This window comes from Ursus arctos, unplaced genomic scaffold, assembly GCF_023065955.2.
Source record: "Ursus arctos isolate Adak ecotype North America unplaced genomic scaffold, UrsArc2.0 scaffold_22, whole genome shotgun sequence".
NCBI classification, from domain to species: domain Eukaryota; kingdom Metazoa; phylum Chordata; class Mammalia; order Carnivora; family Ursidae; genus Ursus; species Ursus arctos.
Genome location: NW_026622897.1, coordinates 57891096 through 58035274, shown reverse-complemented (window position 1 = coordinate 58035274; position 144179 = coordinate 57891096). Strand labels below are relative to the sequence as shown.

At 42.4% G+C, this 144179-nt stretch overlaps 14 protein-coding genes across 14 annotated transcripts; 4 read left to right on the top strand and 10 right to left on the bottom strand.

Moving 5' to 3' along the window:
• Window positions 1-6403: 6403 nt before the first annotated feature.
• On the bottom strand, window positions 6404-7342 carry LOC113248274 (olfactory receptor 51I2). Its single transcript, XM_044380484.2, has one exon. The coding sequence runs from the start codon at window positions 7340-7342 to the stop codon at window positions 6404-6406; it is 939 nt and encodes a 312-aa protein (XP_044236419.2).
• Window positions 7343-14912: 7570 nt separating this feature from the next.
• Window positions 14913-15851, bottom strand: LOC113250289 (olfactory receptor 51I2-like). Its single transcript, XM_026491601.2, has one exon. It carries the CDS (start codon window positions 15849-15851, stop codon window positions 14913-14915), a length of 939 nt encoding a protein of 312 aa, XP_026347386.2.
• Window positions 15852-31577: 15726 nt separating this feature from the next.
• On the top strand, window positions 31578-32522 carry LOC113248227 (olfactory receptor 51I1). Its single transcript, XM_026489584.3, has one exon. The coding sequence runs from the start codon at window positions 31578-31580 to the stop codon at window positions 32520-32522; it is 945 nt and encodes a 314-aa protein (XP_026345369.3).
• A 7241-nt stretch (window positions 32523-39763) lies between these two features.
• On the top strand, window positions 39764-40714 carry LOC113248226 (olfactory receptor 51I2-like). Its single transcript, XM_026489583.1, has one exon. The coding sequence runs from the start codon at window positions 39764-39766 to the stop codon at window positions 40712-40714; it is 951 nt and encodes a 316-aa protein (XP_026345368.1).
• Window positions 40715-48725: 8011 nt separating this feature from the next.
• Window positions 48726-49688, bottom strand: LOC125282493 (olfactory receptor 51Q1-like). Its single transcript, XM_048217402.1, has one exon. The coding sequence runs from the start codon at window positions 49677-49679 to the stop codon at window positions 48726-48728; it is 954 nt and encodes a 317-aa protein (XP_048073359.1). The 5' UTR covers window positions 49680-49688.
• Window positions 49689-54696: 5008 nt separating this feature from the next.
• LOC125282504 (olfactory receptor 51Q1-like) lies at window positions 54697-55659 on the bottom strand. The gene has a single exon (XM_048217439.1). The coding sequence runs from the start codon at window positions 55645-55647 to the stop codon at window positions 54697-54699; it is 951 nt and encodes a 316-aa protein (XP_048073396.1). The 5' UTR covers window positions 55648-55659.
• An 8202-nt stretch (window positions 55660-63861) lies between these two features.
• Window positions 63862-64815, bottom strand: LOC113248283 (olfactory receptor 51J1). The gene has a single exon (XM_026489646.2). It carries the CDS (start codon window positions 64813-64815, stop codon window positions 63862-63864), a length of 954 nt encoding a protein of 317 aa, XP_026345431.2.
• An 11095-nt stretch (window positions 64816-75910) lies between these two features.
• On the bottom strand, window positions 75911-76846 carry LOC113248282 (olfactory receptor 51I1-like). Its single transcript, XM_026489645.3, has one exon. The coding sequence runs from the start codon at window positions 76844-76846 to the stop codon at window positions 75911-75913; it is 936 nt and encodes a 311-aa protein (XP_026345430.2).
• Window positions 76847-81776: 4930 nt separating this feature from the next.
• LOC113248220 (olfactory receptor 51L1-like) lies at window positions 81777-82730 on the bottom strand. Its single transcript, XM_026489578.2, is given in 1 exon segment — window positions 81777-82730. A coding segment is annotated over 1 exon segment (954 nt).
• Window positions 82731-89292: 6562 nt separating this feature from the next.
• On the bottom strand, window positions 89293-90285 carry LOC113248217 (olfactory receptor 51M1-like). Its single transcript, XM_026489575.2, has one exon. It carries the CDS (start codon window positions 90283-90285, stop codon window positions 89293-89295), a length of 993 nt encoding a protein of 330 aa, XP_026345360.2.
• A 19483-nt stretch (window positions 90286-109768) lies between these two features.
• Window positions 109769-110716, top strand: LOC113248275 (olfactory receptor 51Q1-like). The gene has a single exon (XM_026489639.2). The coding sequence runs from the start codon at window positions 109769-109771 to the stop codon at window positions 110714-110716; it is 948 nt and encodes a 315-aa protein (XP_026345424.2).
• A 5662-nt stretch (window positions 110717-116378) lies between these two features.
• Window positions 116379-117326, bottom strand: LOC113248276 (olfactory receptor 51B6-like). Its single transcript, XM_026489640.3, is given in 1 exon segment — window positions 116379-117326. A coding segment is annotated over 1 exon segment (948 nt).
• A 7375-nt stretch (window positions 117327-124701) lies between these two features.
• Window positions 124702-125643, bottom strand: LOC113248277 (olfactory receptor 51B6). Its single transcript, XM_026489641.2, has one exon. It carries the CDS (start codon window positions 125641-125643, stop codon window positions 124702-124704), a length of 942 nt encoding a protein of 313 aa, XP_026345426.1.
• A 16392-nt stretch (window positions 125644-142035) lies between these two features.
• Window positions 142036-142974, top strand: LOC113248278 (olfactory receptor 51B5). Its single transcript, XM_026489642.1, has one exon. It carries the CDS (start codon window positions 142036-142038, stop codon window positions 142972-142974), a length of 939 nt encoding a protein of 312 aa, XP_026345427.1.
• The last annotated feature ends 1205 nt before the right edge of the window (window positions 142975-144179 follow it).

Genomic DNA, 144179 nt, shown 5'->3' with positions numbered 1-144179 from the left:
ATGAGAGAAACCACATGATAATTGTCTTTCTCTGCTTGACTTAATTCACTTAGCATGAAGTGAAATAAGTCTTTTTTGTTTTTTAAACATATCTCTTGGGGCGCCTGAGTGGCTCGTTGGTTAAGCGTTTGCCTTTGGCTCAGGCCGTATTCCCGAGCCCCGGGATTGAGTCCCGCATCAGGCTCCCTGCTCAGTGGGGAATCTGCTTCTCTCTCTGCCCCTCACCCTGCTCTTCCCCTAACCTCCCAAATAAATAAATAAAATTAAAAAAAAAAACCCATATCTCTGAATTCAGCCACAGAATGGAAAAGTCACAGAATAAGGAGCAAGGTGAGTGGCAGGTGTAACACAAAGTATTTCTGTCATCATTTTGTGCAGGGACGTCTTATGTGTTCCGTTAGCAGACACACGTGGAATGACGAATCTGTCCTAAGCACCGGGGATGTGGCTGACTTGAACCTGGTTCCTGATAACAAAGAGTGGGTGACATTGGGAGATGTTTTCTTATGTGTGTCTCACCAGTTGAATACGGACATGCTGAGCTAAGTTCTGAATAAATAAGGGACAAAAAGCACAAAAAAGTAGTAGAAATTCCTTTCATTGTTCCAGAACTACTCACCCTCCAGTTCTTAGCTGGGTAAGGACTACTGGGGTATACACACACACACAACACACACACACACACACACACACACACACACACACACGGAGTAAATATAACCTGTTTATATTGACTATGGATTAAAGAAAAATATATTGAGGAGGCAGAAAATTAAAAGATCTTTATTTATTAATATAGAAAAAATCCATTACATATATGCATGTGTATATGTATGCTTAACGACTGCCTAAAAAATATTGACCAAGTTAATTAGCAGTATATTAAAAAAAAAGCATAAATTTCTTTCTGACATAAATTGCATTTGTTCAAACTGCTAAGGTTGTATTCTATCTGATATCTAAGTGTACTGATATCTAAATAAATGATAAATGTATAAACCTGTTTATAATATTTTCTGTGGTCTGAGGGCTAACACAGTTAAGAAATCATATTGAAAATAAATCAGAATCCGTTTCACAAATGTCTAATTTTCCAATTTATACCTGAGTTGTGCGTTGTAACATTTTTCCCCCTGAAAACCATAAACTTGTTTTTCTATGTTATTTGTAAAAATGTCCTTGCACATATGTGGATGCTAAATGTTGAATGGTATTTCCTGCGGAATGTAATCATTAATCTCCATCCTTGATGAATAAATGAAATGGGAACTATTTCCACTCTAGTGTTTGTAACCCAGGCGTATCAAGTTTTGGATATGTCTGTTTGGCAGAAATTTCTTTGAGTTTCAGATTTATTTTACTTGCTTCTACAGTTTTAGAAATTTTAGTCAAAGATCTGTTTACGAAGTTGCTGATTCCCAGATTTTTGCTTTAAAATCCATGGTAGGGGCGCCTGGGTGGCACAGCAGTTAAGCGTCTGCCTTCGGCTCAGGGCGTGATCCCGGCATTACGGGATCGAGCCCCACGTCAGGCTCCTCCGCTATGAGCCTGCTTCTTCCTCTCTCGCTGGCTGTCTCTATCTCTGTCAAATAAATAAATAAAATCTTTTAAAAAAATAAAATAAAATAAAATCCATGGTAGATTTACTTTACATAATGTCATGTCAAATGTCAAATAGAGAAAAAGCCACTTAGCGCTCTACCACTTCTAAGCTGTTTAACACTCACAGAAGACTTCATCTGAGTCAGAGACAGCGCACTTGACTGTCAAGACTAGTATTTAAAGTTGACTGAGCCATTGTTGCTTACGAGCTGTCTTCCATGGTAAAAATACAGACGGCCTCTCAGGAAGCTTCTTTCTCATGGCTTATAATGTGGGATATGTTCCTTTAAAAACAGCCTGAGGTTCGCAGCCTTCATTCTGCCCTGCCACAGTTCGCATGAACATGGACTAGATTGCCACCAGCCACATTCTCCATCACACTGCACCTGCTCAAAACGTGCCGTGGCTGTGGAAGGGGGTATTAAAAAGGAATAGTTAGTAACTACATCTCAGGAGACTTTGGCGTATTCCTTCCAGCTCCCTTCCGATAGGTATCTCTCACAAACCCTAACGACTAAATTCTGTAATCACGGAGCCCTCAAACTGAACCAATGGCTCCCACATTGTAGGTCACAATAAATACTGTTGAAGGAATAAATACAGGAGTGAGCTGTTGTGCTTCCTTTCAGCAGACAAACAGTAAAGCTTGCAAGGAAAATAATGTGTTGTCAGAACTATATCCATTCCCCTAAAAATCCAGTACATTTTTTTTGAGTCAGGGTTGAATAAAGGAGAGTGTCTAAATACGTCTGCTAGGGAAAATGAGATTGAGAAACACGTGAGAAAGAAATTTTTTCTGAGCACCATGACTGGAAATAAAAGATGTGAGATAAAGATGGTCCAATCACCCGTTCTGTTTGTTGTATTTCTATGAGTTGAGATCTGTTTATAATTTAAACTTTTAGTAAAGCTTGCCACACTTCCATGCTTTGGGTGAGTGATGCATGAGTGCAGAAGTGCATGGGGTCGGCTGGGGCTATACATTCTATTTGGTGATTGTAGGGGGTTATGCAAATTGCAGTGAAATATCCACTGTTTAGATGGTGTCAGCTGATTCCTGAGTGACACATGTAAAAACAAACTAAATTAAATAATCATTTAACAGATAATGTATCTTCCTCTATCTATTTTCTTACATATATTTTAGAAACAAGTTTTCCATGGGTAAAAGAAGAAAAGAAAGGAATAAAAACACTTCCAAATACAAATATGAACACAAACCACATATGCCTACACCTAGTATGACAAATCCCATGAAACAAAATGTTGGCTACTGATGTTGGTTTGAAAGATCCTCAGGAGCTTCCCAAGGGTTCTTTCAAACTGGTCTCCATATTCAAAGGACAGGAAGAACCCCAAAAAGAGGCAGGCCACTCCAGACTTCTAGGTGGCAGGTATAACAAGCAAGGGAACATACTAGGTTTGGCTTGCGTGGCCCAAAGCCAGTATCTTTAAACCTGCTGCCAGAATTTTAGAAGTTTACACAGAAGCCTTGTCTGGGCTCAGTCATGTATATTTTGCAGAGGGTCTCAGCAACACAGGACTATCTCAAGGTCGTGTCCTTAGGGCCATTTTTGGGAGGGGCAAGACAAAGTCTAGGCACATTCCAAGGACTGGGTCAGGGGTGAGGAGACTCGATTGCTGGGATCCAGCTTTTGGGTCAGCCAGCAATCATGTCCTCTCCGTGACCTTCCCAACAGACATTCACACCCAGGCACTGCTTGTTAAGTGGTCCTCTCTTCCCCTGCATGGGGAAGTCTCAGCAGGACTCAATTACTTGTTTGAGGTCAGGAAGGTGGTAATTCACAAAGCGATGGCTGACTTCATAAGCCCTTTGTTGTGTCTATGAAACCTGAGCCCTCTTCAGGGCATACACCCCACTCAGCTGTCTGGGGGGCCTCTGGTTGCCTGTGCCCCATGCACGGCCCCCCGCACGTGGATGCCCTCCTCTCTGAAAATGAAATAACCCAGCTCAGTGGCCTGAGCCCCCATGAGACAGCGTGTTTAGTTGCCGAAGGCCGGGCGGGTATCCTCCCGCTGCGGCAATGCCCTTGCAGTGGAGAACCGTAACTCACAAGAAGCAGTCTGTGCCCCTGCTCCTGTCTCTCCTTTCAGAGAACAGTTTCTGGGGAGGAGCGCTTCCCACCCCACGGAAGCACAGCTGCAGCACTAAGCTGGCTCATCCCAGCAGAACTGCTCAGGTCTCAGGATGGCTTCCTGGAGGTGGGGTGCACCTTGGTGGAACTGAGCCAGTGGGGCCGATGGTCAGCCGTGCCCAGGGGCCTGTTCATAACCCTCCGTTACCATGCTCTTGTGTCTGCAGATTCTCCTGCTTCCTGGGCGCACATAGAAATTCATTCCGTAGAGGGCACCTGCAAATGGATGTGTGTTTTCTCAATTCTGCATTACTTTCTAGTTGTGTGCATTTACCGCGAGTCTTACTGTGAGGCACAGGGGTCAGGAGTCCAAGCCTACCATAAGTCTTGTTCTAGTGTCTTCTGTCTGTCTCTTCATAAACCCACCCAACACAGGCCCTGGGAGATGAGATTGGCACTGCTGACAAGGCCATGCAAAAGCATGGCCTTTATCACTCAGAGATTTTTTTGTCCCACAGACCTCAATACACCCCCCATCCAAACTCAGCTGAGCCAAGTTCAGTATTTAATTTTCTTAGGTGACCTAATTTTCTAAGGCAGAAGTAAGGGGCCTAAAGTAAAAGAACTATACAATCTTCTTTGCTCCTTTTCGATTGGCCAAAACCCAGGAATTTTCCTGTTTCAATAGAGAAAAATGTTGAGTTCAAAGAAAAGGTTGTTAAAAAAAAGAGGAAATAAGGTGGAGAGGAGCCAGAGGCACTGATAGGAGGCTCCTATTCCAGTGCTCTTTGTCCTTTCTCCTTTCTATCCTTGGCTGTCAACGTGAGGCCTGGGGTCATGGACTGTCTTCCTCTGTCTCCCCAGGTGGGAATCAGTGAGTGTTTTTCACGCTTTCATATATAGAAGGTTCCCCAAGCTTTGCCTTTGCATGTATAATTACTTAACCCTACTCTCAAGGTATGATAAAGTGTTACTATTACTACTCCTACTATTATTATTATTAATTGAGGTGAAAATACAGAGCTTCCTGTATGATTCAAAATGGTCATTACTCGAACTGACTTTGAAGACCATAGTCTGACTCATATTTTCCATTTGAAATCATGCTGAGTAATGTTACCCAATCATGCTCCTAAAATAATTAATTTAGTGGACTAGGCCACTTACATTCTAAGTCTCTTATTTCACTTATGGGCATATATGGAAACCTGGAATCCAGATACATTGTTTCCATTAAAAAATAATTCCCTCCCTCTGGCACCTGATAGTTTTTCTTCATATTCTCTCAAGAAAGCTTCACATAGAGAGATAACTCTAGATAACTTTATGTTCAGCTACTTGAGGTCTCTGGCCCAGTATCCCTGGTGAGTAGGTCAGTCTCCAAAGGGCGTCTCCTTTAATTTAGTCTAGATGTAAGGCCAAACCTCATCTGAGAGCACTCCAATTCTGCCAAGGAATTTTTTTATTGCATCGTATGTCCCTGGTATCAAGGAACGAGCATGCAGGAAAACCAATTTAATAGAAGCTCCAAAATAATTATTTTGTAGTGTCTAAATCATAAATTCTATTGCCCATCCCAGGACTTTTCAGCTAGAAATTCTAGAAAGACATACTATTTGGCATTTGTTATCACATCATTATATAGAAGAAAATTAAAATCCCAAAGAGGAAGAGAAAGATAAATCATACACTTAATTTAATGTCAAAATGAACAAAGGTCTATGGTTCAGATATTGAATAGTGTTTTCCCTGTGGGAGGATGGAAGGAAGCAGAGAACAATCTAGAGTTTCTTCTAGAGGTCAGCCTCTCAGTTTTCCAGGGTCATACATCTTATAGCAGGTTCTGACAATACATCAAATCTCACTTAGTGAAGTTGAAACACGCATGAATGAGATGCCATGAAGGCGAAGAAAGGATAACAGTTGGAATGTTAGTAGTGAGGCCAGCTCATCACAGAGACAGTATTTGTAGGCATTTGGTACACATAACGGAGACAGACAAGTAGTTTTTAAAGATTTATTTATTTTAGAGAAAGAGAGAGTGAGAGCACACGCACAGGAGTCTGGGGAAGGGCAGAGGGATAAAACCATCACGTAGACCCCCCACTGAGTGCAAGACCGGACTGGGGCTCGATCACATGACCCATGAGATTACAACTTGAGCTGAAAGAAGATTCACCTTTAACCAGCTGAGCCACCCCGGGGCCCCAGGAGACTGACAAGTATTGAGTCGCATTTACATCACCTATCATCTGTGTCACTCTGAAAACCCAACTTAATTCTCTACACTTCGTGAGATTGTTATAAAGGTTAAATGAATTGAATCACATCATAATTTCTAACAGAACCTGACACTTTTGATGACTCAATGAATTATTTATTATAATATTGGTAGTAGTTATTGTCGGAGAAAATGATTCCTAGCTTACATCAACCTTCCTCTGCAAAATGTTGTCCAATCACCTAATGACTCAAATATTTACCTCTCAATGAATGCCACTGAGATTTGTTGAATGTACTAGTCATTCTTTGCTATAATTTCACAGAACCATTTTCTGATCTTTTACTTTTCCCCTACATATTATTTTATTATAGATGATATAAAGATGATGAGAATACAATGATGACGATGATGATGATAATGACACCATGGACGACAACTTATGGCTACAGTCAACATCAGATATTAAAAGCAAACATGAAAGTCACATTTTGATGGGACGAAACATACGGATAATGGCTCGGCGGATCTCCTTTGTCTTGGCGCTATAAATGAGAGGGTTGAGCACAGGAGGGACAAAGAGGTAAACATTAGACATGAGGACATGTGTGTAGCGTGGGGCATGCTTCCCAAAGCGATGCACTACCGAGACCCCAATCATCGGCACATAAAATGCAAGAACAGCCAAGATATGTGACACACAAGTGTTGAGAGCTTTCAGGCGTTCCTTGCGGGAAGCGATGGCCATGACTGAATGCAGAATGAGCACATAGGAGAGGAAGATAAATAACATGTCCATGCCAAAGGTGGATACAAGAACAAAGAGTCCGTAGATGCTGTTGATAGTGATATCAGCACAGGCCAGCTTCATCATGTCTGGGTGCAGGCAGTAGGAGTGGGAAAGAACATTGGGTCTGCAGATAGGCAGCCTCTTGAAGAGTAAGAGGAGAGGAAAGAGGGTGATGAAGCTCCGAGCAGTCACAGCTACACCCATTCCAGCAATAACCCCATTGGTGAGCACGGTGGCATAGTGCAAGGGGTCACAAATGGCCACATAGCGGTCAAAGCTCATGGCCAACAGAATCCCTGACTCCATCATGGAGAAGGAATGAATGAGAAACATCTGGATCAGGCAGGCATCAAAAGCAATGCTGCGGGCATTGAAGCAGAAGGTTCTGAGCACGGTGGGCAGTGTGGCCATGGACATGGCCACGTCACTGAAGGACAGCATGGACAGGAAGTAGTACATGGGCTGGTGGAGGCTGGGCTCCACTTGAACGGCTCGTAGGATCACAGTGTTGGCTCCGAGGGCCACGGCATACATCACGCAGAGGGGCCCTGCTAGCCACGAGTGAGAGCTCTCCAGACCGGGGATGCCAGTCAGGAGGAAGGAAGCCGGATGAGTGACATTGAACAGTCCCATGGCAGAGGTAGGCCAGGACACTTAACAGAATCAGACCTTGAGGACTTCTGAGAGAGTTGCCCTTACAGGATGACAAGAAGCCAGGGAGTAGCACACACAGGGCATGAATTGGAAATTCAATTTCCGCAGTGGAAATTGATACATTCTGGAAATCACTGGTTAGGGAAAAACATTGATAAACTTCTTTTCTTCATATTTCCCAACCATCAGGCTACAAGCTGGGCTAATAACCCTCTGTTTTATAGAAGAAGGAAGACAGTGATGAATGCTCCACAGATCTCAGTTAGGCACAAGAAAATGTCCAAATCCTACTTCGTAAAGCTATATTATCCACAATTTTAATGCGTCCCCGAAGGAGCATTGACCTGACATGAGTCTAATTCATAGGTAGTTAGTCTAAAGAACACTGACAGTTGGAGTCCTCAGGAGCTCACGTTATTCACCCCTCACCCCAGAGACACAGCCTCGGGTACTGCCTTACTCAGCTCTTCTTACAGTGACACATGTTGCTGACTGCATTCCCAGACCTTAACCACAATGATTCCTCTGTAAGAGTGATTAGAGTTTGTATTCTCCTGGTATTCTGATGTTCTGGAAATTCTTCCACCGTCATTGCCTCATGATGGATGAAGATAGACAGGGCTGGAAGGCTTTCCGTTCTGCAGAGCTGTTTCAGGCTAAGGCACCCTCCTCTGGGAGAGGAACTCCAGAAATATTTTCCATTTCCCCTTCTTTTCCCAACCCTAACAAAGCAGGGCCGGAGTCTAATCTCAGAGTCCTTGCTGATCAGGATGGAGGAAAAAGGAGACCTGGATGTCCCAGTTTTCTGAAGGCCCCAGAAATGCTCAGAACTCTTCCTTTCTCCACATAGGGACCAGGTGGTTTAGCGAAAGGGGTGCTGGAGGGGGTAAGGAGCCCTGGGAATAACTCACCTGCCTCTGGCTGCCCCTGGCTGTGTGAGCTTGGGAGAGCCTAGTTCTCTTTCTACACGGAGTCTTTTCTCCCTTATCACTCTTTTTTGGGATATATTCTATGATCCTTTCTGACTCTGATTCATGTACATTTTAATTTCTGGTCAAAGAGAGAATGCCTATGAGAGTTTGCTGTGCAAGAAAGCCCAGACAGGCAGAGATGGACCTGGAGGATGAACAGAGTGGTCTTCTGGTGAAACAGCCTTGAAATCAAGGGTAGGAATAAAGGATTAGAGATGCTTGGCTAAGCCCAGATCGTGTAAAGATTAGAACCAGATGATTTCTCTACTCTTTTACCTCTCGAGTGACTTTTACGTACTTTAATTCATCATCGCATGCAAAGTTTTGTAATGTGCGCACTGACCTGTTAGTCGGTCCATTTTGTAGACTGTGACCACCGTGAATCAGGATTTCAGAAATTCACCTGTGCACTGAGCTGACTTTCCTCCCTGAACTGCTGCAATGTTAATGAGTCCTAGCAACATGGATCCCGAGGACACTGAATCTGCAAGGTGAGCTATGTGTAGAAACCGAGTGCATTGCCCAGAGTTCCACAGTTAGTGGCAGTGCCAGAACAGGAACCCCCATTCAGGGGCTTTGCACCTGCTCTGCTCCCTCTACTGTGAGCTCCCTTTTGCTAACCTCGGGGCACGCTGTCCCTCTTCTCCTCCCCCACCCCTTTCCCAGTTTCACTCTTAGAGCAGGGTCAGGAGAGTCCACTAGCTGCACCCTAATGAATTTCAGAACTCACCAGAAGCCAGACAGAGGAGAGACACTGAAGGAACAACAGGCCCTTTTTTCTATCTGCTAGAGTGAATTCATGCCTGCCCATTTTGTATCTTATTCTCAGCCTCTGGAGAGAGCAGAGTGACGCTGCTTGGTGTCTCAATATTCATTATGAGGGATTTAGCCTCTAGAGGTTCTTAAAGACCATTGAGAATAAAGCATGTGTTCCTGTTTCTTATAAAGAACCCAGCAATTAATCAGCCAGTCCGATTCCCTACCCAGTGCAAGTGCAAGACACCATTAGTGATAGCTGGGCGGGGTGTAAGAGAAGAGCTCATTATCTTCTGGGAGATCCCAGGACTATGTTGACCAAGCCCAGCAAATAAGCTCTAAGCAGAACATTTTCTTTACTGACACTTGAAATGGATTAAATCAGTCTAGTTCTTTCTTCCACTCTGGATGAGAACTGAGTTTCCTGAGAATTCTGGTCACATTCAGATGATAGCATATCCTCTGGGGAGCCCGGTGGGGGTTCACAGTGCACAGGCTGACGTAAGGTCAGACTTTCAGCATTCAGGCTCACACCATTTCTCTTCTCCTGACCCTCACTCGCTAACCTTGCCTTTTGCAGTCTCCTTCTGAAAGGAGAGAGAAGGGACAGTGGCTGCTTCACAATCCCCGAGTGCCTCACCTAGCTGCTTTCATGTTACTGCGTGTGTTCAATGAATAGACCTGACTCTCTCATATTGTGTTTCACGGATTACCAGGAACCTTCTTTCCCTCTTTTACTTCTTCTTCACTTGATTTAAATGCATGTCTCTTTATTCTGTCTGGCTGCTTATGACTTCGTCCAAACACAGATCCCCCTTGTGGGACCATGTGCTCTGCTGGACTGGGTCTAAGGCAACGCCATGACAGCCGTCTCTAGCATATAGCCCATCCCACCTCACAATGCAAAAATACCCACCTCGAACCAGCACTAGGCTCTCATTCCACGAGCATGGGAACTTTCATCTCTCCTTTTAGATTCACAGGCATGAGGAGGGAACCAGTCAGCCTTGTCTCTCTTCCCCCAATTTTGGGGCAACATTCGGTACGTTAGCAGAATCCTTGAGGGGCCCCTGTGTTGACCCAAAGCAAAGTGGGTTGTACCTCCATCCCTTTCTCTTGGGTGTGGGGAGTGATGTTGAGGACTTAGTTCTATTAGAAATGTGGAAAGGTGCAAAATGGAACCAATAATGCTATGGGAATTCCTTCTTACTGCAGCCCCCTTTACTCCATTTGCACAACTCGGGAACTGCTTGACAAAGGAGAAATGCCAGTTGCAGAGGTCCAGCCCCGGAATCAGAAAGAATAGTATGAAGAGTGGTATAGAGTTAGAGAACAGTAACATAACACCAGTAGGATAAAATAATGAGCTTCATCCTGGGAAGTGTTTACACAGGTTTTGAAACAGAACAGAAACTGACCAGCCGAAGGGAATGAAACCTGGAGACTTACATCTGCAGGAAGCTACTTGAAAACCTAGGCGGGAGAGTCTCTGGTAGTGTTGCCGGAGCTACTGCCAAGGTGACCTTGCCCAGCAGAAGCTGGAGCCGGGGCAGAGATACAGAGCCCTGCCAGGGACTTAGCTTCAGGTAGGAGAGTGGCGTGAAGGATATGCCCCCTGTCTACCAATGCTCTGGGCACCCAAATGGTTGGTTCTCAAGGCCCTTCACAGTTTCCCAGGTGTCATCTGAACCCACCCCCATAACTGTAGGGCGGGGAGATGTCAAAGAAAGTCAGGCCACCCCAGATCATAGATGGCAGAGCTCCTAGTAAGGGAACTCAAACAGGAGGCTAGTTTGGGTGGTCACAAGCGGGTAGATCTCTGCACTGGGTACCAGGCCTGGAAGAGTTTCTGCAGAGGCCTTATCTGGGCTCAGCCTGTGTGCTATCCACATGGTCTCAGCACTTAGGACTATCTCAAAGTCTTGTCCTTGGGACCACTTGCAGGAGGGGCAAGACATACTCTAGGCCCATTCCAAGGGCAGGGTCAGGGGTGAGGAGACTCAATTGCTGGGATCCAGCTTTTGGGTCAGTCAGTGGTCACGTCCTCACCGTGACCTTCGCAACAGACATTCACACCCAGGCACTGCTTGTTAAGTGGTCCTCTCTTCCCCTGCATGGGGAAGTCTCAGCAGGACTCAATTACTTGTTTGAGGTCAGGAAGGTGGTAATTCACAAAGCGATGCTGACTTCATAAGCCCTTTGTTGTGTCTATGAAACCTGAGCCCTCTTCAGGGCACGCACCCCACTCAGCTGTCTGGGGGGCCTCTGGTTGCCTGTGTTCCGTGCACGACCCCCGCACGTGGATGCCCTCCTCCCTGAAAATGAAATAACCCAGCTCAGTGGCCTGAGCCCACCATGCTGTGAGACAGCGTGTTTAGTTGCCGAAGGCAGGGCGGGTATCCTCCCGCTGCAGCAATACCCTTGCAGTGGAGAACCGTAACTCACAAGAAGCAGTCTGTGCCCCTGCTCCTGTCTCTCCTTTCAGAGAACAGTATCTGGGGAGGAGCGCTTCCCACCCCACGGAAGCACAGCTGCAGCACTAAGCTGGCTCATCCCAGCAGAACTGCTCAGGTCTCAGGATGGCTTCCTGGAGGCGGGGTGCACCTTGGTGGAACTGAGCCAGTGGGGCCGATGGTCAGCCGTGCCCAGGGGCCTGTTCATAACCCTCCGTTACCATGCTCTTGTGTCTGCAGATTCTCCTGCTTCCTGGGCGCACATAGAAATTCATTCCGTAGACGGCGCCTGAAAGTGGGTGTGTGTTTTCTCAGTTCTGCATTACTTTCTAGCTGTGTGCATTTACCGCGAGTCTTACTGTGAGGCACGGGGGTCAGGAGTCCAAGCCTACCGTAAGTCTTGTTCTAGTGTCTTCTGTCTGTCTCTTCATCAACCCACCCAACACAGGCCCTGGGAGATGAGATTGGCACCCCTGAGAAGGCCATGCAAAAGCATAACCTTTATTCTGTGGGAATTTTTTTCCCCAGCAAACCTCATTATAGTCCCCTAGCAAGCGTAGCTCAGCCATGGTTAGTAGTTAATTTCTAAGGTGACCTAATTTATGAGGTGGACCCAAAGGACCTATAACAAAAGAAGTATACAATCTTCTTTGCTCCTTTTTGGTTGGCCAAAATCCAGGTATTTTCCCATTCAATAGGGAAAAATGGTGAGTTCCAAGAAAAGCTTGTCATATAGAAAGAGGTAAAGAGTCTCTACGTAAACCAGAAAACTGGGCTTCTTCTTTTTTTTTTTTTTTAAAGATTTTATTTATTTGACAGAGATAGAGACAGCCAGCGAGAGAGGGAACACAAGCAGGGGGAGTGGGAGAGGAAGAAGCAGGCTCATAGCAGAAGAGCCTGTTGTGGGGGCTCGATCCCAGATCGCCGGGATCACGCCCTGAGCCGAAGGCAGACGCTTAACCGCTGTGCCACCCAGACGCCCCAGAAAACTGGGCTTCTTATAGACCTTGTCAGGTTGAAAGATGCAGGACTACCTTAAGTTATGGCACCTGCCTCATAAGAGGAAGAGAACCCTAGAAATACCATTTCTCTATCCCCTCAAACTTGCCACATTTCTATCTGATGATGGAGAAAGAAGGGAAGAAATAAGGTGGAGAGGAGCCAGAGGCGCTGATAGAAGGCTCCTATTCCAGTGCTCCTTGTCCTTTCTTCTTTCCACCCTTGCCTGTCAGCATGAGGCCTGTGGTCATAGGACTGTCTTCCTCTGTCTCCCCAGAGTGGGAATCAGTGTGTGTTTTCCACACTTTCACAGAGTGCAGTTTCCCCAAGTCTTGATTTGCATTTGTATATTCATTCAACATGACTCTCATGGCATTACAAAATGGTAACATTATTATTTGATTTGGCAATACAGAGCTTTTTGTAAGAATCAACAAGGTCTCTATTTATTTATTTATTTATTTATTTATTTATTTATTATTTATTTATTTATTTTCAAACATTTTATTTATTTATTTGACAGAGAGAGACACAGTGAGAGAGGCAACACAAGTAGGGAGAATGGGAGAGGGAGAAGCAGGCTTTCCGCTGAGTGGGGGCCCGACATGGGGCTCGATCCCAGGACCCTGGGATCATGACCTGAGCAGAAGGCAGACGCTTAATGACTGAGCCACCCAGGTGCCCCAACAAGGTCTCTATTTAAATTGACTGAAGGCCATAGTCTTTTTATTTTCCATTTGAAACTATGCTCAGCCACGGTGCTCATTCATGCTTATAAATTAGTTTATTTAATAGACAAGGGCCCTTGTAGGAGTCTCCTGTTTCACTGATGGGCCTATTCGGAAACCTGGATCCCACATACTTACATCGTTTCCATTCAGAAATACTTCCCTCCCTCTGGCACCTGATGCTTCTCCTTCATATTCCCTCAAGAGAGCTACACAGAAAGAATTTTCTAGCTAACTATGCTCAACTGCTTGAGGTCTCCGGCCAAGTATCCCTGGAGGTAGTTCAGTCTCCACAGGGCATCATCTTTAATTTAGTCTAGATGTAAGCCCAAACCTCATTTGAGAGCACTCCACTTCTGCCAAGAAATTACGTGGCCGTCAAGGAAAGAGCAGGCGGAAAAACCAACCTCGTAGAAATTCTAGAATAATTATTTTGTAGTGTTTGGATCATAAATTCTCTATTCTGCTTTTCCCAAACTTTTGTAGCTAGAAATTCTAGAAAGGCATACTTTTCAACATGTCTTATGTCATTGTGTGGAAAAAAAGTTAAAATCCCAAAAAATAAAATCAAGAGAAATCATGTACTTAGTAGGATGTCAAAAAGTGCAAGGGTCTATGGTTCAGATATTGAATATTGTTTTCCCTGTGGGAGGATTGGGTTAGTGCGCAGATAACGGAAGCAGAAAAGAATCTGGAGTTTCTTCTAGAGCTCAGCTCTCATCAGTTCTCCTGAGTCATATTCGTTCACACATCTTATGGCAGGTTCTGACGGTACATCAAATTTCACTTTGTGAACTTGAAACAGAGGCGGTGAAGGCAAGGACAGTAGTGGTGGTATTAGTATTGAGGCCAAGAACGCACAGAGCTGGTGTCCTAGGTTCTAGGTACACATAGTGGAGACATACAAGTACTGAGTCTCCTGTGGCTCACCCCCTAGCTGCGTTACTCTGAAAAAGTGCCTTAATTCTCTACACCTCATGAGATTGTTAAGAAAATAACATGGTTTAACGCACATCAATAATTTCTAAAGACACTTTTCAAGTTTTTTAATAGTTATTTTTTAATCGTTATTTTTATATGAAATGAGTAGCTTAGATTAATCTTCCTTTTGAGTGTCTAATCACTCAATTACCTCTGATATTTAGCTTTTTGGAAATGCCACTGAGGTACTATCATTGGTTTTGCGTTACGAGTTTTGTAGCTCCATTTTTCTTTCTTTCTTTCTTTCTTTCTTTCTTTCTTTCTTTCTTTCTTTTTTTTCATTTCTTTATTTCTTTATTCTTTCTTTCTTTTTTTAAAAGATTTTACTTATTTTTTCGACAGAAAGAGAAAGGGCACTCAGGCAGGGGAAGTGGCAGGCAGAGGGAGAGGGAGAGGGAGAAGCAGGATTCTCACAGAGCAGGGGAAGCCTGATGTGGGACTTGATCCTAGGATCCCAGGATCATGACCTGAGCCGGAGGCAGTCACTTAACCAACTAAGCCAGCCTCCATTTCCTGATCTTTTCCTTTTCCTCCACCACACACACCTATCTCACCGTTTCTGATCTGAAGATGATGATGACGACGACGTTGATGATAATGACACCATGGATGACAACTTATGGCTACAGTCAACATCAGATATTAAAAGCAAACATGAAAGTCACATTTTGATGGGACGAAACATACGGATAATGGCTCGGCGGATCTCCTTTGTCTTGGCGCTATAAATGAGAGGGTTGAGCACAGGAGGGACAAAGAGGTAAACGTTGGACATGAGGACATGTGTGTAGCGTGGGGCATGCTTCCCAAAGCGATGCACTACCGAGACCCCAATCATCGGCACATAAAATGCAAGTACAACCAAGATATGTGACACACAAGTGTTGAGAGCTTTCAGGCGTTCCTTGCGGGAAGCGATGGCCATGACTGAATGCAGAATGAGCACATAGGAGAGGAAGATAAATAACATGTCCATGCCAAAGGTGGATACAAGAACAAAGAAACCGTAGATGCTGTTGATAGTGATATCAGCACAGGCCAGCTTCATCATGTCTGGGTGCAGGCAGTAGGAGTGGGAAAGAACATTGGGTCTGCAGATAGGCAGCCTCTTGAAGAGGAAGGGGAGAGGAAAAAGGATGACGAAGCTCCGAGCAGTCACAGCTATGCTTATTCCAGCAATAACTCCATTGGTGAGCACAGTGGCATAGTGCAAGGGGTCACAAATGGCCACATAGCGGTCAAAGCTCATGGCCAACAGAATCCCTGACTCCATCATGGAGAAGGAATGAATGAGAAACATCTGGATCAGGCAGGCATCAAAAGCAATGCTGCGGGCATTGAAGCAGAAGGTTCTGAGCACGGTGGGCAGTGTGGCCATGGACATGGCCACGTCACTGAAGGACAGCATGGACAGGAAGTAGTACATGGGCTGGTGGAGGCTGGGCTCCACTTGAACGGCTCGTAGGATCACAGTGTTGGCTCCGAGGGCCACGGCATACATCACGCAGAGGGGCCCTGCTAGCCACGAGTGAGAGCTCTCCAGACCGGGGATGCCAGTCAGGAGGAAGGAAGCCGGATGAGTGACATTGAACAGTCCCATGGCAGAGGTAGGCCAGGACACTTAACAGAATCAGACCTTGAGGACTTCTGAGAGAGTTGCCCTTACAGGATGACAAGAAGCCAGGGAGTAGCACACACAGGGCATGAAGTCTACACAGTAGAAACTGATGCCTTCCTGAAATCACTGGTTAGGGGGTAACATTGGCAAACTTCTTTTCTTCATATTTCCCAACCATCAGGCTACAAGCTGGGCTAATAACCCTCTGTTTTATAGATGAAGGAAGACAGTGATGAATGCTTCACAGATCTCAGTTAGACACAAGAAAATGTCCAAGCCCTGCTATGTAAAGCTATATTATGCACAATTTTAATGCATCCCTGAAGGAGCATTGAACAGACATGAGTCCAATTCGTAGGTAGTTAGTCTAAAGAACACTGACAGTTGGAGTCCTCAGGAGCTCACGTTATTCACCCCTCACCCCAGAGACACAGCCTCGGGTACTGCCTTACTCAGCCCTTCTTACAGTGACACATGTTGCTGACTGCATTCCCAGACCTTAACCATAATGATTCCTCTGTAAGAGTGATTAGAGTTTGTATTCTCCTGTTGTTCTGATGTTCTGGAAATTCTTCCACCTTCATTGCCTCATGATGTCTGAACATAGGGCTGGAAGGCTTTCCTTCTGGCAGAGCTGTTTCAGGCTAAGGCACCCTCCTCTGGGAGAGGAACTCCGGAAATATTTTCCATTTCCCCTTCTTCTCCCAACCCTAACAAAGCAGGGCCAGAGTCTAATCTCAGAGTCCTTGCTGATCAGGATGGAGGAGGGAGGAGACCTGGGTGTCCCAGGTTTCTGAAGGCCCCCGAAATGCTCCCGTGAGGACTAATGCAGCATTATCACACTGGGAAGAGTCCTGGAATTTCTGAGTTAGTATGGGACTCAGATGGCCCTGTGGTGACAAGCTGTCAGGGGTACTTCTCTGCACGATTGACTGCATCCCTTCTGGTCACAGAGCCGAGTGTGTACATGCCTTTTCCCTCCAGACATGTGGTTGCTTGGAATCCACCCCTGAGCCACCCCACTCACCCCTTTTTCCTTACCCATGACTACCATTCCTATTCTTCATACAACCCGCCGTGAAGGAACTTAGAGAAAAAAACCCAGAGGACAAGTGAGCAAAAGTGAAGGGAACAGAAGGAGAAGGGAGAAGAAACAAGGCTTCAATGAGCAGGATTCCGGGCAGGGCAGGGCCAAAGCCAATCTGCATGTAGGGACCTACGTTTTAGTGTTTGTGGAAAACAGGCTGCCTAACAGGCACCAGGGTCACATTCATTATCATTGTCAGTAGTGACTCACCTTGCGGGTTGTCTGGATGCACATGAGGAAAGGAAATCAGGGAGAGAAACCCACATGTATTGAGCACCGTATGTGCCAGATACTCTGCAAGGAGCTTTGTATCTCTTTCCTCAGTTAATCCTTCACAGAAATGGAGTCTCCTGGCTGTTAGCCTGCCTCTCAGTGCATGGCCAGTAGGTGGTAATGCCTCAATTTGGGTAAAGATGTGTAAGACTCTCCAGTATCTTCTTCAGTGTTTGAGGCACCACTGAGGGGGTAGAGAAGAGGACGAACAGGAAAATAGAGTACACATTTCTGGAGGGAGATTTCAAAGGTGCTCTTCGACCAAGGAGATGGTCACAGGCAAATTCCTGGGGCAAAGAAGATATGGAAGGAAGTCCCTGTCTCCAATGCTGGACTCAAGTTCCTATGTCCCCAGAAATGCTCAAAACTCTTCCTTTCTCCACATAGGGACCAGGTGGTTTAGTGAAAGGGGTGCTGGAGGGGGTAAGGAGCCCTGGGAATAACTCACCTGCCTCTGGCTGCCCCTGGCTGTGTGAGCTTGGGAGAGCCTAGTTCTCTTTCTACACGGTCTTTTCCCCCTTATCACTCTTTTTTGGGATATATTCTATGATCCTTTCTGACTCTGATTCATTTACATTTTAATTTCTGGTCAAAGAGAGAATGCCTATGAGAGTTTGCTGTGCAAGAAAGCCCAGACAGGCAGAGATGGACCTGGAGGATGAACAGAGTGGTCTTCTGGTGAAACAGCCTTGAAATCAAGGGTAGGAATAAAGGATTAGAGATGCTTGGCTAAGCCCAGATCGTGTAAAGCTTAGAACCAGATGATTTCTCTACTTTTTTACCTCTCGAGTGACTTTTATGTACTTTAATCAGAATTCATCATCGCATGCAAAGTTTTGTAATGTGCGCACTGACCTGTTAGTCAGTCCATTTTGTAGACTGTGACCACCGTGAATCAGGATTTCAGAAATTCACCTGTGCACTGAGCTGACTTTCCTCCCTGAACTGCTTCAATGTTAATGAGTCCTAGCAACATGGATCCCGAGGACACTGAATCTGCAAGGTGAGCTATGTGTAGAAACCGAGTGCATTGCCCAGAGTTCCACAGTTAGTGGCAGTGCCAGAACAGGAACCCCCATTCAGGGGCTTTGCACCTGCTCTGCTTCCTCTACTATAAGCTCCCTTTTGCTAACCTCCGGGCACGCTGTCCCTCTTCTCCTCCCCCACCCCTTTCCCAGTTTCACTCTTAGAGCAGGGTCAGGAGAGTCCGCTAGCTGCACCCTAATGAATTTCAGAACTCACCAGAAGCCAGACAGAGGAGAGACACTGAAGGAACAACAGGCCCTTTTTTCTATCTGCTAGAGTGAATTCATGCCTGCCCATTTTGTATCTTATTCTCAGCCTCTGGAGAGAGCAGAGTGACGCTGCTTGGTGTCTCAATATTCATTATGAGGGATTTAGCCTCTAGAGGTTCTTAAAGACCATTGAGAATAAAGCATGTGTTCCTGTTTCTTATAAAGAATCCAGCAATTAATCAGCCAGTCTGATTCCCTACCCAGTGCAAGTGCAAGACACCATTAGTGATGGCTGGGCAGCGGTGTAAGAGAAGAGCTCATTATCTTCTGGGAGATCCCAGGACTATGTTGACCAAGCCCAGCAAATAAGGTCTAAGCAGAACATTTTCTTTACTGACACTTGAAATGGATTAAATCAGTCTAGTTCTTTCTTCCACTCTGGATGAGAACTGAGTTTCCTGAGAATTCTGGTCACATTCAGATGATAGCATATCCTCTGGGGAGCCCGGTGGGGGTTCACAGTGCACAGGCTGACGTAAGGTCAGACTTTCAGCATTCAGGCTCACACCATTTCTCTTCTCCTGACCCTCACTCGCTAACCTTGCCTTTTGCATCGCCTTCTGAAAGGAGAGAGAAGGGACAGTGGCTGCTTCACAATCCCTGAGTGCCTCACCTAGCTGCTTTCATGTTACTGCGTGTGTTCAATGAATAGACTTGACTCTCTCATATTGTGTTTCACGGATTACCAGGAACCTTCTTTCCCTCTTTTACTTCTTCTTCACTTGATTTAAATGCATGTCTCTTTATTCTGTCTGGCTGCTTATGACTTCGTCCAAACACAGATCCCCCTTGTGGGACCATGTGCTCTGCTGGACTGGGTCTAAGGCAACGCCATGACAGCCGTCTCTAGCATATAGCCCATCCCACCTCACAATGCAAAAATACCCCCCTCAAACCAGCACTAGGCTCTCATTCCAAGAGCATGGGAACTTTCATCTCTCCAGTTAGATTCACAGGCATGAGGAGGGAACCAGTCGGCCTTGTCTCTCTTTCCCCCAATTTTGGGTCAACATACGGTACGTTAGCAGAATCCTTTAGGGGCCTCTGTGTTGACCCAAAGTAAAGTGGGATGTATCTTTATCCCTTTCTCTTGGGCGTGGGGAGTGATGTTGAGGACTTAGTTCTTTCTAATAGATCTCTTCAGAAATGTACCCAAATCCTCTAGTTGAGAACTCTTAGAACTTTAGGGTAGAACATTCCAGTCACAGCACGATTAGCCTTCAGGGCTGGATTATCTCTGCTGTGACCGACGTCCTTCGTGTGGGGGGATATTTAGCAGCATCACTGGTCTTCACGCAGCAGGTGTTCCACCCCAGTTTCCACACCCACAGATGCCCCAGACATTGCCAAATGTCCCCCGAGGGACAAAGCACCCCGCTGGAGAACCCCTGAATTCGGAGAAGCACGTAAAGTTTAGCTACCTAGTTCTCTGAAAACCAATTCCAAACTTCCCCATGGCTGTTCATTAAGAATATGGTGCCCACCGTCTTCATGTTTTAGCCAATTTGAGATATGAAGAATTCCTTTAAACTTCTGGTCCATGTACGTGCACATCTCAAACTCCTGGCGGATTGGAATATGTTCTCTCCAAAGGCCGTTTTCTGAGCTGCGGTTGTGCAATTTGGGATTTGCTTATTTTCTTGATGAAACCCCTCCCTCTGCAAGGATTGCAGCTCGAGTGCAGGCAATGCCTTCATTGCTCCCCTTTCTCATCATCTTGGTTTACTCCCCAACTTAACAACATCATTCAGAAAGAGGTCTTACCCCACCTGTTGCAGGTTCTCAAACACTACTCTGGTTCAGGCTTTGTGCTTCCGGTGTTGTGCCCCCATCATTTCTCCCATCATTTCCTCTACATGGAGTTCTGCCACCTAAGCTCTTCCTGCTGAATCCCACAGCTCTAAGATTTGTTATAAGATTTATCTGTTCCGTGATTCTTTTCTTAATATGTTTAGCTCTTTTGAGACACCCTAGGGTCTTTTCATTGCTTCTTTAAAGAGTTTATCCAATCTACTGAAATCTCTACAACCTTAAATAAATTATGGACTCCAAGTTATATTCGTTGCCTTCTACCCTTTACCTAGATCAGTGCCTGGGTTTTGGCTTTCCTTTAGAATGAATAAATGGGTAACATTTTGCCAACTTCAGAACCACAGAAACGTATCTTACTCCGGGCCTGGAGTGGCTCGGTGTGATAGAGGTATTGAGCAGCTGCTGTTAGGTTGCAGTGAGCCCATAGATGTGCACATATTCAGGGAAATCGCCAAAAATGTGCCCATAAATGACCAGTTATCTCATGTGGTCTCTTGGTATCATCTCCATTTATTGATATTCACTGGTTTTCAAAGTTTTTTTTAAAACTCAGAAGTTGAGGAATATTTTTGGGTGTAAGAAATAATACAAGCAGTACAACCAGCCTTTTTCAGAATATTACATGGAATTTGGAATCTATCACCCTTAGATTTGAACTTTTTTCTGGCACAAGTGGATTTTTCTCAAACACTTCCTTTTCCTCTATTACACCTGAAATGTTACTGGTGTTGTCAATGTGGAGATTTATTCACAATTTTCTTAGGCTATCGCCACAAAACTCACTTTGAGGACTATGAAGAAGAAAGGTGTCCGTTTTCTTTCGATTCCCCCTGGTATATCTTGGGGGATCAATAGTAATTGTTGAATAAAAAGTGAATGATTAAATGAATTAGCCAAACACCACATCTACTCTATGCTTTGACTTAATTAGAGCTTTCAGACTGTGAAATATGAATCCTGTATCCACATTCATGTCAATTGATTTATAAAAAATTACCCCAAACACTCTCTGCCTATAAAAATAACAAACACTCCTTATCTCATTAAATTATGAGCTCTGAAGCAATGAGACACATCATAAGATGCTCAACATCACTCATCATTAGGGAAATGCAAATCAAAACCACAGTAAAATACCACTTTATACCTCCCAGAATGGTTAGAATTAAAAAGTCAAGAAATGGAAAGTGTTGGTAAGGATTTGCAGAGAAAGGAACACTTGTGCACTGTTGGTGGGAAGTAAACTGGTGCAGCCAACGTGGAAAAAAGCTGAAGCTTCCTCCAAAAATGTAAAATGGAAATACCATATGATCCAGTATGATCTTGTCGTTTGTAACAACATGGATGAACCTGGAGGGTATTATGCTAAGTCAGATAAGTCAGACAGAGAAAGGCACATCCCACATGATCTCCATGTATGTGGACTATAAAAGACAAAGAAACAAAAAAAGAAACAAGAAGGGTGCCTGTGTGGCTCAGATGGTTAAGCCTCTGCCATTCATCTCAGGTCATGGGATGGAGCCCTGCTTTGGGCTCCCCAGTCAGCAGGGATCCTGCTTCTCCCTCTACTTCTACTGCTCTCCCTGCTCTCTCATTTTCTCTGTCAAATTAATAAATAAAATCTTAAGAAAGAAAGAAAGAAAGAAAGAAAGGGAAAGAAAGAAAGAGAGAGAGAGAGAAGGAAAGAAAGAAAGAAAGAAAGAAAGAAAGAAAGAAAGAAAGAAAGAAAGAAAGAAAGAAAGAAACAAGAGCAGAAACAGACCCATAAGTGCAGAGAACAAATTGAAAGTTGCCTGGGGGCAGGGCAGGTGAAGGATGGGCAAAATGGGTGAAAGGGAGTGGGGAATACAGGTTTCCACTTATTTAATGAATCAGTCATGGGAATAAAAGTGCCGTATAGGTAATAGAGTCCAGGGTATTGCAATAGCGCTGTAGGGTGAAATATGACACCTACACTTGGGGGGAGCATAGGGTTGCATATAGATTTGTTGAATCACTGTGTTGTACACCTGAAACTAATGTAATATTGTGTGTCAACTGCACTCAAATTAAAAAAATGTGAACTCTGCCTTATTCCTTAAGCCCCAGGGCCTCTGGGAGTAGCTTATCAGGTGATCTGGCTAGAATCCTTTCATGGCTCTTGCAAGGGCTGCAGTCTCTGAACATGGTTACGTTTGGAGGATACATTCCCAAGCTCACATGGCTGTTGGCAGAAGGCTCCAGTTCCTGGCTGCACAGCCCTGTCCACAGCAATGTTCTCGACATAGCCTTCTCCCGAATTAATGATTTGAGGGGCAGTTGGTATAATGCCACACTGCTTTCTTTCTTTTATTTTCTAGTTTTTTCGAGTTCTTGTTTGCCTCACACATGCTCATTTACTCCTGATTCTATTACAAGTGTCACTGAGCCCACTGTCACATAAATGAGAGGGTTTTGCCCAGGGGCTTGGATGCTCTATCTGGCGATCTCGGGGGTAGTGGAGAAATAAAGGTTTCAGCAGGTAATGCTGATTATCAGAGTAATTTCCAGGCGCTTAAAGAAGCTGAGAGGAAAAGAGGAAAGTTCCATGGATTCAGTGGTTATAAATCACGTGGTGATCACACAACTACTCCCCTTCCCTTTTTGTTCTCTCTCTGACCCTCATTCTCCTTCTCCTCTTCCCATTACTCTTCTCCCTCTTGCTTGTCCTCCTCTTTCTTCCAGAACTTCCTGTGTTTCTTTTCATTGTCTCATCCTTGCCTCTCCTCCTCCATCTGTCTTCTGCTCCCCGTTCCCCTCCACCTTCTCCCTTCTCTCCCGCTTCTCCCTCCTGACCTTCTTCTTCAGCAACAGCTGGGCCGGAAGCACTTCCTCCTGCTCCATGCGAGCAAACCCAATGCTGTAACTCACGGTGCCCCTCCTTCCTGGTCACACTGCCAAGGACAACAAAGCATAGTGAAACAACACCCTGCTTCTACACTGCCTGACTGGCTTGAAGCGCCCTCTGTGTATTCCATCGATACATGTAGAGTTTGATTCAACGCTGGGCTATGCAAAGCATGGTGGAAAGCCCGAGCATATCAATCATATATTTCTAGTTCCAATTTTATTTTCTTCATCCCACTTTCATGCTCTGAAATTATCTTATAACACAGTTGGTCTATCTTATTTAAAATATGGTAACACCCCAGTAGGCAGTCTATAAGCATGTGTTGAATGAATGAATTCATGATTCCTGTTGTTTGATGAAAGTATTTTGAATGTTTCTTGCTTAAGCATTTGTGAAATTCCAGTGTCTGTCCTGTTTAGTTTTTTTTTTTTTTTAAGATTTTTATTTATTTATTTGACAGAGGGAGACAGCCAGCGAGAGAGGGAACACAAGCAGGGGGAGTGGGAGAGGAAGAAGCAGGCTCCTAGCGGAGAAGCCTGATGTGGGGCTCGATCCCAGAACGCCGGGATCACGCCCTGAGCCGAAAGCAGATGCCCAAAGACTGTGCCACCCAGGTGCCCCTGTTCAATTTTTTCTCATTATAGGTAGAGTGTGTGCTTGGGTACTCCCACACCATGCCTTACCTTCTCCCTACCTGTCTTTTCACCCAGACTGCAATGGATTCACTTGTTCTATTTCCGACTAGACCGTAAATCCTCCCAGAGGAGGATTCCAGTGCTCCCGACCAGCATGTGTCTCCAGGCCCTGACATAGGGCTTGGAATGTTGTATACAGTATTGAATTTGTAAGTATTAAGCCACAGTCTAACCCGGGAGACAAAAACCAGGGTCCAGAGACAATACCATCAGAATATAACCACATCAGTTCCTTAAATGGAGAAAAATAATGTAAAAAATTGTTGGCCAAATATTAGAGAACCCACAAGACAAAAAGGACATGTGAAGGTATAAATTCCAAAAGTCACTTCCAACTCTAGGTCTGGGCAACAAAAGGAGGGGATGGGAGTGTTAATTCTGACCAGATTGGAAGAGATGCCCCCAGAGTTGAAATTCTGACTTTGGAGACTGGGTGCTATTTAGGTGGTGCTGGGGTCTCAAGAGTTTAGACAAGAGACCATTGTGTCTGGGACTCACTCCTTTGGGACGGGGCAGTGGGGGGGGGGGGTGACCTCCCTGGCTTGTTCTGAGATCTTTCATAGGTCATGGTAAAACGGGTTCTGGAGATGTGGAAACCTGCAAAATTGCACAAATAATCTTATGAAATTAACCCTTCTGGTTCTTGGGTACAGGGGTATGGCTGGACTTTGCATGACAGAGACAGAATGCAAATCTCTCTTCCTACCCCTGCTTCCCCAAGCCTTCATTTGCAGATTTCGGGAGCTGGCTGGCAAAGAAGAAATGCTGTCTGCAGAGGCCTAGCCCCAGTATTACAAAGAGCAGTACAAAAAGTGGGCCTGAAACAGATAGCAACATAATAACTAGTGCAATAGGAGTTTAATCCTGGGAATTGTTTACATAGGTTTCAAAAGAGCTGAGAAACTGACCAGCAAAAGGGAATAAAACCTGGAGATTTGCAGCAGCAGGAAACCACTGACTGCAGCCCCCAGGCGAGAGAGTCACTGGTGTTGGTGCTGGAGCTGCCGCCAAGGTGACCTTGCCTCTAGAAGCTGGAGCCCCGGCAGAGATGCAGAGCCCTGCCAGGTACTTAGCTGCAGGCAGGAGAGTGGAGTGAGTGACAGTCCCCCCGTCTGCTGGTGCTCCTGACCCCTGAACCCATCTCATGCTGGAGGCTGGGAGATTCATGGGATGATAGGAGGAATTCAGCTGCAGAAGGGTGAGTAGTGGATCTGAGGGTAAACAGGCCTGTTCTTCAGACCGGATAGAAGCATCACTCATTTCACTGCAGGCGGGTATCCCTAGCGCTGTAAGAGCAGTGATCTCTCGTGGACTTCCATCCTCAAGCCAGCACCGGGGAAGGGGTCGACTCACTGGAATGCGTGGAGGGTGAGAGTAGTCGAATTCTGTTCCTAAGATCTTTTCTCTCAAAGCCAGGTAGCCAGATTTCTCAGGTAACTACTTCAAGATTGGCACACACAGCTGCTGGCATTCTTAAAGCCTTACCCACTCAAGTAGAACTCACGACTCTTTCTTTATAGCCTTGCTTATTTCTACCACGAAAGCCGTGAAATGCTTTGTTGTAGTTGGCTCTGCTTTGACCCATAGTCTGCACTGCAGAGAGCAGTCTGGGGAAGGAACCTCTAGGTTGGGGCACAGGGATAGCAGGGAGTGTTGACTTGTTAAACGTACACGACTGACCTTGGGACAAAACAAGCTCCAGCTGTAGATTGGATTCTTGTCTTTAACCATATGAAAAGATATCAATTATCTAAGTACATAAATTTATCCCATAACACATATAAGTACCAAGTTTATGCAAGAGATATCAGAGTTGGTTTTAAGGGGGTTTTAAGATATATGAGATGGTTTTGCTTTAGTTTGAATTTTCGCTGCGGTTTTTAATGTGGTGTGTTCTTTCAAAAGAATGGTCTGTGTCTTTTATTATTCTATTATTCATATTATTTGCCACCATCAGGCAAACCATCCAGGGGGCAGGGCCAGAGTCAAAGCTAACGGGTGGGACTGGGGATGGAAAGCACGTTGAGCAGTCCCTTTCTTGGAGACGCCTTGTTTTATCAGGTCCTCAGCTCGGGGCGCCTTCCTTCTCCATGGTGGGACACCCGGCTTCTGATTGCTTTCTCGTTGTTGCTGGGTGGTGGACGGTCCAGGTGGGCCAGAGCTGGGCTACGTTGACCCTTGGCTCTGGCTGAACTTCCAAGCCCCCCCCAGTGAGTCAGGCATTGGATGGGGATGTTGGGCCTGGTGCTGAGGTGTAAGGGAGTCTCCTGTGCCCCCCTCTATATGAGTTCGGATGAGGACCGGCATACAGAGTGGGCTGCTCCCCCAGGTAGTTAAAAAAAATTCCGAACATTTTGTCATGTACAATTTCAAACACACAGAAAACCTGAAATAATTTTACAGTGAAGATTGGTCTACTTACCACAGATCCTCAGTATTTTATTATGCTCGCTTTATCGTGTATCTACTTATGTAGCCATTTCTCTATTATCCATCAGTCCGTTTATTTTACTGATGCATTTCAAAGTAAGTTGCAGCATCAATGCACTTCTCCCTGCATAGTTCAGCATTCTTATCATTAACTGAGGTTTAATATTTTGTGTATTCTTTGATTTCTTTCAGACATACAGTGCACAGACCTTACAAGCGATAAGTTTTGATAAATGCATTGATTTTCTTGTGAAATATTTTTATGACCTACTTCTAGGTAGTCTCTGAGGCATATTTGCATGGTTGAATGGATCGGTTTCTCAATATTTATCTTCTTGGCAAGAACAGGCACAGTTGCTCTGTATAACGTCAGCTTTGAGAATAACACCTGCAGGGGAATAATGCTCAAAAATGTGGGTTTTAAAAAAAAATGTTTTGCTTGGTTTTATTTGAACTGAACTAAGTTTATAATTTTTAGGCTCCAACAGTGTTGGAGTCAAAGGAATGCTTAAATAAGAAGCACGCTGTGGAAGCTGACATACATTTGTACAAAAAATATTCAATGCATTTAAACTCCATATGTGAATCTGTGAGTAGAAGTGGTGACGGGAAGTCATTAGATGTGTTGTTGATCTCTTAATGAGAAGGTGGATATGTTTGAAATGTATACTTTTGGGTATGTGATCATAGGAATATATTTGAACTATATTGTTTCTTCAAGGATGCATATGAGTGTCCAATGATTTCTGAGATTATGTCTATAATCTACATGAGTTCTATAATTAATGTAAGAATACAGAGATTCTGGTGTGTGTTTGGTGTGTCAAGATATGTGATTGGTGACTAGAGAATTGGGCAATTGAGCATATTTGTGTTTATCTGTTTGTGTTTGGATTGAAAAGAGGCAGCGTGAATGTTAGTAAATAAATGGCTGAATATGACTAGTGCTTTGGTTATGGGAGTCTCAGAATGTCTGGGACTGGGCACGCTTGTGTGCATACATGTGTTTCTATCCCCTGATCAAGGACAGATTACCATAGTAATGGATATGGATGATGACATCAGGGATGATGAGGCCAAGAACAGGATTCTCCTGGGAGCAGTTCTCATATGGCCCAGCTCACTACTCATTGATACCACCTTCTCTATTATCTCCACTTTCCCTCCTCACACCACAAACAAACGAGCCCTGGGATTCTAGGGTCATCATAAATATATGAGTTGTAGGAGAGTGAGTTGATGCTGCTTTTCCTGCTGGACTCACAGATCAGTACATCCAGCTGCAGGGAAAAGAGCCATCACTCACCCAGTGAGTGCCCTTCCTTCGGATTGCCCATGTGGGCTCCTTATCTAGAAGGAGCCCGCTCTTACTGCAACTTCAGATAGACTCTGCCCCTCATATTTCCCCTCCAAACATGAGCCAAATCTTTGCCGGCAAAGTCAAGGATCACAGATTCTGATGCCAGGTCTCATCTTCACCAAAACCCTGATACCAACCCATATACCCTTAAAGTTAAGGAGATCTAGATGCATCAGATCTAGATTTGTCTTCAGTGTATTCCAGACCTTCATGTGTCTGCAGTTGGAATTGTCTCGTATACCTAACTGTTGGGTGTGCAGCTGGAGACAAAGACCAGAACCAAACGAATTGAAGTCATTCAGCCATGTGTGGTATTCAATCTTAGCTAGATTTTTAGTATTGACTATGTCATGGGAATATAATTGGTGGGACTATAACCATGGGTTTATTAATGCTGATGTATTCTTTGTGGCACTGTGTGTATATGTGTGCGTGTGCGTGTGTGTGTGTGTGAGTGTGTGTGTAAGTCTGTGTTCTGGAGAGTATAAATATGAGAAGATACTTGAAATATATTGTATAATATATTATAGCTACGAGTCTTCCTAAATTCTGTGGTTGTGGAGAGTATAAATATGAGAAGATTCTGTGGTTCTGGAGAGTATAAATATGAGAAGATACTTGAAATATATTGTATAATATATTATAGCTACGAGTCTTCCTAAATTCTGTGGTTGTGATAATGTTGAGTGTGACCAAAGGAGTGCATGATAGTTTCTGTCTGCGGGATGTGTGATAGTCCCTATGGATATCTGAGTGCATAAGTGTATGCAGGAGTATAAACATGTGCATTTAATGGTACCTTTGTGTGACCATGTATATGTTCCTGTTCATCCACATCCTGTGCGGAAGAGCCACGTTGTTGTATCCGTCTCCATCTTCTTGACTGTTCTTCCTGGGTTAGCCGCATGGAGGAATCCTTCACTGATACCCTTATGGTCCAAACAATGAGAAATGTTTGTTAGGTGGTGGCACAGCATGTTTTCATTGGGGTACAAGTTTTCAGAGTTGCTCTCTAGACTGAGGATGAAACTGCGGAGTGTGGATAAAATATGCCCTTCTGGTTTACCTAAAGTTGCATACCAGGATTTAAGGACAGTGGGTTATATTCATCTTGTGAGAGAGACCTTAGTATCTGTTGGTTCTCTTAATTAAGAGTCTTTCTGTTTCTTCAGTATGTGGAAATAATCTTTGAGGGAAGATGATGAAAAAACAAATCTGGATAGGCTGGATTTGAGAAGACTCCTTGGAGACATTGTCTTTAAACCTGGGTTGGGAGAAAGACATTTGGGGGGGGGAGGGGAAGGGGGAAGAAATCCCACCTGTTCAAGGGTTCATTTGGAGTCTCGTTTGGATGAGAGAAAACAACAGAACAGACAATTCCTTCTCGCGGCCCACATACTTCCAGGATTTTACTAACATCCGGGTGTTCTCCAGTCTCTGGGCATCATCTAATTTCACTGTGTTTACTAAGAGGATTGGGAAAAAGATGGCATTTCTAGAAAGTCAAAGGAATAAAGAGTCGTTATAATGACATAGGGGAGTCATTATGCTTAAATTCCAAAGAGGAACTTTATTTTATATTTAAATTTTAAATATAGATTTTCCTAGTTTTATTGTGATATTATTGACCTATAGTATATGTCAGTTTAGGGTATACAATGTGATGATTTGATGCACATATATTACAAAATAGCACCACAGTAAGATTAGTTAACACCTCCATTCCCTCACATAATTTCCATTTTGTGTGTGTGTGAGGTGATAACATTTACGATCTACTTTGTTGATGACTTTCCAGTATATATTATAGCATTGTGATTTATAATCACCCTTCTGTTTTTAGAATTACAGAATTTATTCATCTTAGAGCTGGAAGCCTGTACCCACTGACTAACATCTCCTCATTTCCCTCACCCCCCCCCCCCCCGCCTCTGGCAACCACCACTCTATTCTCTACAGAATGGAGCTTTAACTTTGAGATATCAAGTACTATGAAAATAGTTACAGAGATATTTTGAATTAAGGTTGAGAAGAAGTCTTTTTTATTTTTAAAGATTTATTTATTTATTTGAGAGAGAGAGAGAGAGCGTGAACCGGAGGGGCAGAGGGAGGGGAAGAAAGAATTCAAAGCAGACTCCATGGTCAGAATGGAGCCCTATGCTGGGCTCGATCTCACAACCCTGGGATCGTGACCTGAGCTGAAACCAAGAGTCGGATAGTTTACTGGCCGCCACCCAGGCGCCCCAAGGCTGAGAGGAAATCCTTTATGGTATGGTTTTCTCAATCTGCACCATTCTGATTGTGTTTACTTTTCCTGGTGTTAGACTGACACTGCTTAAGGAGAAAGACAAAGGAAGAGGAGTCAGTAACAAAGCCACAGAAAGAGATGCCACGTCGGGGGAAACCGAGTTGCCAACAATATTAACTCTGATGGAGAGCTTACATGGATGAAGACAGACAATGTCTCCATCCAGTTTAGCGGCAAAGAGGTCACTGGTGAGCATAGAGGTGAGGGTAGAGAAAGTCGTTTTGGTTGGGAGGCGGAAGTGTGAAAACCACAATACCATAAATTGAACAGCGATAGAAGGTAAGGTCAATAAGTTTGAAACCCTGACTTTCAGGATCTCAGAAAGGAACTGGAAAAGCAGACATATAAACAAGCCCCCTTTCCATGGTATCTAGAGAGACAGTGTTTCAAGAAGTTTGACTAAGAATTAAGGAAGGTAATAGAGAGGCAGCAAGAGAGGGAAGGTTGTGTCTTGATGATGGTCTTTCTGGTCCTGTACATGCTTATTGCCTGAAGGGAAAGAGACAGAAAAGGAGAGGCTGGACATGCAGTACAAGGGACTAATGGAAGAGGTTTCTGCAAGAGATAGCAAGAAATGGAATTCTGGAGGTGGGGGGGTGACGAGGGGTGACATCTCTTTCTCAGAAACCAGTGGGTAAGAACAGATAAAGATGTGAGTTTAAAACTTAGCTAGTGGTAAAATGACTGTCGGCGTGTCTCTGTTCCAGTAAAACACTTGCTGCTTTGGTTTTATCCAGCTCTACACCCAGAAGTTTGGCTATAGAAACTATCAAAGGTTGGGTTTCCTGTATGAATGTGAAAGAGAAACAAAGAAAAGATGAGGGTACCAGTCCCAGTGGGAGAGTGGGTCGGAGAAAAATTGAGGGGGAGCTCATAGACAGGCCAGGATAATATGGGAGAGTTCTTGAGATGCTGAGAGCAGTATGTGGGCATGAGAAGGTAGGAGAGGTGGAAGGTCGGAGGCTGTTGTAATAAACTAAAAAATAAAGGAATGTAAGATTTCAGAGGTGGAACTGTTGGTGATGACACATCCAGGGGCAGCCATGGGACGGGGAGTCTGAGGAGAAATCTCGGTAAAGGTTATTGAAGCTCTAAGTTCACAGGGTAGAATTTTCACCTGCACCATCAACCAGAGGGTTCCCAATGGCATGGGTGGTGTTTCCTTTTCCCTGTTTATCTTAATTTCTGTCTGTCCCAATTTTCTAGGAGATGGCTTCTGGGGTGAGATAGGGGAAGCAAGGGGATGATGCACTTTAGGGGGAAGATTAGGGGGCCTCATTCATGTTGTCTCTGGCCTTGTTGCCTTGCCACATCATGGGCACTCACCTGATCATCACCCTTCATGGAGTTTCCACCATGGACCAGACAGGGTACTGGGCACCGGTGATACCGGAATGAGTAGAACCCAGTTACTATCCTCAGAGAGCTCATAGTTTAATGAGAGAAGCAGGAACATAGACAAACACTCAATCTCTAACCTTTTGTGTTGGAGACAGGATGTCTGAAAGAAAGTGAAGAACTCCCCAAACACACCCTCTGGGGCTCACCCCCCCCATCTGTATTCTCCCACCTGCCTGCCATGTTGAGCCTCAATGATACCCCCTTCCAGCCAGCCACACTCCAGCTGACAGGCATTCCGGGGATGCAGGCAGGCCATGCCTGGGTTGCCCTGGTTTTCTGCATCCTCTACCTGATTTCCATCACAGGCAACCTCAGCATCCTCGCTCTGGTGGTTCGGGAGCCTGCTCTGCACCAGCCCATGTACTACTTCCTCTCTATGCTCTCTCTCAACGATCTGGGAGTGTCCTTCTCTACACTTCCCACTGTGCTTGCTACTTTCTGCTTCAACTACCGCCATGTTGGCTTTGATGCCTGCTTGGTTCAGATGTTCTTCATCCATACGTTCTCTTTCATGGAATCAGGCATACTGCTGGCCATGAGCTTTGATCGTTTTGTGGCTATTTGTGACCCACTACGCTATGCCGCTGTGCTCACCAACAGCCGCATCTTGGCTATGGGCCTGGGCATCCTTGCCAAGAGTTTCATCACTCTCTTCCCTTTCCCCTTTCTGGTAAAACGACTGCCCTTCTGCAAAGGCAGGATTTTGCATCATTCATACTGCCTCCATCCAGATCTCATGAAAGTGGCATGTGGAGACATCCATGTTAACAACATCTACGGGCTCTTTGTCGTCATTTTCACCTATGGCGTTGACTCGGTGTTCATCCTGCTTTCCTATGCATTGATCCTGAGAGCCGTGCTGGCCATCGCATCGCAGGAGCAGCGGCTCAAGGCACTCAACACCTGCATGTCACACATCTGCGCAGTGCTGGCTTTTTATGTGCCCATTATTGCTGTCTCTATGATCCATCGCTTCTGGAAAAGTGCCCCACCTGTTGTTCATGTCATGATGTCCAATGTCTACCTGTTTGTACCCCCCATGCTCAACCCCATCATCTACAGTGTGAAGACAAAGGAGATACGCAGAGGGATCTTCAAAATCCTTCATAAATCCCAGAGCTGAGGAAGGCCACTGAGAGAAGTCCTACGGAGAAGAGACTGGGGCTGGCTTGCCAGCTTTAGGAATGCTAAAGCACGGGGCGGGGAACAAAAATCTTGAGCTGTGAATATGGAACTAATAAGAGAACATGTAACTCAATGAAATGTCATAAACATATATTGAACTTTTACCATCTGAAAGAACTTGTGCTAGTCACTAAGAACGTTCTAATGGTGAACAAAGCATATTGTTAAGTAAGAAATAGACCTATCAAGGAAAAAACATAAAAATGAGTAACAGATGCCCCGAAAAATGTGTGACATATATGGAAACAATGAAAATTTTACCGAGCAAACAGGCTGAGCACACATAATCCTGCCACCACTCAAGAGTGAGGGAAATGATAAACATTAGACACAAAATTCTGTGAAGGCTTGGTGCTTCGTGCGGAAAAGACCTATTTGGTTTTCGGAGATCAGGATAAGACTGTGTGTGTGTGTGTGTGTGTATGTGTGTGTATAAAGTAGTTTGTGAAGGATGAGAGGGGTTAGGGTACTTGGTACGGAGTGGTAGGAAGAAGAGAAGATGATGATCTTAGCATAAATAACTGCCTGAGAAGAAATCTTTAGGCAAAGGAAGGCTAGAGCCTTACTGTTGCAAGTGTGGCCCAATGAACAGCAGCACTGGTATATCTGGTGGCCTGTTAGAGAAACAGAACCTTAGACCTCACACAAGACCTCCTGAATTCAAATTGTATTTAGTAAGACCTGTGGGTGATTAAAGCTTGAGAATCCCAGTGCTACTCTTCAAACACCACTAAGGTAAGGCCCATGTGATGTGTAACAAAAACAACAAGACTCATGAGTTACAGGAGTCTGGAAAAGTGATTCTCAAAGTGTGATTCCCAGACCAGCATCACCAGCAAAGTTTGGGAATTTGTTAAGTGTGCAGATTCTCAGGCCCTCCCTCAGATCTCCTAAACCAGAAACTCTGGGAGGTGAGGTCTAACAATCTGTGTTTTAATAAGTCCTCCAAGTAATTCTGATATAATTCTCAAAGCTTGAGAAGCTTTAACTCAGAATATTGGCCTAGAATATTCAGAAGAATTGTAAATAGCTTTGTTTAGACAAAGGGGAGTTTTCATATTGAGAAACTTAGGAAGCATGATCTTGAGAAGATTGTGGGTGGTTCTCTCTCTTTTTTAAGATTTTATTTATTTATTCATTATTTTTTTCTTTAAAGACTTAGCAAGGTTTTTATCAGGGGCTAGTCAGGTAGGCAATTTCTATTGGCAATACCAAAATTGCAGGCCTCCAGGAGTAAAGCAGTGGCTCAGCATAAATCACATCGTCTGCATAAACAGTTTGAGCCTAGTGAGTCACTCTTAACAGTTTGGGTGGTGGGAACCCCCTAGAGATCTAGGTTCCCAGATGCCAACTGAGGGCCACTTTGCAAGATGACCGCTCTAAGCGTAAGCTGTCTCGGGCCTGCTATGTTAACGCTTTCTGCACACCTAACACCCCACCGATAAAGATGCTTTTCAGTAGAGTCAAGCTTGTGCCATGAGTAAATCTGAATATCAGTGAGGTTTTCATGGTGAAGAACAAAACAGCCTCGAGAAGCTTATTCCATGAAATTTGGCATAGGTGATTCCATGAAGGATAAAATCAGCTACTGGTGCTGGTGGCGATCTGGGAGACTGGAGTTCTGACGTTCACCTGTCCTTGTAGAACAGTAAACTTAGTTGAAGATCTGGTATATCGTGACGCCACAAAAGCACTCAGTGAAGAAAGAACCCAAACGTTCCGCCCGTTTAAGCAAGAACCACTGTCCCCTGGGTTTTGAGGACTGTAACGATTTCCAGCCTTTGCTCACGTGAGTCTGCTCTGTCTTGTGAAAACTCTCCCCACAGGCACCCCTTGAATTAACGCACGATCAGAGGCAGCAGAGAAGTTATCACACTGTGGGTGGGCACACAGTGTCTGAGGGCACTTGGGCATATGCGTATTTACTCATGGTATCTCGAAATTAAAAGTCCCTAAATAATCCCCAGCAAGGGTCTGCTCCAATTGTTCTGCTTGGCTGAGATCCAGTTGTAGGGCTCCTGGCTTTCAAGGAGTGCCAGACTCACCTCCCTTTCTCCTGACACCCTTCCCCAGAAGCTTACTCCGAGGATAGTGTGTGCACAGACAAAATTTTATTTATTTATTTTAGAAAGAGAGAGAGAGAGAGGAGGAGGGGCAGAGGGGGAGGGAGAGGGATAAGCCAACTCTGCGCTGAGCACTGAGTCCCACCTGGGGCTCCGTCTCATGACCCTGAGGTCAGGACCTGAGCCAAAATCAAGAGTCAGATGCTTAAGCGACTGAGCCACACAGGTGCCCTGTGGGTGGTTTTTAAAGCTGGGGGAGACTGAGTGCAGGACAGAGGCATATGGCGCTGGGAGGTGAAGGGAAATGCAGACTCACAGCCTCTTACCTCCACAAGGTGGTGCGGGGGGAACAGGGCAGGAGCTTCACAGAAGGATTTGATGGACAATCCCCAGCCCTTCCACAGTCACTCTGAGGCCCCTGTCCAGTCATGTGATTCCCTTCTTTACCCCCCAATTCTCACCCCATGCCATCACCGCCTACCTGGAATCCAAAATTCAGGCAAGCTTTAATTTTAAGGCTGCCCTCTAGGCAATTAGAGGGGAGAAAAAAATCAGTTGTCTGTCACGGTGGGATGTGGGACCTTGCCAGTAGTCAATGGGATTTCAATGCATACCAGTCTCTTGACCAACACCTCTCCGAGGCTTCTCTCTCTTTTCTACAAAGGCTATGAACTTCTTTCTAAAGATTATATTTCTTTTTTTAGAAGGGCTATTCCTAATCTGGTTATAGTCTTCTACACCAAACGTGCACTGGCATTGGGCCCATCTTTGCTTTGCTCTATTATGGAAAATCCTACTTGTACTCCACAGGGTGCATTTATTTCTCTATTCAAGCTTTATGGGGGAAAGTGTTTCGTAATATCCCCAGAGATAACCTTTAACACTTATAAAAGTCCCTTTTGTGGGGATTTGTACAGATGTTATGTTCAGTATTTTCACTCCAAACCAGTACTTAGGATTTCTGTTGACTTTTCCTGTCAATTAACGGAAACAGAACCTAAATCTTAAAAGTCAAAAAAAAGAGATAATGGCAGTCACACCTAAAATCCTGCACCTAGCACAGTGTGTGCTATGCCCAGTACCTGTTAATTCAATGAACAACCAAACGACTAATTAAATAAATGAATTAATCAATCAGATCTGACCTGATGCCTGTTCCCCATCATGTTGTCTCTAATGACATGGCTCGAGTCACTTGGCCCTATGACTTCTCAAAGTCTCACCCCTCCTCATGGGGCTTATGCCCAATCTGCATTTTTTAAGTCTCCCCCCACCCCAGTGAATCTCTGACCTTATTCACAGGGTTGTCATCTGCATTCTCTTGAATTCCATTTCGGGGTTCCCAACTTATTCATCTGACTCAACCAATTCTACAGTAGTGGAAAGCAGAAAGTGCTCTTAAACTGCCTCTCTGAGGTACTTCAAAGTTCCTCATGAGGAGGGGGACATTGTCTCTATATCCATCATCTGTTGGCTTTCCCCATGTATCCCACCCCTTGATTAGCAAAGGGGAGAGAGCTCTCCTGCTATGCCTTCTTTAAATATATCTTTACCCTATTTGAAACTGAAACAAGGTGAGGTCAACTGGAATACTTAGTGGGAAGTCTAGATATTTGGAAAAGAATGTGTTAGGGGAATCTGAAATTGGGGACTCCAGCAGTACTTATGATAAGGATAATTATCATGTGAGGTACAATCACGTTAAAAACTGTCACTTTCTTCTTTTCATTTGAACATCTACCCCTATAGATAGGTATTAGCCTTCTTATGAATTAGATCCCGAGTTGAAGAAATGCTAATCTCTTGACCTCATGCAGGTGGTAGATGGTAAAACTAGGACTCAAACCTACATCTCTGTGACTTTGAACCCCACAGTCTTTCACCTGGGATGTCTCTCCTGGAGGAGACCCCAGAGCTTGGTGAGGGGTTGAGTGCAAGGGATGGGAGTGAGAAGTGAGTAGGGAGCAGCTATGACGAGTGGGCGAAGGAAGCTATAGTCATATCCCTTATTGGTTAGATCCTGGGCTCCAAGCTCCCTTGAGCTCTCAGTCCTGGCGTTTGCCCACTGGGGTCTAAGTTTTAGGTTCTGTCTGAGATATAGGTTTTAAGCCCAGAATTTGAGGATGTAGACTCCTGGTTCTGGGCTGAGAGTTCCAGTTTCAAGACTGGATAATGGGGGTCCAGGGGATGTTGCCGTGGAGCTTGGGGGAGTTTGACTTCATCCTCTTCATCACAGGGAAGGAGTTAGGATTCTTATTTTCTGTGTGGAGAGAGGGAAGTATATTTAGGAGATGTGTTTTTCTTTTCTTTCTGTTCCCAAGGTGAGACCTAATCCCCCTCCTTTTCCCGTCACCAGCTCAGCATCACCCGCAGGCACACCAGGGCCCCAGGGACTTGGTCTCTGGAGACTCTCACTCAGAGACATACGGAGTCCGCCTCGTCTCTTGGCTTGTGCCTGCCTAAGGCTTGTTTTCATGCCCTCGTGAGCTCTGACCTATGCTCTTTCAATCTCACTGCCATTTCACAGAACTCTCTCAGGTGAGTCTGAGTCTGCGTCTCCAAGCTATGCGTGCAAGAATACGTTTCGGTCTACAATTCCATCTGTGCCTCTGAGGGTCTCCTGGTCTCTCTCATGGCTCTGAATCTTTGAGTGAGTCTCTGTCAAGCTATGTATGGGCTGTGTATTCACAGCAATTTGTTTGGCCTGTGATGGGGAGGTTTAAAAAAAATATATCCCCAGATCTTATTTTCATGGAGGTTTCCTACAAATAGAATAATATTTATTCAAATGCTCCTATGTCCTCCCACACACTTTGAGAAAGGGTGCTGGAAAGTGGTTTAGAGAAAGACACATGATCACATGGCAGGGGTTGAGAGCTGGCCTCTCTTGGGCCCCACGCAGATCCACAGCTGTGATATTCTCAGTGTCATGGAATGAGAGAGATCTTGGCAGGCTGGACATCAGGCCAGAGGGCAGAAAGAGTTGAAAGGGCCTTTAATCCCAATTCAGCAGGTGCTGGAATTGACCCTTCAGTATTCCCATCAAGGATTATCCAGTCTTTGCTTGAATATCTCCACCGACCAGAAGATTATCACCCTATGGTGCAGCTTTGACTCTTAGAAAAATCTTCCTAACGTGGGCTCAAGACTGTCTCCGTGTGAGCCCCACCTCACGTAGCTCCTCTTATACCCACTCCCACACTTTCTACCTCTTCTCTGTCTCCTTTTCTCAAGACACAACGGGTTCCTTCCATGTTCTTTGAATGACTTGATCCCCTTGCCTTTGAGTGTGACCCAGCTGGTTTACTTCCGATCTAGAGTGTGGGACCCAGAGCTGAAAGCACTTCAGTTATGGTCCTGAGCAGTGTGTTCAGGCTTTTATTAATTCATGATTTCTTAAGCATGTCTATGTGTTAGAATTATATGACGTGCTAGGAAAGTAAGAATGGACAAGCAAAGTCCGACCCTAAAAGAGCTCAAAGTAGGACAGGAAGGACAGAGGCATGAGTGTGATTCTAGCAAAATGGGAAAAATCTGTACACAATATTTTAAAGTCAGAGGTAAGAAAGTTATTATTTCTGTTTAAATAGTATTAGGAAACGGTGCAGATAAACTGAAAATTTTGAGTATGAATGATAGTACGAATTAAGAAAATTATCAAAGAAGATAAGAAACTGTAAGCAGGGGGAAAAGTATGGAACTGTAAATGTATATGTTAGGACATATTATCTTCTGAATAAAGTACTTCTGTTAACAAAGACTAAAACCCATGAATTTTTTATAAGCTACATATTATACTGTCGTTCCATATTAGAATTATTCTCGAGACACTCTGACAGGAGGACTTGTGGTAAGGAAATGAAAAATCAGGTACTTTATGCAGCTAAAGGCACTTAGCATAGGTCATCTGAAGAAGGGAAGATTACAGATTATTATGATTGGACAGGTACAATTTATTTCCAGGTACAGTGTATCCATTCAATTATTTATTTATCCAGTTAAAGTGTTTACTAAACTTCTGTTATGTGTCTGACCCTGTGCTAGCACTGGGTGTCTAATGATAAAAAATGAAAAAAAGGCAATACTGTCTTTACTTTGGTGGAATAGGGGATATAGGCATTACACAAACAATTACACAAGTAAATACATGTTTGCAAGTTAGGATGTATTTTGCAAACAATTAACAGATACCATGAAGAATAATATTCAGGTGAAACTTGAAAAAGATTATTGTGTCTCTGTGTCTGCAGCTATTATATACAATGTGGAGGAAGCACATTTAAGCCCCATGTAAGGAAGCACTTTAGAAGTCAGTGCATCTAACCAGATAGCAGCGTTAGGCGCAGTGAGCTCCCCATCACTGGGAGTATTCAAGCTGAGTGTGGGTGACAGTTTGATAAGGATGCTGTGGGGGGTATCCTATCAATAGGTGCAAGATTGGACCCTAGAAAGACTGTCTGATTGGCAACTGAATCAATAGACTTCTGAAAGGAGCCACCTTAGAAGGTCTCCTGGTCTCTTCCACCTGCCCCCAAGTCTGCATAGAAGGCAGGAAAAAAAAAAATGTGTGTCTGCCATTCTGTCCTTTTCACTGCATGTGAAAATAAAGAAGACCAACTTCACCAGCATTTCCCCATTCTTCTCCCTTAGGTGGCTTCCATTTCTTATACACAAATAAAAGTGGTACTATTATCTCCGTATTACAAGGAAAAAACAAAAACAAACAAACAAAACCCCCTTTGGATCAGAGTATAAATAAGTTGCCCACATCACACATCTAGTAATCGGCGGAGTATGGATTTTGACAAGTCTGATTTATTCTAGTGTTTCTGCTCTCAATTTTTAAGCTATGCTGTTTCTCATAAGATTGGACAGTTCCAAATATCTCCTTTACATGTAAAATTTTAAGATTCTAGAGGGAGGAAGAGGAGGTGAGAAGAAAGCATCTGTTCTATTTTTACCCAAAATGATGTAGATGGCTCCAACTTCCCCCACTTCCTTCCATCTCCTTCCTTCAGCCTTTGAGGTGGGTTGCTAAGACAGAAGACCTTCAGGAGGAAGCTAATTTCATTTTTTCTTCCAAGTGTCAGGTGAAGACATTTCTGCTCTTGGTGACATGGGAGCTGAAAGTAATGAAAGTCTTGATGTCCTATCTGTCTTCCTAACTGGCATCCCGGGATTGGAAGCCCAACATGGCTGGCTTTCCATTCCCTTCTTCACCATGTATATTGTGGCCATTGTGGGTAACAGCCTAATCATGGCAGCAGTGCATGTGGACGCTGCCCTCCACGAGCCCATGTACCTGTTCCTCTCCTTGCTGGCTGTGACTGAGGTGGGTGTTTCTGTGTCTACACTGCCCACTGTCATGGGTATTCTTTGGTTTGATGCCCGCCAGATTGACTTTGATGGTTGCCTGGCCCAGATGTTCTTCATCCACACCTTCTCTTGCATGGAGTCAGGGGTCCTGTTGGCCATGAGTTACGACCGCTTTGTAGCCATCTACAATCCACTGCGATATACAGCCATCCTGACCCTGTCCCGTATCATCTGCATGGGTCTGGGAATCACATTGAAGAGTGTGACATTCATGGCCCCACTTCCAATCCTTTTGAGGCAACTGCCCTATTGCCACGTTAATGTCCTGTCCCATTCCTACTGTCTCCACTCAGACTTGATCCAGCTGCCTTGTGCTGATACTAAGCTCAATAGTATCCTGGGTTTGTCCATTGTCCTGGCCACTTTTGGGCTGGACTCACTGCTCATCGTGGTGTCCTATGTGCTGATTCTTTACACGGTGTTGGGCATTGCTTCTGGGGAGGGACGGCGGAAGGCCCTCAACACGTGTGTGTCACATATCTGTGCGGTGCTTTTGTACTATGTGCCGATGATTGGCGTGTCTGTGATGCATCGTGCTGCCAAGCATGCCTCACCCCTGGTCCACACTCTCACGTCTAGCATCTACCTCTTCGTGCCTCCCGTGCTCAACCCCATCATCTACAGTGTCAAGACCAAGCCAGTCCGACAGGGAATTTTCACCTTGTTCTCCTGCAAGAGGAAGTGGCTCTGAACCCGGCCAGTGGGACAGAGACTTCAAGTCACTCCATAAACTCTGATGGTGTTTCTGCTGGGAGCAAAGCTGTATACCAGACATTCTGTGGAGGAATAGGAATGAGGAATTCAAAGCATTGTCACAGGCTTGACTCTGGATCACGAGTCATCCCTAGCCCTTCTCATTTCACATCTTGTCAACATATGCGTGTCTCCGTACGTACATACGTGCATGTCTCCCATAACCACATGTGACCAGCTTGAATGCAGAGATAGTGAATTTCACTTTTTCATTTCCCCTCAAGTCCTAAGCAAAAAAGCCCGATAAATAGTAAGTTAACAGTAAAGGCTGGACTCTTAATGATGTTCTAATTGAAATAAAACAAATCTCCTGTTTTGATAGGTTAGGCAGGGATTAATATCCCCTAAGAAAGAGAGATCATCCTAGAAACGTGCCTTCGAGTAAGGTGAGCATACTTTCTGGTTTTCCCAAGATAATCGTGGTTTACACTTAACTTTCCTCAGCATCATCATTCATAGAGTACTCTCTTTCCCTCCCCAGAATGTCCTTGTTTAAACAATAACTTGCATGGGAACCTACTTATAAAGGAGCCTCCTTCCTGTTATGTAAGGAACCAGATTCTATACAGTCCATATCCAATGGTCTCCACCCTAATAACTTATGTACTAGGAGATTCTGAGGTTGAGGCAGCTGATTAAATTGCCTCAGTTTAGGCCTAAAATACAACATGGACAATCTCAGAATGCCCAGGTGTCAGATCCTAAGAATTCTAGCAAAAGCCCCAAATTTTGTTCTGATAGACTCTCAGCCCCTATTGGTAGGGCCAAGTAGGTCTGGTGTCACTGTGCCTGGATATTACAGTTTTTCTTTCCTCCCCTCCTCTTAGCCTTCAGTAACCTCAGCATGTCATGTGATGGGTATATTTTTATATGTTCCTTGACCTTACCCCTCCTTCAGTCGTGTCAGCATGGGGTTGGTTGTATCTGCCTGTGCTTTTCTAGGGTTTCCTGGAAACCTTTAATGGGAAAGACCATTCTCACACCTCCTAAGGAACACAGGGCTTTGTGTAGACTGCTTCATCAGTAACTGGTCTCAGGTTTTCAGCCTCTCTGACTTCAGGGCCTCCAATTACAATGGAGATGTTTTCCTCACCATATACAGTTCTTCCCAACTTCATCCAGCTTATCAGGTGATGGTGACCTTTTTGTCGCTAATGACTAGATTACATGCTTACTAGGGACAGTTTCTATAAAGTCAAGGTGACTGGTTATTTCTTACAACTGCATGTGCACCTACAATTATCTCCAAATAAAAAGTTTAATTTTTAGAGGCTCCTGGGTAGCCTAGTCGGTTAAGCCTTCGACTCTTGGTTTCAGCTCAGGTTGTGATGTCAGCGTCACGAGACCGAGCCTTGCATCAGACTCCATGATCAGCATGGAGTCTGCTTAAGACTCTCTCTGCGCCCCCACCCCTGCCAAAATAAATAAAGTATTTTTTAAAAACTTTAATTTTTAAAAGGACATGCAAAATACAAAATCCAAATTTTATATTAGATTTAACAGGCATACAGTTCCTCAGAATTTTAGAACGTCTGCTCTTCAAAACACATTACTAAGAAAACAAAAAAGCAAGCTAAAGACGGGGTAATTATTTACAATACATATATATCACAAAAGACTTGTATACGGATTATATAAAGACCTTTTACAATATGATAAAATACAATGCAATTAAAACCACAGTGAGCAAGGACTTAACTTAGCCTGACTAACATTGAAAAGACTGACAATGTGAAGTGCAAGCAAAGATGTTACCTATTGCTGGTGGAAATGTAAAATAGTATGAGTGCTTTGGAAAACTGCATGGCAGGCACACCCAGATATTTACACAAGAGAAATGAAAGCATGTATTTACCAAAAAAAACTTATATAGGAATGCTTTTTCATAACAACCCCAATATGGTAACAACCGAAATGTCCACCAACAGGTGAATGGATGAGCAAATTGTGGCTCTCCATACAATGGAATCCCACTCAGCAATAAAAAGGAACAAACTATCAGACACACAAAGACATGAATGAACCTCAGAAACATGGTGAGCAAAGGAAGACAGACACAAAAGACTAATGGGATAATTTCATTTATATGAAATTCTAGAAAAGGCAAAAACTAATCTATAGCGACAGAAGGTAGATCAGTGGCTGCGGGGGGCTGGTGCGGGGGAGGGGATTGACTGGAAGTGGTTAAAAGGGAAGTCTGGGGGGGATGGAAAATTTCTATATTTTGATTGAGTGGTGGGTATCCATCTTTGTCTAAATCTTCAAACTGTACCCTCATAATGTGTACATCTAATTTTATGTAAATTATAAGTCACTTAGGTTGATTTTTAAAAGACAAAACACAAGCCTATATTACGTCTTAGATTCAACACATACAAGAGTACTCCATCGACTTGCTATTAGAGTTTCTTTTCTTTTTTAAAATTGATTTAGTTTTTATTATTATGTTCAATTAGCCAGCATATAGTTCATCATTAGTTTTTGATGTAGTGTTCAACAGTTCATTAGTTGCTTATATCTAAATGCTCACTAAAAAAAAAAAAAAAAGGCTGATTTCCTCAGTAACATTTCTCACATGACAATGTGTTAGTAACAAATTGATATGCACATCTCAGTGCCTGGGTGTCTCAGTCGTTTAAGCATTTGACTCTTGATTTTGGCTCAGGTCAATGATCTCAGGGTTGTGAGATCGAGACCCTTGTGGGGCCCCGTGTTTAATGGAGTCTGCTTCTCTTCCTCTGCCCCCCTACACTCTCTCTTTCTCTTTCTCAAATAATTAAATCTAAAAAAAATCAGCCCCCCAAAACCAAATACTGATACATAACTTCTAAGAAAAAAAAGTGCAGTACTGTAGCATAATGAATGTGATATCTGCAGTAACTTAATATTAGCCAATTTTTAATATACATGATACCACTACTTTTTCCTAATTCACAGGTTAAAAGTTGTCACTGGAGTCTTCTGTTTTTCACATATTACCTGCTGTTCAATACACAATGCAGATATATATATTTACACTCAAGCCATGGCTAGAATCTAGCTCCCAAGATGAGAGGCAAAGAAATACAGATAGATACCAGGCTAGAAATCAATAATCATAAAAATCCATAATAAAAATGCTCATATTAGGACATAAACAACATGTCAAATGTTTTACCCTTTGCAAACAATGCAGAAGGATTGTTCAAGCATATACATTCACTTATTAGTCCTGGTAAGAGTGGTTTGTTAGACAAATTAGACCAGTTTGGCATTTTTATAAAGAAATGTTTAAATCGTTTTTTTATTTTTTATATTTTATTTATTTATTTATTTATTTATTTATTTATTATTATTATTTTTAAAGATTTTATTTATTTATGTGACAGAGAGACAGCCAGCTAGAGAGGGAACACAGCAGGGGAGTGGGAGAGGAAGAAGCAGGCTCCCAGCGGAGGAGCCCGATGTAGGACTTGATCCCGGAACGCCAGGATCACGCCCTGAGCCGAAGGCAGACACTTAACGACTACGCTACCCAGGCGCCCCTAAATCGTTTTTTTAAAAATATTTTTCCAGTATGGAATATAATCCTCAAATAAAATTTTAATTTACAAAAGTCTTGAGTTAATTTTCTCATTGAAAATCTAATAATTTTTAACTTCCATATTTATTATACTGATTTTATTTGTCAGATAAAATTGTTTCCAGAAATATTTGTTTATGTGAATGGGTGTGACCATTGCTGCTAGTTTGTCATTGTTTCTAGGCCCTCTCAGCTGGCAGAGGAAGGAAATCTATGTCCGTATACTCAACCTGGGTCTACACAAATATCTGTGAACATTTCTGCATTTAACCATCGGCAACTGCTTTGAGCTAAACGTTCCAGCTCCGGTGCATGGATCACTCAAGCCTTCTCCCCTTGCTTTTCTGTAACTTCCCAATCGGATAGGGAAAACCTGGCTCCCACGATCTGTCATCCATTTACTTAGCGGTTCGATTCCAGCACACATGTAGAGTGTTGGTAAAACTGCTAACTGTACGGCCGTAAGAAATCGCTTCACCAAGCAGAGAACAGCATTTAGTGTTCTTCGTTTTATCTTTAGTCTTGCAGATTCTAGCCCTTTGAAAGGTTACTTAGGTCAGCAACTCCTCCCCACACCCCACCACCCCACACACGCACCCATCCCCTTAAGTGCAGTTGTTTTGTATTTTGTAATAGAATTATGTTTTTTCGCCGTATTCTGCATTCCATCCTGGGAATGCCTGATGTCCAAAGTGATTTTTTAAAATTAACATACATTATAGTTCACTCTGTGCTGCTATGAAGTGCTGCGGGTTGTTTCAAATGCATAGTGTCATGTATGCACCGTTCCGGTATTACAGAATGATTTTACCACTCTAGAAAGTCCTCTGTGCTTCACCAATGCAACACTCCACTCTCCCAAATCCTTGTTTATCACGGATTAGTTTATTCTCTTTCTAGTATTGCCTTTTTTTTTTTCAGAATTTCATACAAATGAAAGTAAACGTGTAGATTTTTAAGACTGGCTTTTTTCATTTAGCAATACACATTTAGGATTCATCTATGTCTTAAGTATTTTGACATCTCATTCCTTTTTAATTTCTGAATAGTATCCCATCATCTGGATGCACCAGTTTTTTTTTAATCCATTTACCTGATGAAGGACATCTTCGTTGCTTCAATTATTCTGTCTTTGCTTTTTTGCTTATTATTTGCAAAAAGGTTCTCAGGTTCCCGAATGGAATCAGATCCCTTCTGTAGCAGTAGCCTGGGCTCTCTTCCACTTGAACTAGTACAATCCACTTAACATCTCTAAAAAATTGATATTCAATCCTACTTCCTCTTACATATCTCATTTAAAATAATTTTAAAAGGGTCAAGAACCATGAAAGACTATGGACTCTGGGAAACAAACTGAGGGTTTTAGAGGGGAGAGGGTGGGGGAATGGGTTAACCCGGTGATGGGTAGTAAGGAGGGCACGTAGGGTCAAGAGGACCACCTTCTGAATTTTATGAGCTACAAGCACATTTCCGTATTAACATAAGACTAGTAGAGTCATTTACATTCTAGGTACTGAGTAATTTATGCAAAAACCTTTAACATTAGCCAAAATATCTTTCCAAAAAGCAAATCTATTTTGAGATCTAAACATATGCTATTTCTTAAGTCATCAAGGCCACACACATATACACGTGCACACGTACACATAGGAAAGAACAGTTTTGTCCAGGGAAAGGAAACAGAAAGTTTAACAAAGAATAAGGCAGACTTCTTCATTTAATCTTCATTTCATTTCCACTTAATATTGGCAGTTGTCTAGAAGTTTGGTGGCTATAACATTCAGTTGATAGAGAGTTCTCACTAAGACATTATTTCATTCTCAACAGCTGCTGGGAAGGTAGTCCGTGGAGGCATGACCCACGCAAGCCTGTGGGCTTGGAGTCAGTGCATGCCTTGTTTTCCATTACTTAGCGTTTTATAACACAGACAGTCCGCCAGACCATTTGCTGGTCATTGAACAACTTACTTTGCCCAATAATTCGTCTTTGTGTTTCCAATCTCTAGTTTTTTATAACCAAAATATTTCTACTCTCTTCTACAGCTGACTTTAATTTTACAGTTATAGACACAGGCCATGGGTTGGAAGAGTCTGTAGGGCTGCTGTAACAAAGTACCACAGACGGGGTGGCTGAAACAACTTATTTTCTCACAACTCTGGAGGCCTTGCACAATTTCTCACCAATCTGGTTTCCTTTGAGGCCTCCCTCCCCTGGCCTGTAAATGGCTGTCTTCTCCCTGTGCCATCATATGGTCTTCCTGCTGTGGTTGTGCTTCTCTGTGTCCTAATCCCCCCTTCTTCACAGAACACCAGTCATATTGGATTAGAGCCCATCCTAATGACCTCATTTTAACTTAATTACCTCTTTAAAGACCCTATCTTTACATACAGTCACATGTGAAGATACCGGTGGTTAGAATTTCTACATATGAATTTGCAGGGGACGCAATTCAGCTCATGACACTGGTAGTTCTCCTTGTCCTGAGTTGAATTTTGTTCTGTCACCTCCACCTCAGAAACCCACCCTCTCATCCACGGAAGTCTTTAGGGGGCAGTGGGAGTATCTGTGTGAGTGGATAATTACCACCTAGCCACCTAATTCCTGTTTTCCGGGGCTGAAGCCATAGATGTTTTCATAGATGTTCCCTTCCATAATCCACAGTGTAATTTTTGGAAGGGAGATGAAGAAAAGAATTCACATAAACTGAGCACCTCGCTTTGCAAGCCTGTGTCTTTTACATACTGTGTTTCACTGAAAACTCTCAGCCTTATGAGATGGGTATTATTATCCCAGTTTTAGAAATCCAAAAAATGAACTCGGAGTTTAATTAGCTGGTCAAAAAGTCACACAATTATTAATGAAAAAAAGAGTGATCGTTAATGGTGTCAAGAGCTCCTCTTGATAATCTGGCATAATCCCAAAATTTATTTTCCCTTCATTATGTTTTGGGCAATTCTCAAGCCTGTATTATGCATTGAAAGAAAAGTTCTTTTCCTTCTCCTCCTTCTTCTTCCCCTTCTTCTTCTCCTTCTTACCCTTACCCTTCTCATTTTCCTTCTTCTTCTTTTAATTTTAGTTAGTTAACATTTAGTGCAGTATTGGTTTCTAGAGTACATACAACACCCAATGCTCATCACAACAAGTGCCTACTTTGGTCCATATTCCTACCCATTTCCTTGACTTTTTTCAATATTTGAGTTTCCTGGTCCTTACTTCCCCTGTTCTGAGATTGCACGTGCCTCCCATTCTCCAGTTTGTTTCCCTACACCACCTGATCCATGGTTCTCTGGAGAAACATGCTAATTTCTAGGCTCTGGTAACAAAGGGGGAAAATAATGGAGGAAAGGATATCAGTGGAGAAAAACATTCTTTCCCCACTTGTTGTCTGCATTTTGCCTCCTAATCCTCCTTCTCCCCACTACACTCCCACTGAAGCCGTGTCTACTTTGATTCAAATCTAAGTCAGTGTTCATACTGGCCACCTGTACTATGGGTTCAGTAATCAGAAGCTGGGACAACAATTTTAGCTGCCTTTCAAACTGATATTTCTGAGAGCCAATCTCATTCCTACAAAATAATGATCAGGAAGGCCATATTCCTTCTATCAGAAACTTTTCTGGTACAGAATTCATGATGCCAAAGGGAACTTGCCCCTAAGAATTTGAGCCACATTAAGGACGTTAAGGTTTTAAAAAAAAACAAAACCAAACAATCTGTTCTGGTCAGAAAAATGAACTCTTATTCCCACAAATATTATATGTAGACTCACTTGAAGTTTTAATTCTAAACACTAAGTACTTCTAGCATGACGGGAGCCTTATCTAGCTGTGGGGTAACTAATCATTCCACCCCAGTCTTTAGATTGCATGTGGTCATTTGGTCTGCTGAAATCATATTGATCAGGTAAACCGGAATAGCCATGAAACTTGGTCTGTATCCATCCTCCCTGGAAGATTTGCCACTTTTTTCGCAGGAGAAAATTGGAGCATATCTATGCAGTAGGGTGACAGTGGACCTACAGTTTACCTGGATATCTGAGTGAAGCCGCCCACGAGAATGGGTGGTGGGGACAACAAGTAAGGGATTTCTTCAAACTTATTTAACCAAGCCCATGGGAGAAAAGTATATCCAGAAAGGAAGATGAAACTTAAATCATTACTCAATCAACGTAGCTAGAATTTCATCAACTCAGATCCGCATCTCTTTTGGATAGAACATTTGCTGCTAGGGCCTCCCAGATGATAATTTGCAAAAAGCCAAGACCATGTCATACTTCCTTACATATATGATTAGGTATTATTGTATAGTCCCCATTTCTCATTCTGACTATACTGTCCCTTTAAGCCTGTGACTCTTAAGTCCTGAGTAATTCAGCAAATTCATTCTTTCATCTTATGTACATATTTCTTTGGTAAAGGAGGCGGATAATTCCCTGGCGGATCTGCTTGGTCTTCACACTGTAAATGATGGGGTTCATCACAGGAGGTGCCAACAGGTAGATATTGGCCATGATAACGTGGACCAGCGGAGAGGCATGCTTCGCAAATCGATGAGTCATAGATACTCCAACCATGGGGACATAAAGGACCAGAACAGCCAGTATGTGGGACAGACAGTTATTGAGGGCCCGGAAACGCTCAGTCCAGGAGGCTGTGCCCAAGATACTTTTCAGGATGAATGCGTAGGAGAGCACAATGAGCAGAGGGTCCATCACAATAATGAGCAAAACCAGAGCAAATCCATACCAGCTGTTGACCCGGATGTCAGCACAGACCAGGCGGATCATATCCTGGTGGAGGCAGTAGGAGTGAGAGAGAAGGTGGGAGCGGCAGAAGGGCAGGCGCTTGAGCAGGAAAAGGGAAGGGAGAACAGCCAGAACACAGCGGCAAACGATGGCTAACCCGATCCTGCCAATGACTTTACTGGTGAGGATGGTGGCGTAATGCAGGGGACGGCAGATGGCCACATAGCGATCAAAGGACATGGCCAGCAACACAGAAGATTCCATAAAGGAGAATGTATGAATGAAAAATACCTGTGCAAAGCAAGCTTCAAAGCTGATCTTACGAATGCTGAACCAGAGGAGCTGCATGACTGTGGGCAGGGTGGTGAGGGTGAGACCCAGGTCAGTGAGGGCCAGCATGGAGAGAAATAGGTACATGGGCTGGTGGAGGGATGGCTCTGTGCGGATGACAGCGAGAATGGTGGTGTTACCCATGATGGAGACGGTATAGAGGCAGCAGAAGGGGATGGAGATCCAGATGTGAGAGGCCTCAAATCCAGGGATGCCCGTGAGGATGAAGTAGAAAGGGGCCTGGGTACTGTTATACACCGTGGACATGACTGATGAATATAGCTTCGTGCTCAGGGTCTTTGCTCAGAGAGAATCAGAAACATTAGAAACAATCTTTGTCTTTACCTCGTTTGATCTAAGCTCTTTCCAAACAAAAGTTCAGAGTTACTGCGTGTTAGCTAAAGAAAGTTTCAGGAACACCATGGTTGGTCTTCCTTGACCTGTCTCTGTAGAGATTCCTTCCATAGAATGCAACACATATGAACTCATGAGCAACTCTTTATTTTTTCTGATTCTATTTTCTCACTCGCAATCAGTTCTTAGTGCCCTGGAATCTGCTTTTCATCTAAATCATGTTATCAATACTATTCTCACAATGACTGAACGTGACATCTTACACACAAATGTCTTGGCTAATATCTGGTCCTCATTCTTTTTTTTAAAATGTTTTAAAGATTTTATTTATTTATTTGACACAGAGAGAAACACCGAGAGAGGGAACACAAGCAGGGGAACAGAGAGAGAGAGAAGCAGGCTTCCCACCAAGCAGGGAGCCCGATGCAGGGCTCGATCCCAGGAACCTGGGATCATGACCTGAGCCGAAGGCAGACGCCTAACAACTGAGCCACCCAGGCGCCCCTGTTCCTCATCCTTTTTCTCCACTGTCTGCTTTTGAATCTCCCTTTGACTATTCTAACAGTATTCTCACCTGCTTCACATCATCACCAACTCTTTCTCTTTTATTCGCTTCATTATTCCCCTCAGTCAGTCTTTATTTCTCATCTGCCTTATTTTCATTACTTGATATCATCTGCTACCAAGGCTTTCATGTGTATCAAAATATAACTTTATATCAAAGTATAACTGGAAGCCAAGGGCAGCGTGCACGGGAAAGGAGAGGGAGGAAAGACCAAGTGAGGACAACCATGTGCCTAGGTTCAGGCGCTGCTCAAAGGGGATCACCTTATTAGTTCTTTTCAGCCCCTACCAGTAGCCTCCACCCCTCCTTCTTTCCCTGAGCATTCACAGAGGAGTCTTACCTGTGGTTTCTCCTGTCTGGTGGTACCTTCTTCGCTCTCTGCAGCTTCTGCTTTCTTTGTTTGGCTCACAGGGTCGATCTGTTATAGGCTCCTGCAAATCTCTGGCTGGAAGGTGGAAGGAGGCATGGCAGGTCCCCTCAGGGTTACATGAAGAGGCATCTTGAGACCTGGCATCCCACTGGGAGGCCAGGAAGTCAGCTGTGTGCATGAGAGTCTTTGCTGCGCCTGTTCCCCTCAGAGAGCACCAAGTCACGCCACCACACTGAAGTCCTGTCCTTATAGCTTGTTGAATGTGGATTTGAAACTACGTGCTTATGCTTGGGAATGTACAATCCCTCAAAAAAACTAGTTCTGAGAAACTTTCACGTGTCAGCAGTCTGAGGCTAGGGCAGAGTTATTGGACGGGGCAGGAGAGCTGCAGGTCAAAGGAATATTGTACACCACTTTCAAGGGGCATTCACCCTGCAGTGAACCTCTGGAAATACAAAGAGAATTTTTTTCTAATATATTTATAAAATAAGTAAATGGTGAAAGCCGCCTCAAAAGTGAAATAAGAAGGAAGATTGTTCAATTATTAGTTTGCTGTATGGTGACTCACTTCACAATTCATACAAAACTAAATTTCAAATGGAAAAAGTATTCTAATTAAATCACCTCACAATAAATAGAGAAAACCATGTAAGCATTTCCATAGCTCATCGCAGAGGACTCTAACCTTAGCAGCAATAGAAAAATCACAAAGGAAAAGTTGAGTGAATGTGAGCACAAAAAATTAAACCTTTCTGTATAACAGAAAAATAATGACATTTAAAATAACCTTCTAAAAATATTTATAAAAAGCATGCCATAGAAGGAATTGATACCTTAAATAGAGAAAATAATGTCAATATTTAGCAATACCAACACCACAATAGGTTAACAGGAAGACCGTAACAAAGTTCACAACAAAAGGGAAAACACAACCAACAAGCATATTGCAACATGCTTTACGATACAACGTGGATCACAGCACCACCTTACCCAGGAGGCCAGTAATGGAAAGTGAAATCATGTCGTCAGCGTGTTTAACCTTTCAAAGTAGCCAGAGGTTTTTATGACAGCGTGCTGTACAGATAGGACATAACCGTGCGGAAAACACTGTATGTTACTGATAGAAGTGATACATGTGAGTATAATTGCCACTTTAGATCATTCTCCTGCTTTGAATCATAAAATTCATTTCTGGGATGCAATGATAAGGAAATCATTTTGAATGAGAATAAAATTTTATTCTAAAAATATGTTACTTAGCCTTATCTGTAATGCAAAAAAAAAAAAAAGCAGAAAGAGACCACGTGGTCAAAAATATTAAGCTGTGTGTATGTGTGCACAATGTATATACTTTTATCACATACATATCATGATCATGAACATAATAAACATTATGCAACTGCATTTGTTTTCCAAAGATTATAGTTTATAATTCGTGCTATATAGTGATGGAAATAGCAGTGAGCTTATTGCATGGCTCTGTGCTAAGAGGCTGTGGGAAGTTGGCACTTACTGAGATACGGATGGTGCTGGAAAATAAGTGTGTGTGTGTGTGTGTGCGTGCATGTGTGTGTGTGTGTGTGTGTGTCGGGGTGGTGGTGGTGGGATGTCACTAGTGCAGAGGGTGTCAGGCAATTAGCACAGTTTTAGACATACTGAGTTTGAGATGATGCTGAGCCATCCTAATAGAGATGAAAATTGGTAGGTGATTCTGGGGAACAAGAGAGAATTTTAACCTGTGCATCTAGATTTGGACATTACATGTACACATTAAAGGTAATGGATGCCCTGATTGCTAGAGAGAAAGAAGAGAGGGAAAAAACAAAGGGCTTAGAGAGATTCCTGAAAATTGTGCCACTTGATAACCGTGTGATGATAGGAATTTCACTTACCTCTTTAAGCCTAAAACACCTAACTTTTACATTTATATGGTGTTTCTTTCCCGTGGGGATATTGTCATGATTTAATTCCATAACTTGAACCATCCAGTTATCAGTGGTTGCTTTCGTACCCCATTAATAACAATCATGATAATAACAGCAACAGCAGGATGTGAGTAATGAGGAGCGACAAAGAGGGATTCCATGCTGAGAGTTGTTCTGTTTGTTTAAACCTGTTACGATTATCCGCCCTTGGAAAAAGGGAAAGTTAGGGCCATGGGATACGTGTAATATGTACTTTAAATGCTCTCGTGTAGGTCACAAAAGCAGATTGTCCTCAGCAGCAGATTATTATTGCTATTTCAGTGTATCTGTTCTTTTGAGTCACACAGAAAATTAAATTATGTAGCAAGAAAAAGACATCTTTTCTAATAACTTAGTCTTAAAAATAAGTAAGAGTGAGCTATGGACTCTGATCTCACGACTTGAGAGAAGAGGAGTCTCTAGTCCTTTGACAACGGATGTGGCGCACGTCCTAAGTGGGTTGTGCTCTGAGACCAGATTCGACTCCCTGGCAGCCCCCTTGGATATGGCGCAAAAACTGGGACTGCATCCTATTGATGAAAATCCACTGGACCTAAGAACAGTTTTTTGAGACACAGCAAAAGAGGTGGTGGGATATTTATTTAAGAATTCATTACAGACTCTTAAAAGATGAAGACTTCCTAAAAGAATTATTAATCTCCATGCAGTTTTGAGGCTTCATTCTCTTTATTCCTGAATTGTTTCTGTTACGGAGAACGATGTGTGTCATCGTGCTTAGTGTCTGAGAGGTGAGAGGTGGGAGGCGTAGCACAGGAGATATCCTAGATCTACCGGGAGGGGTGGTGGGCATATCCACCCCCTCCATAGGCTACACACCCGTGGTTAACCGATGAAAATACCATGGAATTCCATATATTAAGAGCAATCCTCACACCAAACCGTGGTGTTTCTTTATTTGCATTGAGACCTGCTTATCACAGGCCTGGCTCCTTACCCTCTACTGATCCTATTTCCAGTCCTACTGAGAATATTCCCTCGTGTTCCTCTAGCAAAGGTATTCCTGCAAACCTAAGGCGGTTTACAGATGTTTTCTATTTAATATTCATTAAAAGCAGTTTATGGGGGTATAATTATGCACATTTTACAGATGAAGAAACTGTACTTTCAAAAAGTTAAACTTTCTCAGCTCATTGATTAGAAAGTCATGATGATACATCAAAGGTACCCAAGAAAATAAAAGCACAGTTTGAGCCAGCTTAAGAAAAAACAAAACAAAAAACAACCAGGAAGAAGTCTAATTATAAACAATTCTCAGTTGTTTCTATACATTCACTCTTAACATTCAAGCTCTTCTTATGCTTCTCTCCAGAGTGTCTGTCTTAGAACTCTTACTTGCGTCTACCATGTTCTTTGAGCAATAATTTCTATCTCTGTGAATCCCTGGTTCCACCACTGAGCTTAAGGGAACCCTGCATTGAAAGTTAGTTCAACAGTTTCTCAAACACCAATGCTACTTCTACTTTGGCGTTGATATTTGGTGTTCATTTTTTCCAAGTAGTCATGATTCTCACAGTGGTTTTTCATTCTTTGGGTTAACCTCCTCTTTTATCAGAGTTCTCGTCAATTCTTATAGATTGAGATAACATGAGCCTCTGTGATTAATTAAAAGCTGATATTGGCTTTAGGATTTATTTATAAGAGCATGGCCATGTTATAGCTTAAGTAAATTTTTTTATACAGTAAGAGCATTTTGAGTGTATAAAGCAGAATCTTATACTTATTGCATACTTAATAGGAATGCCACTGTGAAGGAAGCAGAACAGGAATCACATATTAAATTAAATTTTTAATTTTTTTTCTCAAAGTCATATGGTTAGTTAAGAATAACGTAGGGTAAAACACTTTAGGTTTTTTTTAATTTCCAGTCAAGGAATTATGGTTTCTATTTATTTACATTACAAGCTTTTTGGACAATACCAATTCTTTCCGCCATCTGTGTTACATACACTTTTGATGGCAGTATGACTCCATGTTATTAAATAAAATGACTCTTATAATCCTAAATTTCAATCATTTGTACACTTTCCTTTGGAGCAGTAGATGGAAGATTCCCTGGCGGATCTGCTTGGTCTTCACACTGTAAATGATGGGGTTCATCACAGGAGGTGCCAACAGGTAGATATTAGCCATGATAACGTGGACCAGCGGAGAGGCATGCTTGGCAAATCGATGAGTCATAGATACTCCAACCATGGGGACATAAAGGACCAGAACAGCCAGTATGTGGGACAGACAGTTATTGAGGGCCCGGAAACGCTCAGTCCAGGAGGCTGTGCCCAAGATACTTTTCAGGATGAATGCGTAGGAGAGCACAATGAGCAGAGGGTCCATCACAATAATGAGCAAAACCAGAGCAAATCCATACCAGCTGTTGACCCGGATGTCAGCACAGACCAGGCGGATCATATCTGGATGGAGGCAGTAGGAGTGAGAGAGAAGGTGGGAGCGGCAGAAGGGCAGGCGCTTGAGCAGGAAAAGGGAAGGGAGAACAGCCAGAACACAGCGGCAAACGATGGCTAACCCGATCCTGCCAATGACTTTACTGGTGAGGATGGTGGCGTAATGCAGGGGACGGCAGATGGCCACATAGCGATCAAAGGACATGGCCAGCAACACAGAAGATTCCATGAAAGAGAATCCATGCAGGAAGAAGAACTGTGCAAAGCAAGCTTCAAAGCTGATCTTACGAATGTTGAACCAGAGGAGCTGCATGACTGTGGGCAGGGTGGTGAGGGTGAGACCCAGGTCAGTGAGGGCCAGCATGGAGAGAAATAGGTACATGGGCTGGTGGAGGGATGGCTCTGTGCGGATGACAGCGAGAATGGTGGTGTTACCCATGATGGAGACGGTATAGAGGCAGCAGAAGGGGATGGAGATCCAGACGTGAGAGCCTTCGAATCCAGGGATGCCCATGAGGATAAAGTAGTAGGGGGCTCCAGTGGTATTAGTTACTTCAGACATGGTTGTCGAATGCAAAACCAAAATCTGTGTGTTGCACAATAAGAAATTTTATCAGTGTGCTACTGCCATACAATCATTTTCTATTCTTTCATCTATGACCAAATAGGTGTCTGGAATTGATTTTTTTAAGTTTTTTTTTTTTTTCTCTTTTAAGATTTATTTATTTATTTGAGGGGGAGGGGCAGAGGGAGAGAGAGAATCTGAGCAGAGTCCCTGCATGGGGCTCCATTCCACAACTCTGAGGTCACGACCTGAGCCAAAATCATAAGACAGATTCTCAACTGACTGAAACATCCAGGCACCCCTGGAATTGTTTTTCATAAAACCATTGAGCAGTACCCTAGCCAGAACAGTAACAAACAATTATGGATTCTTTAGCCATAAATTTCTCTTTAAAATAACCTTATTTTTCCAGGTTTCGTACCAACATTACGCACGAAAATTTAGCATTCTGCTTTCTGCAAGCCTCGTAGTGCACTTCCCTCTAGCTCTTGCATAGATGTATATTACGCATAAACTTACAGATACTCATTTACTCACTGAAACGTTGGTCATCAATATTTCAAAAAACCTTCTAGTAACCAAATCAAGACACTTTTTAGTTCATCTTATACTTGACACACAGGAAAATAAGATTCTGGAGACAGCCTCCTTCTACTCAGATGGAAGTATGGTGACGTCCGGAGGTCTTCTTTGAGCAACAGTATGGATAATAGTGACCATTTTATTTGGGGCAGTAGAGTAGCAGACACCTGTAGAGGAAGGGTCATAGTTTGCTTTGTGCATGTTGAGTTTGGTGTTTGTAGGAGCTCTCCAAGACAAATGAAGATTTGACAGACCCATCCATATAAGGAAATGTACAATTAGCAATTGTGTAGATGGGGAAGAAAAAGCAAAGAAAACAACGAGGTACTGCTCGGAGAAGTGCGTGGAAAACAAAGCGAATGGGAGTCACAGAGGCCAAGAAGGTAAAGGGTGTGGTCACTACAGTTTAGTGCCGCTCAGGTGTGCAGTATAAGGAGGGCTGGAAAGCACCTGTTCAGTTTAAGGATGTAAATATAATGTAAAGTCTTCCCAAAAGACATTTCAGTAGAATGATGAGGGAAGCAGCCAAATTAAAGCGGCCTGAGGAGTGAATTAGCAGGAAAGATTGGACCATTTCTGAAGACCATGTGTTCTAAAGGGGGCGCTATACTGCCCCCAGGGGGTGAATACAGACTTGTATTTTTTAAATAAAAGAATTTATATAATGAGAGTGAATGAATAGTTACTAATTTTTCTCGAGTGTTCTGAGAAGGAAATCTGCGAACTTTCTTTAGAGGAAATACGAATGGGTTCCTAGTATTCATGGTGTCGAACTATATTCCCTGCTAACGTGTCTATAAATGCCAAACTAAGAATCCCTGGAAAATCATGAAACCCACGACTTCAGAAAATAAAATTAGGGGAAATGGGAAAAAAAGAAAATGAATATAGAAATGGAATTTTTTGAATCAGGAAAATTAAAAAGTATAAAAAAACATTCAAAAATTATTTTTTTGAAAGGATTGATGTAATTTGAAACCCTTTGGCAAGTCTGACTGAGAAAAAGAAATATAGGCAAATATTTAGAAATGAAATGTAAGGAGAGAGTTAAACTGTAAGGAAATTGCAGGGGCCAATGAGGGGTCATCTTAGCACCGACCATCCTTGGAGCAGTCTAGCCTCACCTTTGTGCTTTGTGCTTTCTTGTTCCTTCAGGGCTTCCTGGGCGTCTGTTCTCTGCCCTGTGGCTCAGTGTGGTTTTATGCCCCTGAAGATCCGGGCTGAAAGGCAGGAGGTGGATGGGGAAACCTCTGGAGGGATCTTACAGGAATATGAATATTGTGCCCTGAGACCTGAGGCCCTAAGGGATAGAACCAGGAAAAATAACAATACTAATGAATGTAAGAGCTCCTAACATTTACTGAGTGCTCAGCATGTACCAACAATTGAGCTAGCTGACTCAGGGAAAGGTGAAGTTGTTAGGTGACAAGGGAAAGACACACTGCATATCCTGGCAGATTTTTTTCTCAGTGATTATTAGTTCCCTTCTGCTTACTGCCATAGCCTCTGTGGTTTTGAGAGGGACTGCTTGTTGGCAGGATTGCCATTTGGTGTTGTACCTTGAATACAACCAAACTCAGAGTTGATACAGCTTGAAGATTTGGGGGAAGATATCCCAGATCTCTTGATAGATTCAAAAGTCAGAGAGGCAAAATGGATTTCTTTTTCCAGTGTCTTAACAGATGTTAGCCTCAACATCGTACTTTCCTTCAGGCAAGAAGGGCTATGATGAGTGTCATCTAGAGATGATTGACCTAAGGGTTAATACGTGACTTTATTTAGTTATACTTCTCTCTAGACAGTGAAAATCGGCAGCTCTTCACATGTTCACTGTGGAAGGCTCCTTGGTTTTCTACCATTGAAGGCACAGTGTTTCTGCAAATGTGCCTTGGCTTTGTGATTCCTCCCGCATCTGGCCTACTTGAATTTTAGGATCTATTCTGGTTCCAAGGAATATCCACCCCTACACCATTTCCACTGCTTCAAAAGGAGATTAGGATTATAGAGCAGAGCATAAAGTTATAAACGCTGAGAATGTAGAAATTAAATAACACAATTTAGTTGGTGGTGAGGTTGTGGAATGTAGGTGAGGTTCAGTGGGGTGGAGTCCGGAGCCGAGGACCAAGAAAGAATTCTTGAGGCGTCTTTGGTGCAAAATGGTGGTTTATTAGAGCACGGGGACAGGACCCGTGGGCAGAAAGCTGCACCGGGGTTGTGAGGGGCAGCTGATCATATACCATGGGGTTGGGGGAGGTAAGGAAAAAGGGAGGTTGAGAAAGTACTTTCATATGTTAAAGAAGACTCACAGGATACTGGATATCTGGTTATTGTCAAGCCAAGGCTGTCCCTCCGTCTAATGAGGCACTAACATGAAGACAGCTGGGAGTCTCCGCGAGGAATGTTACATTCCTCCTATCACAAGTCCTTGTCAATGGGCTCAGGTTTAAAAGATATTCTATTTTATTTACATTTCCTTCTGCCTCAGCCTCCCTCAATTTTATGGAGGGAATGGTAATGTTAGGGCTTCGGGAAACTGACTTATGGGTCTCTGGAAGTTAGGCTAGTGATAAGAAAGCTTCTTCCTTGTAAATCACTAGGACATGTGTAAACTGACAGACTCAGGTCTTGCAGGATTGTGATCTCTGTTAGTTAACTATTTGTTTTCCTTTCCTTAGCTTTAGAGCAGCCGGGAGTGACTGAGGAATGTCATGTACATCCCATGGTGGGGGAGGGGTTGCGGGGCGTCAGTTTCTGCTTTGTCCTCAGCTTGCCTTCCGTTCCCTCCTCAGTTGGGATGGTAGTATTACATTTGGGATGCAGTATTTGGTAGATGATTACTCCATCTTTAGTAGCTAAGGCTTAAAAGACTTAATTTAAGATTGAAAACTAAAGTTTTAAACTAGACACTAATCAGTAGAAAAGTAAAATGCCAAAATTGATAAAATATTGACTATACGATAATTCTTCAAGTTGAGATTGAATGAAGAGTACATGGGAATTCTTTATAGAAATTCTTTATAGAAAAAGAGAGCACTCTTTTTCAATGTACTCTATTTGAACATTTCCCTAATATAATGCTTTAAAATAAGATAGTAGGTAGAAGATGGTGGTGGACTGGGAAGTTCATTAATTTCATGATTGTTGATAGTAAGAGATTAGTAGATATTGTTTAAAAATAGAATATTAAATGTGTATGTTTTTGTATGGCTCACAAGACAAGGATTCTTTTTACATTTTTAAATGACTAAAAAACAAAAGTCAATGACATTTTGTGGCACATGGAAATTACATTAAATTCAAAATTCAGCATCCATATATAAAGTTTTATTGGAATACACTCATACTCATTGATTTATGTATTGTCTATGGCTGTTTTCATACTACAGTGGCAGAGTTGAGTAGTTTTGGAAGAAGCTGTATGGCCCACAAAAACCTAAAATATTTACTACCTGCACTTTTGTAGAAAAAAATTGCCAACCTCCGACCTAATAGGAAATGGACATAGGAGATAAATAAATTTCAAAGGAATGGAAATGTAAAATTTCTTGGTCATGTGAAAAGGTTCTCACTCTCACTTATAATAGAAAATAATGGAAATCAAATTGAGATAGTTTTTTTAATGCATCTTATTAACAAAAACCCAAAAATGTTAAGACAGTGATTGGCAAAGGTCTGAATGAAAAAAGCACTTGCACAGTTGCTGACAGGACTGTTAATAGGTACGACTTATATGGAGGTAAATGACAGCACTGTATCTGTCAAAATTAGGAACGCACAAAATCCTTTACTCAACGCTTTAATTCTGCTTCTATTCTTTTTAAAAAAAGATTTATTTATTTATTTTAGAGAGAGAGAGCACAAATAAGGGGAGGGGCAGAGAGAGAGGGAGACAAGCAGACTCCCTGCTGAGTGGGGAGCCCCAGGACTCAGGGCTCATCCCAGGGCCCTGAAATCATGATCTGAGCCAAAACCAAGAGTTGGATGCTTAACCGACTGAGCCACCCAGGTGCCCCAATTTAATTCCACTTCTAAAAATAAGTCAGTCGGAGAAAGACAAATACCATGAGTTCACCATGAATTTCCCATATGTGGAATTTAAGAAACAAATAATCATAGGGGAACAAAGAGACAAACCAAGGAACAGACTTTTCACTACAGAGAACAAACTGATGGTTATGGGGGGAAATGGGGGTGGGAAGTGGGTGAGGAAATGGGTGAAGTAAGTGATGGGGATTAAGGACAGCACTTGTGATGAGCACCGGCTGAGGTACGGAAGTGCTGAATCACCGTATTGTACACTTGAAACTGATATTACACTGCATGTTAACGACCTGGAATTTAAATAAAAACTTTAAAAAATTTAACATACAAACATATTTACATGTATGTAAATGGACATAGATACAAGATTATTCATGGCAATATTAACAAGAAAAAACCAAATGGAGGCAAGCTAGATATTCATGAACCGAGAACTGGTAAATAAATTCCTAGAATGTGCAATGTACCGGAGTCAACACAATGGAGTGTTATGTAGATGAAAACAAATGGTTGTGCTCTCACGTACTGGTTATGGATGGTCTCAAAGATACACGCTCATATGAAACATCAACTAGAGGGCAGTGCACAGTGTTCACTGGGGAAAAGTATAAACACACGTAATTCCTTGTTTACATATAAATGCTCGTATGTGTGTGTCTCCCGTTACTTTTTCTTTATGTTCATTTAGCCAACATATATAAATGCTTTTCTAAAGAGAAATGTAATACACTGAAAATGTTTGCTGACTTTGGGAAGGGAGACCAGAATCACTGAAATAGAGACTTGTGAATATATATATGTATTCAATAGGAAAATTCGGCTTTGTGAATCTCTAACATTGCCAATAATATTTCAACTGTGTTAATGTCTAACATTGTCAATAATATCTACATTAAAATGTAGACACAATTAATATTATTAATATGACAAATGACAACAGGAGGGATTGAATGATTAATAAAGCATGCTAAATTCTTTGTTTATTTGAAGATGAAGACATTTTGAATAACTTTTTTTTTTAAAGATTTTACTTATTTATTTGACAGAGAGAGAGACAGCCAGCGAGAGAGGGAACACAAGCAGGGGGAGTGGGAGAGGAAGAAGCAGGCTCATAGCGGAGGAGCCTGATGTGGGGCTCGATCCCATAACGCCGGGATCACGCCCTGAGCTGAAGGCAGACGCTTAACAACTGAGCCACCCAGGCGCCCCTTGAATAACTTTTGACTTTGTAAACTATATATGTTTGCATTTTATTTGTAGAATAAAAGTACAATTTGTAACTCCAAAATAAATAGGGAAAATACTTTAAAAATATTTTATATCTGAGAGAAGACAGAAAAGGAAAAAATATGTAAATCAAAATATAGAAACCAGATAAGTTGAACAAATGTATTTGTTTCAAGTATTAATAATAATGCAAGTATAGACTCACAGTGACAGATAAATGAGTGGAAGATAGTAACAGGTGAAAAGGTTTTCAAAAATGAAATCTAGAGGGGCACCTGGGTGGCACAGTGGTTAAGCATCTGCCTTCGGCTCAGGGCGTGATCCCGGCATTATGGGATTGAGCCCACATCAGGCTCCTCCGCTATGAGCCTGCTTCTTCCTCTCCCACTCCCCCTGCTTGTGTTCCCTCTCTCGCTGGCTGTCTCGTCTCTGTCGAATAAATAAATAAAATCTTTAAAAAAATGACATCTAGAAAGCATATGGATGACTGGTAACTGACTTTGTAGCACAAGGAAATTGACATGATTTTACTAAAGAGGAACCTACTTAATTGACTACAGAGGGACAAGTGAACAAGAAGCTAAGCAAATCTAAGAACTCCAAAAGTTTCCCGAACTTGGAACTCAGGAAGGCAGATGTACAGGACTCCAAACTAGAGACTTTGTGAAAATTAGTGTGAGGATAAATTAGATGCCAAAATTCACTCCTTCTCACCACACAAGCCCATGATTAGAACACTCTCAGAATGTCAGATTGCATTTTTATACACATTTTTTAAAAAGATTTTGTTTATTTGAGAGAGAGAGAGAGTGAGTGAGAGAAAGAGAGAGAGAGCATGAGGAGGGGGAATGGCAGGAGAAGCAGGCTCCCCACTGAGCAGGGAGCCCAATGTGGGGCTCGATCCTGGGACTGCAGGATCATGACCTGAATGGAAGGCAGATGCTTAACCAACTGAGTCACCCAGGAGCCCCTTTATACACATTTTTATTAGGATACAATATTCATAGATAAAGGTACCCACTTTTAAGTGTATAGCTTACATTTGATGTAATCTCAATTGAAATGCCAACAGCATTTTTCACAGAACTAGAACAAAGAATCCTAACACGTGTAGAGAATCACAAAAGACCTTGAATAGCCTAAGGAGTCTTGAAAGAGAAAAACAAAACTAGAGGCATCAGGATTCCAGACTTCAAGTTGTATTACAAAGCTGTAGTAATCTAAACAGTATGGTACTGGCATACCTTTTAAAAAATCCATATTAAAAAGCTTTATTTGTGTGTGGGAGTATTATAAGGTCTATTTTAAATTGGTTTTAAACATAGTTCTCGAAAGTACAAAGTAGAGCAGAGACAGAGGCAGAAAAAAAAAATTTCTAAGCTCCATGCGGGAAGGGACATGTCTCTTTGGTCAGGACTTTACCTTTGGGGCTTAGATTTGTGTTTGATCCATGCATGTGCTCAGTTAGTGCTATTTGCTCTTGGATGGATAGGATAGGTTTGAGCAAAATGCAAACTTATCTAAGCACCAGTTTTTCATCTAAAAAAAATCACGTTAAAGAAGGTGGGAAGTGGGGGTTGTGGAAAGTGATTGAAACGACAAATATAGAGTGCTTAGTATACATTTGCATCGCAAAAGTCTTAGTTCTTGTCCCTGAAAATATACATGTGAAATTTCTACATTATTTCAAATGTCCACAAAGAAATAACCAACCAGACCTAAATGAATAAATAAATAAATAAATAAATAAATAAATAAATAAATAACTATACTTAAGGGGCATGCTCGGGTTTTTAAAAGATTCTGTATCCTGGGTGGGAGACTTCAGAATTTTACATAACAAACAATATTTGTAATCTTTGTCACTCTCAACTGGGAGCCCTGGTGAGGTTGAGCAAATACCAGCCAGAGTCAGTACTGGAAACCTCCTTTAAACTGGTTAGTGTATCCTCCTGCTACTGAGATCAGGTACCAACAACTCAAGAGAATGTAATCCATTTCACATCCCTGTTCCCTAGAACAGAGGGCTCGATAGATTTCCTAGGACACCTTCCAACTCCTGATTACCTTTCACTTATAGGGAGAGTTATGTTTTCATAAGCAATCCTTCCAGCATTCCTGCTCCAGCTAGGTCGAGGTAATGAAAAGCCTCATGTAACACAGCATTTAAAAAATAACATCAATTCTTTACACTGTTGTGTCACAGACGGTCTACCCCACTGGTACCCCACTCCAGTTTATTGCTAGATTTTGCAGACCCTCCATCAGATAACATATTTTAAAGTAACACCATTTGCATAACACGCAAGCTAGGACCACCTGTGATTATAGAGAGAAGTCCACTCCAACTTTATCCTATGTCTAAAGTCTGGCTCTTTTCTGGGAGAACATTCGGACAATGCCATGATGGATCTCTTTGGTCTTAATGCTGTAGACAATGGGGTTGATAACAGGTGGGAAAAAGAGATAAGCATTGGCCATCATAGCATGCACCAAAGGGGACATGTGGAGTCCAAAGCGATGTACCATAGATAAACCAATCATAGGCACATAGTAAGCGAGCACGGCACAGATATGTGATCCGCATGTGTTGAGTGCCTTCCTCCGTCCCTCCCCAGTGGTGATACTCAGTACAGTGTGGAGTATGAGCCCATAGGAAACCACAATAAGCAGTGAATCCAGCCCAAAAGTGGAGGTAACAATGAAAAGCCCATAGATGTTGTTGACAGAAATGTCCCCACAAGGTAAATGGATAAGGTTGGGGTGGAGGCAATAGGAATGAGAGAGGACATTATGACCACAGAAGGGCAGATGCCTTAACAGCATGGGCAACGGGGCCATGAGAATAATGCTTTTCAGCCCCATGATAGTTCCTGTGCCAAAGATACGGGGCAGCGTGAGGATGGCTGTATAGCGCAGTGGATTATAGATGGCCACAAATCGGTCCACAGACATGGCCAGCAACACGGCTGACTCCAAAATGGAGAAAGAATGGATGAAGATCATCTGAAAAAGGCAGGCATCAAAACTAATCTCAGTGATGCCAAAAAGAAAGATGCCTAGCACCGTAGGGAGAGTAGATGCAGAGACACCAACCTCAGCCAGTGCCAACATGGCAAGAAAGAGGTACATGGGCTGGTGCAGGGCAGGGTCTGTTTTGATGACGTGAAGAATGGTGCCATTCCCAAGGAAGATGATGACGTATATCAGGCAGAAGGGGATGGATATCCAGATGTGCTCTGCCTCCAGCCCTGGGATGCCAACCAGAATGAACGTTGTAGGCAAGAACTCCAAAGAGCCATTGGAGTTCTTCATGTTGAAATCTCATCCCATGGGATCAGTCCTACCTTAAAGATTAGAAATAAGCTAGTGAGATCACATTATAATGGAGAAAGACTTCTGGACACTGAGGGAAGGGAAAAAGAAAACAAAGCTTACAGATTGAGGTGGCCATAGGTCTCTGGTCTGAAAATTGACAAGATGGCCACCATCAGGAAATTCCCGGTCTTAAGGGGGTTACAGTCTCCATCAGAGTAAAGTTCAAAGCTGATAGAAAAATATCCCTCTAAATCGTACTTCACTTGGGATCTGCCAAGGGAAAAATGGCTGTCTTGTCTTGGTGTGCAGATCCCTTGGTCTCAGAAAGCTGCTGGGGAGACAGGCATGTGTAAGCAATTTCAGTTTTAAGGTGTGGACTAATGTCAGGAATTGGTGGACAAAGATATTATTGGTAAATATGGAGATAAGGCAAGCAGCACGGTACATGAAAACAGCTAAAAATACCTGTTGAATGAATGTAGACATACGGAATAATTGAGGTTCAAAGCAAGGCTAAGAAGTGGCAGTGACCAGAGCTGGGAGCAAATGATTGGAAAATTAACTAGAAAAGAATGGAGTTTGAATCCACACTCGGTTTAGCTGTTCTGTGCTTTGAAAGGATTGGGAAGCAACTGAAAAGATTATGTGGAAAGGACAGAATGAGGCAAGAACCAAGGCTGTTGGATTTGCATGCAGACTTTAAAGCTCATGAAAATATTCTGTCCTGATGATACACAGAATCTCTCAACTCACAGTTCTCCAAGACAATCTTCCTGATCCATCGGGCCTTCTTTCTGACTCAGACACACCTGTGATACACTGCAACAACTTTGGGAACCGAAACAGACTTTCAAGGAAGATTCTCCTGCGCAGGGGAGGAAGGCAACAGAGAGGAGGGGAAAACCACTTCAAAACCGTCTATACGTTAGGCTCAGGTCTGTCTGGGTTGGCACAGAAATCATAGTAGGATCCTGGCCTAACAGGGCAGGAAGGACCTCTGGAGGTATTTTCGATTAATTCATCCAAGCACACGCGTGCACGCGTGCACAGACACGCACACACACACACACACGCAAACCTGCTGACATATTTGCATGTGCATACATTTCCACACTTGCTGAAATCTTGTCTTCATCTTTCCTGATGAGGATTCCTCACTCAGCCACTGCTGAACGTCCGAGGACCCCACTATTACATGCTGGTTGTTATTTAGTTCTCTGCAGGCTAAGGGGACACCCAGTCAAGTCAAGAACTGACATGAGTAAAAATTAATATATCCATGGGTGGCTTATTTTATTAAACTAATTTCATTTGCTTACAAAGGTGGTGGAGTTAACTACTACAAGCACACTAGTTATACAGTATTTTGTGGGACAAGGGCACACAGACATAGCCAACTTCATACAGAGCCCATTAGACAACTGGATTTACAGCAATTTTTAAAAATAAGAATGGCAAAGCAGCTTTGTTTTCAGAAACAAATGGAAGGATTATAGTGTTCAACCTTCACATGCTTGAGTCTCCACACAGAACGCAACCAAGTCTTACATTTGTAACAGCCCTTTCAACATGCACTTGATCTTCTCTATGTTGGTTGCAAGTTTTATCTTCATTCCCAGTTATGCCAATTCCCTTGCTATTTACAAAGAAAAAGCCTTCCTGGTTATTGTCAGAAACTACCATTTAGTTTACCTCCTCCACTCGTCAGCAAACTGCAGAGACAATGCACACCCATAAGCAACCAGCACTCCATCGTGCCGTGCACCTTGCGGGACCCTGGAGACACAGTCCTGGCGCTACTCAGAAAATCTCTGCAACTTTCAACCACGTGTCAAAGAACACACCCTCTCTCACGTACATGCAGGCACAAGGATCACACTCGGAAGCCCTCTCTCTAATCTAGTTACAGTTATGTTAAGTGCTACAGAAAAAAAAAAAAAAGAAGAAGGAAGGAAAGGAAGGAAGGAGAGAAGGAAGGAAGGAAGGAAGTGAAAGAGAGAAGGAAAGGAGGAAGGAAAGGAGGGAGGAAGGAGGATAGGAAGGAGGAAGGAGAAAGGAGGGAGGGAGAAAGGAAGTGTGGAAAGAAGGAAAGAAAAAAAAATTCAGGATATGGGAGGGACCTAGAGGGAAAAACCTAATTTGTTCTGAAAAATCAGGGATATTATTATTATTAAAAAAAAAAAATATATATATACACACACACACAGGAAAGTGCTGTATATATAATCCTCCAATAAAACTAGCCACTTTTTATTATTTCAGTTTCTGTAACAGGAAACTTCACTATACTGTTTCCCTTGGGAAATTATATTTAGAACATAAATGGCAGAATTTGATCTATATTTGAAGACATATTTTCAAATATCTGTAGTTAAGTTGTTGGTGTTATTTGTGTCCATCCATCTAAACTCTGCACCAGTTCTAATAAAACTTTTTCTGGGAGAAAAAAAAAAAAAGAAAAGAAGAAAAATCAGGGAACGCTTTCCTTGAGAAGTGAGGTTTCAGCTGAGGCCTTAGGAATTCGAATTTTCCTGAGCTAAATGGAGAGGTCGGGGGATGTGATGCAGGAACCAGTGACCGTGGCAGTGGGTGCCTAGGACTGTACTCTGACCAGGGCTGAGAGAAAACATGGAGAGAAGGAAACTATGGACATGCTAGGATGTTAAAGTCATTGTTTGCTTTCATAAATTTTACTTTCATGAAAATATGAGAGGAAAACCTGACAAAATCCAAGCCCATGGCCTGCCCGAGTACAGGATCCCTGTGCACCTACCGTGGCCTGATGAGGTCGCCTCAGCAAGAGTTAGCTTAGGAGAAACTGCAGTGAGCTGAGCTAAAACTTCAGGTTGGGACATTTAGGGACAAGTTATTGACCTCAAGACATGGTCACACATGTCAGAACTTCCCACGGCTGAGGGACTTAGAGGACACTAACATTCCCCACTAGCTATGGGGAGCTTATCTTCTTCCCTCTCCTCCCAAGGCCCAGCGTGTCTTTCTTAACCTTGTCAGTGGACCAAAGTTGGTCTGCCTCTGGGTGGAGCGGGTATTTCTCCTGTGTGTGGCCTCACCACACCCTTGATCCCACGGCTCCCTATTTCTATTTTATGCCACTCTGATGACCTGATATTGGAAGAAACAAACCTCGAGGGACACTGGCAACTAGGGTCTTTCCTCTCCTGTTATCAGCAGTCTTCTCTGGCTCTCCTTGTGCTCTCTCTCTCTCTCTTTCTCTCTCTCTCTCTCTCTCTGTTTTTATCCCTTTGCTTCTTTGCGTCCTTTTTGTCCTTGACTATGACAAGAATATTTCAGGTTTGGGGAGGAAAATGGGGATTGTTTAATCCAAAGCCCACTGTAGTACACAGTGGGACACAACAGGCCAGCAGAGAGAGGAGAGTACGACGCAGTAAATACCACATTCCTGGAAGTGGACAGAGGTGGAGGTGAACGCTGTGTGCAGGACAACTTTACCTATTTAAACTTTATGAAGCTCCTTTCTTTATTTTAAAGATAGAGGTGTTGATACCTACCTCAGAGTGGCTCTGAATGGGAAACTTTAGCAACCAGTGACTGTCAGCATCCCCACACTTTCTGTCTCCTTTCTCAGGTATCCTCAGAAGGGATCAGTCAAATTACGATTATCCCCAAATTTCTATTAATAATGATCTTTCCTGATGGAGAGGGACTGGGTTCTCTGAGGAGAAGTACCCAGATAATTTCATCACTCCTTCTCAATGCCCGGGGGCCCTTAGGGGAAATAAGCAACGGCAGAGTCAGGACGTATTTGAGATGAGCATAATAATAGTAAACATCTGCTACAAGAATAAAATAATTAATATGTGTAAATAGTGTACAAAAGTGTCTGGCTTATAAAAAGTTCATTATAAGGATTTGGTATGATTATAACAATTATAGGACAATTGTATCCTGAGGAAATAATATATTAATCTACTAGTCATCGGCTGTCACTTTTACAAACATGCAGATAACAAGTAAGGAACAGGGCACAGAGTTGATGGTATCCATAAAATATCAAGGTTGTTTAATAAAAGGAGACGATGAAATCCAAGTGGTTAAAGCTCTTGTGAGGAAAGGTTTCAGATTGGGTTGTGGGCAGGGAGGGGGTGATTGATCAGAAAGGCTGATCACCAGCATAAGACGACTAGAGAGGACTGGCAGAGAGAGCCTTTCCAGACCAGTGTAAAAGAGGATTTAAAATTGCTGCACCGATCAATGAGTTTCAATTACTTGTGGACGGCTGGCTCATTGGCTAATTTTCTGACCAACGAGTCAAAGAAAAAAAAGGCTTGGCTTGAAAATCCACCACGACCCATTTTTATAGGACTTTTAAAAGTTGTTCTTAAAATATACTTCTTGTGCTGCTGGTTTAACCAGAGAGAAGAGAGTTTTGTGTGATTGGTTCAAACGCGCGAAAAGATACGTGGACAGACTAGATCCAGACATGTATGAAGTCAGCAGCAAGCTGACAGACTTGGAGGAAATGCAGGGACTGAGTGGGACATGGCCTTACTAAAGTCAAATAAATCTAGTGTGACTAAGAAAATGAGGGAGTTTGGGAGATCAATATCTGCGATCAGAAAATAAGCTAGAGGAGATCCAGGAGACGCCATGGTGTTAGCAGACAAAGTAGAATTGAATTCAACGCGTTGGCACTGATGAGAAGCTGGATAGAATGTCACTGAATGGATGACCCATGTGGATACTGAGCTGAATTTGAGATAGTGGTATATTTTCCTCCAAGTGTCAGCACCTGTTTCAAACATTTAGTAAAATATATGTATAAAGGAGATTGCCATTTTCCATTATAAACTGGGTTTAGGTTGTAGAACTCTGGTCAAATTTTCCTTTAGAAACTCAGCACCTTTCACACTCACTGTATCTTTAAGGATCCCTTCTTTCACTTGACAAATATATGGAAATTAGAGTTCGTATTTATTAACTATTTTTCTCAAGTAAGTCGTACTAAGGACACCCCCACACCATTCTCAGAAAGACACATTTCAGATCATTGCAATGAATGGAATAAGCAATATTTGCCATGTTTCCACAAGAAATATTTGCCCACAATTTTTTTCTAGTTTTGCAGTAATTTTTCCATAAAACCCTTGCTGAGGTGAATATATTTTAGATGAGGCATTGGGATGGGATTATGTTTTTAAAAATGAAGGCTATATTCTCTCCCCCAAAATCCAGGAATTACATAATCTGTATTTCCAATAAGGCTAAGAATATTGGGGTATCAGACATAGCACACTTTTGGAACTCCACATTTCACATAAAGTTTTTCCATAGTAAATTGAAACTGATGAAATGCTAATATTCCACATATATAAACACACACCACACGTATTTTACTCTAGCACAAGTGCATTTGTGCCGTGTGTATAGAATTTAGTTTTATATAAATTATGCGCGTTTTTAAGATGATAATTTAATCATGTATTCTCTTTCCTGCTTAGCCAAAATTATCTATCTATTTATCTATCTTTCTGTTTATCTATCATCTTTAAGATATAAGCTTCTTTAGAGAAAATGCTTTTCATTTTCCTGGCTTTTGTTTTTTGAAAGCGTTCTGTAATTTCTTTTTGACAGAAATGAAAATGCCAGCAATGGGACAACAGCGAGATACCTGTTACCTTAAAAAACGAAATCAGGTCTTTTGGCCCTGATGAGGTTGGAACCATGGGCTTGATGTGTGATAGATCAAAGCAAATGAACAAACCAACCAACCTAAAACAAAAGCAAAAACAAACGAAAATAACCCACGGTGTCAATTTCTAGCTGTGTGATATTTATTTCAGGTTTAGTAGATTATTCCCGTGCATGAAGAGCTTAACGATGTCTTACTGCACACCAGAACTCTGGACTAGTATAAATTCCCTCCATTTCTTAAAACACCTTAAACTGAGTTTGACAAGTCATTTTCCATGAGTATTTCTTATGATGTAAAATATGTTTAAATGCCCACAAATTTCAATTTGTTCTTGGAGGCAGGGAACTTGCCCTTTCAACCTGGGTCAATAAAATATAAGAAACTTATCACGTAGATGGGAGCACTGCCAATTATCTCCGCATCAGCAGAATTATAAAAAGGGTTAGAACAGCTCATTCCTGTCTTCTTTAAAGGAGATGCTCAGATGTGGGCCAAACTGCATTAGTTGCTAAACTGTGAAGGGTGTAGGTCTGCGTGTACCTCCTGGGGTAAAACACAACTTCTGTAAGTAGAGGGCTAGAAATAAGACAATTTTACAACTTTGTTTCCTAGGAAATTAAGTAGAGAATTAAGAAACAGGACAAACACAATCATTTAAATGTTGCCCAGGGCTCCTGGGGTACACAAATTTCCATTTATTAAAAAATTAAATTATACATTAGGCATAGCCTAAAGGTGAGTCACCCCCAATTCTTAGCAAACAGATAATATAATGCATCCTGATACTTATCTCTTTGTAGCAAGTAAATGCCCCTGGTTTTCAGTCTGAGTGATATTATAGATACATGTCTTGGAGTGAGAAAAAGAACAGGTATACAATGGTTATTTACGCCCATTGTCCTCTTGGATGATGAATAGAGGAGCTCAATTCCACATCCTCACCCACGACCATTTCTGAAACCAGTCATGATTCAAAGACAAAAGCAAATCCTAGGCTCTTTCTAAAGGTTAAATTTGAACGAATTTTAATAATGAGTTTGATCAATGTTAGAAGGTCTTTCTTTTGTTTTGCATACCATTACAAGAAACGAAATGTTCTTTCTCTAATACCTAAATATATTTAGTATGACAGTTTATCTTTTACTTTCCAAGAAGAGAAAAATTTAATTATAAAAAAAATCTTCTTTCACAGTTATAAACTTATTTTCCCTAACCCTGAATTTCCAAGATGAGTGATAATTTTTTTTTTAAAATAAAGTTTCAATACAAATATGTAAGGGGTCTAAAGCCATTCCAGGAAATAGAAAGCTTAAAGTATTATATTATATTATATTATATTATATTATATTATATTAATCACATTCAGATTAGAAAGATGAAGTGACCTGGTCTTTATTTAAATCAGTAGATGAATTATAATAAGAAAAATCACTTTGATTAGGAAAAAATCCAGATAAAGCTTGATGCAGTAAAATAATTATCCAAATCTTTTTTTTTTTTTTTTTTTTTTTTTGCCATTAGTCTATATTCATACTTTGGATTCACCTAATTTGTGAGACGGGGTAAGGCATTTAAAGGAAAAAGGGATTAGCCTCAGAATATTAGCTACGTGCGTACTCTGACCCAGGAAATCTCATTAAACAAATCTATGGCATAAATTTTCATGGGACCACGCCGTTCATTCTCCAGGGATGCTTGATTTATTTCTAAGATGTTTAATGTTAAAGATACTGTTGCTCTCTCCACCCAGGAAAGCCTCAGTTTAAGTTTCTATCCACTTCACTTTTTCTTTTGCTTTAAGGCCTTATTTCTTCAGGTGAAGGAGGGCTCTTTTCTCTTACCCCTCCTCCGTCCACTATAGCTTATAAATCAGTAATGGTGACACAAAGCCATACCCAAGTCTGATTACCCCACAGTGGTATCACTATAGACCAGAATGATCCAAGACTCTGTAACTCAAAGGTCGTCTTTAGTCTAATATGCCCTAACTATTTTTTCACATGAACAAGCAAAATGCTATTGTATCTCTCTTGAATCGATGCTGTAGGTATTGGGGTGGATTGAAGAAGAGAGAGAAGAAGGCATTGACAATAGCAGCCTATAGGAGTACAGGCACTGTGCAGGCTGTCCAAAGTGGTACAACTGGAAGAAAATGATTATCGACACTAAGCATAAGGGCACGCAGATATGAGGGCCTTCAGCCATTTTATCACAGAAACAATGTCTAGAATCTTACAAAAAATCAGCATGGGCAGATCACAATGAGCAATGAATCCAGCCTGTGGATAGAGGTGATAACAAATAACAGATGACAAATGCCAGTGGAGAAGCACCTGTGGGTACCTTCCATAAAAAACCAGGAATGTGAACCAAACACCCAAGTCTCTAAGGCAATATCCATTCAATAATGCAGGGAAGGGTTCGGATGTTTGAGCACAAGAATGGGTTACCGAATGCCAAAAAGTAATCCCCTGAAATCACCACAGAATAACCAAACCCAAACGGGCTGAGTACATAGAGAACACCCAGCAGAAATGTATTTGGTACAGATCTTGGTATGCTAAAGAAGAAGTTATCTGGCACAGTAAATAGACTGGGAAGATATGTTGATCTCAGGGAGTGGCAGAATATTCAGGATCATGAACGTGAATTTAGACAAGGCATGGTCAGTGTAAGTGAGGTGAAGAGATTTATGGTGTACATCAGGCAGAAGAATCTGTAGACTTGGAGTGCTTTCTTCCCATTTGGAGTGCTCTCTATACAAATGGCTCACGTGAGATCTCTGTAAATTTATAGGAGTAAGAATGTTTTGCAAGACAGGTGTATGAATGGATATTTGAGGCTAATAAGAGGCATACAGTTATCCTTGAGTTATGAGCCATTAATCAGAACACCTTCAGGGTAGAAGACAATACAGGAAGGTCGTAGATTATGGAAGGGACACAGTTTTATGGAAGACAGACACAGTTTTTACTCCTAGTCTTCTCTGAAGCTCCCTATTCTGGGCAGGGAGTAACATAAACACACCATGCGATCTTAACCTGGATTCCAGTGTGCCTGAGGAAGAGAGAAAAAAGCCACAGCATTAGTGGTCATCAGGTAACCTCCCCCGGGGGGGGTGACCCTGTTGTGTGGGCAAAGATGGAAGAGCAAGAACAGTGACTGAATGGAATGGATATGTTTACAAAGGAAAAAGAAAGTAGAATTATGAGCAGCATGGAGATATTCTCATGAGAAAAAGAAACTATATGTATGAAAGCTATAAAAAATTTTTTATAAAATCTGTAAGAAAAAAGAAACCCGTATTCAAATCTTCAGTCTGAACTAGTCTTCACTGCGTTTTGAGGCAGATTACCAAGACATTTAAGGATGAAGAATTTTAAATCATAGGTATACATAGGTGAATTCAAATCTCTTCTCATGACCCATCATCCCTTAAGGAGTTGCGTAGATTCGTAAAATATATTGCAACATTTATCACTTTGACAACACTCTCACACATCCCCTTCCTATTTTCAAACTTACTTCCAAATGTAATCATATCTCCCATACCATATCTAAAACACTACCGTAGTTTTTCCATATATGATTAAGCTTAAAACACACATGCATTTTGCCAAGAGTCTCCCAAACGTTACTGGGAATGTTTAACTTAAGCGCAAGTGCTGGGACTGAGGATGAATTTTGCACTAAGACCATTAATGTTTTACTGAGAAGTTGAATGGGTTAGTATCTGCCAGGAGCATAGCTTTTTTTTTTTTTAATGTTTTTTTATTATATTATGTTAGTCACCATACAGTACATCCCCGGTTTCCGATGTAAAGTTTGGTGATTCATTAGTTGCGTATAACACCTAGTGCACCATGCAATACATGCCCTCCTGACTTTAGAAAGAGAACCTGAAAAAGTAAGAGAGGGAGAAAAATGGTAGTCAATACAGAAAAAGAGGGGAGAGAAAGAATAATCGGGATACAGTGTCATGAAATGGGGTTCATGCATACACAAAAACATAAGGATCATGGAAATATTTGTAGACTTGTGTTAATTCATTCAATAATTAGTTTGTTCACCACCAAGCATTTATTGAATAGCCAGTATATTCCGAGTGAACAAAAAGACATCGTCCTACCTTACTGAACTTAAAGTGTACTGGACATAGAGAAATAAAACAGTACGAAACAGTATAAAGATAATTACTCCATTGCCATTGTGATGTGTGGTATGAGACAAACCACAGGAAGGGAAAAGTGCAGTTAGAATTCGAGTGGGGGGGCAGCTCGTCTTGTGAGTGGGAGAGAGACATTTGTAAATCCAGGTCCCTAGGAGGAAAACAGGCCTCTCAGAATCTGCTCCTCCCACGTTTCCCTTCGAACCCTCCATGTGCAAGGACTTCAACTCAGCACAGCTTTTGGGACCTCACATTTCAAATTCTCAAGCTAAGGATATTTAGCATTAGAAAATTATGCTTTCTGCTTTCCATCTCAATGCCCATGTACCATGGACTTCTCCAATGAGGACTTGGTAGGAGGCATTAGTTTTATTCCTCAGTCAGCATTCCACAAGAACTGTACAGATTTCTGATTTTCAAAACTATTCCTTCTGGGCTTATTCTCAATTTTAGGGCTTTGTTCTTAGTACCTACTTTGCTTCTAATTGTTCTAAGATTTGAACGGTTTTTCAGTATAAATGTAAATATGTGTACATATACATAATGGTGTGTATTTTTATAATGAAGGGAAATGTGGAATGCCTTATTCTTATTTTTTAAAAAATAATACAGATCAAGTAAGAATTCCTTTCATTTCTCTCTTCACCATCACAGTCTCCTCCAAAAGAAGCTATTATTTTTATCGATGTAGCACGTATTTTTTAAATATATAAACTGATATTTATATGATTAAATTGCTTTATAAAATGTGCATCTTGCTATCTCTTGCTTAAACCGTGAATACCTATCGATCTAAGTCTTTTTGACATTGTGGAATACTCCATGTGTGGATAGATCCCAATTCATTTAACCATTTACTTATTGATGGCCAGTTAGGGTTTTTTAATTACTATTATTTTATTTCAAACATTGCTGAAGTGAAAATTCTTATTCGAGTCTCTGTGTTCATAAACAAACCTGAGAGTATGAAACTAGGGCAGTGCTAAGAACTGGAATTTCTGGATTAAACAGTAGGTACGTTTTAAGTTGACACGTATAACAAAGTAGCTGACAAAATACAATATAATACTGATTTAGGTTATGACCTCTTGTGTCTGAAATGTGAATTCTCAGTACATTCATCAACACGAAGCCTTATCAAGCTTTCCAACTTGGACAAGGTGATGAATATTCTGTGCTTCCCTGGGCCACGTTTGGTGATGAAAAGGACTGGCTTGTGGGTAACCATCTCACCGGTCCGAACGCCCTTATTATTTTCTTAGAAGAAAGAGTTGGATTAACCCCTGGCGCATCTGCTTTGTCTTAACGTTGTAGATGATGGGGTTGAGCACGGGTGACACCAGAAGGTAGACGTTGGCCAGGAGTAGACGGACAGCAGGTGCAGCTTGCTTCATGAAGCGGTGCACCAGAGCCACGCTGATCATGGGCACGTAATACACAAGCACGGCACAGATGTGAGACACGCATGTGTTGAGGGCCTTCTGCCTTCCCTCCCCTGAGATAATGCTCAGCACTGTGTGGAGGATCAGCACGTAGGAGAGGACGATGAGCAGCGAGTCCAGCCCAAAAGTGGAAGTAACAATGCAGAGCCCCAGAATGCTACTGGGACGTGTATCCCCGCAGGGCAGCTGGATTAGATCTGAGTGAAGGCAGTAGGAGTGGGAGAGGACATTGTGGCCACAGAAGGGCAGACGTTTCAGGAGGAAGGGCAGTGGGAACATGAGCATCACACTCTTCAGTCCAAGTGCAGCACCAGTGGCAGCAATACGGGGCCTGGTCAGGATGGCGGTGTACCGCAGTGGGTTGTAGATGGCCACGAAGCGGTCCACAGACATGGCCAGCAGGACTCCTGACTCCATGATGGAAAACGAATGTATGGAGAACATCTGCACAAGGCAGGCTTCAAAGCAGATCTCATTGGCACCAAAAAGGAAGATGCCCAACACAGTGGGCAACGTGGAAGCAGAGACGCCAAGCTCTGCAAAGGCCAGCATAGCCAGGAAAAGATACATCGGCTGGTGCAGGGTGGTGTTTTTCCTGATCACTGCCAGGACCAGGCTATTGCCCAAAAGGGCCACAAGATATATGGAGCAGAATGGGAAGATAAACCAAGGGTACAAGGCCTCCAGACCAGGGAGACCAGTTAGCAGAAAGTACTGGGGGTTGAACTGGCTGCTGTTGACCATTTTCCAATGTCTGGAGTCTGGGGACTTTGACTTAGGCAGGCGCTACAGATACAACCTGGGGTGAGACTAATAAAGCTTATTGGACACTGAGAGAACCTGCAGTTTCTTCTGGCTTAGATGATCTGCCAACTTATGTCCCTCCTCCCCTTCATGACCAGTTCCTTTTGGTCTTTGATGCTAAACAAAAATATGGAGTCATACTTGCCAATAGACATATCTCCAGAATAAGGGAATCTGGTAGAATATCTTACCATTCATATTTCAAACTAATCTCCATAGTGGTTTCACTGGGTTTATTTGGTAGGAAGTGAATGTTTGCCATGTCTCTATCAAGACGTGGTATTGGGTAGTTGTAAAAAGACCTCATTGGAAAGACACTAACACAAGGAAAGCTGTAATCTGTCAGACATTCTCTAAATTCCCTGTTACGGCATGTTGGATTTTAAGTAGTCACTGAAGACAGGGATTAGAATAAAACTACTTCAAAGCTAGTAGAGAATTGCTCAGGAGATAAAGATTCTAAATGCCTATCTCTGCCACTCCAAGCAGTTTTGAAGACTGCTCTCCACTGGAGACACAGACTTACCCAGTTTTACTGGATAAAACACCTCTAAAATGGGCTCAGTTCCAGGTTCTTTCTACAATCTGATCATTTGGCTTCTACCCACAGTGGGGGAGAGCATAGAAAAAGTCAGTATTATAAACGTTAATGAAAACAAATACTTGCCCACTGGAATTTCTATTAATGGAAAGAAGTATTCTGCCCAGTGGAGAATTCCTCTCCCATTGTCAGTCCACACACGACAGCATGCTTAATCAATACTCACTGTGTCTATGGGAAGGAGGGACAGTAGTCCCAGGGTACAGTCCCTTCAGACCACGTTTTTGAAACTGCACATATAAAAAAAAAGCTTTTTAAAAAAGATTTTATTTATTTATTTATTTATTTATTACTTACTTATTTACTTACTTATTTGAGGGGGGAGGGAGAGAGCGTGGGACTGCGGGGGAGAGAACTGGGGGAGGGGCAGAAGGAGAGAGAGAATCCCAAGCAGCCTCTCCGTAGAGCACAGAGCCCGGCGCAAGGCTTTGATTTCATGACCCTGAGATCATGACCTGGGCCAAAACCAAGAGTTGAAATGAAAAGTTGGACACTTAACTGATGCAGGCACCCAAAACAAGTCTTTTTATTCATGATGGCCCACCTCAATAGTGCTGCTGATGGCTTCTGAAAGCCTGTCTGGAAAGGCAACCTGAATCTAAAATGCACGGTATCCCCTGGCGCTTCAAAATGCTCTGGTGGGGAGGAAGTCAGTGGCATCATCCACCAATGTGAGGAAGAGGAACAGCGATTTCTTTCTTCCCCTGCTGCTGTTTAAGATGAAAGGGAAACTGTATCCCATGCACACATCCTCTTTGAACGGCGCGCTTCCTACGCCGACAAAACTCCCGTGAGATCCACCTCCTTAACTTGACTCGTCTGCAAATCCTGACACACCCTAACTCCTCTTTTCCCTCCTGGTCATTCCTGGAATTTTTGTTTTGTTTTTGTAATTGTTTACTTTGTTTTTCTTTTCTGTCTTCCCTTTTTTAAGCACTTCAGCTTACAGCTCAACTAAAAATCATATTTTAAAACAAATACCACTTGCACCGTTGTTGGAGAACATGGCTCGGATGTCGGTCCTGTGATGTCTCCCTCACTGGGGCATGTGGTTAACCACTTCCTGTGATAGCACCTTCCTCTAATCTAGCACTCTGTCCCCTGTGTGGCCATTTAGTTGTTTGCGTGCCTTCTCCTAGTTGTCCCTAAGCTCTCCCAAAGAAGACATGGAGCCTGTATCTTGAGCCTGTCACCAGGGCTTAATAAAAGGGAAGGGGTACGGGGAGGCAGGAAACAGGAAGAAAGGTGCATCTTGATGTATGGTGATCTAGTCTAGGCTGGGAGCTTGGGGCGGGAAGCCAAGGAAGGACTTTGTCTTTTTCTATCAAATAAGAACCTCTCTGAAGACAGAAAAATCATGTCATATCCTTTTACTTCACTCTGTAGGAAGAGCTGTTATTGTAGGAAGTCAGAGATCAATGCTGATGAAAGAGGTGTGTGGGTTGAGAGGGAAATATTCTAAGAGGAAGTTAAAGCGTAGCATTTGGTACAGAAAAGGTAATTCTTTTTTTTTTAAATATTTTATTTATTTATTTGACAGAGATAGAGACAGCCAGCGAGAGAGAGGGAACACAAGCAGGGGGAGTGGGAGAGGAAGAAGCAGGCTCATAACAGAGGAGCCTGATGTGGGGCTCGATCCCAGAACGCCAGGATCACGCCCTTAGCCGAAGGCAGACGCCTAACCGCTGTGCCACCCAGGCGCCCCAGAAAAGGTAATTCTTACTTAGAATTACAAGAAAAGAAATCACATTGATTGAGTATGATGTATCAGCTACTGTGGAAGGGTGCCCTGTATATGTTATCTTCGTATAGAGGTCATCTGTCTTACCCTCAAAATACTCAAAACGACCCACTCATACACATTTGACAACTTGGGAGAATGAGAAATTGGCATTTTAAGTGACTTGCCAAGTCACACTGGCACATCTGTAGTTAAGGAGGAGAGCAAGGAAGCCTGAACACAAGTGGTACAAGGAAGCCCATGATAACAAACGGGATGGGAGTGGGGATGAGTCAGCCAGACGGGGAGGAAGGATGGTGAAAACCACAGGTCATGGAGGAGCTGGGTTCAAGACTGACCGGGCCCTCCAGTCTGTGTGGCTGCCTGCCTGGGAGGCAGGGGACAAGGACTATGGCATGGAAGGTAAAGGAGAGGAGGGTAAATAGGTCTAAGAAACAAAGATAGATTTAAAAAGAGAATTACGTATCTGGTTTTAAAAGGTTTGGACTTGGTGATAAAATGGAGATTTCCCTGCTGCAGTTTTCCTGAATTAACAGAGAAGAGTTGAATAAAACAGGTCAAGTGTTTCTCTGGCACAGTGAAGCTTTCTGGATAAAAGTCTGCGTCCTGCCGGGAGGGGTCTTTCATGACCTGAGGGAAGGGGAACATAAAACCCATGCTGGAAACGAGCTGTATGTCCAAAAGCAAACCTCAGGTTCCGCTCACCTGAACAGATTTCCCATCCTCCTGATCCCATAGGCTGGGCTTCCAGGCCAACTCCACTGCTCCTGTACGAAGGCCCACCTGCCCTTCGAGGTAGCTGGTCTCAGGTCTGGTCTCCAGCTCACCATCTGGAAGCAGGAGCTGACGGGCCTTATTTATCATGACTTCAGAACTAGCCTTCTCCTTCCCTCAGTTTTGCCAGTCAGTCCCTTGGGAGACACAGGCAAACCAGCCTCAGAAGAATGGGCTGCCTCGAGGCCTGCAGGAATAATTGGGCCAAGAACAGAGGACCCCAGGAGATGCTCTGTGGGGAACCAGAAGTCCGATTCTGAGAAAATACACAAGATGGGCATGAATGTGTGGATATACACGTCTGTATGAGCATACTTTTATGTGCATTTGCAAGTGTGTAAGTTAATGTAAGTGTGCATCTGAACACATATATGTGCGTGTGTGCACGGCTGTATGCGTATGTGTGCTTGTGTGTAATGTACACATGACCACGTTCCTTCATGTAGAATTCTGTTTGCAGGTTTGCACGAATCTGTGAGCATGTATATCTTCCCACAAATGTGTTTACCATTGAATGTACATTCATGTAGGTGGTGATACGACAGAGGTGTGTCCTTGAGTCACTAACCAAGGAAAGAACCATCATATCTGAGTAAAAGGTGCAAGTGAATATCCATTCATGTCTGAATATGTGCCTGAATGTCTTGAATTTCTCTATAATCTTATGTATTTGTATGACAGTATATGGTTGCTTAAAGACACTTCTAATATACTCTGATAATTGTCTTATATCCTAAACCTTATTGATCAGTGACATTCCTGTGTCCTTTGGGGACTACAGAAATTACCTTCTACTGAAACAGGCAAAGTATGATCTAAGTAGCCTGTTGAATTTGCACCTTGTACTCAGATCTGGGGATTCTTTCCTTAGGTCAGTGACTCAAGGACATACTTCTGTCATATCTCTACCTACAGATCTGGCACACTGTAAACCCCATTTTTTTCTCATTCTGGTTATAAATTAGGGATTTTTTTCTTTTTGAGAGAGAGAGAGAGAGAACACGTGAGTTGGGGGGACACAGGGAGAGGGAGAGAGAGAGAATCCTAAGCAGGCTCCACATCTAGCATGGAGCCAGACTCAGGGCTCAATCTCAAGACCCTGGAATCATAACCTGAGCCAAAACACTGTCGGACACTTAACCGACTGAGCCACCCAGGCGTCCTATAAGTTAGGCTTTTATGCCTCCCCTGAATTTAGTTCTGTCCCAGACTATGATATGGACCAAAAAAAAAAAAAAAAAACACTGGAAAGTTCCTCTTAGGTATACAGTGAAGTTATCCCTGATGAATGTATATAATGGAATTATTATATTTTGATGAATGGTGGCAAACTCATTTGTTAATCCAAAAAATATGAAGTGATGATTTAACTCTCCACATCATCAGAGTAACTTATCACTAATGACATTATTATGGAATTAGAGTTCTACCAAATCAGTAGAGGAGCAGATATAAAAATCACTTAGAACATGTAAACATTTAAGTAAAAAAATATATATATGTGTGTGTATATATATATATATGTAATCATTCTTTTTAATGTAAGAAAGTAGTGGCTGTGTATTTATAAGTATCTACATAAGTAAAAACGAGCATAGACTCTTTTTGATTTTAACATTAGAGTCAATTCATGACCTACAATCAATTGCTCAAAATAAAGTGGACGAACAGAACTTGCTTCGTGGTATGAAGACTTTATAAAGAAGCTTTAAGTCATTCTTCATTTTGAATCGCTATAGTCCATTGCCAATGTCTCACTGTATCTTCCCCCGGGAAACCACCTTGAGGATGGCCCTGCGGATCTGCCGGGTCTTGATGCTGAAGATAACAGGGTGCATCAGGGGTGGGAAGAGCACAGAGACAGTGCCCATGAGGATGTGCACCGAGGGTGAGCTGTGGTGCCCAAATCCGTGCACAATGGACAGGCCTAGCACGGGCACACAGAAGCAGAGCACAGCCAGGATGTGCGAGACGCAGGTGTTGAGGGCCTTCAGCCTCCCTCCAGCAGAGGCGATGGCCAGCACAGCGCAGAGGATGACCGCATTGGAGAGCAGGCAGAAAAGGACGTCGGAGCCCACGGCCAGCATGAGGATGCACAGCCCATAGAGTCTGTTGAAGCGTGTGTCGGAGCAGGCCAGGCGGATCATGTCCTGGAGAAGGCAGTAGGCATGTGACAGCTCCCCTGGGCGACAGTAGTCGAACTTAAGCAGGTTCAGCGAGGATGCCACAGTGATGGTGGCACTGCGCATGCCCAGCACAGCCCCAGCCAGTGCCACACGAGGACCCGTGAGCACAGATGCCTAGCGCAGTGGGAACCGGATGGCCACCAGGCGGTCCAGAGCCATAGCGAACAGCCCAGCGGACTCCACGAAGGAGAAGGAGTGAAGGAAGTGCTGTTGCAGAACGCAGGGCACCAGACCCACCACCCGGGCATCAAACCACAGCACGCTCAACACTGAGGGCAGCGTGGACATGCACAGGCCCAAGTCGGTCACAGCCAGGATGTCCAGGAAGTAGTACATGGGCTGTTGGAGAGAGGGGTCAGTTCGTACCAGATGCAAGATGGTAGCATTACCTACAACAGCCACCAGGTATCCTACAAAAATGGGTAGTGAGATCCAGCAGTGAGCCCATTCCAGGCCTGGGAAGCCTGTCAGGAGGAATGTGGAGAAGCTCGCATTGGCATTTGGTAGGATGGGTGTCCTCATTCTCAAGAGTCTGTTCGTTCTAGGACAAGGAGGTAGTATGTTGAAGGTTACTAGGCCATTAAGCAGGAGCACTCCTATCACTGGACACCAACCTGCTGCTGGCTGGTCTGACCTCTCTGCACACAGTGGACTCAGTGACCTCTTGATTAACCACTGCCCATTCAAACAGCCTGTCCTTTTCCTGCTTCCTCCCCTCTTTCTCTTATTCCCAACCAACCCTTTACTTACCTCAGGGACAGCAAGCTTCAACAAGGGTTTTCTCTACTTTTGCTCTTAACCAGTTGTGACATAGGGTTTTTTGTTTTATTGTGCTTTGTTTAACTTTCCTTAGAAGAATCTAGAACTCAACCTTGACAGAATGCTGAGATTCTCTGAAATTCTGTTACTCCCAAGTTGTCTTCTCTGTATGACCCTACCCCTTCAAGCTTTTCCTGTAGAAGAAATTATACCTAATTTTTCTAAGCAAATCAAGAATGCCTGTAGAGAGTTTCCTCATCCAGTTTGCTCTCCACTTTATCTCCTTTTTTCCGTTATGAGATCCTCCCCACATGTCCCTATGATTGGGAGAAGAGCTATCTTCTCTCTCCAAACCCAACCCCTCTTAAAGAACCCATGACTCATTCTCCAGTACCTCATTCCTCAAGCATCTCAGGTCCCTGGGAAGTCAAAGTAATTTATCCTATACAGTCTACGTCTTTGAAGCTGCTGGTTTTACTCTAATTCCTGGAATTTCCTTTCTTTTCTTTGTTTAGGTTTGTTTGTTTATTTATTTATTTATTTATTTATTTATTTATTTATTTATTTTGAAACAGAGAGAGTGCATGCAAGTGTGTGCATGGGGAGAGGGGCAGAGGGAAAGAATCTCAAGCAGACTGTCTGCTGAGTGGGGAGTCCAACGTGGGGCTAAGTCTCATGACCCATGAGATCATGACCTGAGCCAAAACCAAGAGTCAGTTGTTTAACCAGCTGAGCCACCCATGCAGCCCAGGAATTTCTTTATTTTCAAATCTAATTTGAGAGTCTACTGACATGACTGCTCCTTCCTCTTTCCTTCCTTTGTTCATTCCTTCGTTCCTTCTTTCCTTCCTTCCTTCTTTCTCTCTCTCTGTCTCTCTCTCTCTCTCTCTCTTTCTTTTTCTTTCATCTCCATGTTTTTAAAGGTATCTCTTCTCCAAAATCAAGCTGGAGACCTGACACAACTTTAATAAATCAGGGCAACTTATTTGAGTAGTATTTCCTAAATGGGTATTGCAAAAAAAAAAGCATATCAATAAGTGTACCTTAAAACAGAAGCAATGGCGACAAAGCTTGTTCCTTGCTCAAATTAGTTCATTAAAAACTAAAGACAGGGGTACCTTCGAGAGGTGCTCACAAGATAAGCCCTGCTATGCGGATCTCACTGTCTGATATAATATTTGCTTCTGTATCCTCATCAGTAAAATAAATGATAGTGTTTCCTAATTAAAGAATGGATGTGTTTTAATTGACACACAATGTATATAAAATTTAGCACCAAATCTGTATTATAATAAACAATAAATATATTTGTTATTGTCACCAAACCAAATGCTACTTTTCTTGTATTCTTCCCCTCCGGTTTTTGCTCTTTGTCTCCTCCTGTTATGCAGAAATAAACTCCATCTCCTCTTTAACATGACAGTGCTTTAGATCTTGAAATAAGGTGCCATGTGCCTTTGAAAGATTAGGAACCTACTGACAGTCCAACAGACTGAGGGAGTAACTGGGGCACTGTGCTCACAGGGGATACTGAGGAATAGATCACAGCATCTACTGAGGGACAGACAGGACGAGACTGAGGAATAGGGGAAGGTATAATGAGGGTCAAACAGAGGAAGGAAATGAAATAGTAGGCTTAATAAGAATACGCCGAGAAGGAAGCCGGGGAGACCCATGGTTCAGGAAGCAGAGTAAGATGGAAGACTGTGAGAAGTAGACAAAGAAGGATGGGGTGTGGTGAAAGCTGGGGGGAAAGATGTTGAAGGACAGAAAAGGGCCGGCTGGGTGTCAGGGAGAAAGGGGCTTGTGTAACTTAGAGGAAGAAACTGAAGAGCACCAGACGAGGACGTGTGAGACAGAGAAGGTAGGGACGGAGGAGTTGGAGGATGGCAAAGCTATGGTCAGAGAGAGGCTACACACTGAGATACCACCTTACGCCAGTTAGAATGGCAAAAATTGACAAGGCAAGAAACCACAATTGTTGGAGAGGATGTGGAGAAAGGGGATCCCTCCTACATTGTTGGTGGGAATGCAAGTTGGTACAGCCACTCTGGAAAACAGTGTGGAGGTCCCTTAAAAAGTTAAAAATTGAGCTACCCTATGACCCAGCCATTGCACTACTGGGTGTTTACCCCAAAGATACAGACGTAGTGAAGAGAAGGGCCATATGTACCCCAATGTTCATAGCAGCATTGTCCACAATAGCTAAATCGTGGAAGGAGACGAGATGCCCTTCAACAGATGACTGGATTAAGAAGTTGTGGTCCATATATACAATGGAATATTACTCAGCCATCAGAAAGAACGAGTTCTCAACATTTGCTGCAACATGGATGGGACTGGAGGAGATAATGCTAAGCGAAATAAGTCAAGCAGAGAAAGACAATTATCATATGATTTCTCTCATCTATGGAACATAAGAACTAGGAAGATCGGTAGGGGAAGAAAGGGATAAAGAAAGGGGGGTAATCAGAAGGGGGAATGAAACATGAGAGACTATGGACTATGAGAAACAATGGACTATGAGGTCCTCAGAGGGGAGAGGGGTGGGGGAATGGATAGACCGGTGATGGGTAGTAAGGAGGGCACGTATTGCATGGTGCACTGGGTGTTATACGCAACTAATGAATCATCGAACTTTACATCGGAAACCGGGGATGTACTGTATGGTGACTAACATAATATAATAAAACAAACAAACAAACAAAAAGAAAGAGGCTGCTGAAAGACTGAGGAGAGGGAGACTGGTGCCAGATAGACATGGAAAGAGAACTGGGGAGAGGACAGAGTCTGGGGAACAGTGAAGGGGAAAGCCAGGGGCTAAACTGACAGGAAGCTTAGAGAATGAGGAAGGATGGAGGGAGAGAGGGAGAAACAGAGAGGGGTGGGGGCAGAGTGGTGGGTCAAACAAAAGAGGCAGGGTCAGGGCACCTGGGTGGCTTAGTTGGTTAAATGTCTGCCTCCTACTGAGGTCATGAGCCTGGGGTCCTGGGATGGAGCCCCATGTCAGGTTCCCTGCTCAGTGGGGGAGCTTGCTTCTCCCTCTCCCTCTGCCCCTCCCCTTCTTGTGCTCTCTGTCTCTCTTTCTCTCTGTCAAATAAATAAATAAAATCCCCCCCCCAAAAGAGGGGGCATTGAGGAGAAAGGAGTCTCCTGTGAGACAACATGAGAGAGAAGCTGGGCAGCAGAGAGGATGAGGATGGGGATGTGGTCAGATGAAGGAGCTGATATGGAGAAGCATGAGGAGCAGAGGGGTGGGGAGACAGCCAAGGAATCTCCCACAGCCCTTGGTTCAGTCTCGCCCTCTCAAGCCACCTGACAGTGGAGAACCTGTGGAGTCCTGTGGCCCTCTGGACACAGTGTTGTTAGGCAGGACAGTGTGGTGGTGAAGAAAGTAGCTCTGGAATCAGATCTGCATTCAAACCGTATATCCAACATTTATTAACTCTCTAATTGTGCAAATTATTTGCTTAATCTCAGTTTCCTCATCTGAAAAGTTAGGACAATTATGACACCTACGTTGTAGATTATAGAGCCATTCATAAGCGACTCTACGTGTGGTGCGGTTAGAACCACACACTGAACAGATGCAGATGATCATCTGTGGTTTCCAGTACCTTCTTATGTGAAGTTCTCCGCAACGATGACCTACCATATGAGAGCTATAGCTCTTCCCTTCGTATCTGTGGCAAGCTCCAAGGGAAAGCCAACAAGCGATCTGACAAAAGCAGAGCGAGAAGCTTAGAGTTGGGACTCTGAGCTCTTAAGCAGTGTTTGGACAGCCGGCCACATGACCTTGGTGAAGTGACTGAATCCTTCCACATCTTAACCTTTTTCTGCGATGGAAAATTTTCACATGTTCCCTGTTTTCTTTCCAGGGAAACTATTGGGCTTAAAGGGACTGTGGAAAAAAGTCTTCTAAAGTGTTGGAAGCCACATCTGTTTTGGGGGGGGTGGTGGAGTTGATGAGGTTATGATCTATACCTATCATAATCCTGTTTCACTCCAGTCCGACTCCCAGTCTGGTACTGGGGGAGGGCACCAAGAGGACATGACCACAGCTTGACCCACAAGATAGACCAAGAAATCTGAGGCTTCTGATCCTTCACCTCTGTCCTTGGAATGTGCCTTCCGTCTGCCTTCCCCACTCTCAGAAGCTGCTCCAACAACACAGCCTTAAGAGAGTAAGGTGTTGTTGAGCCCATCTGGATGGTATACGTGCTTGAACCCAGTTAAGATTCTGGTGGTGGGTGCAGAGAGCTACTTTTCTTGTGGTGCCCAAGACATGCCCTGTACATAAGTTCTCTTGCTTATTAAACCTGCCATCTACCAATCTGGAGTGGCCTGCCTCTTTCTTCAGTCTCTCCCTGCCCTCCATGTATCAGGGCCAGTTTCAGATTTTACCCGGGAAGCTGCCGTGTTTGCAAATGAACACCCAGTAACAAATTCTGGTTCTCTCTTTCCAACCCAAAAGATCACGGGGAGATAACATACCACAGACTGGCCATAATCCTAGAAGCTGCCCTATCCCATCACCCTACTTATAGACCTTCTAGATAAGAGGTACCAGAGAGGTCATTGGGTTGGCTGCCTCTATCCATCTTCAACAACTTACTGGTCCCTTGTTCTCTATAGCTTCTTTCCCCAGCCCTGCAGCACTTCTCACTTCCTGTCCCAGACTCTTCTGACTAAATCAGGATGCCAGTCTGCATCTGCTGCAATGGCAGTTATACGGCTCTCTGTCCTGTTCCCTTGGGTCTTGGACCCTCAGAGGAAACTCCTTAGATGGATGCAGACCTGCAAACTCCTTAAGGCCCATCACCTTGTTACCCCATTCCCCCCACGTCTCTTTCTTCAAGAAAGAGGGATCAGTGTCTTTCCAGAACTTGGTCGTTGGGCACCCCATTATCTTTCATGGAAACTTAATGACCCTTAAGTACCATCATGAGATACTTCATAGATCAGGTGACTCTTCATGCTCTTCTCCCACTAGCTGCTATTGTTACAAGAAAATTTATTGGTTGACCCTCAGTCTCTTTTCTGTGATCTTCTTTCCCCCAGTCTAGCCTCCCTTTGAGACTTTCTTTCCCACCAGGTAGTGGGATGCTCATTCATTCAGCAAATACATAGACACTACAAGCTTTGGGACATATACTTAAGTGCAAAGATCAATAAGATACAGTCTCTGCTTTTGAGAAAGTCATTTATCTTTTGCAGGAGGCAGATTTGAAAAGGACTAACCCTTCCTGACAGAGTAGAAAACCAAAAAGATTCACAGGAAATGTAAAGATTTAACAGGCATTCTTTACTAACGGCTGCTTTCTCACTGCATCCAACATTCCAGATAGCGAGGGAAACACACAGAGGCTGAGCTGTCACAAAGCAAGACATTATAAAATTACACGAATTTCAGGTACCTGAAAAACATGTTTTAATTACATGAAAATAGATATTTTACAAACACAATGCCACACAATGCCAGCTTCGAAGGCTTAGGGAGGCATGAGGATATTAAATAACATGACATGTGTGTAAAGAGCTTCGCATGTGGGAGCATAGAATTGGTGCTAGTGAATGGATCACGTAGTTTACACCAAATATTGTCATTAGCATGAACAAATCTAGCCTTGATGAGTTTCCTTTTGTGAGTTTGTTCTTGTTTTTTACTGTAGAGGAGGACATGGGAGTTGAAAACATAGACACTGCATGAGTACAGAAGTTCTATGGACTTAAAACTAAAGGAGTTCACTTCTGTGGCAAAGAAGTTAAGGAGAAGCAAGTGATTGTGTGTGTGTGTGTGTGTGTGTGTGTGTGTGTGTGTGTGTTTTACTTGAACTTCCTTTGGCAAAGTAGGCCCTCATCTTGAATAGGGCCAGGATAGAAACTGAAGAGAAGGACTTGACCAGGTAGAGAAGAGGGTATTAGTCCCAAGGAGCCATGGGAGAAGGTACATTTCCTGAGGTGAACTGATCTCTTCTCTGCAAGGTTCTGTTCTGGGTGCCTTTTTATTTACTGTTCTGTTTTCATTTTTGTTCAGTTTCATTTTAGTTTTAATATTTGCACATGGACGATGACCCTCAACAGTCTTCTACGCGGTTTTTGGTGCTACCAAAACATCTAGGTCTCAGACATAGGAGGAGGCATTATAATTTAAGCAAGAGCACGTCAGCATTCTTAACCCATAACTCAGGAAAAGAAACTCATACATATTTTATTTAGGGCAATGGAAAAGAATCTTGGGGAACATGTGGGGTAATAATAGGTTCTTAATGCTATCAATCTTTGGGTTGATCTGGGACTTTCTCTTGGGTACCCAGTGGAATTTTTAGCCCCAGGACCCAGCACTGACCTTCTTAAGACCCAGGAGCTTGCTGATAACATGGCGGATCTCCTTGGTCTTAATACTATATATGATTGGATTAAGCATGGGAGGCACGAAGAGATAGACATTGGCCATAAGAAGGTGGACAGCAAGTGGGGCATGCTTCCCAAAGCGGTGGACCAGAGACAGCCCCACCATGGGTACGAAGAATATCAGCACAGCACAGATGTGTGAGGTACATGTTTGGAAGGCTCGGAGCTGCTCCTCTTGGGAGGCCAGTCTGGCCACGGTGCACAGGATGACCCCATAGGACAGTGCGATGAGCACCAGGTCCAGCATCATGGTGAATGCCACTACCGACAGTCCGTACAGGTTGTTGAAGGTGGTATCTGTGCAGGCCAGGTGTATCACTTCCTGGTGTAGGCAGAAAGAATGGGAGAGGACTCGAGGCCCACAGTAGGGAAAAGTCTTCAGGAGCACGACAAGAGGAACTAGGGCCACAGGGCCCCGGAAGATGACAGCCAGACCTGTCCTAATCACTCGCTGGCTAGTGATAATGACCGAGTACCTAAGGGGGTGGCAGATGGCCAAGCAGCGGTCAAAGGACATGATAAGGAGCACAGAGGACTCCATGAAGGAAAATGAGTGGATGCAGAACATCTGGATTTGGCAAGCTGCAAGGTAGATACCATGAGATTTGAACCAAAAGATTCCCATAGTAGTGGGCAAGGTCGACACTGACAGTCCCAGGTCAGTGAAGGCCAGAAAGGAGAGTAGATAGTACATGGGTGTGTGCAGACGAGGGTTGGTCTTAATAATTATCAGAATGAGACAATTGCCTGAGATGGCCACAAGGTACATGAGGAAAAAGGGGATGAATATCCAGTGTTCGATGGCTTCCAATCCTGGAAAGCCAGTGAGGTAGAACATGGGGCTAAACTGAGTGATGTTGGACAAGAGCACGGATTGAGGACTGAGGGGATATTGGGCTGGCATTCCTCAGGGATGGAGCTGAAAATAAATGGATATTTCTAATTATTAATTTTTCAGTCTTGCGAACAGTCACACCATCATAAGCAGAATCATGATCCTTTTCATCTTTGGTATCATCTAATTCACTATTATCAATTCTACCACCCTGCTAGCTGTTCCAGACTGTCTTATAGCACCACACTCACCAGATTTTCTCCAGTAGTCCTGTAACTTCCTTTTTTTCGCCTGAAGACAGAAGCATTTTCCAATTTAAATTCAATTAGCCAACGAACGTATAGTACATCCTTAGTTTTTGATATAATGTTCAATGATTCATTAATTGCACATAACACCCAGTGCTCATCATATCACTTGCCCTCCTTAAGGCCCATCACCTTGTTACCCCATTCCCCCCACCTCTCTTTCTTCAACCCTCAATTTGTTTCCTGTATTTCTGTAATTTCTGTTCCTTCCCAGTCTCCTTTGCTGGCATCTCTTCATTGCTTGTCCTTCAAATCTAGCCATTCCCATTCTGGACAATTTTCTGGCCATACTCTCTTGTTTCTCCTGGCAATATCATTGCTCTCATGACTTTATTGACCATCCAAACATTGATAAATATCAAATGTATAACCCTGTAATTTCTCTACCTTTTTTAAATTTATGGGCTCATCTATCAGGCAACGTCCTGAACATCTGCATCTAGTTGTTTCAAAAGCATGTCAGAATTTCAGCTTAGCAGCACTTCCCCCAGTAGGGTTTTCATTTATGTCGTTTTCATTAACTCAGTATAGGAAAATGTCAGCTTCAAAATAAATTGAAGAAAAGACATACATTTGAGAGATATTAGTAAATAGGCTGAAAGATACCCAAGAAGTGAGTGGAGAGAGAAGTTTCTGGTATTGAGCCCTGGGAAAATCTGCAATTTAGAAGTCGAGAAGAAAAGGCTCCACTAAAATAGCTTGAGGGGGGAAAATGCCAGTTGAATAGGAAAAAAACCAAACAAAACAGGAGAGCGCAGTTGTGTGTGTAAGTTTCATGAGGGATTAATCAATTATATATAATGTTGCCAAGGAGTCAAGGTACTAAGGACTGAGAAGTGAGAAGATTTAGCAATGAGGAAGTCCTGGCTGATGGTGAGTTCCATGGAGTGGCTGGGAATAAAATCTGATTCTACTGTGTTCAGACGTAGGATTCCAGGCAGTGATGAGGCCCGTTGGATGTTCATGAATTCAAAGTGGAACCGGTCAGCATTCTGGTGTGTTTTGAATCACTACACTCATTTCCTCAAATGCATAGGAGAAGTATGTGGAGAGTTGCATTCACCAGATTGAAGTTAGGGTAGGCTAGCAGGACTAAAGTTAAGGGTGTACGCAAAGGGGTAATTATGGTGATGTACTATGGAAACTACTCTGCATAGGAAGAAAAGCAAAAACATGAAGGAATGAGAGACAGGGAAAAGGGACCAGGGTTCTAGAGTATGGGATGGGCTCGAGTTGCCAGTTTATGGTAAAGGACACAATCTTTCTTGAGAGGAGGTCAAGGGGCTGAGATCGTGGCTACTGATTGGATCAAAGGAGACAATATTGGAATCATAAAAATTTTGTCTGGATCAGTAGTGGAAAGAGCAAATTGAGTCAATACTAAAATCTTCAGTGAATAAAACGCGACTGGAAAGGTGGCTGTGGAGGGGTTAGCGATGGTGATAATGCATGTGGCTATGCACTGGAAAGAATGGGGCAGGTGGTGGTGAGAAGGAAGGTTCAGGAAGACCAATGCCAGCCCTTCATCATTTTGACAAGAGGGTGAAAGAACTATCCACAAGTACCTTCTCCATTTCACACCCATAAGTTCACTACTCAACCAACCACCCAATGGCTTCTTTTTTTTTTTAATTTAGCTAAAGCAATGCTCTTAATTTTTTAGAAAAGATTTATTTATTTATTTGAGAGAGATGGAGTGTGGTGGGGAGGGGCAGAAGGAGAGGGAGGGAGAAACTTTAGCAGACTATTCGCTGAACCTAACGCAGGGCTTGATCTCACAACCCTGAGATCACGGCCTGACCCAAAACCAAGAATCAGAGGCAGCTATGCCACCCAGGCGCCCCCAACAACGCTCTTTAAATGCACCAGTGACCTCTGGGGGTGGAATTCAATGGAGACTCTTAGTCAACACCTGATCTCTATAGCAATACCTTCCTTCTTAAAGCTCTCTTGGAATTCTTGATGCCGCTCTCTGCTGGTTCTCTTCGAAATTTTAAGACAGCTCTTATTCAGTCCCTTCCATCCATTGCTCAAATATTCATGTGTTCATGTTACTCAGTCTCCTGACATTGACTACTTTCTCATTCATAATATGATCTATTATTATTTTACTTATATACTGATAACCCCTAAATATTTACCTCTAGCCCAGACAACTCTGCTATGCATCCAGCTCCAGCCTTCATTTCCACCTTCATGCTACTCTCCAGATGGATGCCAGTTAAACCCAACACATCTAATTTTGAGCCCATCATCTGTCCTCTCCACACCTGAATCTCCTTCTATTTATGCATTTTTGACAATATCATTTACCACTTTCTAATCACCCAAGACAACATTTTGGAATGTACACTTTACTTGACCCTTTCCTTCTTCCCAGATCTGTTTTGTTACTGGGTTAAGTATTTTTTACCTCCTAAATATCCCTACAATCTGTTGCTTTGTCTCCACCCTTGTGCTCACTGTCATAGCTCTTAGTTTTCCCACACCTGCTTAACTGACCTCCCTGTCACTTAACTTGCCTGCCCGACACCCCCTCCCCTTGATCCATTCCCTGCTGCATCCTGGGTGTTGTCCAGAGAATGCTGACTCCCTGAGTCGCTGGACTGTTCCCAGTCCCTCACAGCCCCCGTTCACCAGAGTGCAGTTCACACTCGTGAAGAGCTGTGGCAAGAGCTCCATTCATTGAGCCTGTGCATGATTCACATGCTGGGGAAATTGATCATCATCACGTCTATTTCTCACCACCATGAAGCATTCCATCCCCACACACAGGGAAAGAAACCACGGAAAAGGTAAATAACTTTCCTCAAGCTTCCCAGTGAGCTAATAATGTCAGAGATGGGATCTGAGCCCATGCCTGCCTAATTCCAAAGTGTGTACTTTGAATATGCTCAAATACCCTGTCTGTAGCCAGGCGCTCTGGCTTTGGCACCCTTCTCAACTCATCTTTTCTCTCTTGCAGTCCATACAACTCTTTCTACAATTCCCTATATGTACTTTTCTTGTTTCTGTTATTTTTATCGCTTCATATCTTGCCTTCCTTAAAAAAAAATCTTGTTTTTCTGACCAATGAACATTGGCTGACCCTTTCAAACAACACAGATACCATTTGCTCTGACAAATCTCTCCTGACTTTCTTGTGTAGAGTTGGGTGAGTCTTTCTCCGTGTTCACACAATACCTTTGCTGCAGCACTGCTGAAATGTAAATCACAAACCCACGTCCTTTATATTATACATATGTCTATGGATTATTATTTACATTTACACATAGTATCTATTCATACGTTATATATCAGTATATGCGATTACAAATATGTATAATATAAATAAAAAACATAAGTATATTTATTTACCTATATATACTTTATATATATAATATGTATTCTTCACATACATATATTCTGTATAGACAAGTATACTTATACATATTTGTACTTATATACTGATACATATATTTCTCATATACACTATATATGATATATACTATTTGTATCTTATATATACTCCTTGTATGTATGTTGTTTGTGTGTGCGTGTTTATAATTTATGGTTTTGACCCACTTTTTTATATGGGTAAGAGTGGGACTCTCTAAGGAATATGCCGGAAGCCCAGAACAGGGTCTAACGCATGGTAGGCACCACTATATGCTTTTGCATGAAAAACGGAATGAGTGAGTGAATGGATCAAGTGCTCACCTCTTGTCCTGATTAGTTGTGCCTGGAGTTTGGCATTGAGTCCTGTGTTCACTGACTTCAGAATGATAAAGACAGTGAGAGGGATCTGGGGGAAAGGAGAAGTCTATAGAGAGACCATGACAGGGCTGGGATTATTTTTCCTGGAAAGGAAGTTTTAGGGAGTTTCTCTGGAAATGAGAGATAATTGTCAGTGTTAGGAGAGCAACAGGTGTTTCTCCTTAAAAAAAAAAAAAAAAAAAAAAAAAAAAAACAGTCCAATTCCCACCCTCCTAAAGTGGCCCCCATACGCATCTTGACCTGAAAAGACCCAGGCCAGAAGGCTTACCCCACCTCCAACCCCCAGCCCAGCCTACTCAAAACAATTGGCAGGACAGAACCAAAGGAAACAGATGAGCCCCTCTTGGCTTCTGTCCCAGCTCCATGCAGCCAGATGGAGAGGCGGCCACTTGCTTCCCCTGAGACCACACCCTGCCCTCTTCCAGGGTAAGGAGAAACTGGAGCCCAAACTTTGATCCTCTGTTGGAGTGGGCCAAATCTTTCCATCTGGGGTAAGCACTCAGAGGCCCAAGGCTTCCACTCCAGTCTGGCCTTGGCTTCCAGTCCACATCCCTTTGCTGGGGAGGAGGAGGAGGTCTGCTTTGTCTTATATGGAAGGGGTAACATCAGAGCCACTCTGGAGGTTGAGGCTACCCCCAACCCAAAGCAGAACCATGTCTCTGATAAAGGTTTTGAAGGTTTTAAAAGCCCCAGACAGAAGCAAGCAAACAGACCAGGAATCTAATTGTCAGCACTCCGTCATGGCTAACGACAGTGTAACTACAGTATTCATAGCAGAGATACAACAGAGCCCTGACGAGGAAATTCCTGAAAAGAGAGATTTTTCACTATGCGATGCGCCAGGAGATCTCTACCTCACCTTTGTGTTCTAAATACTTTTTGTTTCAGTTTAATATTTGCTATTAAAGAAGAAGAATTCGTGGTAGAGGCTACTGTTTTCTTATGAGTAAGAAAATACACAGATGGACTTGGACTTTATTTTTGAAGATACCTCATTTTTGAACCAGAGAGCATTTCCACACTAGGCAAACCCTGTGTAAACATGCCTCTTGTGACCAGGGTAAGAGAGGACCTTGGAGGGGGGCTGGTGTATCCTGGATACTGGCAAAGCCACAGGGCTGTCTGTGTTAAGAGAAGAGACTGGGGGTAAGATCTTCCCTGCTATGTTCACCGGTCTGGCACACAAAATGCACTCAAGAGCGGAGTTGAAGAAATGAATGGTGCTTGGTTGATAAGAAGATAAGGGGAAGGCTGGGTATTCCAGACAGCTCAGCAGGGAGGAGTCTGTGGAGACCAGAGCGTTTATGGTATCCACGACTTCCAGACAGAATCCAAGAAGGGCTTGACCTGGGCATGTCGGCCCTGGTCCAAGGAGCCAGGCAGCCCTTTCTCTTGGCCTCAGCAACAGATATTATAGATGGTCTCTCTTCTTCTTTAGGGAGAGCAATCCCTGTTCCTTTCCCTGGCTCTGATTCTTTGCAAAGACCTTAAGAGTGTCAGAAGTAGAAAAGTTTCTGTGGGACCATGAAGTCCAAGACTTCATTTTGCAAATGAAAAACACTAAGTAAGGCCCGGTGTGGGGAACACACTTGCCTCAGGTCATTCAAAGATTTAGTGCAGGGGCTGGAATTGGACCTTAGACCACCTTTTACCAGGGTTACTGCTTTTCTGGACAACTGTGCAGCCCCTTCTCCCTGCATTCTCTCTTTTCCCATATGACCCCCAACCCCCACCCCTGAAACCGTGACACAGGACAGCAATAGTGACTTACCAGCACTGCAAATTTTAAACAAAGTGACGCTCAGAGGATCTGTACTGGAAAAGGAAACAGGTAGGCAGGATGGCACCAGGGTCGGTGAGAGGCCTCAGGCTGTGCTGCCACGGAAGGATTTATTCTCCTTTTCCCTCTGTGCTTGGCACCAGCTGGGAGAAGCTGAGGACAAACAAGGAGTCCCCAGGGCTGGGAACCCTGTGGGCAGGAGCTGTCTTTACTCTCCTCCCCTCTGCATCCCTCTCTCCCTCACCTGAGGCTGAAGAGCCCTAACTTTATAGGATTTCCTCTCCAGGCTTCAGCTGCTGACAGATCTCTGCGGTAGGAAAAGTGGTTCTGCTTCATCCTGTTTTCCTGCCACCTCATTCTCTCCCTCCGTTTGTGCATTAGGATGGACCCACAGTTTGCCAGAGAGGCTGGATGTGGAATATGGGGATTACGCACACAACTCCCACATTGGTTCACGTTGCTTATCTTCCTAGAAGCACCATAACCACCACCGCCCCAACGTCCTCCCACTCGTGTGCTAATTTTCTGGCCTATGTATTGGTTTCCTTTTATGAGATCATTCATCCACCCTTTGTCTCTGCCAGTCACTGCACCTTTGAGACTAGAGGTAGGCCAGGTGGGCCAGATGAAATCCTTCCATATACCCTTCCATCCCAAATACATGTTCTAGCCAGTTTCTCAGGCTTTCCCAAGGCTCTCCGCTCAACTCTGAACGTGTGGGATGCTACTTCTACAAGCCCTAAAACGAGCAGCCCTTCCCCAACGTTTCTTCTCTTCTTTCCTTCTTCCCCCTCTGGTAGCAACTACCGTCATCTTTCAGAAAAATCAGTGTGTATTTCTTCCTCAGTCTATGTTACAAAATCTAAATTGATTGATGTGATCAGGTCATATGCACACTTCTCTTCCCTTTGAACACACACACACACACACACACACACACACACACACACACACAGACTTAGAGACTGGCATGAACAAGGTATTATATTATAATAATATAATCATAAGCCAGGGATGCTTGATCAGAGTTGTGTGAGGTGGAAGCCCTGAAATGGGGCACATAGAACCAAAGTGAGGACAGAGGCCTATGAAGTTTATGACCTGCCAATGTGATCAGAACACACCTAGAGAGCAGATGGCACCCCTCAGATCAGGTAAATAACCAGTGGCTCTGGACAGACTAGGCAGGCAGAGTTGGGGGGCAGGACAGGATGCAGAGAGCAGGTCATCTTTCAAAATGTAGTTGATGAAGAGAGTTCCGGCTCAGACAGCAAAGGGAGAGAGTTGAAAACCCTCATTTAGGTTCATAGGAGAAGAAATCCTTACCGGAAAAATTTGAGAAGATTCTGTCTTTATCGAGAACATAATTTTGGCCGTGTCCTGGAGGGAGCCTAGTTAGGGACCAACTATTGCTGTTTTTGGGGGTATCTGTCACATATGAGATGATACAACAATTTCCATATGGGAAACCAAAGGGATGGACATAGCAGTCCTGTGAGTTTGGGTGGGTAGCAACCAGCCCACCTGGGAAACACAGGGAAGCCCTCACACTGAGCTAGGGAAGACTAAGGAAGAACTAATCACGAGATGGGGCTTTATAGAAAGGGATTTCCAAGAAGAAGGAGTAATATAAGGTAGGGCATAAAGGTGAAGAAATTTTTCCGAGAACTACCAAATTCTTCAACACACCAATATAAAACTTAAGAGAGGTAATACTATGGAATGAGACTCGATGTAGGTAGAGATAAGACTCTGAAAGACTATATACATATTGAGATTGAGTTTGAGAGGGCAAGGAAGGACCTTATCATATTTTTAATAAAATGTACTGTTAGCAATATGTAGAAAATATTTAAAATCTGCACTGGAATCAGACATTAGGTGAGATTATTTAACTCAGAGCTTTTCAGATGGCTATGTGAAATACTATGTAATGAATTACCTGCCCCTTACCTAGAGATACTTGCAAGGCAAATTTTTGCCTTATATTTTTTATTAACATCGATGTAATAGCTCCCCCCACTTCTCTGAATTTTATAATAATTTAAGGACTAGTGCCCAAGAAATTGTCATTTTTAAAAAATACAAAATGTTGGAGCGCCTGGGTAGTGCAGTCGTTAAAGCGTCTGCCTTCCGCTCAGGGCGTGATCCTGGAGTTCCGGGATCGAGTCCCACATCGGGCTCCTCTGCTGGGAGCCTGCTTCTTCCTCTCTCACTCGCCTGCTCTGTACCCTCTCTCGCTGGCTGTCTCTCTGTCACATAAATAAATAAAATCTTTAAAAAAATATAAATAAATAAATAAAATAAAAAATACAAAATGTTCTTAGACCTTTTTTCTTTCTTATTTCCTTAAATGATCTTTACATTTATTTTATCATATCTCAAAATGATCTTTTTTTTTTTTAAAGTAAGCTTTACAACCAACATGGGGCTTGAACTCATGACCCTGAGATCAAGAGTCGCATGCTCTATGGACTGAGCCAGCCGCACATCCCCAAATTAATCCTCTTGAATAAAGATTGAAATTACATTAATCATTCTCATCCATTTTCATTTGCTTAAGTGCCTGCTCTAAAAAACCCTGAGCAAGGCCTTGCAGATACACAGAGACATGACATAGTGTCACCTTTATGAAGCTCATATTTGGTAAAGAAAATAGGCTGTTAAACAGAGTTTACCAAACAGTATGACTAGCCCAGGCTAGGAAGGCAGAATTTGTTTCTGAAGGCTGGTGGCAGAGAACGACAAAGGAATAGTCCTGGGGCTCATCTCTGTTCCCTTGGGTAATGATGGCGTAGGGGGGCAAAATTTGCCATCCCAAAATGTGTCTCTTTGGCATGTGTATTATTTTAGGCCGATTATTTTTAAGAAACAGAAGACTCAAGAAGTTTTCCTTTTTGCCTGCCTAAAAGAATTTAGATAGAGCACCTGTTCGAGGAAGAGAGCTGTTACATAGATAACTACAGTGTAATATGAACTCAGTGTTACAGGGAGGAACCTAGCACGGTCTGTTCGTTAAAATGCCTCTCTGTGTTCCATTGTTTCCCTAAGGCCCAGCAAACATTTGTTGACCAAATATTTACTCTTTTCATCTTGCAAATTATCTTTCTGCCCTTTAAAGTCCCAGATCCCTACCCACTTCTCCTTAGTTCTGGAGGGCATATAAGCCTCAATTGCTTGACTGCCTGTGGACCTCTTACGCTTATGGAGCCCCCATATATATGTAATTAAATCTGATTTTCTCCTGTCTCATGATTAATTAATGATTAATCTCTCTCATGTCAATTTAATTCTTAGACTAGCCAAAAGAATCTCAAAGGGTAGAGTAAAAATGTCACCCTCCCCAACAATGAACTCTTGTGACTATAATGTGTGATGTTTAGGGAGGTGGTTATCAACATGTTGGTGTGAATCATTCAGGCCTTAACCTTGAAAGTATTAGAATCCATTACTGAAATATCTAAATGTATTACTAAAAGTATCAATGTAAGAGTGTGCCTATTTTTATATGTTCTAACGGCTTTTAGTGCACTATTTTCAATGTCCCTGTGTGTGTATGTGTGTGCATGTGTGAAAAAGACAGAGAAAGAAACAGTATGTCGCCTCTGGTTATGTGTGTATGTGAGAAGATGACCGTTTTAGCTCACACCCTATGCACCGGGAGAACAACTGAGCCTACTCTGTATCAGAGATTGAGATAACCTGTGGGAAAGACGGGGATATATTGGATACTAGCATGCTTTCTGGGTCCCCATATAAGTTACATTCAAGGGAACTTCGCCCCCGTATCTATACCTAACCAACAGAGTCAGGCTTAGTTGGGAAGGAGATTACGGTAGAACCCCCAGGTCAATATGCATGTTGTAGTTCTCCAATACAACCACCAGGGGGAGCCTTCAACCTAAAAAATGAATTTAAATTCATACCCTCTTCTATTCCCAACAGGTTAAGAAAGTAGATCTTCCAGCTTCATCTTCCCACATCCTCTTTATCTCCCACATATTTCTAAAAGATGCCAACTTGTGCATTCCTCCTCTGAAGATGATCCCCTCTGTCTCATGCATACAGACAGCAGACATATCCGCACCCTATAACCCACACAAAATCCTGAAATTGAGGGAGAGATGGTATTTTTCTCTACTTTCCAGATGTTTCTGTGTGCTTTAGGCCTAGTCATATTGACAAACCTTTGACTTCCCAGTCTGACCAGACACAGAACTAAAAGAAATCCTTACCCAAGGTTTTCAGTTTCTCTAGACTCAGACTCAATCTGGGGCGGGGGGGGGGGGGGGGGTCGTCTCTGTTGCAGAAAATGGCTGTAGCCTTAAGGGGAGCAGAAACTGTAGCTCTAATATATGTCTCTTTGGTATAAGGATTATTTTAAGGCTGATTATTTTTAAGAAACAGGGAGACTCAGGAGAAGCTCTGAAAACCAACCACGGAGAGGCTGTCTTTTTGTAAGAGACATTTACATTTGAAAGAAAAATCTCCATTTGTAAGGGTGTCTCCCTCTGTGCACCAGGAAGTGGAGAATGGCTCAATCTCTAGAAACTTAACCAACGGAGAAGGCAAAGACCTAAATCTATGTAACAAATTTACGACTGATCACTGTGCTTTTCCAATAGTCTCCCATAACTGGGCTCCTACCCCGCAACATCTTTTGTCTTTAGTTGTATCTGGGATTTAAAGTGGTGTCTTGGGCCGTTTGGGGGAGCTACTCAGTTTTCCTGGGTACCTGCCATGGATACAGGAGGTGTGCATGTTATTAAACTTGTTTTTGTTTTTTTCCGGTTAATCTGCCTTTTATTATGGGAGGAAGGGGTTGGTCCCAGTCTTGAACCTTGAAGGGTAGAAAGGAAATTACCCCCACCTCCCCCTGCAAAGCTCAGCACACTTTTTTCTGATCCAAGGTCCTGGTGATCCTGGTGAGCCAGGCCTTCCCTGGATGAACTCCGTTTGGTGGTATGTGATTGATAGGGATCTTTCAGGCTGGAAAGACCTACACATGTTGGGGTTATCAAAGGGATCCTCTAGCCTGGTCTGAGCCCTTGAGAAAGCTTCATTGGAATTTATTTCATCTGTTCCCCTCCTCTCTGGATGCCTGTATCCATGTAAGCCTACAAAGTCTGGAATGTTTCCATCGAGGAAGGCTCCACATCTTCCCACAGCAATTCTTTAGCAAGCTCTTCTTTCCTGACATCCTGCCTCTCACCAGTCATTCCAAAGAGGAACCAATTTTCATCTTCACTGTGAAAAGCCAAGGATCCATCCCCCCACCCCCACCCCTAGCTTGGGCTAAGATCTACCTGGTCTATTTTTTGATTGCTTATTTTGTCTCTCTCTACTCATAGCCCATCAAGCTCAGAGAACGCAAACACCTACCTCACCAAAGCTGATCTATTTCCCAAACTCCGTAGGCCACTCCATTGTTCTTCCACAAATCTTATTAAAGAGAAGGCAACTTTCCTAGATCTGGTCTCTTTGTTATTCAGTCGGTGGCCATGAGTCTGTGGTGAGAATATTGCAGCTCTCTGTACATCGTCATACTGTGTGTTATAGGGAGACAGCCGACTGGGGTTTGCCTGCCATGAGTAGGACTGGCAACATGCTGGGGACATGATACGAATGTAATGGAACCAACATTAGTTTGCTCTTTGGTGAGTCACAGACACACCAGGTTGAATTGTCGCACAAAATAAACTTTATTTGCAGCAAATAAAATCATGGAAATAGCTTCCAAAGCCCCGACTCCCTGAGACAGGGTGAGTGAGTTCCTTTTGTTAAGGATTAGGGTAAATTTATAGATTGGGAAACCTTGGCACTGGACGTAGCGGCAGGCATAGGGTCTCGCTTCCGGCTTATAGGAAGCATGCCTACACACATTGTATGTTATGTAAATGAGCTGAGGCTCCTCCTTGGTGGAGATTTTAGTATTAGAATGAGAGAAAGGTAATTGGAGTCATTCCAGGGGTAGCTCCACGGTCCATCTGTGTGGGTGTGGGTCAGGTTTAGCTTATGGGTCTCTGGGTGGTCTGGGCTGGCCGGAGGTCTTGTCAGGGCAGTCACTGTCACCTGGGGGGTGGTTTCGGGTTTCATTTGTCTACGTTAAGAGGTAAGCTGGAAAGAAGAGCTTAAAGAAAAATGTTAAGACAAAGGTTAGTGAGTATAAGCAGGTGGGGAGTGAACCTCAGGTCTCAGGGTCTAGCTGATGAAACTAAGAGTTTAGAAAACCTTTAACATTCCTTTTTTTTTTTTTTTTTTTTTTTTTAGAGAGAGAGAGAAAGAGATTGCACAGGGATGGGGGAGAGGCAGAGGGAGAGTGAGAGGGAGAGAAGAATCTCAAGCAGACTCCCCGCTGAATGCCGAGCCCTACACTGGGTTCCATTTCATGACCCTGCGATCATGACCTGAGCTGAAATAGAGTGGGGCACCTAACTGACTGAGCCACCCAGATGCCCCTGAAAACCTTTAACATGCTTTAAGGATAATAATAAAAACACACATTGGTGTGAGGCTATTAGAGGAATGGAAAATATTTGGGGAACTCTTATAAAAATTCCAGTGGGAGACAGCAAAGTCATGGGATGCATGCAGGGAGGAGCCCCTGAGACACATGTCAAGAGTCTGCACCCGTGTAACGTGTGGACTAGCAAGGCATAGTCAAGTCTGATCCATCAACACCCTGACACCTACGTTCCCCTAACACAGCAGTCTGGAACCATTTTCCTGAGGCTAAGTGCATACCTCTTCAAATTATTTTATATCTGAGGTCTTGTCAGGTTCTATTTCACCTAGCTCCTGAAACTTCCCAGTCCCTATACAATCATCTATATTTTGAGCCCAGGTAGAACTACTCCATTCTGAGACTGTTTGTTAACTTAGCCTTCCTCGTCAGGCTTCTCACCTCATTTCTCTTTTTCCTCCTTATTAATAGCATATTATCAGCGAGCCATCATCAAGGAGATAACACCAGTTTAACAGGATCTCAGAATCCGTGTGATATTTCTTTTTCTTTTTTAAAAGATGTTTTATTTATTAACTTGAGAGAGAGAGAGAGAGCACGCACAAGTAGGGAACAGAGACAAAGGGGGAGAGAGAAGCAGGCTCCCGGCTGAGCAGGGAGCCTGATGTGGGGCTTGATCCCAGGACCCCAAGATCATGACCTGAGCTGAAGGTAGCAGCTTAACTGACTGAGACACCCAGGAGCCCCCCTTGTGAAATTTCCTAAAGAGAAAGAATTTCTTCTAAAACTATGGTGAGAGGCAGGTCTTTGGCTTTCCCTCCAAACAAATATCGAGCATCAGGGCCAGGCCAAAGATAAGCAAGGTAGATGCCTAAAGAGCAAAATTTAAGGAGACACCCGTTCCCGTTGTTGTACAAGGGCAAGGCTGGTAATTGCAGGACCTGAGAGTGGGTGCCTCCCCAAATTTGCCCTATGCTAGTTCTGTTGCGTGCCTGTTGTATTTAGGCACTGAGGATACACAATAATTAAGAAGTGGTCTTAGGGACCCACATGCTCCTGGGAGGGACAGATACGCAAGTAGTCAATTGCAACAGAGTGGCATAAATGGAACCAAAGAAATAAGAAATTAAACCAGACTTGACAGCTTTCAAGACACTTCCTAGAGGAATAACCAGATAAATCAATATATGATAAAATAGCGTATTACCCCGGGAAAGAAGAGGGGAGGTTATAGCTTTCTAAGTACACAACTAGCCGCTGGACTCCTCTCCAATGATGATGAACTCACCCTCTTGGAAGGTGGCATGAGAAATGGAAGTTCATAGGGCTTTGGAATTCAGTCAGACCACTTAACTGAATCCCAGCCCCGCGACCAAAAGCAAGTGAGTTCCGCTCTTTCAGCTTCACTCTCTTCAGCATGTTAAAGAGAAAAGCAGAGGCCCCAAGCAGCATCACTGAGGTTAGTAAGCATCACTAAGTCAGTAAGCCGGGGCTTAACACCTAATCTAATTTCAATTTCATCCTTCCCCAGAAATGCAATCTTTTTTTTTTTTTAAAGATTTTATTTATTTATTCGACAGAGATTGAGACAGCCAGCGAGAGAGGGAACACAAGCAGGGGGAGTGGGAGAGGAAGAAGCAGGCTCATAGTGGAGGAGCCTGATGTGGGGCTCGATCCCATAACGCCGGGATCACACCCTGAGCCGAAGGCAGACGCTTAACCGCTGTGCCACCCCGGCGCCCCCAGAAATGCAATCTTAACCAGTCAGTCAGTGACTTTCTGATGGGCACCAGCAAGTCTGTCACATGGCCCTCTCCATTCCCCAAAGGAACGAGAGGTCAGCTGCAGGACAAGACCCCAGCTCTTCCCCCTAAGGGAAAATGACCCTGCCCAGAATCATCCTTTCTTTTCTTTTGCTTACAGCTCTCTTGCCCCACCCTCTTTCCTACAAACCCCCCGTTTTGTACACGTCCTAGGTGCTCCCCTCCACTTGCTACAGGAGATGCTGCCCGATTCATCTATTATTTAATAAAGCCAATTCATCTTCAAATTCACTTAGTTGAATTTTGTTTTTTAGCAAGTAAAATATGTACCATTCGGACAGGACAGCAATTGCAAGAATAACATGTAACAAGAAAGGGACAATTTCTGGAAAAAAAAAAAAGTGGTTATTTGTGTCCTGAAGTAACACCAATTGCTCTACAGACACTTTCTTGGGGAGGCTGAGAAGGACTCAAACGAGGGGTGTCTGCGCTTCCTCATTTACAGCACTGAGGAAGCCTAAGGGGTAAATGCTCTTATCTGTGTCCTGCAGGGTTTTTGCTAAGTAGTCAGCGGGATGGTTTGATCCAGAGCCTTCGGCCAATGAAGAAGGAGTTGGACTATGTGCTGCCGACAACGGACCGGGCTGTTGCCCGCTTCTCTGTGAGCAAACGTTATCACAGTATTGTCTAAGGGGCCCTGCACTACCCCTCCTCCCAGTTTTGGGGCTCAACAAAGAAACAGCATGCTACTCACTGGGGCCCTGCCCTCATCCAGGACCCCCGCTGCCCCAGTTTCTTCAGTGGGCCTCTGCCGGCAGTGGCACTTGGACTCTGCTCCCAAGGAACTTTACTCATCACTTGGTAACGACCATTACCACTGATCTGTGACCCTGAGTACTCGCTTCGGGGAATGTGCCTGATGTTCTCCAGGAACAGTACTACTTGTTAAAGTTAGAGACTGAAAGCCTCGTTTTCGCCGAGCTAAGGAAGTTCAACAGATCACACCCTTATATGCAGAAGCATGCAGGCTTACGCAGAGACCTTCAGAGAGCCCCACAAATATCCATTTATCCAACAAATATTTGTTAGGGACCTACTATATGCCAGACACTGTACTAGGCTGTAGGATACCGCAGTGGCTAAATGGTACGGTCTCTACTCTCCTGAGCCTCAAAGCCTCCTGAGGCATTTTTGTTTCATCATCCCTGTGCAATACATTGAGTACAAAGCAAAGCCGTGGAAGCCGGAGAGCGGCCTTCTTAGAACCACTCAGCAGATCAATAGCTCTCATGTGAGCTTCCTAGCATTGGCCGGTCAGACCCAGCCTTCTCTGTTTTCGTCTGTTCACGTCTGTCTATTTTGTAATTCCAGGACATACAGAATATCCTCTCCTTCCAACACTCAGACTAGGAGCAGGAGTCAGAAGCCCATTCATAACCTATTTGTTCTGTAGTTACCAAAAGACAACAGGGAAAAGAGATGCCACAAGGTGGCCTCCAACAGAATCTTGGAATGGTGACCATCTGTTCTTTTCAGTTTGGATGGGCTATATCGAGTTGCACTCTAGCTTTAACCCGGAAGGAATTCGCTTTCAGTGGTATCCGAAGAATATTCCTCGGTTCTCTTCTAGCCTAGAAGCGTTCTCTCAAAAAGTTTGGCTGAAATTTGCCATTCATCTTCCACTAAGCTAACACTGTTTGTCTTGTTCCCAATATATCTCTACTTTGGATATGAAGAGATGAGGAATTTAGATATGGATGAGATTAGGAATTTCAGGAAATATTTGGAAAGTGTAAAAAAAATAAATAAGAATCTAAGAATCTAAGTAGAGAAAAATAAATAAATAAAAAATAAATAAAATAAATAAATAAATAAAAATAAATAAATAAAAATAAATAAAAAAACTAATAAAATAAAATAATAAAACTAATAAAACTAATAAAAATAAATAAAAAAAATAAATAAAAAAAACTATTAGATGGGCTCTAAAGTAGATTGGACAACACAGAAAAAAGAGTAATGAACTCAAAGATGCATCAATGTAATCACCCAAACAGAAGCATTGAACGAAACACAAAGATTTTTTTTTTTTAATTAAAAGACTTCCAGAAGTGGTGGATCATTATTAAGCTGGCTATCACATGTGCAATTAGTGTTATAAAAGTGAAGAAGAGAGAAAAAAGTTTCAAAAAGTTTTGAGGAAGTATTGGCTGAAATTTCTCAAAATTAGCACATAAAGGGTACCCAAGAGTTCAGATGCTCAGCAAATGTCGAGTAAGGTCGATGAAAGAAAACATACAACTAAATGAATATAGAAAAGGACACATTGCATACGAGGAAACTATGAGAAGAATTTTGTCTGACTTTTCTTCAGAAACAACTAAGGTGAAAGGAAAAAAACATGGAACTTCATTTGTGATGTAAAAATAAAACCTGTCAATGTAGATTTCTAGTGAAAATTTCCTTCAAGCACTAATGTAAAATAAACATTCTTCAGGTTAAAAAACAATTGAGATTAAGACTATTTTATTTCTGTTTCTTTCTACTAAATTCATTAAAACACAATTGAATAGTAAAGTGAAAATAATAACAAAATATTATGGAATTATTATAGACGCAGAAGTAAAATTGATCTGAACCACAGTACAAAGAATAGGTTGGGCTATCAATGAAACGATAGGAGATCTGATTCCAAAACAGAAAAACACTTTGGAGAAAAGACAATTACTATACTATCCATCCATGAACATGTTTTTGTTTGTTTAAGCTCTTAAGGAAATAATAGTAAGTGAATCCAGGAACAATAAAAAAAAGAATAAGGGGGCGCCTGGGTGGCACAGTGGTTAGGCTTCTGCCTTCGGCTCAGGGCGTGATCCCGGCGTTATGGGATCGAATCCCACATCAGGCTCCTCCGCTAGGAGCCTGCTTCTTCCTCTCCCACTCCCCCTGCTTGTGTTCCCTCTCTCGCTGGCTGTCTCTATCTCTGTCGAATAAATAAATGAAATCTTTAAAAAAAAAAAAAATCTCTAGAGAAACTATTTACACAAAGCTTTTGCTTGGTTGTTTTGGTTTTAATGTTGGTCAGATTGTTCTTGGAAAATCAGCTTGGAATCTATACGTACTTCTGTGTCCTTAACTAGATGTGGTCCAGGGTAGACTACGTCACACAAATCTCTCTTGCTTCCGTACCCTGGGTTCCTGTAAGGCCCAAGGGCTACTCCCTTCCCTGAGGACCTGTAGGAGCCCATACAAATGCTTCTGCTCAGCAGGGTGGAGTTCTACAGAAACAACAAGGCACTTGGCTAACAGGTAAGTACGTGGTCATGAATTACCAGAAAGATAGGACAGAAAGTGAGGCTGAGCAGGAAGACTTATCTCCGTGAACTGGACATAGAGACACATGTCACTGCCGAGCTGGAGGAAGGAACGACGATGCTCTCGGAGCCTGAGGGACAGGAGCTAAAACTACATTATGGTACAGTGCCAAGGCACAGATTGCTGGAGGGAACGTTCTCTGGGTACTGTTATTTTTGGAGGAAGGGCACCAAAAAAAAAAGGGGTCTCTCACTGATGGAAAAACTGATGGAACTCTGATGCCATTATGGAGGCAAGAGAGTGATGGGTTAAATGGAGGAGATTTTGGTTTCCATAGCCAGAATTTCCTCCCTTCCCATTCTCTTCTGCTTCCTCAACCTACAGTCTTCATAGTGGGTGAGATAACACTATGATCACCCTGAGTCATTCCCAAGTAATGCTTTCAGTTTTCTGGTGGAGGACAGAAATAGCAAGATATTTGGAGTAATTTATCAAGAGCAAGTTTAGAGAAAGTGGAAGGAAGTTTTACCAGATAGCAATGTTAAAAACAAACAGATGAAATAGTTTATCCAAACAATGTAAGAGAGGATAAATAATTTTTCCTTTATCCTTCTAGGTTTTTGGTGAGGCCTCCCTATAGTAAAAGATTATCGGGAGAAAAATAAGCAAAAGTTTAATAACGTATATACCTCCTGTAGACATGGGACTTACCCTGGAAAAGTGAGTAACTCCTTGAAATGGCCCAAACCATCACCTTCAACGCCTTCTTTGGATAAAGACAAAGGAAGATGTTGGGGGGCTGGATGGGTAGGAGGGAGGGCTTCTAATGGGAGGTTTCCAGAAAAAGCACAGTAAACAAGGGAGTGCTTGTTATACAGATTTATATCACTGCCTTTTTCACTGATAAGAGTTTCCAAAGATTTACTCCTTCTCCTCCTCCGAGTCTCCCTTGTAAATGTAAATGTCTTAGAGGTCAGTGTAAGGATCTGAAAAGTAACATCTACACAGCTTTCAGAGATTGTTCTATTTCTGCTGTTTCTTAGAAATAATCAGCTCAAGATAACGCTTAAACCAAACAGGTGTATTTTGGAATGGCAGATTTTGCTCCCTTTCACATCTATCAATATGACCTTAAATAGTTTTACAGAAATCTACTGGCTGACCCAATGGATCCCATTGCTTTATGCACCGAGAGCATATTTTCCCTTAATCCAACCCTATGAGATTGTTCCCACAGAGATGCTCCTACGCATTGTTGTAGTCTTTCCCAGAAAGTGCTTCCTAGGCTAGTCTTTTACTTTTTTATTTTATTTCGTAAAAAGATTTACAAAAGATTTATTTTAGGGGGGAAGGGGCAGAAGGAGGTGGAAAGGGAGAGAGAATCTAGAGCAGACTCCTCACTGAGCACAGAGCCCAACATGGGGGCTTGACCTCAGGACTCTGAGATCATGACCTAAGCCAAAATCAAGAGCTGGATGCTTAACCAACTGAACCACCCAAGCACCCCTAGGTTAGTCTTTTAATATAGGTCTTTTTGAAAGATATCTGAGCACCAGAGTTTAACCCATTTAGTTCATATACAGTCCTTTCCAGCAGGGTCCCTGCACCCATCTGATTCTGAAAGTTCCTTCTTAGGGCTCCTAGATTCTGAAGACAGGCATTATCTTCTCCCACTCCTTTTCCTCAGTTTACTTCTCTATGGTTTGCTTGGCTCAAAAGAGTCTATTGGCATATTGTAATTACTTTGTAAGTGTACTGGTCTTAGCTTTGTCTTTTTCTCCTAACCTTATGGCATCCAAGGGTGTCCTACAGTAATCTTTTCTCCACAGCTCTTCTTTCCAACAGCGATAAAGTACCCCTACAGCTTCCTATTACAAAGGCATACTTGGTTTCCGCACAGATAAAGAGGCCTTTGGGTTAAAATTAATGAGAACTTCATGCTCTCAACTTACTGGTTGACAAGAGCTAACAGGCCAGGAGTGAAACCAAGCAAAACTGATAAAACATTTTTAAACTCATTTCCCATTTAAGCTCCCTTTCCCCATCTTCCCTGATGATCTATCAGAGAGATTTCAAGTAGTCAAAGAACATTTACTCAAATCCTTATGTTGTCCACTTTTCAGAGATTTGGCAAAGAACTCTGGTCTTGAGGCTGCCTCCTCCAGTCATGTTTTTGGTTACTAACTCCACTCAAGTCCCCTTCTTCTTCATCCTCATGGGCATCCCTGGCTTTGAGGTTTTTCATACCTGGATTTCCATCCCTTTCTGTTGTCTCTACACTGTCTCCATCATGGGCAATACCACCATCTTGGCTGTCATCAGGACAGAGCCCTCCCTACACGAACCCATGTACTTGTTCCTCTGTATGCTGGTTCTAACAGACCTAGGGCTTACCCTCACCACTTTGCCTACAGTCATGGGGCTCCTCTGGTTTGGTGCCTCAGAGATCAGCTTTGAGGCTTGTTTTGCCCAGTTCTTCTTCCTCCATGGATTTTCCTTTATGGAATCTTCTGTGTTGTTGGCCATGTCCTTTGATCGCTATGTGGCCATCTGCCGCCCCCTGCATTATGTCTCCATCCTCACCAACCGGGTAGTCAGCAGAATAGGGGTAGCCATCATTTGCCGCTGTGTTCTGGCTGTTCTTCCCCCATTGTTCCTGCTGAAACGGCTTCCCTTCTGTGGTTCCCACCATCTCTCCCACTCCTACTGCCTCCATCAAGACATGATTCACCTGGTGTGTGCTGATACCACTGTCAATAATTGGTATGGTTTTGTTCTGGCTCTGGTCATTATTACACTGGACCCCCTACTCATTGTGTTTTCCTATGCACTCATCCTGAGAAGTGTCTTGAGAATCAGCTCCCAAGTTGAAAGGCTCCGGGCACTCAATAACTGCCTATCCCACATTCTGGCTGTTTTGGTCTTCTTTGTGCCCATGGTGGGATTGTCCATGACTCACCGCTTTGCCAAGCATGCCCCTCCAATTGTACATGTCATCATGGCCAACATTTATCTACTAGCACCTCCTGTGATGAACCCCATTATCTACAGCATTAAAACAAAACAGATCCGTCGAGGCATTTTTCACCTCTTTTGTCACAGACAATTGCAGTAGAGTGTGGAGCAGTGGATTGTGGGTACTATTCCTTAAAAAGAACTTGGGGAACTTGGAAAGTTATGGTTTGGGTATCCAGTCATGTATGAATCATAAAACAGGAATGGGCGTTAAATACATTTTTTTATAATAATTTTTTTTATCATGTTATATTAGTCACCATACAGTACATCCCTAGTTTTTGATGTAAAGTTCCATGATTCATTACTTGTGTATAACACCCAGTGCACCATGCAATACGTGCCCTGCTTAATACCCATCACCAGCCTATCCCATTCCCCCACCCCCCTCCCCTCTGAAGCCTTCAGTTTGTTTCCAGAAGGCGGAATGAACCATGAGAGACTATGGACTCTGGGAAACAAACTGAGGGCGTTAAATACATTTATTGTGCCCCCTGAATTGGTCATTTTAACGAAGTTGAACCATCCACCCATCATGTAGCCGCTCCATTTACGTGAGATTTTTGTATACCGAGTTCCTCAAAGCTGTCATTCTCAGCTGTATTGTATGGATGGAGGTTTCTGTGATTTGTCCTGCAAAACAGACCACCCCAACCTGCATGTACGCAAGCAGGCTAAACATATTGTGAGATCTGTGCTGCATAAGTGACCTTGGGAGCCTGCTTAGTTGACATTATCTGGCCTCCAGGTCAGAATCGGTCCTTCTGGTCTGGACACCAAGAGCTGTAAATCTTGCCTTCTACCCCCTCTGGCTCTAGGCTAGGCTGGCCTCCCAGAATGGAATCTGGGAAGGGAAGCAAGCACATATGGCCCAGGCTCCTTGAACACATGAAGACAAGATAACATAGAAATGCAGCTCTCTCCAAACTGCACGTAAGCAAACAAATGTTTAACTTAAGACCCTGTCATCTGCCCTATAAATACAGCCCTTATGGGGATGGTCAGTTGGAAGTCTGCCCTGAGGAGAGGGCATTCTGCCCAGGCCTCTCAATCAGGACTCCAGCCTCCGTCTCCATGGGCTTCCCGGCTAATGAAGTTCGTTGTTTTAAGAACCCGATCTGCTATAACTCTGCCTTATTCTCCTTTACTGCTTACTATTGCCCTCATCTGTATGCAGACTTCCCTTTTCTTTCTGTTTCTATTAGATTTTTATATCAATAAAGTGGTTTTTTTTCCTTCTTTGAAATTGAGAGTAGGGGTGCTGTGAATCTTTTGTTTAGAACATCAACTTTTTCTTTTTGCTTGCGTTTACTCATGAAAATTTTAAACTGTTAATTCTATTTAGCCAATACTATTTTTATCTGTCCGTTAACATGAGTTCATGGCTTCCCTGATTGTAACCATAGGATCCTCTGTCAGACATGTTTTTCACTGCTTCTGGCTTTATCATCTCTGCCCTCACTGGGTAAAAAGACTCTTCATAATTAAATCTCATCTCCCTGGATCACATTGTTTGGGAAGTGACAATATGGTCAATGCTCCTTCTAGACAATACGGTCAATGCTCCTTCTAGACTTCACTTAGATTTTCTTCTGCCCTGCTTGTTTTCATGAAAGGATTATATAATTGGTCTTGGTCCCTGATGGACACAATGTAGCTAAGAACAAATTCTTGCTGTTGAATGTGTTAGAAAAGTGAGCAGGATATGACTTGAAAGCCAAGAACTTTCCCAATATCTGTAATTTTTAATAAATTTATAATAATTGTAATGCTTCGTCCACTATTCTGGACATTCAAATTATGTACCCATGCAAGTTCCAAACCTCCCTTTGGAGGGCCCCAGGAACTGTGAGTGAACGCAGGGTCCCCGAGGGGCGAAGGGCCAAGTGAAGCTTAGGTTACTTGCAAAGTATAATTGGAAGAGGGGCAGTTTTGCCTTGGTGAAGTAAAACTTTGAGGAATCTCTGACTTCTTGCTAACTGCTGAGTAAGGACTGGGAAATGCTTGGTCTTTGTCAAGATGGCGGAACACTTACATAAAAGAAGACATTTAAATACATCTATTGTGCTGTACCAGCACGTCAGAAACCTTATTTTTCATTTTAACTTCAGAAACCTCTGTTGAGAATGGTTTTATTCTAGGTAACAGAGAAATAACAAAAACTGAGGATTAAGTGATTTTGTAAGGTGTGTGGTGGAACTTCTCTTCCATCTGAACCATATCGAGACCTGAGGGACAGCCCTTTGCCCCATTCCTAGAGGCTGTCTCCTGATTCATTCACTAAGGGGGCAGGTGGCAGTTTCTGCAAAGTTGGGAGGGGACTGGTTGGAGAGCAGAAGGCTTGTGGCCTCGAGATAAAGCCTCCAAGTCTGGGGAGGGGCTAAGCATTCAGGCCTGTTGTCTCATGGCTCAGCTAGCACACCCCCTCAGCCCTCTCCACCCTGCATGCACGGGAACTCCTGCTTGGGGGCAGGTAGGGGTTACTCACTGATGAAGCATGATTCCCCTGAACTTGGGTCCCAGGGAAACACCCTGATTTCCTTTCTATCTTTAACTTCCTGCCCACGAAGAGACATGCCCTTGGGTTCCCTTTCTGACCCTCACTCCTGTCCCCCTGGTCCTCTCTCCTTTGTCCTCTACCCTTTCTTCACTCATTTTCCTTCCCATCTAGTCAACTGACCTTCTCTTCCCACCTGAGGCTTGTTCTGTCCTCTCTACTTACTGTTTCTCATCTTGCCCACTCAGGCTCACCTCTGAGCCACTCAGTCCTCAGCACAAAGCTGGACAAGCCAGGCATGTCCCTTAGGGCCCCTTGCATCACAGCTGTCCTGCACATGGAAAATGATTGCTGGGCTCCTCCTTGAATGCTCAGCTGAGGCTAAGTCCTCCTCTAACTGGAACTTGGCAGTTTTCAACGTGTGTGGTTCCTAGTGCTGGTGGTGAGGCTGGGCCTCTTTCTCCAGCCTACATGCATGTCCCTCTGGCCACAGGCGGACTCTCACATACCCCGAGAGGCAGGCAGAGGTCCTCCAAGAATGATTAGGGACATGAACTTCATCCTGCCTTCCAGCCAGTAGATATTGAACATCTAAGATATTATAGAGAGTGCCAATTGAAGTGGAGGTTATGTCTGGACCACAACCCTTGTCCTCAAAGGTTATATCTAAAGATTTTTAAAAACATTCCTGTGTAATTGAAATGTATCATGTTGTGTTGAATATAATCCAGGGCATTTTATTGCAGCGTTAAGCCTTGCCAGGGCCTTAATGCTCCCAGAATGGTGTGAAGCTGGTAGTCAGTCACACCCAGAGCCCCTTCAGGCCACAAGGTGACGTGTATCTCACTAATGTTTTAACGTATGAATATGCTTTATGGAAGGACTTCTTTGAGAGTAGTAACACCATATCCGTGACTGTGGATAAAGGATTCTCTCTCTATCTAAATGCCTCTCTTCATAGTATTTTCTACCACATGCTTGATCCTATCCCTCCTTAATCCCCTGAGAAGGGATACGATCATGTTGATAGCTTATTGCTGGGCTGGAGCCAGCCTGACATCATTTTGTCTCTGGCATCACCGTATGCTCTCATCCCATGGTTTCCATCGCTGGCAAACACAAATGACACTCTGATGACACTGCTCTCAACGCACAGAACCTGCTGCTCAGTGACCACCAGTCCGTCAGTTACCTAGATACCTCCGTGGACCATTGATACATAATAAAGACGTTATTTCAGTTCCGGCCCAGTTCCTGCCCTAGCGATCTAAATGTCTACAGAACTTCTTACCAGACCAAAAATAAATGTTCTTTGGTAGAGGCAATAAACCACCACTGGAATTCGAGGTTATTACAAGTATTATTATTATCACAATTGGTTTTATTGATGGTCTCTTATCTATCGCACATTGAATGGACCGCTATGGCAAGGAGGTGAAGAACCATCTGTGGCTTGAGCAACCCCCTTAGAGACTCCTCTTCTGTATCTTTTTTTCTTTCTCTTCTTTTTCTCCTTGGGTATCTTGCAGCACTTAAGAAAACATGGAAACTATAATGATTGAAAATTGTTCACTAAAAATCAACATTTCATATAACAGCATTAAAAAGAAAATTTCACCAATGGAAACTTTGGGAAGTTAAGAAAGATGTCCTATGAGGTTGGCTTCAGTGTACTCAGAATATATGCCCAGGAAGGAATGGGCTGACCCTGAACACAGGAGATTTCCATTATTTACCTTGGGAAGTCTCCCGTCATGTAGAGGGGGCAAAAGCTCAGAGGAATGGCCCAAATACAGAGACTTCGATCTCTGTCTTTATATGTACAGATACATCTTTATATGTAAAACTAAGAGAAATAGACACAGGAACATCATCCACTCTTATTATTTGATTTAATAGAGGACTTTCATAAGCTCCTACTCTACTCAACCGAAGCATTGTGCTTGAAGCTGGTATACAGTGGATTTCACAGTCCAGTAGGGAGGAGGAGAGATAGACATGAAAGAATAAATTTCATATGTGGCAGGTGTTTCTAAACAGAAAGGTGTGCCAGTCTTTGGGCCTGACACACACAGGACACATTACATACCTTGTAAACCACACCAGAGCATTTGCCATGGTCCCACATCAGCACATTTGGCTTGCCTCCTTACTACCCCAAAACCCAGTGATTCTGTGAAGTTCTTCTCCTTTGGTGATCAAGAGCAAGGGAATGTGCAAGAGATCAGAAATTCACCTATATTTGACTCTGATTCCATCAATCTTCAGGGAAATAATCTGACTGTGGTCACCTGCACAAGACTTGTTGAACTCTGGCAAATTTATTTCTACCTCTCCTATATTTAATTTATAAGCATCCTTATTGCCACCCTTGAGAATGGGATATTATCTGAATCCCTCCTCTCCTGCTATGTGGGTTAAACATATCCCTAGAGCCTGCCATAAAACCCTTTTCTTCAGGCCAGGCTTTCTTCTCCCCTAACACATGTGTCTCCTGCTTTTTCTTTCTTTCCCCATTCTTGCACACACATAATCTCCCCTTCCTTAACCTCTGTTCTGCACACCTTAGGAATACACACCAAGCTCCAATCATGTCCAGTTCTGACCTGAATTAATTTCTTCTTTGGGCTCTGCTTGTATGTAATTTCTGATTAGCACCCTTTCATTAAGATCATCATAACAAAACTTCTTCCTCTGGACCAGGAATTGATTTACTTCTTGATTTCAATTCACTTCACTATGTAAAAATTGAGTATTAATATTCTACATGTTGTCTTGCATGTGTACTGTGTTCAACAGCAATCATTTGGAAATTAGCTCAGGAAGACTCTCTGCTTCACTGATGACAAGGTTCTAGAAAATGCAACTAGGTGCGCACAAGGGACACAACAGATAAGAGTTAATGGTTGCAGGGATGTCCAGTCCACATGAGAACACAACGAAGAATGGAATCTGTGATAAATTTGCTGGATCACGCCACAGAATCAGAGTCACGTAAGGGCTGCTGTAAATGAGTACATTTAGTACAAAAGGAGGATCAACCGAACACACGCTAAGCACCTTGCACTGTGTTTTGTGTTTTACGTGACTTATTACATTTCATTCTCATGAAAGAAAGGGAGTGGCAGGAAAAAAAACCTGTTGTAAGACATTTTTTTCTGACATTTGCCTATTTATTTTAATGTATTTCTAAGAAATGCATGCCAGTCAAGTTATCATGATGCTTATAACCTCTTAGTCCTTCCCAGACAGGAGAAGGTAAATGTCATTTTCTCGATGGGGACAGAGAGACTAATTGGAGTATACCACTGCGAATCTGCTTAGTTTTAATACTGTAAATGACAGGGTTCATAACAGGGGGGAAAAGGAAGTAGATGTAGCTCATTGTGACGTGTACTAGATCGGGAACATTCTTCCCAAATCGGTGGACAAACGTCAAACCAAAAACAGTGACATAGAAGACCAAGATGCAGCAGATGTGAGAGACACATGTGTTGAGGGCCTTGGCCCTCTCCTCTCCAGAGGCAATGCTCATGACAGTCTGGAGAATCAAAATATAGGAGCAAAAGATGATCAGGCAGTCCATTAGGGCCACAGAAAATACCACCACAATAGGATATAGGCGATTGAAGGTGATGTCAGCACAGGCTAATTTGATAACATCCTGGTGGAGGCAGAATGCATGAGAGAGGACACGGGATCTGCAATAGGAAAACCATTAGAGAGGCAATATTGGAGGCAAGATGAGGACAAATCCCCTCACAAAAGCTCCCACTCCAATCTTTATCACTTGGGTGTTTGTAAGGATGGAAGTATATCTCAGTGGGTTGCGGATGGCAATGAAGTGATCATAGGCCATGGCAAGCAAAATTCCAGACTCTATTGTAGAGAAACTGTGGATGAAGTAGGCTTGGAGAAAGCAGGTGCCGTGGCTGATTTCCCTGTGATTTATCCACATTACACACAGCACTGTAGGCATTGTAACCAGGGTCATCCCAAGATCTGTGGTTGCCAGCATGGCTAAGAAATAGTACATGGGTTCATGGAGGTTATGGTCAACCCTGATGAGAAATAGGAGTATGCCATTGCCAAGAAGTATGGCGATATAGACGACAGATAACGGAATGGAGATCCAGTGGTGAGCTTTCTCCAGGCCCACAAAGCCAGTCAGCAGAAAGGGTGTGGCACTGGTGTTGAGTTCCATAATGGGCATTATGATAAGATAAGCCTTCTTTTAAGGAAAGACTACGTGCAGGTCTGTAGGTCTTCAGAAATTCTCCTTCTTGAGTTTCTACCTTTTTACTTCCTGTAGCTCTTCCCTGAACCGTAGTGACACCAGAGAAATAAAGCAGTCATTCTTAGGAAAGCCTTAGAGATAGAAAAACAATATGTCAACAACTGCAAATCAGTGCTTATGGATGTCCCAGGTGAGGCAGATATGGTAGTAAGTTTACGAGATACAGCTGGTTCTTGTCCTTATAAATTGAAACAGATTCAGAGAGTGAAAGAGGAATAACGGCAATATAAAAATTATAATAGAGCAGGTGCAGGACGCAGTGGGGACAGGTAGGTGACTTACTTTATTACATCCAGCAAGGTTTGGGTATGGTCAGAGAAATGGGTAGTAAGGAGGACGTGAATTGCAAGGAACACAAACAATGAATCATGCAACACTGCATCAAAAACGAATGATGTACTCTACAGTGACTAACATATCATAAAAAAAAAAAAAAAAGAAAAATAGAAAGCTTCCCAGATCGTGTATCTGATAGATGTGTAGGAATCAGGTAAAAAGAAAGGAAAATTTCACTCTGAGGGAAGAGCAGAGGAGAAATTCTTAAGGCAAGAAAGGGCTTGAAGAAATAATTTGTACTCAATACAGCTAGAGAAATCAAGAGGGGAGTAACAAATGATTAGATTGTCAGAGGTTTTATTGGTTTCAAAAAGTCATATGAAAGGGTTAGCATGGTGGTCCTCTTACCACGACTAAAGCTCAAAAACACTTAAATACCTATGCTTTGTAAATACTTCTACCAGTGTGGGGATAAGCTAGGATATGGGCAAATACCAATATATCACCATGAGCATTACAAAGAATATTCTAGAATGAGTTCATCACAAGCCTCCAAGACATCCAGACTTTGACTTTCAGATAATGCCTTAGCTGACGTTTCAGCCCTCCAATGTTCAGCTGTGTAATTTTGGGCAGACCCCTTCTACTCTCTCAGCCTGTGATCCTCATCTGAAAATAAATGAGAGGAATGAAATCTGCCTTGCCCCGTGAGGACTAAATGCAGTATCATTTGGGAGTGGACTTTGTAAGTGGTGGCACATTACGCCTGCGTAAGGAGTTTGGTTACATTTATAGGGAGGAGCCATTCTGATTCTGTTTGGAATGGGCAAGCCGGGGTCACTCACACACTCAGGAATGTTGAGTCATTCTAATTTGCTCAAAGTGCTTAGAGAAGAGGTGTAGGATAATGGGGTTTTAAGAATGGGGTTCTAAGATGACAGTGATTGAAATGCATGGCTAGAGTCTGGAGCAGGAGGAGGGGGGAATGAGAAAAGAGGAGGAGCCCTCTATTTTATTTATTTATTTATTTATTTATTTTCATCTGAAGTCTCTTTTTATTTTATTTTATTTTATTTTATTTTATTTTATTTTATTTATTTTATTTTTAAATTTTATTATGTTATGCTAGTCACCATACGTACATCATGAGTTTTTGATGTAGTGTTCCAGGATTTATTAGTTGCGGGTAACACCCAGTGCTCCATGTAATATGTGCCCTCCTTAATACCCATCACTGGGCTAACCTATCCCCTCACCCCCCTCCGCTCTGAAATTCTCAGTTTGTTTCCTGTAGTCCATAGTCTCTCATGGTTCGTCTCCCCTCTGATTTCCCCCCCTTCACTCTTCCCTTCCTTCTCCTAATGTCCTCCATGCTATTCCTTATGTTTCATATGGAGGAGCTCTTTAGTAAGTGCAGACCAGGCTGATGGAAGCCTGCAGCCTTGGGATTCACGTGGGGGTGGGGGCAAGGCAGACTTTGCCCTGGTAGAGCTGGGAGGAGCAGACTGGGCAAACCAAAACCAAAACCAAAACAACAAAAAATCAAAAAACAACAACCCACCCAAAAAAACCCCACAAAAAACAAAAAACAAAAAAACCCCAAAAAAACAAAAAAACAAAACCCAAAAAACCCCAACACTAAAAAAGAAACTGGTTTGACAAGGATAGGTACGAGTTACCTATCCTCACAAGTCTAGCCTGGGCTATTTCCTAGGCCATGCTGAGACCCACAGGGGTGGGGAGCCAGACAGGGAGAGAAAGACAGAGCTGGGGAGCACAACGGCTTCCTATTATACAGCAGACTCGGTTGGCCGTGGTGCCAATGTGCCCTATTTTTTAATAGATTGCCCACAAACATCCTACTTTCCCCATTTTTCTTTTTCTTTTTTTTAAAGATTTTATTTTTATTTATTTGAAGAGATAGAGACAGCCAGTGAGAGAGGGAACACAAGCAGGGGGAGTGGGAGAGGAAGAAGCAGGCTCTCAGCGGAGGAGCCTGATGTGGGGCTCGATCCCATAACGCCGGGATCACGCCCTGAGCCGAAGGCAGACGCTTAAGACTGCGCCACCCAGGCGCCCCCTCGCCGTTTTTCTATAACGGATACTGAAGATGATGAAGAGGCCCTCACAGGGTCCAGATGCCAGGAAGTAGCAGAATTGCTCTTTTCCTGCACCACATTAGACAAGGGGAATTTCATAAATGATCATCTGCTCGGTCGTATCTGAAAAAAATAAGCCTTAATGGGTCCCTTTCCGGGTTCACACTCAGAATCTGCACTTGATTCAATCAAAGTAATGAGCATACTTTATGGAGCTGAGTGCTGCCAATGTGTGTGTGTGTGTGTGTCCAGAGGTCCCGGGGTTGGAGGAACAGTTAAGTGGTAATTAGGGTCATGTACTCAATGACACAGTTTGGTGCTGTTGAAATAAACTCTCTAGGCCCAAGATGGAGAGGCTCCTACTGAGGGTGCCACATCAGCAAACTGAAACTTAGACAACCTTCGTGTCCCTGTAAATGCTTCACTTGACCAGAAACAGGGTATATCCATCGGCCAGACCCCCAAGGCCAAGCCAACTTTTAGTCCCTCTCACCCCACACAGGTTGACTATGTGGCTCCAGCAAGAAGGTATTTTCTATTTGTCTCTTCCTTGTTCTTTGTTCTTTATTCTTTATCCAGTGAAAATCTTCTGCCTTGCACCCCATATTGCTGTTCTCCAAGCAGAGACTGTCCACTTCATGAAGTGCTAAATAAATTTGTGTCGGGGCTCCTGGCTGGCTCAGTCAGTTAAGCGTCTGACTTTGGCTCAGGTCATCATCTCAGGGTCCTGAGATGGAGCCTCTTCGGGCTCTGCACTCAGCAGGGAGTCTGTTTCGCCCTTTCCCTCTCCCTTCCCCCCGCTCATGCCCTCTCTCTCAAATAAATTAATAAAATCTTTAAAAAGAATTGATGATGTCCCTCAGTTTGTTTCCCGGAGTCCAGAGTCTCTCATGGGTAGAGGGATGGGGTCACCGGGTGATGGGTATTAAGGAGGGCATGTGTTGTAATGAGCACTGGGTGTTATACGCAACTAATGAATCATTGAACACTACATTAAAAACTAATGATGTTGGCTAATTGAACATAATAATAACAAAATAAAAAATAAAAAAAATTGTTGGTGTCATCTACATGGTCTTTTTAAATCATTTTTAACACTGCAAAGACTTATAATTCTATGACTATTGCCTCAACCTTGGAAAATATATCCATCAACTCATGGGGGTGTTCATTCCCGGGGAGCCCTTAAGATCTTACATTGATGAATAACTATCTCCGCAAACTAATCATTCTATTCCAGAAACGTGGAGGCTTCAAGAAGACACTCCGAGTGTCTCTTCTCTTATGTGTGTTCTCATGGAGGAACACCATCCAGACATTCAAGTAACAAAACTTTATAATTGCCTTTCCTTGGGATTCTTCTCCCTTTTGTTTCCAGCCTTCATCCCCCCAGTCCCTGTCTGCCTTGTACCCTTTCTTCTTATCTTCTGCATTCCTGACGTCATCTCCGCTGTCTGACTAGGTGATTTATACCTAGCAGGGCTATATGTTCTGATACATGGTTCCAGTAGATGTAATTTAATCACCAAATAATATAAGTCTCAGTACATATGCTTATACTTTTCCAAAGCCATGAACTGATCATCTATAGAGGCAATAAATTCCTGACTTTTTTTTTATCAGTGAATACTGGCTCGGAATGCCTTTCTACCCAAAGCATCCAGCTTTTTTCCTTGGGTAGCATCCCCTGCTGGTAAATATGGTGACCACTGTCCCCTACCCACACCACCCCAACACCAGATCCACTATCACTCTTTATCTGTGGGGAGTTTGAGATCCTCAAAATCTACAGTGCCTGTACCTCAATATAGGGGTACACTTTGCACACTGATTTCCGGATAGATAAGAGGCTCACTTCCGGGAATATGAAGCAATTTAAAGCAGAGTATCTAATGTCAGATTCCTCAAATTCTGCCACTGCTTTAATCTGAGACTCGTCTATTTGGCAAGTTCTTCTTTCTGTTAGTCTCTACCCTTGGTCACGATAGTGCCTCCCTTCCTCAACCTGATTTAAACTCTGGGGCTGTAAATAACTGGTGGCACACACAGGGGGTAAGAGCTGAAGAGAGCAACAAAGGAAACAGACAATCCATCCCAGAGCTCTGAATCATTCTAGAGATATCTGCCTCTATTCCCACAGATGTTCTTCTTTTTTTCTTTCAATGTGTATCTGTCTAGTAAGGAAGGGAAGGCAGATTTTGGCTTTTCCCTATTCCACAAATCTGCAAGAAAAGATTATTTGGAAGCCCAGTTTCTGGGGGAGTCTTTGGGATATATTGCTATGCCTCATTACCTCTTGATTGACACATTACTGCCTTTCTTGGTAAATTTCATTAAAGCAACTCTCTACACCCACCCTGCCCTGCCATTACCTGTTGCCTGTACTAAGCCTTCCAGGACAAGATACACTGGAGCTTTTTACTGACCTGTTCATGAGTCTTTTGTTCATCGGTGCCATAGATGTGAGCCTGGACCCCTGACCCTTGGTTCCAACACCACGTCTTGGTTCCAACACCTCGTCTGTAGATCATACCCAGAAGCCACACTTCGAGGAGCATTTGTTTCAGAAGGTCCTCCCCAAGGCCTGTTTCTGCCTCCTCCCTCCTTTATTCTCCCAGCCTTGGGAATTTGGAGCTTTGGAACAGTGGTGCCCCAAGGTCTCAAGCTGTTCCCTGGTTTGGGAAGGTGATTAATTTTGAGCATTACATACTGGTAGGAAAGAAAAGTTAGGGAGGATGGACTTTTTGCTCTGTTTTGTTTGTTTGTTTGTTTTTGGAGAACTCCCAGGGCTTCGCCTCTACATTAAAGCATATGTGGATATAAGGGCCAGAGAAAGGCATTAAACTGGTCTATCAGGAAAGTTTCCCACCCTAACTCCCTTGACCCAGATATTCAGCTGGGTTCATCATGATCCCAGCGCTCTGCTCTGGTCCATAGGATTCACCTACATCTAAGTGAAACTGACTTCCCAGTCCTTTATTTCTTAAGAGCTCTTTCTCTGATCTCTCTATACAATCTCTACAAGGTAGGGAAGGATAGAAAAGGAAGAGAGAAAATTTGGAGGTCTCCATCAACTGCACCCACTTGAAGACTTTCTAAAATACCTTGTTACCTAATGCCCTTTCTATTAGTCTGCTATGGGAGGTACCAGAATCACTGGGCCTAGAGAGAAAGTCAAGAAAGATTTCCTCTGATGGAGTTTAGATGCCCTTGAATTGATTCCCAAGAGCACAAGGGAAGGATGCATTCAGACATAGTTATGAGCTTATATTTGTGAGTGTGTTACATGAGAATACAACTTAGGGTCGCCAAATATTTGAAGGCATTCCAGGACATAATAACAGAGACATCGAGAGGACATGTAGATTCAGAAACATAATCAGGAGAACCAACAGACACACAGAGACATGGATCACTTTAAGTTTTATTCATTTCGATCAAAAAGTTGTATTTTATTTAAGGTTATCCATGTAGTAGTTTCTGTAATACAGTAGGAGATAAGACCTATAATATCATTATCCTCCTGGAACACACCATTTAGAAACTACGAAAGGAGAAAGACAAATGTCATGCAGACAGACAGCTGAGTTCAATAAAAATAAATGAATGAATAAACAAACAAACAGTCCATTGAGCTGATCTGGTAGAGACTATTTATGAGCCTGGAAGCTGCTCTAAAGGTCTGGTTTCGTGATTGTTTTCTCCACACTAGTCATTAATCCCAGGAGTTCTGGGAAATTCTCACCTTCCTATGAATGAGAGTAGGTGCAGGAGTCAGAGAGCACTTTGAATGTCAGCATGACAGAGCCCAGAGACAGGCTCCATCCATATGAAGGGAAGTGACTTGTCACTGGGTGGCCCCTTGCGTAATCCTAGCATTTCATACTCGATCTTCTGTTCGTAAGAATATCTTTTCTGATTCACTTTAAAACCTGCCAGCTGAGCCTTATGTACCGGTCTTCAGCTGGCCATAGGGTGGTGAACTCCTCCGCATGTCTAGACTGTGAACAAAATCAACTTTGGCAGCTATTTGGAGCCAGAAAGGTCATTTTTAGTTCAAGTCACAAGCATGGCCTCCATCCTCTCTCTCTCCATACTCACACATATGACCAGCTGTTTGTCGGGGCTGGTATTTTTCACATTCCCGGAACCCCCATCTAGCTTCTCTGTGGTGTAGCTGGACCTTTAATACCACTTCACTATTTAAGAATACAGGTCTCTGTTTCCCGTATCTAGGACTAACTAGGACAATGGTTGTCTGGATTAGGAATTTATCTCTGTTGTAATATTTTTTTGCATATATTCACATATTATTACTAAAAATAATAATATTTAATAAATATTTATCAAACATTTAACAGAATAGATTTAGATACAGTTTCCCTAGAGTTGCCATACTGAGCTGATGATAGGGTAAGGCTCAATGTTTCACTTAGTGCAATTTTCTAGAAATAGCAACTATTTCTATATTAGCAAAAAAAAGAATAGATGAATGTTGGAGATTAAGAGTGTCATTGCTAGTTATATCAGAGCCAAGACATATAGAACATGTGGAAAAACAATGGGCTTTGACTCAGACAGTCAGAGACCCATATTGTTGATCTAAGAATCATATATCAGGTGCTTTAGTCTCACCGAATAGGGTGAATTACCTGAGAAAAGAGTAAATCAGTTGGACACTTGAGATATATGCTTAGCATTATATATATATATATATGTATATATATATATATATATATACACATATATATACACACACACACACATATATACATATATATAATATATATGTATATATATAAAATGTCTGCACAATCCAGCAATAAATGTGCCATATAAGATGATGTTCTAAATATCAGAGAGAGGTAGGTTTCCAGTGACATGTCGTTCTCTAGTTGCACCTACCAATAAAGCTGTCAGCTTACCCTAGAACTAGGCAGAGAGAATAAGCGAATGATACCACTCTGGATCTGCTTGGTTTTAATGCTATAGATAACAGGGTTCATAAAAGGGGGGAAAAGGAAGTAGATGTAGCTCATTGTGATGTGAACCACACGAGGAGCATGTTTTCCAAATCTATGAATAAATGTCAGACCAACTACAGTGACATAGAAGACCAGGATGCAGCAGATGTGAGAGACACATGTGTTAAGGGCCTTGGCTCTTTCTTCTCCAGATGCAATGCCCATGACAGTCTTGAGTATCAAAATGTAGGAGAAAACGATGGTGAGAAAGTCCAACAAGACCATTGCAAATACAACCACAACTGGATAGAGACGATTGAAGGTGATGTCAGCACAGGCTAACTTGATGACATCTTGGTGTAGACAAAAAGCATGAGAAAGTACATGGGATTGACAATAGGGAAACCAATGAAGGTGAATAATTATTGGCATAATTGACAGACCAGCCCTTATCAGTACACCCATCCCAATCTTCATTACCTTGGTGTTGGTAAGGATGGAAGTGTATCTCAAGGGGTTGCAGATGGCAATGAAACGGTCATAGGCCATGGCAAGCAAAACACCAGACTCCACGATAGAAAGAGTATGGATAAAGTAGGCCTGAGAGAAGCAGGCCTGATGGCCAATCTCTCTGCGATTCAACCATAAGACCCCCAGAACTGTGGGCATCGTGGTTAAAGTCACTCCAAGGTCTGTGGCTGCCAGCATAGCTAAGAAATAGTACATGGGCTCATGAAGACTATGATCATCCCTGATAAGAAAGAGAAGGGTGCCATTACCGAGAAGTATGGAGACGTAAACCGCCAATAATGGGATGGAGATCCAGTGGTGTGCCTTCTCCATGCCTGGGAAGCCAGTCAGCAGAAAAGGGGAAGCGGTAGTGTTGAGCCACATTGCAGGCTTCGCAAAGAGGAAAACACCCCCTTTGGGTAATGCAGCAGAAGCTCTAGTTCTGTAGAAGTCGCCCCTGAGGGTGCTACCTGTTCATTAGATGTTTACCAGTCTTGATTTCCAGTGATAGCAAGGATAATGATGCAGTCTTTCTTTCGAGAACCCTAGGTAATGGGAGAATAGAATGTATAAAGACCTTTATGTATCATTCAGGGTTATTGGACAACATACTAGTGATAAGCAAGTAGGCAGAATAGACCTGGTTGATGTACTTGTAAATTATATAATCAAGAAAATAAAGACAAAATGAAACAATACATTAGTATATCTGAGTAGGCCATAATGGTGTTGGAACTTACGGCATGTTTTTTATGGTGATCCTTATCTTGACTTGGGATATTGCGGGTGGATAGAAAGTTTCCCCAGAATGTATGAAACCTAAAAGGTCAGTGGAAAATTAGTTCCATGCAATGTTGGAAGAGCAAGCATGAACATCCAATGGCAAAACAGACAAACATATATAAAGAAACAAAAATCAATCAAACAATCGATCAATCAAATAGACTTAGTTCCTTTCAGGGAATGATTACGCCTGAATGGAAAAACTGAAGCTCTAGAGACTGGAGAGGCTACAGAAATAATCTGAGTTAGTTATATGTGCTTATCTCCAAAACACATAGACCTCAAAATCTATATGTTGTCCAGCATTATAATACTTAAGTTACTGATGTGCTGTGTCTCAAAGAATTCAAAATCTCATTATTGATACAAAAATGAGCAATTAAAAGGAGATTTTATGATAAACACTTGAGAGCACTATTTGTTAACAGCATAAATCACCTATTTAGACATACAAAAAGTGAAATTAGTTATTTAGACAAGTTCAAGGAGGTTAATTCTTAAAAGCTATGGAGTCTAGGAATGTCTGGGTGGCTCAGCCAGTTAAGCGGCTGCCTTCAGCTCAGGTCATGATCTCAGGGTCCTGGAATCGAGTCCTGCATCGGGCTCCTTGCTCAGTGGGGAGCCTGCTTCTTCCTCTGCTTGACTCCCACCCAGCTTGTGCTGTCTCTCTCTCTCTCTCTCTGACAAATAAATAAATAAAATCTTATATTAAAAAAAAATGCTATGGAGTCTGATGAGATTAGCAAAAGTGAGAAGGCTCTCTGACCTTTGAATTTCCAGGTATCACCTGGTGTAGATAGCTGAAGTCTGGGAGTAAAAAAAGCATGCCTTGGTGGCATCATCCAGAGACAATGAGGGCCACCTTCTATTGTGGTTAGTATGGACTGAATATCTCACATGCTTTGAAAAGAACACCTTTGTGTGAATTTAATATATGAATCCTGGGACATCTTTTTGCCCATGAAAAAAGGTCTACGAGATTCCTGGGCTTTCACCTTCAGAAGAATTTGCTTGACGTTCCCTCTCTGCGACTTTGTAACAATAATGATATTGGGAAAGTCAATTAATCTTGGGCTTTGGTTTCATTATCTTTAAATGATACTAGCAATTTCTGCCTTGGCGAGTGATGCTCTTGACACCGCGTGTGAGAATGGAATGGGGTTGCCAATGGGGAAGTGCTTTGCAAGGGGTAGATTCTTCTCCACTTTTGAAGCTTTGTTATTGAGAAGAGCCTCCTGGCTCTCTTCCTGCTGAGTTTCCGTTATGTGTCAGGACATTAGGACACTACATATGCCTCGTTTTTTGTTTGTTTGTTTGTTTTTGTAGAAACCTTACGGTAGCCTATCTTCCCCATTCTACAGAGTCATATTGGTTATGTGTCCAAGGTGATACATTAAGCAACTGGCAGAGTCCTTTTTATGCACTATGGATTAGAAAGCCTCCAGGAATGGTGAAATCTTTGTAGTATTTTGGAGTACAACCAAGCTTACCGCCTCTCTTTTCTGTTTTCGTATGGACAATGTGAACATTTTACTTGATTTACTCAGAGCTATTATTGTTGGACATGAGATTACCTGTAAATTCTGGGGTTTTAAAAATCCTAGACTTTTGCCTTATCCCTGCAGCCATCTGTCATCTCCCAGAGTCTGTTTTATTTATTTATTTATTTACTTACTTATTTATTTATTTATTTATTTATTTATATTTTTTTTAAGTTTGATGGATTTTTTTTTTAAGATTTTATTTATTTATTTGACAGAGGTAGAAACAGCCAGCGAGAGAGGGAACACAAGCAGGGGGAGTGGGAGAGGAAGAAGCAGGCTCATAGCGGAGGAACCTGATGTGGGGCTCGATCCCATAACGTCGGGATCACGCCCTGAGCCGAAGGCAGACGCTTAACCGCTGTGCCACCCAGGCGCCCCCAGAGTCTGTTTTAGAGTGGACTTGGGTTTTCATTAATGAGAAGCCAACTCCCCGTCTCAAACCCTGCTACGTCAACTGTGGGCTCTGTGCAGACAACCCAGAGATCCTGCTCAGACTTTTACTTTTTACATGTTCCCCCACCTTCCCTTAGACTCTTTTCCTGACACTTCCTCTATCCCTCCTCCATTTTTTTTTTTTTAATCTCCTTACCTTTGTCTGTTATCCTTCTTTTCTGGATAGTTCAAATTTATAATCCATTCTTCTGTTTATTCTATTTGCAGGCCTTCCTATGGCTCCATTCTCAATACATGCTTTTTAGAAGCCTCGCACATAATTCGTGTGCGTTTCTAGTTACTGAATGACTGGTTTGCCTACAATACAAATGAATTTTCTGACCATCTTACATGCCTGATTTTGAGGTTCTCAAATCATCAAAGCATATAGATTGATTGATACTCAGTAGCTGATTGATTCTGAATATATAGCTGTGTATCCCCAGAGCGTGGAAACACCCCGAGGGCCATTATAAGGAATAGGGAGAGAAAAACTCTGCTCTATCTTCAATTCAGGGAGTCGAATGCCTATTGCACTCCGTGTCCTTTTCCAGGTGCCGAAGATCTATGCAAAGCTATGCAAAGAGCTGTCCCTAATCTAAAGGCTCACATGCAGCCCATGCTCCATCCAACATTAACTTTGACTTGGTTTATCAGTCTTGGGTGATAGTGACTATTCTCCAGAAAGTGTTTGAACCTCTGATAATTACAGATCTACCCCTTCTCACTCTTCTGGAAGAAATTCTATCCTTGTCACTGATCTGGGCTTCTAGAGGAAAAGACCATGCAGGAAATCACAGGGTTAGAATGGAAGTCAGAGAGGCTATGGGTGCAGACATGGGGAGAGCAAGATTTAGAAATGCACAATTCATTCCCGAGTCTACACCCATCATCTGGTTTGTTCCCATAAGTCTTCCTTACTTCATGTGTTCCAGAATCTGTCCTTGGCCTTACTTCATACATTTGAGGAGGTAATCCTTAAAGAAGCCAAGTTTTAGAGGTGTTGAAAAGTCTTGAAGACCCATGCTTATTCTCCATATACTCTTGACAGAGAATGCTATCATGTTCTCTTATCCAGAAACAAACTCCTTATTTCCTGCCCTCTCTACCCTGATACCTGCAGTGAGCCATCAGAGAGAAGATTCATTACATACCCTCACCGACCTGAATTCTGTTTCTTTTTCATTGTTCATTCCATAGGTGTGAAACTGGAGTCCTTAGCTTTACCAAGAACTCAGTCATAATGCTATTTTTTTTTTCATTGTCTGCACAAAATCTTGGCAGGTAAGAACATTTATTTCAGAAACTCATCTCTGGGGTCCGTTCCAGATTTAGGACACTCATTGTCCCTCGCTCTCCATATCCCTCCAACCCTTCATTCACCCCTCATTCCATCTTTTTAATCCTTATTTGAACCCTTGACTTTGGAGATCTGGGGCCCTGAACAGCGGTCCCCAGGGTCTCTGTCTGTAGAAAAAAAAAAAATCTTAAGTAAAATCGCCGTTGCTAGGAGAGTGATTAGTTGTTTTTATCTATCGGCATATGGAAGGCAAAGTAGCCCAACTAGGAATGTGGACTGAAACAGAGTTCTTGAGAAAACATTTTCCCTACTTGACTGTGGGTACTCTCAATCCTTGTCCCTAAAATGTAGAATGTGTACAAATTAGGGGAGAGCAGGGCATCACTTTGGTGAAGTAAGTGTTCTCCCCAACCCACTGTCCTTCCCCTAGTCTCACAATCTGGCCGAAGCCAATGGGAACCAACGGGAACCCAGAGCCCTGTCTCACAGAAGGGAGCATCCCTGGCCAGTCCCTGATTTCCTCTTTTCCCTCTGTCTAAGTCCTCCATCCCCATGTTCTCCAGAAGAAGACTGAGCAAGGATGGCAGTCGCTTTTAATCAAATTATGAGTAAGATATGGAGGACAGGAATTATAAATGCCAATTATCTGGAAACCAGGAGTCTTACTCACTTTTCCCATAAAAAGATGACAACACAATATACATGTGATTAAAAGCATCAGTGCTGCAACTTGAGTATTTGGTTTGCACTGTGACCAGCTCTTGCTGTGTCACTTTTGACACTTGGAGGATTTAACCTCATTGTATCTTGTGTTCCTTATCTCTAAAATGCATGTGACGGTAATCACCATCACCTTAAGTTCTTGTGAGGCTTCAATAGAAATCACTTAAAATAGTACAACATATAATAAGCACTTGGTAAGTGTCAGCTATGATTACCTTTGTCATAATCAATCACACTTATTTTAATTATTTATATTTCAACCTATCTTCCCCCACTGAACACTGAATTATTTGAGAAATAAACTCCATCTTTTACAATTTTATGGCACATGAATATCCAAGTAATTAAAGTATAGAATCAATGCCATATTCCCAGTTTCTGCAGCTGACGTCACAAGCAATTTAGTGACGTGTCTCTGATGAAGAGTAATTTTCATTTCCCGATTAAAACCACTAACTCACAAACACCATTCTACTTAGCAAACGTTTTATATTAGATTCTAGTCATGGATGTATATTTAGAAGAAATGCAAATGAACACATGGATATATTCTTTTTTTCATTAAGCAAATGATGAGATTCAATTTCACTCAATGACAGCTTAAATTTAATTTATTTGATTATTTAATTATTGATACAATGAGGAAAAAAATAGTATTAGGAAGATATATTATAGATAAACCTAAACTGACGATCAAGAAATACTTCAATGAGCATTTTTTTTAGTAAAAAAATTATTGACGCAAATTTACATAAAGAAATGCACCCAAATTATAAAGGTCCAGCTCAATGCATTTGTTGCAAAATAAATTCAACATTGTAATTACCACCTAGAACAAGAAACAGAGCACAGCAAAGCCCCTTTTGTGCCCCTCTGCAGTCCAGCTTCCAGATTAGTTTCACCCATTTGTGACCTTCCTATAAGTGGAATCAGACTCCCTGTGCTCTTTGTGTTTGGCGACTATGCTCATCTGTAAGTCGTGAGAAATATCCGCGTGTTTGCATGTAGCAGTAGTGTGTTCATTTTTATTTTTATATAGTATTTCTTTGTATGAATAAACCCCATATTAGTTTTCTACTCTCAATCCTCAGTAATAGTTGGGGCTACTGCCAATAATGCTGCTCTGATCATTCCGGTACACGTTGAATTGATCATTGTGTGCGCGGACATATGAACTTCCATTGGACCAAATCCAAGGAATACGATTCCTTGGAAAGACATACATTCATCGATGCTAGTAGATATGGGCAGGTCCTTTCTGAAGTGATTGCGTGACTTTCTATTCTACCAGCAGTTCATGAGTCTCAACGGCTTTACGTCTTCGACAACACTATGTATTTCAAGGTTTTTAATAAGTCATTCTACCGAGTGTGTTGTGCTATCTCACTGTGGTTTTAATTTGCGTTTCTCTAGGGACCGATAATGTGCACAGCTTTTCATATATTTATTCATCAGTTGCCCCTCGTGAGGGACGTATTTTAATCTTTTGCCCATCATAAAAAGTGGGCTGTCATTTTCTTGTTGATTTTAGGGTGTTATTTATAAATTATTGACATGAGTATAGCAAATATTTTTGCTACCCTATAGCTGGCTTTTTCCTTCTCTTAATAATAATTTTTTTTCACGAAATAAGTTGTTTTTAATGTAGATTTATTTATGTTTCTTGTTTGTGTGTAATATGTAAGAAAACTTAAATCCCAAGTCAGTGAATAAAAACCTCTCTTTTATTTTACAATAGCTTTGTTTTAACTATACCACAGATTGAATTTTTTTCTAAGGTATGAAGTTGGGATCCAACACCATTTTTGTGTCTAGATTAATTTTGTGCCTTTGATCAGCCTATATTCTGTCCTGATCCCAGAATAACCCATAGTTTGATGTACCTTCCTGAACACGTTCGCATAGTCACGGCAGGATTTTGTTGGCAGAAACGGTCCATGATATCATCGTGCTGCCTACAGTAGCTCTCTGTCTGGAACATTTATATTCTTGTGCAGCAATGAACTTCGTACTTTCACAGATGGTCGAGACACCTGATAACTGAGTATGTTCCTGTCACTGGGTGGGTTCTCCAGAAACAGATACTAAGATCGAGTTTGGGGTGAAAGTTGTTTATTAGAGGTTCGACTTGTGAAAGAAAGGAGGAAACGGAAGTTGGCAAAGGAAGAAATCAACCTGAGATACAGGCTGACAGAGCCTCAGCCAACGGAGCGGAATGTGTGGAGGAGCAGCCATTTATACCTCATGTTGCAGTTAAATGGACAGACTTTTAAGACCTGTCCTCACTTAGCCACCTAAGAAGGAAGGTCATGACCTTGAGCAATGGTGCCCTGCAGCCAAGAGAGACCCTGCAGAAGCTGAGTTGGAGGCTGTCTGCTGACCCCACTCCCAGAGTTGGGGGTCTTTCCCTGAAGGGGAATCTGGCCTTCAGATCAACTTGTCTACAATTTCCTTATTGATACCCTGTATTTAGAGGCTATTTTCCAAGATTTTTCATATTTATGTCTCCTAATCTAATCACTGTTCCCAACCACTCCCATCCACTGACCAATGGACAGTTGGAGCGTATTATCCATATAGTAAAAAAGTACCTCCAGGGTTTCACTAGTTCCTGTCAGCACAGGTGGTCTCCTACGTTTTACAGGAGTTTTCAAAACAAGTTCAATAAACAAACAAACAAATCACACCTTGTATTTTAAGGGTCTTTGTTTTCTTAACTTTTTATTTTGAAAAAATTATGGGTTCATAAGAAGTTGCAAAAATATGTATAGGAAGATCCTATGGACCCTTCATCCATTTTTCCCCAGTGGTAACATCTAGTATAACTATAGTATGATATCAAAACCAGCATTGATATTGGTGTGATCCACAGAGATGACTTAAATATCACCAGTTTTCCATGCAGTCATCTGTATGTGTGGATAGCTTTATGCAATTGTATCACGTGTAGATTCTTTAAATACGATAACAGACAAAATACAAAACCGATCCATTTCCATCAGGCTACCTAATGCTACTCCGTTATAAACCTACTCACCTCTCTTCCTTTCCCCTTCCCCTCATTCTTAACCTTTGGCATATACTTATCCAAGCTCCGTATCTAAAATTGTGTTATTTCAAGAAAGTTACATAAATAGAATTATTGGCTCTCTCCTTCCTTCCTTCCTTCCTTCCTTCCTTCCTTCCTTCCTTCCTTCCTTCCTTCCTTTTTTCACTTTCTGTTCCCACCAGTAATGCAAGAATGATCCATATCCCCTGCACCCTTGACAGCATTTGGTGCTGTTTTTCATTCAGGTTGTTCTGTAATGTTATAGCCGTATCTGAGTGTGGTTTTAATTTACATTTTCCTAATGATTAATAATGTTAATATCTTTTCATGATTTTATGTGCCATCTGTGCATTCTCTTCAGTGAGATGTTTGTTCACTCTTCACGTTGCCTTAGGCCCCAAAGATTTTCTCTTTTCTTCTACCAGTTTTAGAGTTTCATATTTTACGTTTAAACTTATGGTCCATACCCATTTTGAGTTAACTTTGTATAAAGTGGGAGTATTTCTCCCCCCGCCCCCTCCCAGAGATGGCTAGTTACTCCAACACTATTTGTAGAAGGGGCTATCCTTCCTTCATTGAATTACTTTTGTAAGTTTGTCAAAAATCAATTCAAAAATGCCATTGGAATTTTGGTCAGGATTGCACTGAATCTACAGATGTCTTTGGGAATTATGGACATATTAACAATATCTATTCTTTCTATCCCTGAACATGAAATATCTTTCCATTTTTTTTGTGTCTTCTTTATTTCATCAGTGTCTTATCATTTTCAGTGTACGGATCTTCTACCTCCTTGGTTAAATTTATTCCCAAGTATTTTATGGTTCTGTATGCTAGTGTAAATGTAATGTAAATTGGTTTTTCTCTCTTTCTTTCATTTTTTGTATAGTTCATTGTACAGTAAATTGTACAGTACAATACATTGCATAGTACAGAAATGAAATTTTTTCATAATAATTTTTATTATGTTATGTTAGTTGCCATACAGTATATCCTTGGTTTTTGATGTAGTGTTCCATGATTCATTAGTTGTGTAGAGCACCCAGTGCACCATGCAATCTGTGCCCTCCTTACTACCCATCACCGGTCTATCCCAGTCCCCCACCCCCTCCCCTCTGAAGCCCTCAGCTTGTTTCCCAGAGTCCATAGTTTCTCATGGCTCATCCCCCCTTCTGTTTACCCCCCTTCATTCTTCCCTTCCTTCTCCTACCGATCTTCCTGCTATTTCTTATGTTCCATAAATGAGTGAAACCATATGATAATTGTCTTTCTCTGCTTGACTTATTTCACTTAGCATAATCTCCTCCAGAAATGAACATTTTTATATGTTGATTTTGTAACCTGAAACTTGACTGAATTTACTTGTTATTTCTTTGTTTTAAAGATTTTATTTACTTATTTATTTATTCATTCATTCATTTTAGAGAGAGAGTGAGTGAGAGAGAGAGCACAAACGAGGGGGAGAGGCAGAGGGAGAAGCAGACCCCCACTGAGGAGGGAGCCCAATGCAGGCCTCAATCCCAGGACCTGAAGATCATGACCTGAGCTGAAGGCAGACGTTCAACCACCTGAGCCACGCAGGTACCCCAAATTTGCTTATTATTTCTAATAGTTTTTTAGTGGAGTATTTAGGATTTTCTCTATATAAGATCAAATCATCTGCAAATAGAGATAATTTTATCTTTTCCTTTCCTATTTGGACATCTTTTAATTGTTTTTCTTGCATTACTGCTCATGTGGAACCACTAAAATTCCCAGATAGCCAAAGCGATCCTGAGAAAGAAGAAGAAAACTTGAAGCATCACACTTACTGATTTCAAACTTTATTACAAAGCTAGGACAGTCAAAACAGTATGGTACTGACATAAAAACAGAAAAATAGACCAATAGAACAGAATCAAGAGCCAAGAAATAAACTCACACACATATGGTCAATAATATTTGACAAGGGAGCCAAGAGTATTCAATGGGGAAAGTCTCCTCGATAAACAGTGTTGGGAATACTGGATATTCACATGCAAGATAATGAAATTAAACCTCCATCTTACACCACTCACACAAAGTAACTCAAAATGAATGAAAGACTTAAATGTAAGACCTGAAAGCATAAAACTGCTAGAAGAAAACATAAGAGAAAAACTCCTTGACATTGATCTCGGTGAGAAGTTTTGGATATGACTCCAGAAAAGCAAGTAACAAAAGCAAAATTAATAGGTGGGACTACGTCACACAAAAAGCTTCTGCACAGCAAAAGAAACAATCAACCAAATGAAAAAGCAACCTATGGAATGAGAGAAAATATCTGCAAATCATACATCTGATAAGGGATTAATATCCAAAATATATTAGAAACTCATATAACTCAATAGTAAAAAAAACCCACAAAAGCAAAACAACAACGACAACAAAAACAAAAACAGTTCAATTAGTTAATGGGCAGAAGACCTTTATAGACATTTTTCCAAAAAAAACCCATATAAATGGCCAACAGGTACATGAAAATATGCCCAACACCCTTCATCATTTGAGAGATGCAAATGAAAACGACAATGAGATATCACCTTACACCTCTTAGAATGTTATCATCAAGAAGACAAGAGATAACATGTTAGTGAGGACGTGGAGGAAAGGGAACCCTGTGGGTTTTTGGTAGAAATATAAATTGGTACAGCCACTATGGAAAACACGACGGAGGTTACTCAAAAATTAAAAAGAGAACTACCATATTATCCAGCAATTAACTTCTGGGTACATAGCTGAAGGAAGTGAAATCACTATCTCAAAGAGATACTATATCTCCAAGTTCATTGTAACATTATACACAGTAACCAAGACATGGAAACAACCTACATATCTATCAACAGATGAATAGGTAAAGAAAAAAATATATACCAGGTTTTCTTTATCTGTATCTGTATATACATAGACATATAATGGGATATTATTTAGTCCTGAGAAAAGAAGGACATTCTGACTTTTGTGGCAACATGGATGAATTTTGAGGGCACTCTGCTTTGTGAAATTATGCTAAGGTTAAATAGAGAAAGAAAAATATTGTATGATCTCCCTTATATGTGGAATCTAAAAAAAATACAAACTTAGAAATAGAGTAGAATAGTGGCCAACAAGGGCTGGGAGTCAGGCGAATGGGCAGATGTTGATCGGAGGGTATGGAGTATAGCGACTATAGTTAACAGTACTGTATTATGTACTTGACAGTTGCTGAGAAAGTAAATCTTAAAGGTTCCCATCACACACACACACACACACACACACACACACACACACACACACGTGGTAATTATGTGAGGTGATGGAGGTGTTTATTAACTTTACCATGTTAATCATTTTACAATATATATGTGTATCAAGTCCTCACCTTGTATACCTTAAAATTTACATGGGGTTATTTTGCCAGTTCTCCATAAAGCTGGGGGAATTAAAAAAAAATAAAAGTGAAAAGAAAATTTTAAAAATCAGTTGGACATATCTATGTCAGTCTCTTCTATTTCTGGGTTTCCTATTATGTTCCATTTTTCTATATGTTTGTCCCTCCATCAATATCACACAGCTTGATTACTATAGCTATAAAATAACCCTTAACATTGAATAGAGTTATTCTTCCCATTTTATTATTTTTCAAAATTTTTTAAGCTATTTAGATCTTTTGTCTTCCATATACATTTTATAATAAGCCTATCTATATCTGTAAAATCTTTGCTGGGATTGACAGGAATTGTATTAAACCTATGGATCAATTTGGGGAAAATTGACCTGTTTACTATATTGAATCTTCTGATCCATGAACACGGTATGTCTCTCCATTTACATAGGTCTTCTTTGATACCATTCATCAGAATTTTGTAACTTTTAGCATCCGGTCCTGTACAAATTTTATTAAGTTTATACCTAAATGTACATTCAGTACTGCCGAGGTTATGTAACTTGTCCATGTTTACATTGCTAGTGTACCGGTTTTCTAGAGCTGCCATAACCAAGTACCACCGACTGCATGGCTTAAACAACAGAAATTTATCGTCTCGTAGTTCTGGAAGTTAGATGTCCTGGATCAAGGAGTTGGCATGGTTCGTTTCTTCTGAAGCCTCTCTCTTGGCTTGTAGATGGCCATCTTCTCCCTATGTCTTCACATGGCTTTTCCTCTGTGTACACTGCTGTCTCTCTGTATGGCCAAATTTCCTCTTCCTCTAAGGACACTAGTTGAATTGCATTAGGGTCCACTCTGATAGCCTCATTTTAACTTAATCACTTCCCTAATAGGCCATATCTCCAAATGCAGCCACATTCTGAGGTACTGAGAGTTAAGGAGGACTTCAACATATGAATATTCTGAGGTTGACCCTATTCAGCCTATAACAGTTAGTGACAGTTGATGATTCTAAGAGTAGTCATTTGCATCTCTGATTTGCATTAAGCATTAATTCTAACAAAGCATAGTAGAAACCCAAACAGATCTTCAGGGACAGGAAATTTGTTCATGGGTACTATATGTTTATTTTCCTCTAAAACCAGTAACAGGCAACATGCCGTGGTCAAAGTAGAAACCACAGGGGCGCCTGGGTGGCCCAGTCGTTAAGCGTCTGCCTTTGGTTCAGGGCGTGATCCCGGCATTCTGGGATCGAGCCCCACATCAGCTCCTCCATTGGGAGCATGCTTCTTCCTCTCCCATTCCCCTTGGTTGTGTTCCCTCACCAAGCTGTCTCTCTCTTTGTCAAATAAATAAAATCTTAAAAAAAAAAAGTAGAAAGCGCAGATATTATCATCCGTGGGACTAAAGTGATGAGATATGCTTGGCTGAAGCACTATGTTATAGGTATGTTCATGTCCCTTCCAGGAAAACAGAAAAATTCTGGCAAGGTGAAGTCAATAAAGGCATGATAAGGGCTGCAGATAGTGGGTTCATGTTGATTACTAGGGAAGGCTGATTGGCTCTTACCATGTTGACTCCAGTCCATCTCACTTTCCACTCTCAAGCTAGCTTTGAGATAAACCAAGCAGAAAATATAATTCGAATTCAAAAGACTTAGGGGCACCGAGTGGCTCATTCAGTTAAGCGTCCGACTCTTGATTTCAACTCAGGTCATGGTCTCAGGGTCGTGGGATTTAGCCCTGAATTGGGCTCCATGCTCAGCGTAGTCTGCTTAACATTCTTTTTCTCCACCTCCCTCTGCCCCTCCTCCTGCTCTCACACTCATTCTCTCTCTGAAATAAATAAATAAATCTTAAAAAAGAGAGAGAATTCAAAAGTCTTGGGCCAAGAAGATGCATTAAGTTTCCTCTTGAGAGCAATTGGGAAAGATTTGACCTTGGAAGTAGATGTGGAAGATAAATGGTCTCCCATAGGTGAAACAAGTTCTACTGGGGCCATAAAGATAGGCGCTCTGATTTCTCACACATAAAGCTGCCACCCGAGGCTCTATTAATTCCTTACCTTATTTGGAGAAGATGTTTTAAGACTTTGGGGAGATGAGTTAAATGTTCCCTCTCCTTCATAGGAGGCATTAACATAGAGAAAATGCTTCTTGAGATCTGCAATTGGCTGGAAAAGGAAAAACTGTGGGGAGGTGCTTTCTTCATTAATAACCCCACTGACTATATCTCTTAGTTGACTTTGAGAAGGAACCATATGATCCGAGTCTAGATCAAGACTCAAGACTCAAGAACCTGCTCTTTAGCCCCAACATCCAAGCAATGGTGCATGTGAGTATGGGGAAGCACCTAGTATGTTCAGGAACAGGGTACTAGGACAGTCCTCTAAGCTTGTCTGGAAAGAAGACAGGGGGAGGAAGGGAAGGATCTTTATAGCTCATGGTTGTCGATGAATGCAGAGATCTCAGTCTGAAGTTGCTAGTGCTTGGAAAGAGATTTGGGCATGAGTACCTCAGACCTGCCATGCTCAGTGGTATGAATATGGTTGACCCTCTCTCATGTCTCCTATCCTTTCTAGGGGATTAACACAGAGGCATCTCTTATTCTACAAGATATTTAAATGAAGCAGAGAAAGGTTATAGCTTTAAATGGTAGATCACTTGAATTTCAACAAACACAACTATAGATTCTTCTTCTTAGTTCTATTCCAAATCTTCATAACCTCTTTCCTTCCCAATGGTCTTTCCTCAGCTTTTGAATCTTTTCTCAATGTCCTTCTTCTCAGAAACTACAAGATGCTCTTAGCTAAAGACCCGTAAATTTCTCATAGCATGGAGTACAAGGTAGATCGAATGGAATTCTTGGAAATAGAGAAGAGGAAACTGAGTTGAAGGTTATTGGCAAAATAGAATGGATCCCCTCCACTTTGAGGGGGCTTTATCTATCGTGATTTGTTACAGTGTTACATATGCTTTTATAAGGTGAATTCTTCACAAAATTGCATTAAGACATTGGGTTAAGAGTCAGAGAAGTAGGGGGAATGAAGCTGTATTTAGAACACATAAGAAGAGGACAGCTATGTGGGATTAATAAACAATACCCATCATATTTTCAGTAAACACTAAATTTATGTATCTTAATCCTAAAGAGAGAATATGGACAACGAGAAATGATTCTGCTAATTCTCTGTCACTTAGTGTCAGGCCAAAAGGGCTGAATCACTGCCTCATGCCCAGTTGTCTGCTGGTAGAAACTTGGAGTTTAATCTCATCTTCAAAGGTGCATGGTTTTCTTTGAGAGTATCTCAAGGGTGGTAGCTTTCACGGCAAAATCACTTCACAGAAGCATACTTGAATGAGAATATCTTTTTTAACTTAGGGGGGGAAAACAGCTTGAATAAACTGTTCTGGTATGTAACAAGAAAAAAAAAAATAAGACATCCGTTTGCTCCAATTCATCCATATTTACTGATAACTCTTGTTTTCCTCATGAGTCAATATATATCTTTCAAACTTCCCCTTTTGAATAAATGACTTCACCATCCTCCCATTTGCTCAAGCCAGAAATCTCACACACAAAGAAATAAGCCAATCTCATTTTGTTTTTCCCTCCTTCCCATTTCTAATGTATCAGCAAATCGTGGTACTACCTAAAAAATATATCTTGATCTGTTTACATTTTCTTTAGTCAAAATCAGCATTCTCAGCTGGATTATTTTGATGGCTTTCTAACTACTATCCTTTCTTTGATCTTGCTTAATTATCCATTCCTCACAAAGCAGTCCAAGTGATCATTTAAAAATGCAAATTTCAATATGTCACTAGGCCCTCCTCTACTGTAATTTTTAAGTTCTCCAATGTGTTTTCATCACATTTGTGGTAAAACAAAGTTCCCGTGTTATCTGTAAGGCCCTGTGAGACCTGACCACTGCCTGGGTCCCTGATGGTATCTATTGTCTCTCTCTTGTTTGCTCACCAAGCTCCAGACATGCTAATTTCCCCCTCTAAATGGAACACTCTCCCTCCACATCTTCATGGGGCCAGCTGTCATGGTTATTCAGGTCCAGCTCAAATGTCACTTCCTCAGAGCCAGAGCCGCAGTCCCAGATCATCCATTACTAAACTGTATGCAACATCCTCCCCCTCAGTCTCTATTCAGTTGTGCTGTTTTATTTTCAAATTGAACTTCTATTTATCTAAGTGCTTCTTATTTCTTTTCTAACTTCATTTATGGCTTATAAGATCAGTGACTTCAGTACTTAAAATGTCATGCTTATCACACAGAGGAGGCTCAAAAAATCCTGGGTGAATTAATGTATATACATATAATTGTATAAATGCATGTGTGTGTACGTACATATGCAATACAGATATGTGTACATGTACGCATGTATACATATATTTACATATAATCGATGTATAGATGGAATGGGTTTATGTATGTACACAATATGTTAGGTACTTCACTAGGTGTTGAGCAAGGCAAATCAAACATGGTTTCTATATTCGAGTAGTCCACAATCTAGTGGCAGAAGGGATGTTGAGACCTTCTTAAAGGACATACCTCTTCCCTCCATGAACAGGCAACTCTGTAAGCAGTAATAGGGCTCTCATTTATTATTGCCTAAGACAGGTTCAGAAGTGCATGGCTGGATATGAAAGGAAGGAGATCAAGAAGATGGCTGTTTAAATACAAATGGAGAATTTGAAAAGGGAGAAATCAGGTTTACATAACTCTAGGGAGTTATGATAATGGGTCTACAGAAAAGTAAAAAGAAAGAGAAAGAAATTACATGGAAATAAGATAATTTTTTTCAAACTGAAGGAAAAAGTCAATCATGAGCCATATCCTTAGCTGGCCTAAGCATTTATTCCAGCTCCAGGGCCTGCAATTATCTAACTTCCAATTAGTCTAGGCTATTATAATGAACAGTGAGTAGCTCTATAGTGACTGGGAGGAGGCTAATAAGCACATAATGTTTGTCTTCCCAAAACTATTCCATGAAGTAGGGAGGCAAAGTACCTCTTCCTCCTATCTGTCTGCTCCTTAGCAATGGTGGTAGTGGTACAGCTTTTCTTTCCATATGTGTTTTCCCTTAGACTCCTGGGACTTTTGTTGAGAATTCAGAGAAGTCCTAAATGTGCAGGATAACGTGGGTTAGGAATCACTGTGAAGGTAAGCATAGTCAGGTCAGGGTTGGGTTCCTTGAAATCCTTCAAGTATGGATTCTTCTGCATAGTTGATGGACATGGTTTCTAAATGTAGTGTGTATCAGAAATTTCCTGGGGAACTTGTGAGAATGCAGATGATCATATGAAACACCAAGGATTTAGTGAAGTAGGGAGGGGATCGTCCCTGGAATACACAGTTAAGGACACAGAGGATACAACAAGTTGTCCTAAGAATGTATTTTGAGAAACAATGGCTTATACTGATGTCATTATTACCTTTAAGAGAGAATTCTGAGATGATATAGTTGGAGTGATACCTTGACAGTGGAGCTTCATTTCTGTGGCAATAACTAAGAAAAAAAGACATCTCTTCTGGATAGACCCAACATGTGGCCCAACAATAGTTCCAGTTCCTTCCTGTTGACTGGTTTTCCAGGCTTGGAGGCAGTTCACCACTGGATTTCCACACCCTTCTTTTTCATCTACATCTCTATCCTTTTAGGCAACAGTACCCTCCTTCTTCTCGTTAAGGAAGACCACAACCTTCATGAGCCTATGTACTACTTCCTGGCCATGCTGGCAGCCACAGACCTAGGGTTGACCTTGACCACAATGCCTACGGTGCTGAGAGTCCTCTGGTTGGACCACAGGGAGATTGGAAAAGTAGCCTGTTTTTCTCAAGCCTACTTTATACACTCACTTGCCTTTGTAGAGTCTGGTGTTTTGCTTGCTATGGCTTATGATCGTTTTATTGCCATTTGCCACCCCCTTAGATATACCTCTATACTCACTAATAATCAAGTTCTGAAAATTGGGCTGGGAGTTCTGATGAGGGGCTTTGTATCTGTTATCCCCCCGATCTTACCCCTTTACTTTTTCCCCTATTGCCATTCCCATGTCCTCTCCCATGCATTCTGCCTTCACCAGGATGTCATCAAACTGGCCTGTGCTGATACCACCTTCAATCGCCTGTATCCAGTGGTGCTTGTAGTCCTTATATTTGTGCTGGATTCTCTGCTTATCCTCATCTCCTATGTGTTGATACTCAAGAGCGTCCTGAGCATTGCCTCCAAAGAAGAGAGGGCCAAGGCCCTTAACACCTGTGTCTCCCATATCTGCTGTGTCCTGGTTTTCTATGTCACAGTGATCGGATTGTCTCTGATTCATCGGTTTGGGAAGCAGGTCCCACATATTGTCCACCTCACTATGAGTTACATATATTTTCTTTTCCCTCCACTAATGAATCCTATAATCTACAGTGTCAAGACCAAGCAGATCCAGAGTGGCATTCTTCGCCTTTTTACTACCCATAGAGTTGAAGTGTGATCTCTGACCATCATAATCCCTCAAACAGAGTGTGAGAACTCTTGAGTTTTGGCAGGGAAACAAAGAAGTCTCCTATCAAACACCCATGATCAGATCTCTTGGTAAAATACTTGTTAAAGTAAAACTACAAATTATCCTACATGATCTCTGTAAGCTCAGGTCTTTGGTCTAATCTAATTTGTGCAATTATTCAAAAGAAAATTTTTGTATACTTTAGCCACTCAATTTTTGTGTTAACAACACTCAAGCTGTTTAAATGTGTGTCTATAATGTATCTAAAATATATTTCTTTGGGGTTCAGAAGGTGGCAGATAGGAACAGAGTTATAAGGATATAAAATAATAGTTGGTTTGCATAAAATAAAGTTTGGTCTATTTATATCCAATCCAATCTAACTCCCATGAATTGCTCCACAGATATTCACACAAATTGTGGGAACCTGTATGTTTGGCCACTGATGGCCTGGAATTTTCCTGTAAAGAAGTATGAATTCTTCCTCACTCAGTGTTGTAATCCCTTATCATCCCAAACATATCATTGATGCTTCCCCTTTCCATCAAATGATCATTAATTTGTCTCAAGAACTATAAGCTTATATTTATTCCCCAAGGCAGGACTTACTTATGAAAAACTAGTTTGTGATAAGAGGAACCATGGATAAAAGAGAAGAAACAGACGTAGTCAGTACTCCCTTCCATCTTTTCCCTCATTCTTATCCTACTACTCCAGACCTTTAGCTCTGATGTTGGTCCCACCTCCAGAATATCCACCAGTGGCTAACTAGACTAAGTGGAAGAGATGATTTCTTCTCTCTCCTTTTACTACGAAAAAGCTTGAGGGACTGAAGGAATAGATTTCCACATTTTGATTGAAATTTTCTGATGAGTTGGGAAGCGACTGCAACTCAAAATAGCCTCCGAGGTGGAGGCTGTGTTTTCATTACATCTCGATCAGGGCACAGAAAGAAGAAGGGGAGCCAGGAGAAGGAATATATGAAAGATGCTATTGATGTGATTGGTGCTTTGTCCAGATCACTTTACAGAACTGTGCACCTACTCCTTGCTCTCATGAGTGTTAGCTGCTCACCATTCACATTTGCTGCTTTCTTCAGGTTACTATTCTCAAGTCAGTTGGAACTGCTTCACCAAGATTATAGTCCCTTCTTCCCAGGAGGCAGACCATAGGCGAAGAACAGCTCTTTCCCT

Excerpts from the sequence above, each read along its gene's own strand:
- LOC113248277 (XM_026489641.2), bottom strand. The coding sequence starts at position 125,643 with ATGTGGCTCAACACTACCGCTTCCCCTTTTCTGCTGACTGGCTTCCCA.
- LOC113248282 (XM_026489645.3), bottom strand. The coding sequence starts at position 76,846 with ATGGTCAACAGCAGCCAGTTCAACCCCCAGTACTTTCTGCTAACTGGT.
- LOC113248274 (XM_044380484.2), bottom strand. The coding sequence starts at position 7,342 with ATGGGACTGTTCAATGTCACTCATCCGGCTTCCTTCCTCCTGACTGGC.
- LOC113248275 (XM_026489639.2), top strand. The coding sequence starts at position 109,769 with ATGTTTTTGGTTACTAACTCCACTCAAGTCCCCTTCTTCTTCATCCTC.
- LOC113248227 (XM_026489584.3), top strand. The coding sequence starts at position 31,578 with ATGTTGAGCCTCAATGATACCCCCTTCCAGCCAGCCACACTCCAGCTG.
- LOC113248226 (XM_026489583.1), top strand. The coding sequence starts at position 39,764 with ATGGGAGCTGAAAGTAATGAAAGTCTTGATGTCCTATCTGTCTTCCTA.
- LOC125282504 (XM_048217439.1), bottom strand. The coding sequence starts at position 55,647 with ATGTCTGAAGTAACTAATACCACTGGAGCCCCCTACTACTTTATCCTC.
- LOC125282493 (XM_048217402.1), bottom strand. The coding sequence starts at position 49,679 with ATGTCCACGGTGTATAACAGTACCCAGGCCCCTTTCTACTTCATCCTC.
- LOC113248278 (XM_026489642.1), top strand. The coding sequence starts at position 142,036 with ATGTGGCCCAACAATAGTTCCAGTTCCTTCCTGTTGACTGGTTTTCCA.
- LOC113248283 (XM_026489646.2), bottom strand. The coding sequence starts at position 64,815 with ATGAAGAACTCCAATGGCTCTTTGGAGTTCTTGCCTACAACGTTCATT.
- LOC113250289 (XM_026491601.2), bottom strand. The coding sequence starts at position 15,851 with ATGGGACTGTTCAATGTCACTCATCCGGCTTCCTTCCTCCTGACTGGC.
- LOC113248217 (XM_026489575.2), bottom strand. The coding sequence starts at position 90,285 with ATGCCAGCCCAATATCCCCTCAGTCCTCAATCCGTGCTCTTGTCCAAC.